Below are 144179 nucleotides of genomic sequence, written 5' to 3' on the forward strand. Positions count from 1 at the left end.
CTTTATATTTTCCCATATATTAGTTTCTAATTATCTGGTTTTTTTCCTGGTAAGTCTTTTGTCCCACTTCTCTGTTCCTATCTTCTCCCTTTTCTTTATTTTTATTTTATTTATTTATTAATTAATTAGACTTATACCACTTAATAGGGCTTTCAGCCCTCTCTAAGCGGTTTACAATTTTTTTTTAGCAAATTGAGTCAGCAACTTGCTCCCACAGTCTGGGTCCACATTTCACCCACCTTGGAAGGATGGAAGGCTGAGTCGACCTTGAGCCGGTGAGATTTGAACTGCTGAACTGCAGATCACAGTCAGCTGAAGTGGCCTGCAGTACTGCACCCTAACCACTGCGCCACCTCGGCTCTTTAATAATAATAATAAAAATAATAATTTATTTTGACACATCCACTCCCTTCAAATTTCCCCAGGTGACCAAAGGAATAATTTATATTCCTCTTTGTTGGGGCATAACCTCCTGCTTCAATTTTCCTTATGTACTAAAAGCCTCCAAGATCACTTTTGGAGCTTTCTTTTCCCTTTTGTTGGGGAAACAAAACGGAAAAGAATCACAATTTTCCCTACACCACTGCCAGGACCAAAGGAGTGTTTTTTCTGCTTTTTATTTCCCTCCGCTTCTACCCCTTCAATGTCTTGCCCCCTTTCTTCTTTGAGTTCTTCTATAGCTATTTGCTTCTCTGGATTCAAAATTCTAATTAGGCTTGATTTTACTGATTTTAATGATTTATGTATATTTTTTAAAATTTCACATAGTTTCATATAGAGTTAGAGGAAGTTCTTCAGCTGGACAGATGTGGGGGGTGTGGGCTCACAAGAGCCTCACATGAACCCTGTCTGACAAACCAATTCCAAAGTCCGTCTGGACCAGAACCCCCCACCTGGAGGGGGGGCAAAGAGGACAGCGTCCAATGTTCCCTCTAATTTTTTTTAAGTGTAGGCGGAAAAGTATAGTGTTTGAGCGGCACATTTTCATGCCTGAGCACCTGAATTTTTTTCACAGATGTCACCCAAGACCATTCTAGTTTAAACTTCCAGCTGCACTTTTTCTTCGTAACAACATTTACTCCAGCTTTACGTTTTGACATCAGCACTGACTGATGATGTACCTATAGGGTTAGGGTTTATCAATTATTACAATTATCTTTTCAAATTCATTTTGGATTAAATAGAAAAGAGCTTTGAAATGAATATATAAATGGCACTTAATATCACTAATATTAAAATAGTAAATGTTTGATATACTTCATTTTAATGAATTTCACTTGATATACTTCATTTTAATGAGTTAACATTCAATTGCAAAAGTTGTCTATACACTGTATGCTTCTGTGAATGTATTATATGCAATTTGCTATTTTAAATGAGTAAAATTATTAAAATCACCATAATTAAAGTCTCATTCACATCTAAGAGTTTTCTTCCATCGTTAATTTGTAAACTCAAGGATTTATTGCCTGCATGTTCAACAATGCTTGTTGATTGTTTAAAAATTTGTGGGAATTTGCTCCTTTCTGTACAGAGGGTTTCAGTAACCTACTACTACTGCAAAACTGCATACTACTTGCAAATATAGATTGTTAAAATGGCACTACCATAACCAAATAAGAGAAAAAAAACACCTTCCTTTTGTTTATAAAGTAGTGATTTTAGTTTGCTCTATGGAAGTCACTATTTTAAACGGACAGATAGGAAGTTTAATTAGATTAAAAGCAAAAATATTCTCAATGACTTTGAAAATCCCAATGAGTTATCAAATATAGGTATTCCTTCATTACAACGTGGGACTGGAATTTTTATTACTCAGCAATGTGGTCACAAAGCTGATGTGTGTCATGACTCATGTGACCGGGCTCTCTCGCCTCTTTCCACCTCCGAGGGCATCAATCATGTTAGCCAAGGGATCTGCAAAGCTGGCTCTTTTAAGACTGGTGGACTTCAACTTCCAGAATTTTGAGAGTTGAAGTCCACCAGTCTTAAAACAGCCAACTTTGCAGATCCCTGTGTTAGCCCAAAGCCTGGCGCTGGGCTTTGCTCCCCCATTGGTGGAGCCCCGAGAAGCGAGGAGGGAGAAAAAGAGCTCAAAAGAGCTACATTGTTGCTAAATGAGCCAGCCCAGGCAATAGCAAATTAGCCGATCTCGCAGCAGGTCTGAAAGGGGGGGGGGGAGCAAAACTCCAGGCAGGGCTCTTTGAGTCTGACTGTTCTAATTCCCCATGAAAACTGTTGTTGCCTCTGAAGCATTTGCTCCAGAGTTTTAAATCTTTAAGATCCCCCTCCCTCCTTCCTTTTTTCTTTTCGATCTACACAGAATCACAGATTAGAGAATCCTGAAGTCGGGCGGGGCTGAGGAGGGAGAAAAAGAGCTCAAAAGAGCTACATTGTTGCTAAATGAGCCAGCCCAGGCAATAGCAAATTAGCCGATCTTGCAGCAGGTCTGAAAGGGAGGGGGGGAGCAAAACTCCAGGCAGGGCTCTCTGACTCTTGTAATTCCCCGTGAAAACTGTTGTTGCCTCTGAAGCATTTGCTCCAGATGCCTGCCCCACATGCCTCTGCGCGGCAATTAGAAACTACTGTGCGGGGAATTGCAGCCATGTGCGCAGCCGCGCAGCCGCGCACCTTAGAGGGAACAGTGACAGCGTCTCATCAGACCCAGGGGGAGGCAACAGATCCCTCGCAGGTGAGAGATTTGTCTTTTGAATCGGAGTCAGGGCGACAGCCTATAAATATGGCTGACAAAATGCTGAACTTCTTGTTAAAGCAAAAGGACCAGGAGGAGGAACAGGAAGAGATGAAAGGTTGGTAAGTTAAATTTATCTAACCCACAACCCTAAATCAAACTTGGAAAAAGCAAAGAAATCCTGAGAACATAAATAATATTGTTGGTCAGATTGGTACTTTTCCAAAATGAAAGAAAGAAAGAAAGAAAGAAAGAAAGAAAGAAAGAATATAGCTGAATATAAGAAAGAAGTAATTGAGAAGCGAGATGAAAATTGGAAAAACAAAGCTATGCATAGCCAATGCTTGAAAAGAAAGAAAGAAAGAAAGAAAGAAATAATATAGCTGAATATAAGAAAGAAGTAATTGAGAAGCGAGATGAAAATTGGAAAAACAAAGCTATGCGTAGCCAATGCTTGAAAAGTATTGAAGGCAAAACTGACCAAAAGCTAACTTGGAGCTGGTTAAGATCAGGAGTACTGAAAAAAGAAACAGAAGACTTTATTTTGGCAGTGTCACGATGGTTTTTTCTTTTGTTTTGCCAGTTGTGCTTATATTCTAAGACATACGGTAGGCTGGCTCTTCTCTGTGAGCCTAGTATGCATGTCTTTTTGCTTTCTTCTTTCTCTTTCTGTTTTGCCTGCCATGAGGAGGTAGGCTAGGAACTTTACAAGAATGTAGTTATTAGCCAGTAAGTTTGTTTGTTATTTATTTTACAGTAAAATATGTTTATTAGAATGTACCTCAGGTTTATTTTACTTAATCATAAGGTATACTCCAAGGAAAAACCAAGATTCACCCCTCATCAAAAACAGGGCTCAATTTACAACCCTCACAGGAAGCTCAAGAACAAGAGGAGACGGGCGGAGGGAGGCTGGAAGGCGGCAGGAGTGCCCCTTGTGCGCTGTGCATGGCTTGCTCGCCCGAGTCTCTCCGGCCGTCCTTCCGCCCTGACTCAGGGTAGGGAGGACTGATCCAGGAGTCCCCCACCCCACCGTCCATGCCTCTCCAAGTCGGGTAAGAAGCACTGTGCCCCGTTCCTCTCCGGCCCTCGCTTTCTCTTTAACCCCTTCAAAACGCTTTCGGGTCTGGCTCTGCTTTCCCTGCTTTTGCTTCGACTTTGCCTTTTTGCAAAGGGGGAAGTGTGTGGCTGGGGGCGCACGTGTATGAGCGGACTGCCTAGGCCCGTGTTTCCCCTTCTTTCTCCCCACCGCCAAAGCCGCACCCGAAGCCCCGACACGGGCGGCTAGTGCTGGCAGACATAGGGCGGCTTTTGTCCACTTGCCTCACCGGCCGTGAACCTCACCACACATCACTGCTGTGAGGTGATTTGGGATGAAAGAGAGTGACTGGCCCAAGATCACCAGGCGGATTTCATGCTTAAGGCAGGCATAGAACTGATAGTCTCCTGGTTTCTCAACTGTTGTCTTAACCACTAGACCCGTGATGGCGAACCTATGACACGCGTGCCACAGGTGGCACTCAGAGCCCTCTGTGTGAACACATGCGCCATCGCCAGCTGATCTTTTGGTTTCTGGTATGCACATGCACTCCATCCAGCTGGTCTTCACAGGCACCGAAGCTCCAGAAAACGGCTTAAAAATGCCCCCAAACCAGACCATTTGGGGGGTTCTTTTCAGGCCATTTTTGGGACTGTTTTCAGGCTGCGCTGGCCAGCCACTTTTGGCGTTTCTGGTGCTCCGGCATGCCCGAAGACCAGTTGGCCAGCATGCATGTGCATGTTGTAAACTGAAAGACCAGCTACTGGCGCACACATGTGCACCGGCTAGCTGGTCTTCTGGTTTCCGGCGCTCCGGCACGCGAACACACATGCACACATGTTCCTGTTTGGGCACTCAGTGCCGAAAATCTTCGCCATCACTGCACTAGACCAAAATTGATAGCTGAGAGCCATTTCTTTAATTTACATTTTATTTACCGTATCCTTTCTATACATCCATAGATTTAAAAAATTCCCCTAGCAAGTAAAAAACTATTCTTTATTTTCAGGGATGTTTCTTATCCAAAATACTTGTATGTAACTATTCAAACTGAACTTTATAAAAATAACAACAAAAGAATAATTTTATAGAAATAACATAATTTCATTCATACAAAGAAGAAATCCTTGATTTAACGGACTCATGGGAGCGAAGGGATGGATCGGTTACAATCAAATGTAAAATAGTGCCTGTGTGGAAGGCTGTAATGCATGAATAAAATGGCATTTTGCCTGTTGTTTAAGAAGTCTGTGAAACAGAGATTTGGTAAACCTATTTACTGGATAGTGAGTTTTTAAAAAGTCATTGTTAGTTGCTATAATTTAACTTTCTGCACAGTATATGAAAATGAATGAGAAACTTACTAAGCCTATCCATGAAAGAAACAGTTTGATTGATTTGGACTTTGCAATCTCACTTGAGAACAAATCATTGTAGCAAGAAAAACGTGAAGTGTCCGCATCTGAGAGAAAATACAGAATTACTATAACAACATCTCTAAACATGTTTATTTATACCAAGGATGTACAAACTTTGTGGGCTAAAGGCTGCATCTGGTCTTTGCTCATGTACACCTATGACTAGAAGGGTAGCAGGATAAAAACCAAATTTTAATCTAACTAAAATGAAATCAAATGTAATTAATATAATGATGTGACTATAGTATTTTTCCTCTTGTGTTATATTACAATATGATTATGTATGCATTCTAGGACTAATGCTCAAGATTTGGGAAAGCAGTATGCAGCCAGTGAAACTTAGATTGTACATCCATGATGTTTGATGTTTAATATAAATGAAAGCATGAAGGAGAAACATAAACAGTTTAGAGAAATGGATGAGAGATGGAGAAATGGAAGGAAAAAGAAAGAAAAAAGGAAAGAAGGAAAGAAAGAAAGTAGGAAGAAAGAAAGACAGACAGACAGACAAAACATTCTTGGTGTCATCTACTGTTAATATTATCACTGGGCTTGTAGTAAAAATTAGTTTATATAAATTGCCTCCTTGCTCCTTCTTTTGGGCCAAATCAAATGCTTAATTGCTAACAAAAAATTCATATACCATAGAGTTATTCTTTTAATTTAAAGAATTAAATTTAATTTACAGAACAACACCTTAATGAATAATAACAAATTTTGCACTGGATCAGAAATAGATTATTGATATCCTTTTCTAATGAAACTTTAGTGCAAGAATGATTGTCCTGGTGTGTGTGTGTGTGCGCGCGCTCGTGCGTGTATGTATGTATGTGTATGTGTATGTATATCCCAGTGGTGGGTTTCAAAAAATTTTGGAACCTCTTCTGTAGGTATGGCCTGCTTTCCAGGTCCACTGGTGGAACCTCTTTTAACCGGTTCAATAGATTTGATGAACCGGTTCTACCGAACTGATGCGAGCCGGTAGGAACCCACCTCTGGTATATACACTGCTTCACAAAAATGGTTTTCTGCCTGGAAGGCTCCTAGGGTGGAGCTGAAAGGCAAAAGGGAAGCAGTATTCTCCCTCCAATATTTGGCCATACCAGGTGCTTTGACATAATGCTTAATCGTTTCCTTGTCTCAGCTGATAAGGGAAGAGAGCTTGTGGCTTAGAGACTAATACAACTGCCTAATGTGTAAAAACAGCCCAGGTTTGAATTTCAGTACGGGTATGGCTAGCTGATGAGAGCTAAATAGCTTGAAATAGATCTATACTAGTCTCCCTTTATTTATTTATCAACACAAATGCAACACACACACACACACACACACACTCTGAGGTCAATTAATATTAATTTGTTTCCGTTCTGGCTGCAAAACTTTCCATATGATGCATTCACAGAAGAGATAGATTAGCATCACAACATCTAAGATAATATGTCTTGTTTTGAAATTTTCAATAGCTATATCTGCAAGATAGTCACAACTTTTCCAGGAGGACTGCCAGATCTGGGCTGCAGAAACCTGGAAAACCACTAGATGGCAGCCAAGAGTTCTTTGCCAGGATCCATTGTTCATCTGAATTTTTGCAGCCTGGATTTGCTAGACCTAGGATATACTGGTAATGTGATTCTTTAGAAGTCTAGTCAGGAAGCTGAGAATGCCCTTGTGGTGAATGATGCACTATATCAATTAGTACTTGTGCCGCAGATGGATTTATTCTAATTCCTGGAATCACATATGTTCATAGATAATTCTTACTGTAACATCAATATTCATTTATTGCTTCTCGTATAACTAAGTTTCACTTTGGTTTAATGGATGAACGGTGGCAGGGTGAGATCTTTTAAAGAAGGATAGCCTGAGGTCCTTATGTTGCAAAAAAAGTAACTATAGAAAATGGAACCAGGTGGAAAACAGAACAGAGTAAAAGTGATCTGAAATCAAGTAAAGCAGAACAAAAACATTCAAGAACAATTTGACAAAGCCAATGAGATCTCACAATAAAACAAGGACATTACAACAACTAAAATAGAATCCATTATGAAACCTAACAAAAGCATGATTTCAGCTGTCATTTAAAGCAAAATTTCCTTATGGTGTCAGGAAAATGATTGATGGTCATGGTAGCTGCCCAGGACATCACAAAAAAGCACAAAAAAGCCAGCACGAGGCTTCCTATGGCATAAACAGGCAAAGAAAGAGAAAAATGAGCAAATCCCCTAGCCTGAGCGTCCATCTTCTCCTTTTGATCATTCTAACAATCAGGAATGAATGCGTTTGAAATCACAACTTGCCTTCTTCATTGTAGGTAATGCCTGAAGAAAGTTTCAAAACAGCTCCAAGCAAAATGTAAAGCCATAGCAGCTCCATCTATGACAGAAGAAAAGAAAACGTGAATATCAACCTTTACTTTCTGTTCCAGACATGGTCAAATAAAGTCAAGATGGTAGCCCCAACAGTGCAATCCCAGCTGCATGTTTTTATGTGCATTGCATGGGCAGATGGCACTTCAGCACACTGCTGTTTCCTGTGCTGTATCCTTTGATCCAGTGGCTGGTTGATACGTTACATACCTGTTTAGACCAGGCGGGTAGGCTGTGCTGTCCTCAGGGGATAAGTACTTTCCTTTTTAAAAACCCAGTTGATCACTGAATCCAGCAAAATCTCCCAGCTACTCTGTTTTTTCCACCAGCTTCCTTACCTCTTCTCCAGGTTATCTTTACATCTCCTGAAAACACCTTCTTTTTATTTCTGCTTAGGCTGATAGAAGTACATTCTCCTCTCCTTCTGTCCTAATACCCCCAGTATTACAATAGTTGTCTTCCCCACTTTTTAAATCTTTAAACTACAACTTAGGCATGTTGGAATGAAGCCACAACATTTCAATGAATCCCATTTCTTTTTCTTCTATGAACCTATCAGCTCTTCATTGCCACAAAATTGTTATGGACCTAACAAAGGAGCAGTATGTTCTTTTCACTTTAAACTTTTAGCATCAAGGCAACAATAGTATAATATAAGAGAAAAGATGGATGGATGGATGGATGGATGGATGGATATATAGATAGATGGTAGAGATAGATAGATAGATGGATGGACAGAAGGACGGAAGAAATAAGGAAAGAAAAAAGAAAGAAAGAAAAAGAAAGAAAGAAAGAAAGGTTTGGAGAATGAATAGTTAGGGACATGCTCAATGGTCCCTAACCCCTGGTCCATAGCCCAGGACTGGGTTGCACCTCATTGGGAACCAGGCCACGCAAGTGATGGTCGAGTGCAAGAGCACAGGAAGCGCCATTTGAACAAATGTTGGGCCCGTGCACGAAACTACCCCTTTCTTCCCCTGCTACCACCACTGCCACTGGTAAGGTTGGGAACCACTAGGTTATAGCATTGCACCTTCTCTACCACACCCCACTGACTTTCCATTTTTTCCTACAGTGAATGTCTGTAAATCTCCCATAAGTAAAAGCAAAGCACTGGACTTAAAGAACCAGGTTTTAGAGGAAACAAAATCGTACTTGCTACTTACTGCAAAATAGCAATGACCTAATAAACAGACTTCCTCCAACTATAGTTTTTCACGGACCCAGACGGATGTCATTGTTCTGGAAAGAAATGAGAGGGGGAGAAGTGCTTTCTCTGCAGCTGTGGAACAATATCCCCCTGATGGCTCTTTCCTGGGGTTGGGAGTCCTGATTTGCTCCCTGAGGGTATTCTGTGCCTAAAATTCTCTCTTTTAGTCCCTTTTTTTTTTTGCTTTTCTCAATCTATCTTTTTTTTTGGCCAAGGAACAATATTTATTCTTGTTCTTAGTGTGTTATCTATGTTGCTTTACTTGCTGTCTAAACCTTAACCTTAATATGTGAGGTGCCTAGAATTACTGAGTTGAGGATGTGATATAAATAAGGAATCATCATGTCCTGTGCTAAACACATTGGGCTGCAAGCAATAAATAAGGAATGAAATATATAAATCTTACCTAACTTGGCCAGGGCTGGCTTTACTAATAGGAGAGATTAAATGAGATGCAGCTTTGTTAACAGAAGGATTATCTAGTAGATCTACCTTGTAATGGTATACCTTTTGAAAGTCAGAGTACTATAACAACTGGCTGATGATATTAATGAGGAGAAACAGAGGGCAAGGACGAACAATACCTTTCTCTGCTTCCTGGGGTCTTCTCCCCTGTGCTTTTGCTGAGTTCTTCCTGCCTCTCCCGCCTTTGAAAGAGCCAGCTAACTGATTCTTACATTTGAATCTTCAGAAAGGCAGTTAGAAGGATGCAGATTCTCTTCCAACCGTCATGTCATACAAGCAGATCAAACTGCAGGTAGTCCTTGACTTACAACCATTCGCTTAAAGTTACAACAGCACAAAAGTGACATGACCATATTTCACACTTATGACCATTGTAGCATCCCTGTGGTCACATGATCAAAATTTGGACACTTGGCAGCTGTCGTGTGGTTGCAGTGTCCTGTGTGTGTGTGTCATATGATCAGATTTTCAAACTTTTGGACAAGAAAGTCAATTGGGAAGCTAGTGAAGTTAGTGTTACTAACTTAACAACCACAGTGATTCACTTAATAACTATGGCAAGAAAGGTCATAAAATGGGACAACACTCACTTAATAACTGTCCTGCTGAGCAAAGTAAATTTTGGGCTCAATTGTTGTCATACTATTAAACAATGGACTATTAAACAATGATGGACATCCAGACAATTAAATTTCAGAATGATTTCAATTGGAAGCAGAAGATTGCATGAGACAGTCCCCTTGCAGAATATAATTCCTAAATGTAAACTGCTAGAGCTAATTTGGAAACTCTATTGTTTATAGGGCAGTAAAGTAAATAAATTATATTTATAGTGAAGGTCAATTTCTGGCAATTTATTTTGGCAACAAATAAACTTCCTTGAACTCTTAGAGAAAAAGAGGGATATAAATTAAAACAAATGAAAGGACATAAATAAATTATCTAAAGCTAATGTTTAGGCTTACAGAAGAAGATTATGAATAATAGTGTCAACTATATTTAACTAAATGCATTCTCCCATTCAACTTTTGTCCCTAGCCCACCCACCAGTGACGTGCAGTGAGGTTTACGGTTGGTGAGGCAAGAGCGCGACGGCGGTGAGAAGCAGCGTCACTGCCGCTGTTCCGAACAGAGGCGTCTCGTGTTTATGTCCACCATAGACGCGAGACGCCTATGTCAGACACAGCGGCAGGGATGGAGGAGGCGGGGTGCAAGGCAGTGGAGCATGGTGGCAGCGAGAAGCAGAGTCCCCGCCACTGTCCCCGACAGAGGCGTCTCACCTTTATGTCCGCCATAGACGTGAGACACCTCTGTTGGACACAGCGGTGGGGATGGAGGAGGCAGGGGGCAAGGCGGCAGCTGACGAAGAAAGGGGAGAGGAGGAGGAGGAGGAGGAAAGGGAGAGGGGAGCAGGACGGGGCTCCCGGTGGGGGGGGAGAGGAGAAAGGGAAGGGGGGCACAGCAGGCGAAAGAAAGTGCCAGCTCGCCAGCAGAGGTGGGTAAAAGACCCGCCTCTGCTGGCGGGCTGCCACTCTCTTCTCAAACAAGCTGCCCTCCCTGCCTCTCCCCCTTCACTCTCTTCTCAAACAAACTCTCTCAAATTGAGAGAGTTTTTGTTTGAGTGAAGTGAAGAAACAAACACACGTACACAAACAAACACACACACAAATTACTTACAATAAAAAATACTTACAAATTACAATAATTTTGAATTCCTCCCCCCTTCTTCCGATCTAGGACCCACATACCTTTTCCACCTGTGTCACAGAGGATTTCAACTCTCCTCTTGTCTGCCATGTGAAAATGTAAAAATGTAAAAAGAAAAAGGCAAAAGCTGCTGCCACTAGAGCCTCCAATGGATGACTCTGCTTAACTGTTAAAAAAATGCCTCTAAAAAAAGTTCCCTCTGCAGGAGGAGGCGAGAGAACTATGTGCCTCCTTTGTATAAGGAATTTTTCACCTTTTAACCCTTGCTTAACTCTGCTTAAGTGATCATAAAGATAGAGTAAAGGAGGCACGTGGTTCTCTCGCCTCCTCCTGAAGTTAAGCACTAAGCAGAGACATCCACTGTGACTCTGGCAGCAACTACCTCAGCCTTTTTTCTTTTAATTTTTTTCTTTTCAGGATGACAGTGGTGTGGCCCTGCCTCCCCTGCCTCCCCTGCCTGCACGTCCCTCTATGCTTTGGCCCCCATCACAGATTCAAAGACTGGGTGAGATCTGGAGCCCAGAAAGTCACCTTCATCCGGCTCTTCAGTGATCCTTTGCAAGAGAGCTTTGTCTGTATGCTCTGACATGCATACTCTTTCTGGCTTTGAAGCCCTTTTCCCAATATCTCTGACACCTTCCTTTAAATACCAATTGCAGGTCTTAAGAATGTTGCACATGCTTAAGATGCCATAAAGATTCTATTTTCGGACGGGTTTGGTTCTAAGCCAGGAAATGATGAGTGAATCCATTCAGTATAAAAAAACCACATGCAGATAAAGGTGATTTAAGTAATTCTTGGCCCTGTTCACTGTTTATAGCATGCTGAACCATGAGGGAGAGAGAAATGTGTTGTGCAATTACGGTACTTTAACTTGGCCAACTGACTCTATTAAGTGATCCTGGTGGGGTTACCAGGTGAATTTTGCTTTAGTTCCAAACAAAGGTCTGTTTTGGCTAAAACAATGAAAAATGAATGTCATTGTGTGGGGCTAAAGTGACTCCAGTCAGTTAGGTAGCATTTCTTCATTATCACTTTATTTTGTCATTCAGTGAAGAACGATAAAAGGATCTCACTTAACCAGAAAAATGGATATCAAATCAGCAAATACAACTCAGTGTGAACTTTGAAAAAACATTTCCTATAAAATCAGCTTCCACTAAAAGCCAAGTTTAAATTTGTTTATAAGTTCACTTTTCAATTGGTTGAGTCTCTGCTAGCATAGAAACATATATTTTTATTCTATGTCCAAAATTGAGTTTCATCTTGTTATTTAAGGGCTACTTTAGCCAGAGCATGGCTAAAACAGCAACATTTCTTCTTAATAATCTCCCGTTTACTTTTTGACACAAAATATCTTTGTATCACCTTTAAATGATACTTAGTGAAGTAAATGAATAAAGTTGCAGTTAGCTTAACTGCATATCTCAGGGTTCAATTTTTTTTACTACCAGTTCTATGGGCTTGGCTTGGTGGGTGTGGCATGGCTTGGTAGGCATGGCAGGGAAAGTATAATGTAAAATCTCCATTCCCTCCCCACTCCAGGGGAAGGTTACTGATAAATCCACATTCCCTCCCAATCAGCTGGGAGAATAGATGGGGGTGGGGCCAATCAGAGGTGGTATTTACTGGTTCTCCAAACCTCTCAAATTTTACGCTACCAGTTCTCCAGAACTGGCCAGAACCTGCTGAATGCCACCTCTGACCTCGATGCTTTGTCAGTGGGGCAAAGAGCCATAAAACTGAATTAATATAAGTATTTTCTGTGGGCTTGATAGCAACTGAGGAAGAGAGTAGAAAATGTTGTTCCACTTGTGCAGTCTAATTCAGTGTTTTTAGGGCTTGGAAAGTTTCAGATGTGTGGACTTCAACTACCAGAATACAAAAATATTCTGAGTTGGCAAGGAGGACCCGAAGTCGCAACGACACGAACGTGCGATCTCAATGCTCTGAGATCGCAGTCGACACTTTTGTCTCTGGGTGGTCCAAACGGACCTGAACTGTCCCATAGAGACGGTGAACAGGAAGAAAACATCTTGCTGATCACAGGAACATTGCAAAGTCCCTGATTGATCCAAGAGAAGTTCTTCAAGCCAGGGACAAAAAATCCAGCCAAATGGCTGATGAGGTCAGGGAGGCTCCAAAATGGAAGGATACGGAAAGAGAAAGTGTTTTCAGCTGGTGAGGAATTTTTACTGTTTTAAAAGTGACTGCCTATAAAAAAAACTTAAAATTAATTTAAATTGGAGAACAGAAGAAATAAGTGGCGGAATTAAATTTGGACTCTTTTTTTCAATATATTTTTATTATTTTTACATTTAAAACAATGCAGTACCGCGAAGTTGAAGTGACCATACATTCACATTATATACAGCTAGTCTCAACCATTAACAATTAGCCTACTTAATACATTATCTATCCTTCTGTCCAATCACAATATATACAGTTTTTTCCAGTCTTGTAACCTTATCTTATACCAGTCATAAAATCTGTTCCAGACTTCAAAATATGCTGATTCCCCTTTATTTTTAAGTTCAAGAATGAGCCTATCTGCTTCCGCACAGGCCAACACTTTTCTGATTATATCTAGCTGTGAGAGTGTATTTTCTTTTTTCCAATATTGTGCATAAGTTATGCGTGCCACTATTAGTATATGTATAATTAAATAAAGTGTATCTTTCTTAAACCCCTCTGGTATTATACCTAGGAGAAAAATTTCCGGTTTAAACAAGATTTGGTCTTCCACCATTTGTTCTAACCATGATTGAATCATTTTTCAATAATTTTTGCCTCATTACACGTCCACCACATATGATAAAAAGTGCCTGGTGGTTTTTTTTACACTTCCAACAATTTGGGGCCAGATTTTTAAACATTTTGGAGAGCTATGCTGGGGGAAGATGCCATCTGTAGAACATCTTATAAAGATTTTCTTTATACGCCGTAGCCATTGTTAGTTTCTGATTAAGTATCCAAAGTTTTTCCCACTTAGCCAATTCCACATTGTAACCAAAATTTTTCACCCAGGCGACCATAGTTTCTTTGACATGTTCCTCCTCTAACTTGTATTCCAACAAAAATCTATACAACACTTTGATCAGCCTGTTTTCTGTCTGTATCTAAAGTGTATTTAATGTTGTGTAGTCTTTGGCAATACCTTCCTTCTTCCTATCCTGTGCAAACCTTGACTGTATCTGTAAATAAGACCACCATTCTACTTGTACCCCTTGTGATGTCAATTCTGATCTAGTTTTAATCTCCCCCTGTCTGTTCAATAACTCTTTATATATAACTATATTTTCCATATTCATTAAATTTGGATGTATTTATACTTCCATCGTAGATAGCCAAATGGGTATTTTGGTGTAGTGGTCATGTTTAATTTTGTTTCATATTAATAACAGAGACTGTCTGATATAATGTCTACTGAAATATTCCTTCCAATTTGAGTAATCTTTATAATCTCAACATTATCCATTCTCTTAGCCATGTAAGAGTGGCCGCAGTATAATAAAGTTCCCAATCTGGTATGCCAAATCCTCCTTTTTCCTTAGTGTCTTGCATAGCCTTGAGTTTTATTCTTGGTTTTCTTCCCTGCCAAATAAATTTTGAAACCAGTTGATTCAAGTCCTTAAAAAAATCTTTTTCTAATTTAATGGGAATATTCTGAAATAGGAAAATAAATTTGGGTAATACATTCATTTTTATGACTGCGATCCTACCCATCAGGGACAGTTGTAGGTTTTTCCACCTTTCTAAGTCTTTCTTAGTTTTATTGATCAAATTAATATAGTTATCTTCTTTGATGGTTACACAACTCGCAGATAAATGTATATCAAGATATTTGACTTTTTTGACAGTTTGGATACCAAATTTCTTCGTTAACTCCTCTTTCGCTTTTGATGTCATATTTTTAACCAGCATTTTAGTCTTTGTCATATTTACCTTTAAACCCGCTATTTTCCCATACTCTGTCAATTCCTCAATAAGTTTTATTGACTTTATAGGATCCTCTAACACAAACACTAGATCTTCTGCAAAGGCCTGTAATTTAAATTGTTCCTTTTTGATTTCTAGTCCCTTTATCTGTTCCGCTTTACATATATTCCTGGCTAAAACTTCTAAGGTTAATATAAACAGTAGTGGGGATAATGGACAACCTTGTCTTGTACCTTTCTGGATTGCTATACTTTACGTTAATTGACCATTAATTATTACTTTGGCTTTTGGATTTGTGTATATTGCTCTAATTGTATTTATAAATTTATCCCCAAATTCCATGTGTTTCAATTGTTGATGCAAAAATTCCCAGTTCACGTTATCGAATGCCTTTTGGGCATCGAGAAAAAATAGTGCAACCTGTTTTTCATTATGCACTTCATAATATTCAAGGATGTTCAGGATAATTCTCATATTGTTTTTAATTTCTCTTCTGGGGAGGAATCCATTTTGATCTCTGTGGATGAATGATATAAGGAATTTTTTCAACTGTTCTGCTATTATTAGAGCAAAACTTAGCAAAATTTAGTGATAATAGATATAGTTGAATAAATAATTGATAATGATAATAATGTTTACAATGTGTAGTGTTATGAGAAGTAATAACTGGATATGAATATTGAATGGCACCCATGAAAGGAAGATTAGAAACCCTTTTGGATTATATATAAAGATTAATAATAATAATAAAAAAAGAATTAAGTTAGATTCAGTTAAGTCTTGATTACTAGGGGGGAAATGATATGATGCAGGATATAGTCAAATAAAGGAGGCTTAATGATAATAACGTGTATGTGTGTGTGTATATATATATATATATATATATATATATATGTATGTATGTATGTATGTATGTATGTATGTATGTATGTATGTATACAATATAAGGAAATGAGATGTAAATTGTAAACAATGATTTTAAAAGAAGGATAGAAAACTTTGTTATTAAATATTATAAATGTTTAGCTAGAATAGGATATAAGGATTTAGTGTCATTGGAGGATTTTAGAAATAGTAAATGAAATGCCAATATGTGGTTATGTATTAAATCTTGGTATATTTTATGATGAAGGACGTTTAAACAACTATAGTCAAATGAAAATGGAGGTATGATGACGGTAACGTATAAATATTTGAGTTAAAATACTTGAGTTAATATGAATTATGCTTGATGACTATGGAAGAGATGCACGAAAGCCTTTTGTAACCAACTGATACACTTTCTACAGTATGTAAAAAAGGAAGATTTTATGTGTTGTGTTTGTTTTGAAAAATAAAAGTAAAAAACTTAAAAAAATATTCTGAGAGTTGGTCCATCCATCTTAAAATTGCCAAGTTTGAAAAAACATTTGTCTAATTGGTCTTATCGCAGCCAGAAGCAAATCAGTTAGATTGCAGAATCTACTGGCTGGACTTGATGTTCATAAGTTTCATTCAGATCTGACTGACCCATAGAGCTCCAACTCTATGAAGCTCTCTAAACATTGTTTGCTATCTATTTTTTTCTTTTTCTTTTTTTGGACGACTGTTAAGGCATCCCAATGTAAATTATCTTAATAACCATTACATCACTTTGGTTGTAGAGTGTTAGATTAAATCCAAGGTTTGGATGTAGGTGTGAAGTTGTGAAATTTCAAAACCTCATCCCAAGTTTGAGGGCTGATTAGCTAATTTTCCTCCATTAGCAGATGGCAAGAAAAGACATCTACTATAGTTCATGCCATCAAACCTAAATTCCTGGAGTATCTGGAAATTATCCAACACATGAGCTCTCAGAAGATTAGTCAAAGCATGGAAGACAAATCTGGATGCTATTGTGCACCTGGCATTTCGTAAAATTGTTATCAGGTGTTCGCTGCCCAGAGTCTCTTTCATGTGAGATGGATAGATAAATCAGTATGGTTGTTCCAATAGAAGAGTGTATATGTAGGTCAGGTTGAAACTGATGGGTTTTTTGTGATCTATGAACCTGGTTATTTGCTTGCAGATGTTTCATTTTTTTTACTACCGGTTCACTTGTGTGCGCACGCAGCAGTCCAGGCAGGTGGGTGGAGCCTCCCACCACCATTACTACCGGTTCGCCCAATCCGGGCTGAATTGTGAGCAACCCACCTCTGTTGTAGAGACTACCATATAATTGTGTCCAAGATTTTCCCATCAACTAAATTACTGTATCAATTCTAGTTAGATACTTCTTTCACCTTTCCATTTTTGCTATGGCCATATTTTGGACATATATTTTCTGCTGTAATTGAAGTATACTTTTATACTACTGCATATAAATTATGAATATATAAATCCAAATTAGACTTGAAAATATTTCTTCGATTGAAGTGTGAATCACACTTCAATACATTTATGGAATTTGCATGCTGTCAAATTCAATTGGATTCATAGTAGTTTACGGAACAAATAAAAAACCCACAGTACAACATGAAAATGAAATAATAAAAGATGTATAATAAAATATAAAAAATAACACTGAAACATCTATCACAATTTCAATCAGTAAACATTATATAATTATTCTCATGCTATACTTACATCAACAATACAAATTAAATTAGAGAACAGATAACAATACAGAAGAAATCCACAGAGGACAATCTCATTATTATATACAAGATAATATTCCACTAAGGCTCTCCATAAAAAATTTGCTTCCATTGCCTTCTAAAATTTTATCACCATGGAGACTAACATAATATCCAAATAGAGTTGTATTTTATAATATAAGTGCCTTAAAAACATTGTTTCTAGCTTTAGATTCCCTTTACTTCATGAAAATGTAGAACTTCCAAATTCTTTTCCCATTATGACCATGTCAAATAGATAAAGTCTAGTCAAAGAAGATGCTTCAAATGCCAAACTGTAGATGGATTTATAAGTTAAAGCCAGGTCTTTCAATGGCCCTAAGAAACCTATTAGCAAGTAGAGCAAGCCTTGAGCACAGGAGTAATATCCTCAAGACAATCAGTATCTGTCAACAGTTGTATTTTGTATCAATTATAGATACAAAATATAGAAGTTGTCAAAGGCAGCCCTATAAAGAGGTGATTAGTGCATAGTGATGAGGTCCTGAGTTACTGTTGCAGTACTGTTGCGCTGTAGGTAAGGTTGTTACCACCAAAACAGCCATAGCCTCATTCACATGACAGCTTGAGACATTGCTGCTACCAGTCAATGGATATCTAGGTCTGTGTGAATGTTTGGTTGACCTGCAAATACTTGGTGGTACAATATTTTGTAGTTTAGATCTGGAACACAACTCCACGTTTGGAGTTGGAGCATGACAACATTTCCTTCCTTCCTTCCTTCCTTCCTTCTTTCCTTCCTTCCTTCCTTCCTTCCTTCCTTCCTTCCTTGTAATTAGAAGCACTGCCCTACAGGTGACCAAGTGTGAGTTATTTCCATATGCAATTTGGGTTGAAAGGCGAATGAATTGTTGCTGGCTGGCAGCAACAGTGCATCACCTTTTGGAACTCATATCTGGCCTGGTATTGGAATCTTCCGCATGTTCAGTATTGACATCTTCAATCGCCATGCCTTGAAATTACATTTTGGTTGGGCTTAAGGTCACATGAGACAAGCCTTATTCTGCACTCAACCTCCAGGAGTAAAACTGGATGGATTACTGTGATCCATCCCAAGCACCTGGAGGATGGTGGATTTTTGAATGTCCTTGAGGATTTCCCCAGATATCAGAAAGGAAGATTTACCACATCTCTAATTTTGCTTTGGAATTCTTCTCTCGAGAGCATTGGGTGAAATTGTTCCCTCAGGTGGCCTACCCTAATTTGCAGATCTCTTTGGAAAACCAAAGAGCTCCAGGGAATGAGACAGTTGAAGAAACAATATAGCAGGGGTACCATAAAAGAATAAATGTGATCAAAGAAATGAATATACTATATCTTTAAGTGTTGTGGCCAAGCAGGAGTCGTTGGAGCTGCCACCAGACTCTGACAGCAAGGGGCCCTATGAGTCGGCTCTGGATGATGTGGAGGACCTTGGTCAGGCTTCCGACTCCGAGCAGGGATCAGAGAGGCTGGTTGGCCACCAGGAGGTGCCTGAGGCCTGGAGCAGTGGTGAAAACCAAAGGGAGTGTGCTCCTGAAGTCAAGCCTTGGAGCAGTGGGGAGGAGACAAGGGAGTGTGATCCTGATGTCATGCATTGGAGCAATGGGGAGGAGACTAGGGAGTTGGTTCTGGATGCCTGGCAATGGAGGGCTAATAAGCGTAAAGAACAGTTACGCAGTTACAGGAGATAATTGAACTCAGGTGGTGGTAATTAGGCTCCTCTCAAGACTATAAAAGGAATGACTTTCCACAAGCTGTTCGCAGGAATCAATGTATTTACTAGAGCTGGAGAAGCTATTGAGGTTTTCTTGGCAGGCTGGATTGCTGCCAAGGTCTAATCTGTGCTAGATTGCTGCCAAGGTCTCCTCTGTGTATTAATAAATCCTTGCTGTATCTTTGTCTCGCCGTGCTTTGGTGTACAGAGAGGGGATCAGAACATTTAATATTATTACTTCTATATTTTACTGCACCTCCTGTAAAGTACCATTAAGTTGATTCTTATTTTGGGGGTAAAAATAGAAAAGCCAATCTTCTTACTGACTGCTGCCACATATTTGTGAGACTGTTTGCAGATTGACCGTTGTCTTACCTGAACGGTCCTTCTATGGGTGCTGCGAGGGGAATCCAATCATGGGTTAACTTTGTCCATTAGCCTGGAGACTGAGTATGTAAATTTTGACCACGCCTCCTCTGACTGGGAACCGGTCGCGAGAGACTGTCGTACGCCAACACAATACAGGCCTTCAACCATCGGCCGATGGTGTGGGAAGACACTTTCTGTCCCATGGACGATGGCTGGAAGGAAACGAACAGTGCCTCCGACCTTCTGAACGACGCCGTGTGCTTCACGTAACGTCGGAGAGCCCTACGAACATCCAGATGGTGCCACTGGCATTCCTGAGGATGGGAGGGATGCAGACAAAAGTTCAGCAGGACGAGTTCCTGAGCCCTGTGGAATAATGAGTTGATCTTAGGAAGGAAGGTCGGGTCCAAACGAAGCACCACTCTGTTCGGATGGAAGATGCAAAGATCCGCACGAACAGAGAGCGCAGCCAACTCCAACACTCTTCTGGCCGAAGTAATGGTCACCAGAAACACAGTCTTGAGTGTCAGCAACCGAAGACTGATGGAGTGGATGGGCTCAAAGGGGGCAGATGTGAGCGCTCTGAGAACTAAGGTCAAGTCCCATGTGGGATAACGGTGCACCGTCGGCGGTCATAAGTTAGAAGCACCCTTCAAAAAAGTTCTGACCCACAAGTGCTGAGACAAGGAACGACCTTGACCTCCTCCAATCACTGTGGACAAGGCTGTGACCTGCCGGCGGAGTGTGTTTGGCGCCAGACCCTTGTTGAGACCGGATTGCAAAAAGTCCAAAACTTGGGGCACCGAGGCCGTGATGGGGTCGATCCCGGTTCGGCGGCACCACCAACAGAAGGCCTGCCATGTGGCCTTGTAAATATGAGTAGTGGATGGATGACGGGCCGCTTGTATAGTGTCAATAACATCACTGGAATAATGAAGGGCCGTTAAAATAGCCCGCTCACATGCCACACGGCTAACTGTAGCAACTGGGGGTTCGGGTGGATGAGAACTCCCTGGTTGAGCTGGATCTGATCGTCCGGAATCCTCCAAGGATGCGAAACTGACAGATGGACGAGGTCTGCGTACCAGGGCCGTCTGGACCACATCGGAGCGACTAGCAGCACTTCCGCCTGCTCTGTCAAGATCTTCTGAATGACCAACGGAAGGATCAGAAGAGGGGGAAAGGTGTAGAGAAGGCCGGCTGGCCATGGACTGTGCAGAGCATCCACCCTCTCCGCTCCGGGAGCCTGGTACCTGGTGTAAAAGCGTGGCAGTTGTGCGTTGTGCGGATGCACAAACAGGTCCACCTCAGGTCGGCCGAACCAGCGAGAGAGCTCCTTGAAGAGAACGGGGTGAAGTTGCCACTCCCCTTGATCCACAGTGGCTCTGCTCAGCCAATCTGCCTGCATGTTGGCCACGCCCGAGATGTGCTCCACCCGAATCAACAAGAGTCTGGTCTCCGCCCAATGGTGCAACTTCTCCGCCTCCAGCATCAGGGCCCTGGTGTGGGTGCCCCCCTAACGGTTGACGTGAGCCTTGGAGGCCACATTGTCAGTCAAGACCAACATGTGGTTGTGTGTCACAATGTCCCGAAACTCTAGAAGGGCTAGGCGGATGGCGCACAGCTCTAGCCAATTTATGCTGTTTGTCAATTCCTGGTCCGACCAGCGCCCTTGAGCCACTCTGTCCAGGGCGTGGCTCCCCATCCAAACAGGCTGGCATCCGTCGTGACCTGGATGCATTCCGATTCCTTGAAGGGGCATCCTTGGAGAAGTCTGGAGGACATCCACCAATGCAGGGACCTGAGGGGCTTGCTCGGAAGTCGCACCTTGATCTGAGAATGACTGGTGTGCACTCTCTGGAAGGGTAGTAGAGCGGACGCGCATGGAACCTGGCCCAGGGAACAACATTGATGCAGGAAATCATCTTCCCCAGCAGTTTGGACAGCATCGCTAGCGGGAACAGTCTCTGGGATAGCACTTGATGTGCCAGGTGTTGTATGCTCTGCCGTCTCTCCGGAGACAGGGAAACCTCGCATGTCACGGAGTTGATGATGGTCCCTAGGTGAAGTAGGGATGTGGTTGGATGCAAATGGCTTTTGGGCAGGTTGAGGACAAACCCATGACTGCGCAGTGAGTCCATCGTGACTTGCAAATCCCTGGTCTCGAGAGGGTGACAGCACCAATATGTCGTCTAAATAACAGTTGACGTGTATTGGGATCGAGCGAAGGGAGGCTGCCACCATGGCCTGGAGCTTGGTGAACGTGCGCGGAACCGAGGATAGGCCAAAAGGCAAGGCCCGATATTGAAAATGGCGGCCATTGAATTGAAACCTCAGAAACTTCCGATGCGCCGGATGTATGGGCACATGGAGGTACGCTTCCTTGATATCGACTGATGTCATCATGTCGCCTTGGCGGATGGAGGCCAATATGCTCTTGAGAGATTGCATTTTGAATTTTTGGTATTTGATGTAATGATTGAGCCATTTCAAATCTAGGATAGCCCTCCATCCCCCAGAGTTCCTTGGTACTAGGAACAAGATGGAATAGAACCCTAGGCCTTCCTGCCCCTTGGGCACTTGTTCTATGGCCCTGATGGTAAGAAGATGGTGTATCTCGGCGTCCATGAGGCGCCGCTTTGTCGGGCACCTGGGCACGGGGCACCGGATGAACCTTCTCGGGGGGATGGAGAGAAATTCTAAAGTGAGGCCCAGTCTCACGACCTGAAGGGCCCAGGCATCAGACGTGATCTCCGCCCACTGATGAGCGAAGGCCAGGAGACGCCCCCCTATGGGACCTACCCCCTGCGAGTCACCGGTACCTCCGAAAGGACCGGTTGCCTGCTCCACGGAAGGGCCTTCTATTCTGGGATTGCGCCTGATTCTGTTGGCGACCCCTATCCCTGGTTCCGGCGCGGTCCTGGCCGCGATCCTGCACCTGGGAAAAACCCCTGGTGTAGTTGGGAATATAGGGAGCAGGGGTGAATCCCGAGTCCCCAGCCCGAAAGGGCTGTCGCCTATTATAAGGCTGCTGCCTCCTATTGGCACGACCACTGGTAGAAGGGAGGACCTTGCACTTATCCCTTGTCTCAATGAGGATGGGATCCAGAACTGAACCAAACATGGCTCCGCGAGGCACCACTTAGACTTGACATCAGCCTGCCAATGGTGAAGCCATAGCAAACGCCGAGATGCCACATTAGAGACTATGGCCCGGGAAGCAAACTTCGCTGCACTAAGAGTGGCATCCGCTGAAAACTCCAATACCGCCATCAGTTTGGTGATATCCTGATGAAGGCGCATTTCCTCCGGGGCAAGCCTACTCTGCAACTGCTTAAGCCAAACCAAGGAAGTCCTATTAAAGAAGGAAGCTGCAGTGGCTGAGCGTAAAGCCCAGACCGCAGCCTGATGGGTCTTGCGAATGACCGTCTCGGCCTTGCGATCCTCAGCCTTCAAGCCCTCTGAAATTTCCCAAGGAATTAATGCTGGCGAGGCAAGAGCAGCAATAGGGGCATCTACGGTGGGAAACTGAAGGAGACCCTCCAATTCTGGAGTAGACGTATATAGCTTCCTATCCCCATTACCGGGGAGGTTAACCGCAGTCGGTTCATCCCACTGCTTTTGAATCAAATCAAGAAAGAGCTTGGGAGATGGAATAACATCCTGCAAGGCCACCTGTTCAGCAAAGAGGTGCTCAGTGGCATCCAGACCCACAGCTGTACTCTCCTTAGAAGCCACCTCCCCCATGTGGGTGGTGGTCTTGGCCTTATACAGTAAAGATTTGAACAGAGCATGCCGGAATAGCCCAGGGGCAGTAGGCTGGTCTCTAGGTAGGCCTTCATCATTGGAAAATTCCCTATCAATAAGTTCACCTTCCTCCACTAAAGCCGATTCCTCACTAAATACCGAGGGCAGAGGTGAAGGAGGATCTGTTTGCAGAAGGGAGGAATCCCCTTGCACTACCTGGGGAACTAGGCCCGAGTGGGCCGCAATGGGCCTAGGAGCCTGGGCCCTACGCAGTAACTCTGCATCCACTCCCTTGGAAATAGCCTCGGATATCATGAGGTATAAATCAGTAGGGAGGCCTAAATCTTGGCCCTCCATAGGCCTGAGGCCTGCAGCTGTGGGCGTGAATGTGGCAGAAGGGCCAGCACGCAAGGGTGAATGAAGAGAAGCCCCACTAGCCTCTGAAATAATTGGGGGGGAGGCCCAAAAACCCTCAGGGAGTGGAGCCTGGGGCAGCTGAATATCAGGAGACCAACCCTGCTCATGTACACGCACCGGGGAAACACTTTGTGGCACTAGCACCGGGGGTGGACAAATGGGAGCCCCAGAAGCTTTTGGTGGAACCTTGGCCTTGTCTTTGCGCTTTATGCAATTTATCCCGGGCAGGGGATGATGCTCGAGGCCTACTACTGGAGGCCCTGGTGGCGGCCCTGCCGGGCCTAGGGCTAGCCCCCCCCCTCACCAGGGGAACGGGGCTCTGAAACTGGCTCTACAGTATCTTTAGCTACTGATTGATCAGCCATGATATGAGATATTTGAAAGAGCTCAATCACTGAAACAAAGAAATCCAAATTGCGCACCACCACCAAGTCGCCACGTGGAAGCAGAGGCTTAGACAAAGCGACCTCCTCTCTGAGTCAGCAGCCTCAAGTGAGGGAAAGGGGAGGATCGCCAGAACAGCGCAGACCCCAACGCGTGAAATAGCTCACCCCACCTCCTTTCCACGCATACGTGAAATCCCCCTCCAAAATGGCGACCGGCAGCAAGGGCGCGAAATTTAAAATCGCTAATGGCGGGGAGACACAACTGCAGAGCCCCGCAGCCCGCTCAGCAGCTGCTCCGGTGACTGAACGAGGAAGGAAGGACAGCCTGATCAGGCAATCCGCCCGGGAATCGACTGCGCCCGCAGGCGGGCTCCATCCGGCACGAGAACTGCACTGGGAGGCTCTCCCACCCAAATGCGCCGAAGCAAATCAGAGAGCAGGCAGCGAAGCCACTTCCAAAGGCTGGCTCGATCGCCCGGCGCTCCAAGCTGCCGAGTTTCCAATCCTGCAACGTGGGAAGGCAGCAACGGTGAGGAATTGGGCTGGCAAAGATTGCTGCCTCCACCCCAACTAGATAGAAATCCACAGAGGAGCGAACTAATACTGCTAAATCCAAAGAAATCAGGAGAAGTTTGTCAATTAGTCAGAGAGAGAATTGAAAGACGTCTCGTTAGGCTGGACTGAATAAAAAAACTGAATCGGTCCAGTCAGAGGAGGCGTGGTCAAAATTTACATACTCAGTCTCCAAGCTAATGGACAAAGTTAACCCATGATTGGATTCCCCAAGCAGCACACAGGAGAAAAAATTGTTCAGATTTGTTCATAGTTAAATTGGGATCTGAAGAGATGATTCAGGTGACATCTTGCAAAAGTAACTGGGAAGTTGACATATAAACACAAGTAATAATCATCATCATCATCATCATCATCATCATCATCATCATCACTGCATGTGAGGGAATTGAAATGCCCAATGGCCAACTAATTAAATGCAACAAAAATGAAGCCTACAAATATTTAGGCATTCTGCAATTGGATAACATCAAGCATGGAGAAGTAAAAACTATTGTCAGGCGAGAGTACACCAACAGAGTTAGGAAAATTTTGAAATCTAATTTGAATGGTGGAAATACAATCAAGGCCATAAATACCTGAAAATACCAGTTATAAGATACACAGCTGGTATAGTTAACTGGACACAAGCTGATTTGGACATTTTGGACCGAAAAACCAGGAAACTAATGACAATGCACTACAGTTTACATCCACGTGGTGATACTGATAGACTGTACCTGCCCCGAAAATCAGGTGGCAGAGGATTATTACAAGTGAAGCAAATAGTTGAAGAAGAAAAACATGCACTGGCTGATTATTTAAAAGAAAGTCAAGAATATCTATTAAGCGAAGTAAAGAATAAAAATCTACTGAAGGTCCAACAGACGAAACAAGAATACAGAAAAGATGTGATAAAATCAAGAATGGAGAGTTGGCAGAACAAAGCATTGCATGGCCAATTTCTGGAAAAAATGAAAGATAAAGTGGACAGTGAAAAAACTTGGTTATGGTTAACAACAGGTACATTAAAGAAAGAAACAGAGTCACTAATCCTGGCTGCGCAAGAACAAGCTATCCGCACAAACGCCATTAAGGCCAAAATCGAAAAATCCTCTGATGATGCCAAATGCAGTCTTTGCAAAGAAGCTGATGAAACTGTTGATCACATACTCAGCTGCTGTAAAAAAATCGCGCAGACTGATTATCAATTGCGGCACAATTCAGTAGCACAAATGATCCATTGGAATTTGTGCAAAAATTATAATATTAAAACAGCAACAAACTGGTGGGAACATCAGCCTGAAAAAGTCACTGAAAATCAGATGGTCAAGATTTTGTGGGATTTCCGTATACAAACAGACAAAATATTGGCACATAATACACCAGACATCACACTGGTTGAAAAAAATAAGGTCACAATCATAGACAGCGCAATAGACAGGATTGCCGAGAAGGAACATGAAAAAATCGCAAAATATCAGGACTTAAAAATCGAAATTCAACGACTATGGCACAACCAGCAATTGTAATTCAAGTGGTAATTGGCACACTGGGTGCTATTCCAAAAGCACTGGAATTACATTTAAGAGAGTTAAAAATCGACAAAATCACCATCAGTCAAATACAAAAAGCCGCACTGCTTGGATCTGCACGCATATTACAAAAATACGTTACGACGTCCTAGGCCCCTGGGTGGGGCCCGACTAGTAACCAATGCCAAATCCGGCGAAACAACTGGCCACTGTGATACAATTGTATAATAATAATAATCATAACAACAACAACAATGTAGTAATGAGTGACCAGTCAGCAAATGACAAGTTGGAATGTAAAAACTTCTGAAATAATTTTCGACTTCTTAATTTTCAGAATGGTCCTAATTTTAACAACACTAATTACTGAATTAATCAACTTTTTATTTTAAGCATTTTATCATTTTATAAACTGAAATAAAAAGAAGTAATATGGAGAGGCCAACAGAAAAGGAAGAGCTTAGGAAGAGGTCCAAAATGTATCAGGTCTCTTGGTTCAGCATACTGCAGAAGTCAGACCATTTCTAAGGCCAGGTGCTACTTTGAAGCCGTTTATAGCACTTCTACAAAATTAGGTTGTAGAAAGCAGGCTATTCTCAAAAAAATGCAGGTGCCTGCAGAATTGGTGTAACTAGTCATACAAGAAGGCATACTCTGCTAGTTTTCTAATAATTAACCAAAAATATGTCCTGGCAATGTAGCATGTAGGTTAATAATAAGACTTGAAGTGTACTGTACAGCTGTGCCAGGATCCGGGATTATTCATGAGGTAGATTAACAGTGACATCATCGTTAACATTTGGCATCACTAGCTTGTTGGTCAATTCATTTCACACCCTTCTTAAACAAAGTCCTGGCACGAGGCCTGACATGTTGCATAATGTGAAATTCTGGGATACTCAGCTTTACACTATCATCAGGAAGCTCTGAGAAAGAGATTTTTCCCCCCTTTGCTTAAGTTTTGTTCAATAAAATAATTTCTGTGTGTGTGTGTGTGTGTGTGTGTGTGTGTTTGTATGTGCATGTGTATGTCCCCATGTGAAACTCCTCAGGCATGTTTTTATCATTTGAAGAGCATGCCAAATATCTTTGACTAGAGACTTTTGCTAAACAGATCAGGCCACCGAAAGAAGGCAAAGTCAGACTAGAATCTATGTATACAAATGCTTCAATCATTATATTTATTGCATTTATTTATTAAACATATCTATATGACTGCCCAACTCACACAGGGTGACTCTGGGGGGCATCAACACACCCATACATACTGTATACATTCATAAAAATATGCATTAAGATATACATTTATAATAAAACATCTGGTCATTTGTGTATTACAGTACTATAAATTCAGTAAAAATTCTATATATTCTGATATTTGAATGTGAGCTCCCTAGGAGTATTGTTATTGCATGAAGCCCTCATAAAATCTCCATTTATCCTACTAGACAACATGTACAATGTTTATGAAAAAGAAGAAAGAGAGGAAATAAAATACTGTACCAAGACTGTTAAAGCAGCTCTGCTCATTATTTCATTGTTCTAATTTCAGTGATTATTTGCTTTAAAAAGACGCTATTATTCTTTTTACTGCTTACTTTGCAATACAGTAGATTAAAAAAAAAATTTTTCACAGTGACAGACTAATACGACTTTTACTATGAATTGGATGCACATAAAGTACATTGATAATAAAAGTCTTAACCAAAGAACTGCAGGATATTTAAATTTGGATTTAAATTTTTAATGCAACTTCTAACCAATCCATTTTTTTCAACTGTACAATGACAATATTGAATGCATTGCAAGCCACATTTTCTATTTGCTTTTTATTTGCTGGGACCAATGCTCTTCAGAAAGACTAGCTGCTACATCTTACCACTATTTCCTTTGCTCCCCCAGATTTAAATCCAACTAACTTAGCATTTAATTCATATAGGTAGTCCTCAATGTACGACCATAATTGAGCACAGAATTACTGTCTGCTTAACAGCTGCCACAAAAAAGTTCATAAAATCATAAACCATTGCCGTTAAGTAGGTCACCAGGTGACCATGCCTGATTTTTGTAGCAGTAATTAAGCAAACATGGTGATCATTAAGTGAATGTGGTGGGCATTAAGTGAACCTGTTCATCCAATTTTGGTCAGAAACAAATACTCAAAAATGGCAAAAATGGCAATCATACGACCTTTGGATATTGCAAATAGCTGTAAATGCAAGCTGGTTGTCAAGTGTCCAAAATGAGATCACACGACCATATAGGGGTGAAATTGGATCGTAAATATCATTTGGGAAGTCTGTTGTACCTTCAAATGGTTGCTCAATGACTGGTTAAGCAAGGACAGCTTGCATAACAAAATAATAATTTGCTACCTAATTATAATTTTTGAGGATACAGAGACATTTTTTTCTGAATTATTCCAGATTTCATTGTTTTGGAGTAAGTACGGTTCTAGGTCTTCTCCAGTTTTATGTTCCTGTTATTCTTTTCATTTGATTTTCTTAGTATGGCTTTTAGTTTGATCATTTTTTCCTTAATGCATTCTTCCCATCTGTCCTGAACTGTGGTTCTCTATGCTATCATTTTGTAGTTAATACTACCTTTTCTACCCATGCCTTTTTTCCCCTCCTTCCTCATGAAAATCTGGATTCTTCCAGCTAATTGCTCTCAAACTATACTTTCTGATTCATAGTTCATTGTGCACTTAGGACACTCTCTATTTTATGCATCACCGACACCAACAAAATCTGACCAAAACAGAATTCAGATACCAGCCTTTGTTGTTTTTGAAACCAGTGCATTTTAAAATAGTGTAATACTGCCTGTAGCAATTCTTAATGTTTTCAGCAGAGACTGCAGAGAATAGAATTTCTGAAGTTTAATGATCTATAAAAATATCAATTTGCTGGAAATATGTATGGTTTCATTTCTGATCATTGCATATATGCATCCTGTGTACTTTTGATGTTATGAGAAATAGGAATGGTAGTTTGGGAAATGGTTCCCATGGAGGGGGAGTTGGTGTGATGGACTATAATGAAGTGGCAGTCTCTCACGAAGGAAGGAGCATATTCCAGAAAGAGATGGGAGACATGAGGCAGCACATCTTGGTGCTGGAGAGGAGACAGAGGAAGAAAGTAAGGATGGTTACTCCTTAGAACCTCTCAGGGTGCATCCATAAAGCTGGAACTAGTAAGGGTTTATTCTGGCAAGAATCTGTCTGCGATGTGAAAACAAATAAAGAACTGAACTCTGGCTGAATTGTTTCATGCCCTTCTTGGGCATCATAGGACAAATACTCCTGAGATTACATCAGCATGAGGGCTGATGTTAAATGTCCCCTTCCAGGTTCATATGGCAACAGCTTTGAGGCAAACTGAATCCTATTTATTGAAAGCTCAGTGTGAACTGATACTCTAATGAAAGAGGCAACAAAGGCATTCAAGTTAAATCATGCATTTCAAATCCCCATGAAGGTTTTTCAGATGTTACTGATCTGTTTTTCCCAATGGCTGCACAGTGCCTATTTCAACCATCAAACCTTTTGCCAAACATCTCAGTTGTCAAGATACTGCATTGCATGCAGTAAATGCAGATCCTTGTGCCTTAAAATGCTTTATCTCTATTAAAATAATCAGGGTACCTGCTTGATTATGGCCATTGGTCTCACATGGTTCAGATTTTGGCATCTGGGCACTCTACAAAACTGTATAAGTGGTGCCAGTTTAGTTATCCATGGACTTGTTTAACATATAAGCTCTATTAGCCTTTATTTATTATTTTAAAATACTGAAGGGTGGGAAGGTACGTATTTTTTAAAATAATTGGTTAGAATCATGATTACATATTTTGTTGTTTTTTTCATTTTATAAGGACTGATGAATTCAGCTTTCCTAAAACACAGAATACTGGGTCCCTGTTAGTTTTAAATATGATATCAGATTCTACTGAATTTCATAATTGGAATACTTCTTATTAATCTATCTCTATTCAAAACAGTAAAGCAAATTTTATGCTGAAGAACTGTAAAATCGAATTCATTAACAAAAGAATTGTTACCTGCCCATGTCTCAAATTTACTATCCAACACAACAATTATTCTTAAAAATTTCCTTGAAATGTTTATTTCAATTTAAATGGTAAAGTATTATTTCTACCTCCCTGCCTACCTTACTCACTTGTTCAACATGTTGGTGGAAATAATAAAGTGTTCACAGAATACTTTTAGAAGCAAAACAATAGTTGGAACATGGTTGTCATGGAGCGAAATCTTCTTGAAGGATAGTCCTTCACTGGTATTTTTCATGAAAATTTATACAAAGTTTTGAAATTAATTTAAAATTAAATTAATTTAAAAATATTTTTTTAAAATATAAATATTAAAATGTTTTACATGTAAGCCTTATAGAATAACAGTCAATTAATAATCAAGCCATTATTTTTTCAACATGGCTTTTGAATTTTCATGTACTTTGCTAGGATTTCCAACTTCCTTTTTCAATTCTATTGCTTCCTCTGTGATTTTCTTGGGCAGATGTTATTGTATGCATCCATATAGATATCTCTTTTCTGTCTCTTTGTTGTCTGATGGCTGGTAATTTTAAATAAGTGCAAAAGTCTCTGGGCTCAAGTCCAAATCAGTACCAAAAGGACTGTTCAAAGCAGTATCATGCTGGAATGATATTATGCCATTTAACCACAACCTTCTCTGGATTAGCAATTGTGTCCATCCATTGATCAGCAGCTTCTGCACTGTTGCTGTCACTGCTTAACCAAACCTGCATGATAAGGAAAACAAAGAATCATTATAAAGATGACGCCAAAAGCTGTTTTGACATTTATCTTGATCAGTGTATAAAAATCATGTTTATATAATATAGAAAATGAATCAAGAACATGTATGATAAGATGAGTGACAGCATGTGCTGATAAAATATGCATTTCATTAAAATGGATTTTAAAAAGATTATGTTATCTTTTATTTTGTTTTTAGGATTTTGAAAAAAAATTACATAGGCTGAAATTTTTACATTCCATGATCTGGAGATTTCTGCTTCAATACCTTCGTAGCATTTAATCTTTATCTCCTAATAATACTTTACCTGTGTCCTATAAAATTGCATTCTCTTTCTAATAGTGATTCTTCTAGCTTATTAAGATTGTTTTGATTATCATTTCTATTTTCTATTAGGTATTGTATTTTATGTCATGCCATCTGTAAAATCTACAAATAACTTACCTTCAAAATTTAGCTTTATTGAATTCAATTTATGATATCTATAGTTTTGTGTTGGATGGATGGATGGATGGATGGATGGATGGATGGATGGATGGATGGATGGATGTGGCTTTTGAACTATTCACAAATTTATACTTCCTGACAATTTATAGAATGGAATGGAATGGAAATTTGTATCTCCTGACAATTAGTTGTAAATCTGAGATTTCTGATATAAAGTTGCATAAGAGGAAATTGTTTATGGTACAAAATTATTTATTCATAATGAGATAAAAATTTTAAAAGATATAGCAATGAAATTGAATCCATATTTAAAGAAATTTCTGAATATCAACTGGCTAGACAATATTCAGCAAAATCTGGAGGGTTTCAGGCTTCCTATTCCTGTTTTATTTCAATCAGGATTATATTAATGGTAACATTTGGGGGGGGGGTAAAAAGCAAAATTCATGGTCTACATACATTTTAAGTTTAGAATTCAGAAACTTTTGCATTGGGTGTCATGGGGGGGGGGGACTAACCTGTCCCAGGAAATGTTTTCTTCTCACTGAGCTTCTACTGTAGAGTTTGATGAGAAAGTTTATTCCATGTTCATTCTGGCTCACAGGAAACATCAGGGTTTCTCCCCATTTTACTTGACTGTTAGTAGATTTCAGCAGACGAGTTTTTTTCTTATCAACCAATCCTTCAGTGCTGAGCATCACAATCTTTACAAAAAAATCTACGATAGAATTAACAACATTTTTGGGGGAATGTTTTCACTGTGTGAAGTTTGAAATCCAAAAGTGAAAGAATATGTTATTGTTAATTATAATACGATTGGCAAATGGGGAGAGAGGGACACCCCCCCAGGAGAGGGTGGATGCATTTTAAGGCATAGACATTCACTCCTCACCCTTTGGAAACAAGACTCTGCTCACTGGAAAGCAGCTTCAGTTCCCAGTATTAGACTGTTAGAAAAACCAATGGAATTCACCTTTCTACTTAAAGTGCAGCTTTGTTGCTTTTTGGCCCACTGACATACTTTCTGAAGTGAGACTATTTCCTAATGAAAGCTTTCCGGACGATGGAGTTTTCCCTGTTAAATTTCTCCATGTCAGTCAATGAGTGTAACAGAAAATGTAGCCTATTGCTATCTTGACTGCAACATCCCCATACCTGTATAAATCTACTCAAACCTCTAAGCCAGAGGTGGGTTGCTGCCGGTTCAGCTGAATCGGTAGTGGAATTCAGGCCTGGGTTGCAGAATGGGCAGCAACCCAGGCCTGCCACAACCCTGAACTGATTCCCTCCCTGCCGCTTGGCCACTGCCATTTTAGATTTTGTTGAATGTGCGTGCGCAGTTCACTGTAAATTGTTCTGCACATGGGCACAGAACAATTTACATTGAAGAGCGCATGTGCATGTTGCATGCGGGTTGCGAACCAGCAGTAATGCCGGCAGCAACTCACCCCTGCTATAAGCGTATTTGAATATTAAATAACGGGCTTTAAGGAAGCATATTTTAAAACAGAAAGGATCAACTGACAGGATGCAGAAGAAATGGCTTCTTTTTAGTTTTACTTTTATGTATGTGAGAAGCCCAGATAGTAAATCAAGATATGTCATGCCTTTATATAAAAGCCATTATACAATCATAAAGGAACAATAGCAGCCACACAGAGATGTCTGGTTTTGTATTTAAACGTGCTCTAGTTCATGGAATTTGACCAATAAGACTATAGTATTTACTTGAAGACAATGGTGTGGATGAACTTGGAAGGTTCTGAGCTTCCAGGATTTGCAACTGGATCCGGCTGTTTACTGCTTGAAAACAGGTGCCTATTTTCAATTCTGCAGAACACACCTGCACAGAGAGTCAAAGAGCAAATAAATGGTCCATCTTCTTCTTAGCCAACATTTTGTTACACAGGTGTGAAGTGAAAAGATCAGACCTTCCATTTTGACAAAGAAACATCAGTTTAATCAAACAGTAGCTGTATCTTTTTTTAAATACCGGATAATGCTACTTTTGTATGCTATAGAATTATAAATCCGAATCCTTCCAAATTTGGCAGAATCAAGATTGGGATTTTTAAAAAACCCTATTGCCGGGGTGGCGAACTTATGGCATGTGTGCCATAGGTGGCACGCGGACCATTTGTCAGGGCATGCGAGGTGCTGCCCTGTCAGCTGACCAGTGCACATGCGTGCGCTGGCCAGCTGAGTTCACCCTTTTTTAAAGCCATTTTTTGCCCTCCCCAGGCTCCAGGGGATTTATAGGAGCCTGGGAAAGGCGAAAAGAGCCTCCCTCGCCCCCCCCCCCGAGGCCCTCCGAAAGCTTCATGAGCTTCCCTGAAGCCTCCAGAGCGCAAAAAACTGGCCCTACAGGCAAACCGGAAATTCAGGAACAGACTTCTGGTTTGCTCGGAGGGTCATTTTGACTGCTCTGAAGGCTTCAGGGAAGCCTCCTGAAGGTCCCTGAATCCTTCGGAACGCTTAAAACGTCCCTCCGAGCAAACCAGAAGTGACTTCCGGTTTGCTCAGAGGGTCGTTTTGACTGCTTCGGAGGCTTCAGGGAAGCCTCCTGAAGGTCCCTGAAGCCTCTGGAGGGCTTCTGGGAGGGGCAGGGAGCTGTTTTCGCCCACCTCAGGCTCCTATAAAGCCTCTGGATCCTGGGGAGGGCGAAAAAAGCATGCAAAAAATGGGGGGGAGCACCTGTAGTGCACACATGCGTACTGGGGGAGTTGTGCATTCCATTATGGGTGCGGCATGCCCACACACGACCCCCCTGCACTCCCCCCACTAATGGCAAATGGGTCAAAAAAGGTTCACCATCTCTGCCCTATTGTACATGTTTTGTGGAAAGTGCTGTCAGGATTTCTGTAGAATCTCTCCATTTTTTAAATAGCAGGATCTTTTTCCAGATTATAAACTGTTTTTTAAAAAACTGCCTTACATTTCTAAATACTTTTTCATGAGGTTGGGATGACCTTTGTTTCATGGAATTCATTTCCTGGTTCTTTAGAGCCACTTCTGGCAGATGTTAATAAGTGAAGCTACAATATAATATTGTGTGAAGTTCTATAGTGATGAAGTTTTATAATTAAAATACTTTCATTATTAATGTAACTCCATTTTAGACAAATGCCAATCTCTTACTTATGAAGAGTAAAGGAGATGGGCTTGATAGATATTTTCAAGAACGCTTGCCACACAAAAAGAACTTATGAATTGTAGGAAGCAAGATAATATTCAGAAGCAGACAAATACTTCTATGATTCATAGAGTAAATGAAAGAGGGTAACTGCCTTGTAAGAATCTCTCACTGTAGGCTATCTCAAGAAATTATAGTTTTAATTTTCTTGTGGAGATATCAGCTGTTCAAGGTAGGCCAGACCAGAGAAAATCAACAGACTTATTAAGGCCATCCTTTTCGAAACAGGCCAAATTGTTACATAAACCAGTCTATGAATAAAAACTACTATTAGAGATATAAAGCTATTGTGAATTTATAGCTAGGATGGAGATGAATTTATAACAGGTGAAGGGGAAGAAGGAGTTGCAACATCTAAAGAATTATAAGCTTTGCACCCTGTTTATAATTTTTCAGACATTAACTCTAGATGAAAAGGAACAGGTTGCAATTTGACAATGGGAGAAACAAGTGTGGAAGACTTAGCTGTTAGGGGCTACAAGTAAGGGCCCTCTTTTCTCTCCCTCCTCCCAGCATTGGGGGCTCCTGACAGAAGCAGGGAAGAATCAATGAATGTAAACAAAAGGACCCAACAAAAACCAATTCTAGATTTCTGTTCCTGCATAAAGCCCCATGTATTCCCTTCAAGAATCCTTGGGATATTTTAACTTACTGAAGCTTTGGAAGGAGGTGTTATCATCAGCCAATAATCCATTTCCTGTGAACTGAGATCACGCAGGGATAAAATACATTCTCCTATAGTTTTTTTCTTGGGAATCAGGGATTGTACTTTGAACACAAGTCTTGCAGTCTGGAGAAGTTGCAGTTTAATAGCAAACACAAAGGTTTCCATGAACTGGATGTCCTAGAAGCAAGTGACAGTCAAATGTGATATTTGGGGGGAAAAATCCTTTCCATAATCACTCGTCTCTCTGCTTTTATCAATTCACATATTATAAATAGAAGAATTTTGAAATAGATTTTGTTTTTTTTTAAGTGCCACTTACATTGGAAGCTTCTTTTGCTAAACATCTGAACTGCACTGGTTTGTGTAGGGTGAGGATTCCTTTGATGGAAATTTGAGGGTGTTCTTCACAAGTAGATGACCAGTTCAAATCTTTGCACTACAAAATTGAAAATTAAACAATGCAAACTAGGAAAACACAACTACATGCTTAGTCTCCTTCTGTCCATTTGCTTTATTTATGATTAACATTACCATTCATCTTACTATAAAATATGGTTCTTCAACTTCATAAAATCTCAAAGCAACTGAACCATCAATGTTGCCAAATTATTGCTTTAAATAATTATTGCTGAAAAAGTGGTTTAATACTGGCTGTCTAAGATATACGTTACAATAATGCCTCTTTCTCATACTTTCATGAATACAGAATAGTTAATAATCATGAATTAACACAATAAAAATTATAATGAATTGAAGTAGGTTAAAGCACAAAGTACTCTCTTTCCAAATAATGTTATGTCTAAAGATGTACTCTGAACATACAGTCTCAATTCAATTCCTTTCATTTTCAAATAAAAGGATTTCATGCATTTCCTGTCAACTGAGATCACGCAGGGGTAAAATACATTTTCCTATAGTTTTTTTCCTGGGAATCAGGGATTGTACTTTGAACACAATTCTAGTTTTACGTCTATATCCAGAGTAGATGTGATGGAAGATGTTCCAGCTCAGTATAAAGCAGTTTGTATGGTGTTTCCTCTATTGCTAATAAAAATCTAGCTAGATCAATAATGATGCTAATATATATCATAAAAAGTGCCACTGTCCATTAAGACTTGTTAGATGGAGCCATTGTTGAGTGGAGGAATTATATCCTCCCTTCACACAAGGGGTCTGTTTGTGTTTGTTTGTGTGTGTGTGTGTGTCTGTGTGTCTGTGTGTGTGATGATGATTTTTTTAAACATATTTCTTTTTACAGTTGGTGTTTTATATGATTGCGCCTGCCCACTGTCACAGTTGGTGAGACAGGCAATTGTACAAATTCAATAAATAAATAAAAATAAAAAATGTCTTATTGTTCCCAGGATGTGGTACTCAGGATGTGTATGGGATTACACAAAGACAGATACAGTAGATGGGGCTGCCTGTGAGTGTGTATGTGTATGTGTGTTTCTATATCAGCAAAAAGAGGAACTGAATGGGGTTTTGGGAAGTTATGCATAATAATTAATGAAAATCTCACACATATTTTCATTGTTTTATTTAGAATGGTTATCATTTAAAACAATTTATTAAGCTTTCCAGTGGATGCTTCTATTTTTTCATGCAGGAGCCAAATGCACCAATCTTGAATGAAACCTGGATAACATGAAATTAAAGTAGGGTGAGACAAAATTTTAAAAAAGCTGCACATATTATTTGTCTGCTTAATTTGAATCTGTGCAGTAAGTGTACAGTGTTTATTCAATAGCAAATAGAACCATTGTGGTTTTTAGAACTGTGGTTGTCAGCCTAATGGCTCTTGCCTAACAGCTGAGTTTAGGGTATAAACTAGATTTTTTCCCCACAAGTGCCCCAAATGGAACCATTGAAGAACCAGTAACAAGAGAGTTCAGAAATATAATATTACAAGTGTCCTATAACACTAGGCTCCAAATTGGGGGCCAGGATTTGACTGTTTTGAAAGAAATACCACCTCAAATGCTAAGAGCCAGGAGAGACTATGCTTTTTTAGTGGAAGAACTCAGAAACCGTCAGATACAGTACAGATGGGACGCACCATTTGATATTATATTTACATTTGACAAGCAAAGATATCGTCTCAACTCCGTATGGAAAGCTCGAGATTTTTATCACAATATTTTGAAGGCAGGACACCCTGCACCATCTGGATCTGGAGAAAGATCACTAGAAGGACAAGCCAGACAGCAAACCACACAACTACCAGACAAGATGTACCATCTCCCCTCCCCAGAAGGGCAAGGTGTTATGGAACAAAGACCTAGCCGTATGACTACCAGACGAATGGAAAAACAAGCTAAAAGGCAACAACCTCAACAATCACCGGCCATCGATCAAGGAGTTACAGCAACAAGCTCAGAAGCCGTGGGAGGAGCTAGGCCAAAGGTTAAACAGGCCATGCAGGAGGCTCTAAAAAAGCTTCAGGTAACCAAAGATGACAACTAAGATTCTAACATGGAATGTTAATGGACTGATTCTCCACAGAAGAGAAGAAAATATTTCACTATCTTAAACAGTTTAAGAATGATATAATTTGTTTGCAAGAAACTCATATCAAATCAACTGATCAAAAATATTTGATTAACTCAAAACTTGGTCAACATTTTGTAGCTTCTGCTATGGAAAAGAAAATGGTATAGTTGTATACTTAAGAAAAGACATCAAAGCTGAATTAATTGAAGCAGATCCCTTTGGAAGATATATTGCGTTAGATCTAATCTTAGAAGGGAAAAAGACATTACTCTTGGGAATTTATGCTCCTAATCAACAGCAAGATGGATTCTATAGAAATCTTCATGCTAATTTAGTACAGTAGGACTATAGGTCTTGTATACTAGTGGGTGATTGGAATGGTGTGATAGACACGAAAAGAGATAAGAAGACCTCTCACCCAAATACTAAGATGCGAGCAAAGCTACCCAAATCTTTTTTTGACATGATGGACGACTTTGAATTGAGAGATATTTGGCAAGAAAGAAACGCAGAGGAATGTGATTTCACTTTCTTTTCTGATAGACATCAATCCCTTTCAAGGATTGATTTTATACTAATCACTAATGATTTGCTTTCTAGGGTGAAGAAGACAAAGATTGCAGCTAGGGTCCTTTCGGATCATAACCCAGTTTGGATGGAATTGGGAAGGGCAGTGCAGGCAAGAAGATCTTGGAGATTGAATGAAAACTTATTTAGATATGAAAAGTATATTAATGATTGTAAAAAATTGTTATCTGAATACTTCATTTTGAATATGAATAAGGGTACACCTATGGAATTTGTATGGGATGCAAGCAAAGCGTATATGAGAGGAGTGCTGATGAATATAAATAAAGCACATAGATATAAACAAGGGCTAAAATGAACAGAATTGGAAGAGGAAATTAAGAGGAAAGAGTTGGAGTTAACAATGAATCCAGGCAATACAAAGGTTAAGGAAGCAATCACCATATTAAAATCTCAATTTGACATGTTGATCTCTGACCAGGTAGCCACTAGTTTATTATATGCAAAACACAATACTTTTTGTAACACAAACAAACCTGGCAGATGGTTGGCTTATCAGATTAGGAAAAAAAAGAAAACTCGAAATATATCTAAACTGACCTACAGAGGGAAGGAGGCATTTCAACAGGAGGAGATTCAAAAGGCATTTTGGGAATTCTTTACAGAATTGTATAAAGGGGATAAAATTAATGGTTTAGATATAGACAAATATTTAGACAAAGAGAAAATACCCTCAGTTAGAGAAGAGCACAGGCAAAAATTGAACCAACCAATAACCTCAGGGGAAATTTTGCAGGTAATTAAGCAACTAAAGTTTGGGGAAGCACCAGGTACAGATGGTTTGACAGCAGTTTACTATAAAAATTTAAAGTTAGAAATGGTAGAACCTCTTAGAGAATTATTTAATGATTCAAACGGAAGGTACGGTGCCTCCATCTTGGAAGACAGCGTTTATATCTTTGATACCCAAAGAAGATCAAGATACTACCCAACCAAAAATTATAGACCTATCTCATTACTCAATGTAGATTATAAAATTTTACTAAAATACTAGCAAATAGGTTAATGCTGGTTATTCAACAATTGATATACACCGACCAAACAGGTTTATACAGGGGGAGACAGATGAAAAGTAACATTAGATTAATTATTAATGCATTAGAATATTTGGGAAAGAACAACCAAATTCCTGCTGCGTTCATATTTTTGGATGCTGAGAAGGCCTTTGATCGAGTTAACTGGCAATTTTTGTTGAAGATACTGCAAAAAATGCAGATAGGAGACAGTTTTTTACAGTCAATTAAAGCAATATACCAACAGCAAACAGCACAAATCATAGTCAATGGAAGTTTAACAGACTCTTTTCAAATTGGAAAAAATACAAGACAGGGCTGTCCTTTGTCCCCACTATTGTTTATTATAACTCTGGAAGTATTGTTGAATAAAATACGGGGCTTGGATGGTCTAAAAGGGATCAAGATTAGGCAGCAAGAATACAGAGTGCGTGCTTTTGCGGATGACTTGGTCATAATATTGGAACAACCACAGGAATCCAGTATGGTTTTCATGAATAGGATTAATCAATATGGTCGAATGTCTGGTTTTAAAATAAATTTAGGAAAAACAAAAATATTAGCTATAAATATGAATACTAAACAAAAGGAAGAACTAGGAGGGATGCTAGGATGTGAGGTAGTCAAAAAAGTCAAATATCTTGGAGTTAATATTTTAATTTCAAATGGGAAACTATATAAGCATAATTATGAACTACTTTGGCATAGTATAGAGATAGAGATGAAAAAATGGGAGAAATTGCACTTATCTTTGCTGGGTAGGATAGCGGCAGTGAAAATGAACATCTTACCAAAATTTTTATTTCTCTTCCAAATGTTACCCATACTTTAAAAAGATGCGAATCTTTTAGAATGGCAGAAGGGTATCAACAAATTTGTATGGGCAGGAAAGAAGCCGAGGGTAAAGCTGAAAATAATGCAAGATGTACACGAGAGAGGAGGCTTGAAATTACCTAACCTAAAACTATATTATGATGCAGTGGCGCTATCTGTAATTAGTGATTGGACTCATTTAACTAATGATAGAATATTGAATATTGAGGGATACGATTTGGTATATGGTTGGCATGCTTACTTGTTATTCAACAAAATTGGACAAGAATTTTAAAAGTCATATTTTAAGAAATGCTTTACTGCGGGTCTGGAGAAAATACCAATATAAATTAAATGACAAGATACCCATGTGGGCAATTCCTAGACATGCAATTGAAAATATGAATATAGCACAAAAACAGGATAGAATTACCTACAGACAGCTTCTCATTTTGGAAAGGGGGGTACTACAACTAAAATCTTTAGAGGTATTAAAAGAGGAGAAGGTAGTTCAAACATGGTTCCAGTATGGGCAATTACAGGCCAGGTGGAAAATAGATCAAAAATTGGTTTTTATCCAAGTTGAGGATAATCTGTTTAAACAAATAAGAGATCAAAGCTTAATGCATATAAAGAGGATATATAATGTATTAATACAGATGGATTTGGAAACAGAATTAGTTAAAGATTGCATGATAAAGTGGGCTCAAATATTGAAGAACCAATAATGTTGGATACATGGGAAAGCATCTGGGTAAGAAATGTGAAATTTACAGAAGCTCAAAACTTGAGAGAAATTTTTATAAGATGTTCTATAGATGGCATTTAGATCCTAAAAAGCTGGCTTCTATGTATCCGAATTTACAGCCTAAATGTTGGAGATGTGGTTCTCTCGATGCTACATATTTTCATATATGGTGGATCTGCCAATGGTTAAGGCATTTTGGATAAAAATATGGTGGATTATGCAAAATATCTTTAAAAGAAGGATAAAGTTTACTCCTCAGTTATTTTTACTAGGTATAAGTACTGACTTTACAGTGGTAGAGACTAACTTGATTCTGTACCTAATAACGGCAGCAAGACTGTTGGTGGCGCAATATTGGAAGAAGGAAGACTTGCCTACAACTCAAGAATGGACATTGAAAGTTACAAATTTAGCCGAGATGGCTAAAATATCGGCATATTTTAAAGATCATTCAAATGAGAGATATAAACGAGACTGGAAAAAATGGATTGACTATATACAAAACAAATACAGGACTAAGAAATTCCAGATAGCCTATGCTTAAGATCAGGAATGATTTAAATTGTTTAAAGTTAGTTTAGCAAGAAGAAGCTTAGATCAATGTAGAGATGTTATTAACCTTTTTTAAAATATTTTTTTCTTTCTCAATATATTTTAGACTGTGTTTGTTAAAAATCTATACCATGTACGGGCTCTGGGAAGTCGGGGGGAGAGGGAGGTGGGGGTTGGAGGGGAGGGTGGGGGGAGGGAGGGATATATACTAGGTTAGATTTCAATGTAATGTGACTTCACATGTATACTGTTTTTCTATAATTTCTCTGTAAAAATAGGATAAGTTAAGTACACTGACATATAGTGGAAATACACCAAGGGGAGGAGGAGTGGGATAGAAGAAAGATGGGTAGAGAGGGACGGGGGAGAGGATGGGAGGGAGGGTGAGAAGGAAGGGAGGGAGTGGATCGGGAGAGAGGAGTGGTAGAGGGGGAGAGGAAGTAGGGTAGAGGGGGATGATGGAGGGAAGATAGAAAGTTGGAGGGGGGTGGAAGAAAGAGGTGTAGGGAGAGTGGAGGAGGTATATTGGGTTTGTATTTTTTGGGGTATTGTTGACAAGAGGAATTGCTGCGATTATTGTTTAATGTTGTATGGCGCCAGCTATGCACAGTATATATGTGAGTGTATGAAAATGAAAAATGGAAAATAAAAACTTTTAAACATGAAGAACCAGTAACTGAATGCTTTTTAGGATTACTTACTTTCAAGATGGTGATCCATATCTGTTCCACAGGAAAAAGGTAGCACACCTTCACGTTCAGCCTGCCAAATTCTCTTTCATCACCTGATAATGTAATTGTATCTGGAGATAAATCCAAAAACACTTTTGGAACTTGTTCTCAAAGGCTGAAAAAACATTAGTTTATCCAGTGAAGTCAGACTTTAAAAAAAAAAAATCTGTTCTCATTACTAAAATATTTCTCCCTACCTGCCAGGATATGTCAGCTGTTATGTATAAGGAAATACATGTGTTTGATAGAAATCAAATTTGTCAGTGTTTCAGCTGTTTATGGTTAATCCTGCCTTAATGCATCATAAAAAGTGTTTTCAAAACTACATTAACAAGATAGTGGGTTGCCAACATTCTTCAGCATACACCTGCACTGGCAGAACCAGACAGATTAACCTTTTCACCACTCTTGTATCATTCTGTCAAGCAAAGTTTATGCTAAAAGGAACAGGAACAGGCAAATGAATCTAAAACAATGTACCATGCTAGGTTTCTGAAAGTACTTTTTTAAGTCTACAGCAATCTTCGCCAACCTGCCATTTTTCAGATGCAGTAGGATTGCAGTAGAATTCTGAGCAAGGATGAATTAAGACAGGATGCACTGCATCAACAACACGTTCAATAAAGTTCACTCCAGTGCAGTCTGAGGAATATTTCTTTACACTAATAAAACGTTGCTTCCTTGCTGTCAGCTTTGGAGCAGTGATTTTATGAGCTTCAACTTGACATGGCATTTCATTCTCTTAATCCTTTTATTTTCTACGTGGAAACCTTAATATTTGCCTATTTCCTATAGACAGAGGTGGTTTTTTTTGCTTCAGTGGATTTTCCCAGTCCTTGGCCCGCATTTTCCCCAGCCCAGGAGTGTCAAACTGGCAGCCTGTGGGCCAGATGTGTCCCATGCAGGCCAAGCCCACCCCAGCTCCACGAATGGAAAAAAATGTCGTGAAATGTCACGTGATGGCAATGTGACACCACAAGTTTGACATCCGTGCCCTAACCATTCAGAATTTCCAATGATTCCCCCCCACACACTAAAGCATTGGCTTTTGAAGGGATTATATGGTTAAGCCACTCCACATTTGTACCAATTCATATTGTAGTTACATATTTGAGTTTGCATAGGTAAAGAAGTTTCCATGTGGAGAATAAGGAGATCAGCAAACCACTTTTATGAACTTTTTCTACTCTGGATATATTAGCTTTTCATTAAAGGGAGAGAATTTCTTTCTTTTTTAATACAGAGTATTAAAAATGTGTATCATATGCTTCTATTTATTATATCAAATATTGTAGTCTAGAAAGTAATGCAACATATTTTAACTAGGTCTTATATTTGTTGGGTTCAATCAACTTAAGTTAAGGCTTAAGGCTATTCCAACCTATATTTTTCTTCTGGTGAAGTCTATTTTTAACTGTCATTAAGATACCAGTGTAACTTCCACTTCTAACAAAGCTAGAAAAAGAAGTATAACAGAAATTCTGGAACTTCTAAGTCAAAATATATTTTGATTTTATAAAAACATAATGTAGGGACCTACATTGGCCTACATCTATAGCCTGCTTGTACCAGGTATTTCTGGACTTTACAGACCCCTCTCATCATATGAGGCCAGTTTGCCAGATTTCTACCAGAAGACAGACAAGAAAATAGTGCTCATTACCTAAACTCCTGTTACTACCTTGTGAATTCTTTCTGGAGGAGATGCTGCTTAGTGTACTGGAGGCGGAATCATATCTCTTCTAGGAAAAAAGAAAGCCTGATTAGTAAATAAAAAATAAAACAAGAACAAGGAAATACAGAACTAGCTGTGAGATTGAAATATATTAAGGAATTACAGGTAGTTCTCAACTTATGACTGATTGTTTAACAACAATTCAGTTATGACAGACTCAGAAAAAGTGACTCACAACTTGTCCTCAAGGTTACAACCATTGCACTACCCCTGCAGTCATATGATTGCAATTCAGGCACTTTGCAACTGGCTTGTATTTATGACAGTTGCAGTATCTTAGTTATGCTATCGTGATTTGTGACCTTTCTAGCTGGCTTTCGAGAAGCAAAGTCAATTGGGGAAGATAGATTTGTTTAAAAACAAGTGATTCGCCTAACAACCACATGATTGCTTAATGATTGCAGTAAAAGTGGTCACAAAATTGGATCCAGTCACATGATGATTCACTTAACGGCCACATCATTCAGCAAACTGAAATTCCAGTTTCATTGGTGGGGATAGGTCAAAGAGTACCTGTAATCAATCATTTACAATTATTAATAAAACTAAATAACACTTATTTACCTGAATAAATCGGTGGGGTGGGCTTGTAAGATCAAACATAGATTGACTTAAAGAGGAAGAGCAAGGCAATGTGCTACTTCTTAAGTCACATACTGAAAAAACAAACAGAAATGTCAAGAGCAGTTAGTTTTTTTAAAATTCTATACAATATTTTATAACTCAATAAAAATGTTAAATTTGAAAAAAAATACTATACCGGAATGGGTTTGATATGATGTTGCTATAAAATGTTATAAAATTTCATACATTACTTTGATTCATAATCAAGTGAGCAATTGCTATCACTTCCTAAAAACAGACAAGTCTAACTCTGGAAAAAATCAGGAGTCGTCTGGTAGCATCTTCTCCTATTAACAAATATCATTAAGCTGCATGAACTTTCTTGAGCTACAGCACAATTTCAGAGAAAAAATTGTTTCTCTGGATTTCCACAGAAAAACTGCAGATTACCGGAACCAGGAGCACTACTCAGGTGACCCTGAGGACACACATAAGCCTGCAAGTGCTTCAACGACCCTCTAAAAGGATGCAAATCACCAGATATCTGCAAGGAATATCAATCCTTCCATTCCCCATTATCCTGCTCAGAGCCGAAGAAGCTTCTTGGATGAGAAGTGAAATGTCTTCAAAGGAAAAACAAAAAAGTCCAGTTGTCTCCTGAAAAAGCACCTTTGGGACAGCCATGACCTGGATGACTGAGAATCTCTACAGACTTTTACAGCAGAAGTGTTTGATAAAGTGAGTTGTAGCTCACAAAAGCTTATGCCTTCCAATATAACCTGCTAGTCAGAAAAGGTGCTACCAGATTCTTCCTGTCTCAAAGGTGCTTTTTCAAGAAGCAACTGGACTTTCCAGTTGCCTCTTGAAAAAGCACTTTTGGGACAGCCGTGTCATGGATGACTGAGAATCTCCCTAGACAGATTCTTCCTGGTTTCTAATGTTAACAGTAGCAAACAATGGCAACAGAAGATCAGAGCATTGTTCCCTGATTTTTATTTAGTGTTGCAACAGTAGGCCAGTACAGTAGGTCTATGCTGACTGCTAGTACAGACAAAACTGGAAACATACAATAATTGCCAACAAAACAAAAACAACATGGGAAAAAGACAAGCAGAGGTTGAATCTTTTATTAGAAACAGATTCTGCCCAGCTTTATGATAGTTTTCCTTTTCATCCCTTGCTTTCCCTTAAATTTTCCCTGCCAAGAAGGTAACAGAAGGCAAAGAGAGCCACACTTTAACCCCTGTATGAATGGATATGACTCTCTGGCACAAGATTGCAATGGCAAGAAGCAAAAAACGCAACAAGCTAACAAGAAGTCCTGTTGTAGCTCTAGGAGCAGCAAGCAAGTCTAAAAAAGCTTAACCCCCGCCCCCAAGAACTAAGTCAGCAAAAGTTAAACAGCAGAATCAAGAGCAAGGAATGAAAACAAAAGTCTTCAGCTTAGGATTTTAAATATACTTTTAAATTTTAACAGGGCATATAAAAAGTTGACATGTGCCCAAAATTGCAACAAGATTGGTCCAGACCAACATGAAGACTCCACATTTTTTACCTGCATTCAGACACTCAGCATCAGAAAGACACAACAGTATGCAAACAGTAAATTAAAGTTCAACCAATCATCCCAGTTCATGTTCTATGGATATTTAAATAATTTTATACAGCCTGAATAGCATTAGCAACATCTGAGTTTAAGTCAGTCTAATAAGGACATGCATGTACTGTATAAAAAAGTATCTACTATAGATATACAAAAGTTGGCTTGAAACTCAATGTTAAGAAAACTAAGATCGTGACATCCGGCTCTCTCAATTCCTTGCAAATAGAAGGGGAAGAAATGGAGGTAGTGAGACAATTTTATTTTATGGGCTCCAAGATCACCGCAGATGGGGATTGCAGCCAAGAAATTAAAAGACACTTGCTTCTGGGGAGGAAAGCTATGGCAAATCTAGACAGCATACTAAAAAGCAGAGACATCACCCTGCCAACAAAAGTGCATATAGTCAAGGCTATGTTTTTCCCAGTTGCAATGTATGGCTGTGAAAGTTGGATCATAAGAAAAGCTGAGCGCCAAAAATTGAGGCCTTTAAACTATGGAGCTGGAGAAGACTCCTGGTAGTCCCTTGGACTGCAAGGCGATCAAATCGGTCAGTTCTAGAGGAGATCAACACTGACTGCTCTCTAGAAGGCCAGATCCTGAAGATGAAACTCAAATACTTTGGCTGCCTAATGAGAAGGAAGGACTCACTGCAGAAGAGCCTAATGCTGGGAAAGACTGAGGGCAAAAGAAGAAGGGGATGACATGAGAATGAGGTGGCTGGATGGAGACATACACTGTTTGCATGGTACAATGCTACAGCAGCTGACATACTTCTTACTTTCCTATGCCAAATCTTACTTTCCTATGCCAAATCCTATGCCAAATAACCTAGCAGGAAGACTGGCAGTCATGCAGATACAACCAGCCTTCTTCTGTCTGTCTTTGTGTTTAATGTGTTGCCTTTCAATTTTCCACTCACACATCACTCCAACCAAACTAAACTAGCATAGGCATGTATCTGTGATTACTGCTATACTAGCTAAGCTGGAAAATATTTGTAAGGAAAGCAACCCAACTAAAGACCAGAAAGTAGTATGAAAGTAGCAGTTTAAAAAAATCAAAGGCAACGCCCCACATAATATCTAAACTTGGTTCCAATAGCAAAAACACAGCAAATTTATTTCTATTTCAGTACAAAATTCTTAAAATACAACTACACCAAACTGGCTCTAAAGTGTTACAGTATGCTTGTGAAAAACTACTCATTGGTTAATTCCCTAAAACAAAACCATTCAATTGGGCATGGACTTTTCTGTAGTTCACCTGGTTGGTCTATGTCAAATAGTGATAATCCTTAAACTATTTTCTTCCTTAGACAATATCTGTAGCTTCTGCTTTTGCTCTAAAGAAATGCAGTCCATATAAATACCACACAGATTTATCCCCTCAGGTAAAGCTGCTCTTTAAATGAACTTCTTCTTCTTCCTTTTAGAGTTTTGTACCTAGAGTATGTAGCTTTAGTGTAATAAAGTGCTTGAATGTCTTGCCCAAGAACTGAATACAAATACAAGAATGACCTGAAAGACCAAAATACAGTATTCTACTAATAGGGGCAGCCTGAATGGAAGGCTATTTGGGAAAACAATCAAAAATAGACACATAAACATATAGAAAAATATTAGTCTGGTTGTGGAAAATAATTTTTAGGACATTTATTTTCCTAATTTAATGTAGGCTTTTTTTTTAGTATTTAGTATTTTATTAGGATTTATAGGCCGCCCTTTCCCTGAGGGGACTCAGGGCGGCTTACAATCATTAGGGAGGGGGTGCAATTCAAAATAAACAATATGTGAGCAAAATAAAAATAATAAAAACACAACTTGCATTCAACATTCAACACTCGGGTGGGGCAAATTAGAGGCTAATCCCCAGGCCTGTTGGGATAGCCAGGTCTTGAGGGCTGCGCGGAAGGCCTGGACGGTGGTGAGGATGCGTATCTCGACGGGGAGATCGTTCCACAGGGTCGGAGCTGCAACAGAAAAGGCTCTCCTCCGTGTAGTCGCCAGTCGACATTGACTGGCGGATGGGATTCGGAGGAGGCCCAGTCTGTGCGATCTTATCGGTCGGAGGGAGGTAATCGGCAGAAGGCGGTCTCTCAAGTACTCAGATCCACTACCATGAAGGGCTTTAAAGATGGTCAACAGCACCCTGAAGCGCACCCGGAGATCAACAGGTAGCCAGTGCAGCTCGCGGAGGATGGGTGTTATGTGGGCGAACCGAGGTGCGCCCACTATCACTCGCGCGGGCCGCATTCTGAACTAACTGCAGTCGCCGGATGCACTTCAGGGGCAGCCCCATGTAGAGCACATTGCAGTATTCCAGCCTAGAGATCACAAGGGCTCGAGTGACTGTTGTGAGAGCCTCCCGATTCAGGTAGGGTCGTAACTGGCGGACCAGGTGAACCTGGGTAAATGCCCCGCTGGTCACAGCCGACAGATGATGATCGAGAGTCAGCTGTGGATCCAGGAGGACTCCTAAGTTACGAACCCTATCTGAGGGGTATAAAATTTGACCCCCCCAGCCTGATAGATGGAACATTAGCCAAATTGTTGGGAGGGAACACACACAGCCACTCGATCTTGTCCGGTTGAGTACCAGTTTTGTTAGCGCTCATCCAGTTCTTAACGGCCTCAAGACCCTGGTTCATCACGTCCACCGCTTCATTGAGTTGGCACGGGGCGGACAGATACAATTGCGTATCGTCCGCATATTGATGGTATTTTATCCCGTGCCTCCGAATGATCTCGCCCAGCGGTTTCATGTATATGTTAAATAGTAGGGGGGATAAGACCGAACCCTGCGGCACCCCATATTTAGGGGCCTCAGGGACGATCTCTGCCCCCCGACCAACACCGACTGCGACCTGTCCGAGAGGTAGGAGGAGAACCACTGCAAGACAGTGCCTCCCACCCCCACCTCCTGCAGTCGTCGCAGAAGGATACCATGGTCGATGGTATCGAAAGCCGCCGAGAGGTCAAGGAGAACCAGGATGGACGCATGGCCTCCATCTCTGGCCCTCCAGAGATCATCGGTCAATGCGACCAAAGCGGTTTCTGTGCTGTAACCGGGTCTGAAGCCGGACTGGAAGGGGTCAAGGTAGCTAGCTTCCTCCAAGGCCCGTTGAAGCTGGAAGGCCACCACCTTCTAAACAAAGGGAAGGTTGGAGACAGGACGGTAGTTATTTAAAATGGCTGGATCCAAGGATGGTTTCTTCAGGAGGGGTCTCACCACCGCCGTTTTAAGTGCGGCGGGGAAGTGCCCCTCCCGAAGGGAGGCGGTTACGACCGCCTGGATCCAGCGACGTGTCACCTCACTGCTGTTGGCAACCAGCCAGGAGGGACACGGGTCCAGAATACAGGTGGAGGCACTCACAGCTCAAATGGCCTTGTCCACATCCCCAGAGGCAACATCCTGAAACTCAACCCAGAGATGGTTTGCCAAGTGATCCTCTTGTGTCCCGGCTGGATCTGCAGCGGTGGAGTCCAAGTCCGACCGAAACCGAGCAACTTTGTCCGCTAAGAATTGGGCATAATCCTCAGCTCTACCCTGCAAGGGTTCCCCCCCGTATCCCTCCTATTTAGGAGGGAAAGGGTTATCCTAAACAGGGCGGCTGGGCGGGACTCAGCGGACGCAACCAAGGTGGCAATATGAGATCTTTTTGCTGCCCTAAGTGCCCTGATGTACTCCTTGGTGCAGTTGTTAGGAGTACTCGGTTCGACTCGACTTATTGGACCTCCACAAGTGCTCTAGGCGTCTCCTCTGGCGCTTCTTCTCCCGGAGCTCCTCGGTGAACCAAGGAGGTCTCCGGGATCCCGCTGACCCGGAGGGGCCGTAGTGGCGCAATCCGGTCAAGAGACTCCGATGCCGCCGAGTACCAGGCAGCAGCCAGAGTCTCCGCCGAACTGTGGGCGAGGGTATCAGGAATAACCCCAAGCTCCGTCTGGAACCTCAAAGGGTCCATCAGTCGCCTGGGGCGGAACCACCTGGTCGGTTCCTCCTCCCTACGGTGGGGGTTTTGGCCTCCGGAAGTCAAGCCTCAGTAGGCAGTGGTCTGACCACGACAGGGGTATGGTCTCATTACCCCTCAGACCAAGATCACACATCCACTGCTCCGAGAGAAATACGAGGTCGAGCATGTGACCCGCTGAGTGGGTTGGGCCCCGAATTACCTGGGTCAAGCCCATGACTATCATGGAAGCCATGAACTCCTGCGCCCCATCAGAGTGTTCACCGAGCGATGGCAAATTGAAGTCCCCCAGAACCATGACCCTGGGGAACTCAATTGCCAGCTCGGCTACTGACTCGAGGAGTGAGGGGAGGCTGCTGCAAACGCAGTTGGGAGGCAGGTACGTTAGCAGCAGACCCATTTGACCCTTGAGGTCCAACTTCACCAGCAGAGTCTCACACCCAACAAGCTCCGGTGCAGGGACCCTACGAGGTACTAGAGACTCCCGGATAACAATAGCCACACCGCCACCCCTTCCCTGGGCTCTCGGCTGATGAAGCACCTGAAATCCTTCTGGGCACATCTCTACAAGGGGGACTCCTCCTTCTGTGCCCAGCCAGGTTTCAGTAATACATGCCAGGTCTGCCCTCTCGTCAGAAATTAAGTCCCGGACGAGGGGAGCCTTGTGAACAACAGACCTGGCATTTAGCAACAGCAGCCTGAGACCAGGGTCCTGATTACTCGCGCCATCTGGCCTTGGAGTGGGACTCATAGGGCCGGAAGGAGGTATCTCTGTAATATAGCGAACCCTCCTTCCCCGGTAATGGCCAGCCCTAAAGTCCCCGCCGTATCTGCCTCTCCCTGTAGTGACCATAATGCTCCGACCCACTCCCCGTAGCAGTAATCCCCCCAGTCACCTCAGTGGCCCCCGCATTCCCCAGCAGGCCCTCCGAGTCATACATATTCATTCACTTACCCAAACAATCCCACGTAATAGTTAAAAACAAAACAAAATACAGCAATAATTACAATAAAAGTGGGAACATTCACTCAAACAGGCATAACACAAACATATCCCATACTAAGACAGAAGAAGAAGAGAGAAGAAAAAAGGAAGAATTTGTTAAAAGAATAAAAATAATGCGCAGCTCTTAAATTAGGATTGGATTGTAGATGGGTTCGCATAAAGTCCAGTCCGGTGGGTTCGCAGAAATATAAAGAGGGAGAAAGATTTGTCTTCTCTCTTCTTGCGTGATAGATGGTAAAGATGGTATAGATGGTATTGGGATAGAAGCTCCAAAGGGGCTAAGATGGAGTCTCTTAACAACAACGGGCGGCAATGATCATACCAACCAGGACTAGATCGTGAGTCCAATGTCCAATGTCCAGTAGCCGTGAGTAAGGAACCATTTGGTAAAGTCCCGTATAAGTAAGAGCGAACTGAGGGCCAGGGAGAAAAGGAGAGGCCGTGCTGTAAAAAAGGCCTAGGGGGTAGATTAGGGGTTGTGGGAATGGCCGCAAGGCCAGCTGCCAGGTCTTATACCGCCCCATATCAAACCAACTACCCCTCTATAAAGTCAGCAACAGAGTCTAAAGAGATTCCAAGGAAACAGGGCCAAAGATGTCGAAAAACGCCAAAAACATCCAGTAATATAATCCACCAGAGTAGAAAGGGAGGGGGGCGCCTGAAGAGACTACAGCAGCCGGGAGAAAACCAGCTGCCTTGCCTCCTCCAGCATCGTTCGAATCACCCACCTCCTTTGAATAACAATAGTCCTCCGGATTATTATTATTATTGTGATTATTATTCACAACTAATATAAAAAGGCAGAATTCATGTCTGCTGTCTTTTAATACTATTCTTAAATGGGGAAACACATGGTGTTGCAACTGATTAAATCTTTTACCTGACCCATATAATCTCTTGTTCACCATTTTTTCTGTGTGGCCTTGACTGATATCTGGAGAAAGAGGTGGCAGTTGCATATAGAATGGGTTATACACCACAATCAGCAGGAGGTCTTTGATGGTATATATTGGAAAGTTCTGCTTTCCGATCATTGAAAGATGTTACCACCGAACCTGAAAAGTATGATAGATTATTAAGCAAATCAACACTGAACTGAAATTATATGTAAAATATGAGAAGGTGGTCAACCTAAAACAGATTTTAAAAACATGTTTCTTTTCCTATGTTTCATGGCTATATAGAAATCAGTATTTTAATATAAAATATTCACAAAAATAAAAACTGCTACTAGAGTCAAGTACGTTCATATTTATATTAGACATTTTAAAAGTTGGGGAAAATTAAGAGCATGTTCCTTATTTGGTATATTATTGACATTTGTAAAGCATTACTAGCTACACTAATTGGTTGTTTCCAGCAGGAGTTGTAGGGGAGGAGGAAGAGTTGGCTCCAAGTAGAGAAATAACCCAGAGGAAGGATGTCTATGCTGCTATTGATCTTGTGGTATAAGCACAGACTGGATATGGCTGTTTGGCCAATCTATAGCAAAGCTTGACAGCAGCCATTATCCATTTGGAGAAATGTCGAAGGGAAGATCATGCCCTTTACAGTGGTGGGTTTCTACCTGTTCGGACCGGTTCAGCCGAACTAATAGTAGCTTGTGGCATGAGTCCCAGGAACCGGTAGCGACCCACGCCTGCCACACCCTGAACCGGTTCTCCTGGTGGTGCCATTAGCGCCGCCATCTTGTTTTTTACTTCTGCGCATGCCCAGAGCAATTTTCATTGTGCTGTGCACGCATGCACAGTACCATGCATTAAGCGCACACAACATGCATCAAGTGCACACGCAAGGCATGTCCCTGAGTAAACCGGCAGCAGCGGCTGCTGGAACCCACCACTGGCCCTTTAAGATTGGCCTTGGAAAGCAAGGAATAAGCATTGGTCCCACTGAAATGATACTAAATAGTCCAAATAACAACTCAGTGTTAGAGATATCCTCCCCCCCCCAAAAATGGTAATGTTTCCAAAGATGGCTGAGATGGTGAGGGAAACTTCATTCAAGCAGAAGGCCAATACTGACTTTGGAAAGAAAGAAAAGAAAAGAAAAGAAAAGAAAAGAAAGAAAGAAAGAAAGAAAGAAAGAAAGAAAGAAAAGAAAGAAAGAAAGAAAGAAAGAAAGAAAGAAAGAAAGAAAGAAAGAATCTGGTGAAGGGAGAACAGGATCTTTTATAAGGAAAACAGTTTACCAGGTTGACAGACCAATGCTATGGCTACCAAAAGACTATCAACCATGAAATAACTTGGGGTGGTACAGAAAGAACAAGAAGGAGCCTTCAATCCAAAAGTAGCATGGGTGTTTTAAGATAGACATATAGTTAGGACTTTCGTAAATTGCTTCTGTGGATTAAAGAAAAAACATTTGGGAAAACAAACAAGGAAAGAATGCCATTACTGTAGAGAGAAGCAAGAGATGCATCAAGTATCACAAAATGATACTTAATAATACCAACAAAGGAGAATATTTGTAGCTCAGGGTTGAAATGAGGGGTCCTTAGTGCTCTCTGATCTGGATTAATTTCTTGAAGATGTTTCATTAACCAAACTAGGTAACTTGATCGTGCTAGTCTTTGCAAACACTGATGATGTTACCTAGTTTGTGTAATGAAACATCTACAAGAAAACACCCCAGCTCAGAGAGCACTAAGGAACCCTCAATTTGATATGCAAGGGTTGTTTCCAAGTGAAGTCCTCAAAACGTTTCTGTTTAGGTGCACAGGGAGCCCTTGTGGAAAGCTTGTAAGAGGCAATGTAACCATCTCTCCCTGTAAGGAATGTGGGGATGCTTTGGGCAAGGAAGGCGTGAATTGTTAAAGGAAGTGAAACAGCAACTCAGTCCAAAAAATATGGAAAGCATGAGGAAGAAATTTGAAATAACTCCCTCAGGATTTCTTTCTGCTAAAGAGAGAAATAAGAGAGAGGGCAGAGGGAAACACTTCCAAGATTCTGTTATTCTACTCCCCCCACTCCAATAAAGCAGTATGCCTAGAATCCCTACAGTGCCAGTCTCTTGACTTGGCCTATTTCAAAGGCTGGCATCATCCTGAAAGCCTCACTACTTTCATCAGAAGGCATTAAACCATGCAGTTAGATTTTAAAACCTGGCAATAGATCTGAGGGGCACCTCCAGAGAGATTTGTGGCGTTAGGCAGTTCCTAAATAACACAAACAAGTAAGCACGCTTGTAAGTTGCTTTGTTGTTCAGATACACCCCTTGGTATCTTGTTTCATACCAAGCGGAAATTATACTTAATCACTTAAGCAACTTAATATATAAAGTTAACTTTAGATCATGGCTTATTTTAGATGGTTAGGAATTGTTCAAAGTTGTTCTCATTTCTCTCTTATTATTAAAGAGGAAAAGGGGTTACAAGATTCATCCCAATTCACTTTCATGATCCAGTTTATTATGCTTAGAATTCAGCATTTCAGAAAAAGAAGGAATTGCAAGTATCCTCTATATATCACAATGGTTCAGTGACGTGCGGTGAGGTTGATACCTGGTGAGGCTCAGCAGGGCAGTGTCGGCCTTGGCGGGGGGGGGGGGGAGAATTTGCATCGCGGGAGCAACCAAGCGCCCGGTCTGCAGCAAAGGTGCTTGGTGGCTCCCGCGATGCAAAGTGCCCCACTGCCCCCTCCCCGCTGTCCTGGCTTGTGTCTGCTGTTTCTCCAAGCTCCGCCGCTGGAAGTCCCGGATCGCCTCTGGGGGAAGGCTGAGTGAAAAATGGAGCGAAGCTTCTCCGCGGCCTCCCGGCACTATGCAGAGGCTCTCACAGGAGCACGTGTCAGCGGCCGGCGGCCTGGAGCAGCCCTGGCTGTGAGACAAGGGAGCACTTAAAACAGCCGCTGCCGCTGCCGCCGCCACCACCACCACCCCACCGGGCGAAGGAGGGGAGGTGGCGGCGGTGGCAGCGGCTGCTTTAAGTGCTCCCTTGTCTCACAGCCGGGGCCGCTCCAGGCCGCCGGCCGCTGACACGTACTCCTGCAAGAGCCTCTGGGCAACGCCGGGAGGCCGCAGAGAAGCTTCGCTCCGCTTCTCACCCAGCCTTCCCCCAGAGGCGATCCGGGACTTCCAGCGGCGGAGCCTGGAGAAGCAGGCCGGGGCAGCGGGCGGCAGCATTGGGGATGGTGGGACACTTTGCATTGCGGGAGCCGCCAAGTGCCCAGGTCTGCAGCAAAGAGGCAGCCTCCTCCTTCTCGCCCACTCCTCTCTCCTCTGAAGCACGCCCCGCCCAACGTAAGCGTGCTCAAGAAGACACGATTGGCTGCTTCCAAATCAGGAGGCAGGAGAATTAGTGCCTCTTTTCCATCTGAACTTCTTTGCCTTTTAATTCTTTATTAACTTTTAGAAGGCGAAAAATTCCTTATGGAAAAGAGGCCCCGAGTTCTCTCGCCTCCTGCTTTGGTTAACACTAAGCAGACACCAAGCCACTGTGAGCTGGAATCTGGTAGCAACTATCTTGGCTTTAATTATTTAAAAAAAATATATTTAAATTTCTTTCTTTTCCTGAGGAGACTGGTGAGGCTCCGCCTCCCTTGCCTCTAGTGACTGCACGTCCCTGCAATGGTTAGCTTGGCAATTCTGGGAGTTGGATCTTAAAACTGCCAAGTTTGAGAAGCACTGCTCTGAATCATAAACAATAAGTGCAGATTTAATGTGCGAGCCAATTATTCTAGCATTGTTATGTGGTTAAAACTATGTTTAAGAATAGCTTAAATATTTCAGAGCTAAAATTTCCAGTAACACAAAACATTTGACTTTTTTTTAGATTGTAATTCCAGAATGCATTGTGCTCTAAACTTTTGGCTTGCACAACTCTCTGCTCTGGGAGTCTTGAGGTGCAGGCAGATTCTGTTCTTTCATTCAACAGACTCTAGGGACTAATAAGGCTAGCAAGTTCAGAAGTATGAACAAAAGAGCATATTGTCATGAGAAGGGAATATATCTGGCTGAAACAAGACCTTTGCTTTATTGTCCAATCCAGATTAAGTCATGCAGCTGGAATAAAAACTATCATCTGACAGAAACAGCAGGTTTTTTTTTTAAAAAAAAAAACAGTTTGATCTTCATGTTTCAAGAATAAAAAGACTAAAACCAATCTCAGTAGAAGACAGGAATTTTCCTTCTTGGACATCATCAATGAAATGCATTTTAGGTTAACAAGTGGGGGTTAGGACAGATTTCAAGAAGTCACAGAATAATCCAAACAGTAAGAAAAAATATGTACTTTAACAACCTACAATTCACTATAGAATTTAGAAACAAACCAAATCAATACAGCATATACAATACAATAGCAGAGTTGGAAGGGACCTTGGAGGTCTTCTAGTCCAACCCCCTGCCTAGGCAGAAAACCCTATACCATTTCAGACAAATGGCTATCCAACATCTTCTTAAAGACTTCAGTGTTGGGGCATTCACAACTTCTGGAGGCAAGCTGTTCCACTGATTCATTGTTCTAGCTGTCAGGAAATTTTTCCTCAGTTCTAAGTTGCTTCTCTCCTTGATCAGTTTCCACCCATTGCTTCTTGTCCTACCCTCAGGTGCTTTGGAGAATATTTTGACTCCCTCTTCTTTGTGGCAACAACAAATATACTACTTTGGTCTTGCTTTTTAGCTTTTAAGCCACAGTCAAAAACAGATAACAATCCAAAAGGATCAGACACAAATAACAACATAAAATAAAACAAAGCCCATGGGGAAAGCTGTTTTTTACTTTATTCATTAAAGGTTAAAGGGTATCAATGGCCTGCTTCTATTTCAATGCTGTATGTATAGGGGAGACAGGTGAGAACCAAAGGAAGACCTAGTCTGATAGAAGATTATTTTTGCTGTGGTATCTATATCAGTGATGGTGAAGCTATGGCATGCGTGCCACAGGTAGCACGCAGAACCATTTGTCAGGACATGTGAGGCGCTGCCCTGTCAGCTGCCAGCGCACATGGGCGTGCTGGCCAGCTGACTTTACCCTTTTTAAAAGCCATTTTCGCCTTCCCCAGGCTCCAGAGGATTATAGGAGCCTGGGGAGGATGAAAATAGCCTCCCCTGCCCCCCCCCCGGAGGCCCTCCATGAGCTTCCCTGAAGCCTCTGGAATGCAAAACACTGGCCCTATGGGCAAACCGGAAGTTCGGGAATGGACTTCTGGTTTGCTTGGAGGGTCATTTTGACTGCACCAAAGCCTTCAGGGAAGCCTCCTGAAGGTCCCTGAAGCCTTCGGAGCGCTTAAAATGACCCTCCAAGCAAACCGGAAATCACTTCCGGTTTGCTCGGAGGCTCGTTTTGACTGCTCTGGAGGCTTCAGGGAAGCCTCCTGAATGTCCCTGAAGCATCTGGGTGGCTTCCGGGGGGCAGGAGACTGTTTTTGCCCACCCCAGGCTCCTAGAAAGCCTCTGGGAAGGGCGAAAAAAAGCATGCAAAAAATGGAGGGAGTGCCTGTATGCACGAATGCGCATGGGAGGTGTAGCACATTGCATTATTGGTGCAGTACACCCACACATGCCCCCCCTGCGCTCCCCCCACTTATGGCACACGAGCCAAAAAAGGTTCGCCATCGCTGATCTGTATAGTTGGATCTTAAGTCTCAATTAGCATTTGAACAAATAATCAATTGCATAAGCAATTTTCCAATGCATCTAAAAGCAGCCTCTCAAAAAGACACATTAATTTTACACTCTTTCATCTTTTTACCTTGCAGTCCCCCAAGATGTGGATTACCAAGGTTCCGAGGCTGGATGTAAGCAAGTTTGAACTGAGGAACTACAAAGGGTATTTCTTTGCCATCTGGTGGGAACTTAGAGAGAAGATAATCTTCTGAACAGCCAACCTGTCTTTTCATGGACACAGAAGACAAAGGAGGTTTCTTCACTACTTTTGATGTATACTTGTCAGTAACTGTAGACTGTTTCTCCAGAGATGCTGTTATATATACAAAAGAAGCAATGCATTCAGTACTTAATTCATGATTGTTTGTATTTTAATAGGACCAAAGACAAATAAAGTTTTCCAACATATTGATTGGAATATGGAGCAGTTAATGGTAAATATATCATTTTTGAGAGAGTTTGCAATGGTTCTAAAATATTATAACTGATTATTTCAATTATTTGTCAGTGCTAGTTAAGAAAAGGTCTCGCAAAGAGTAAACTACCAATTTACTTAAAATTATAATACAGACAAACCTAATTCCAATAATTACGCTATATATGTATCCCGGAAAAAGGGTAAAGGGCCAATTGACTGAGTGTGGCAAATTTTATGCCTCTTTAAGCATCTGTAAAATATTTTGATTTTGGCAAACCATTTCATAAAGTAAGACTGACATTCTGATTGGCAAGCTAACTAGCAAGTGTGGGCTAGATAGCATGGCAATCTAGGAGATGAATAACTGATTCAAAAATGGAGTTGAAACTCTTCCCATCAAATTGGAAAGAGATACAAGTAGTCCACGACTTAACAACAGTTCATTTAATGATGACTTGAAGTTACAACGGCATTGAAAAAAGTGACATGACTATTTTTCACACTTACTGATCAAAATTGAGATGCTTGACAACTGACTCATATTTATGATGGTTGTGGTATCCCAAGATCATGTAATCACTTTTGTCACCTTCTGGCAAGCAAACTCAGTGGGGAAGCCAGATTCACTTAACAACCATGTTACTAACTTAACTACAGTGATTCAATTATAGATAAGTATACCTATAATTGGTTCTTTTAGGATCAGATACTATGACATCACAATTACATAGCCACAAGTTTACCCATTACACTGTTGAAAGTGATAATTGCTCCTCCCAGGCAATGGCTACTAGTTTTGTCATGTCACATTAAAAAATTAAGATATTTAAATTAGTTAACTTACCATCGTGTTTTTCTTTATTACCATATAAACATCCTCTACAACAATTCTTAATGCATTCTGTTGCCATTACTGCTTCTAAGCAAACTGGACGCAATGAAGAAGGCAGACCTGGAAATTATTAGAAAATTAGATCAGAAATACAGGAAAAAATCCTCCTTTTGCTCATTTTATGCAATGCTTAGGAGTTCTATCTCCCGAATTAAAACATGAGAACAATGTTAAGTCCAACTTTTCACTTTATATCAATATCCTACACTACATTAAATTTAAAAATAAATTAATCTTTTTTAAACTGCAAAATGTAAAATATGCAGGAAATTTAAAAATCTACTGGAGAGCTTTCTTCAGCACAAACTCTGGAAGACTGGAACATTAAAACTATTTAAATATTAAGACTGAAACCTAAAGTAAATTAGTGTTAGTAGGTGCAGAATGTATGGTCCAATAGAGGGCCTACTATTGCCTAGGGCAGTGTTTCTCAACCTTCACACTTTAAGATGGGTGGACTTCAATTCCAGACAACACAGCTGACAAGGCAATTCTGGGAATTATACCCTACCCATCTTAAAGTTGCCAACATTGAGAAATTCTGATCTATACAACTTACAAAGCTGCCTACCTTACACAATAATCCTAGGCAGTTCACAATAAAATGAATTAAACAACAACATAACAATACTTCATATCCTTCCCACCATGGCACTCTAATAACTCCTGGGCTCTATCCCATTCTAGCAATAGTTAGCAATAGTTAGGCTTATATACCGCTTCATAGGGCTTTCAGCCCTCTCTAAGCGGTTTACAGAGTCAGCATATTGCCCCAACAACAATCTGGGTCCTCATTTTACCCACCTCGGAAGGATGGAAGGCTGAGTCAACCTTGAGCCTGGTGGGATTTGAACAGCCAAACTGCTGAACTGCAGTGCTGAATTTAACCACTGCGCCACCTCGGCTCTGTCCCTGAATGTTTGCAATATTTTCTTCAGAATCCAAATATAATACATAACAGCAAAGGGCTGATGCTTCTTTTTATTAGTTCATTTGGTGTTGGCTTAGTGTGATGCATGAACACAACCACAACTGGTATTCTACCGGTTCAGACCAGATAACCCGAACCGGTAGTGGAAATCACAGAAGCCTCTGCCCACTTGCGCATCCCATTTATGCCCTTTTTTCACCAAAAGCACATGCACGGAAGGATCTGCACATGTACAGAGGTGCCATGTGTTCTCACATTTGCAAACTGGTAGGGAAGGAAAATGTATACCACCCCTGAACTCAACCATTTTATTTGTAAACTCCAGCTCTGCAATATGTGTGAATCAGGTCACTATGGCTTCAACAAGCCATATGGTACTAAAAAGAAATTACAGATTAGTGTAATATACACAAACCTAGTTACTAAGGTTCACAGTAGTGAGCTAAGTAGAGTACTTCCAGAGGAACATGAAATGGGTCTCTGAAACAGATGATTCACCCTTACTATTGCTCACTGGAACTAAAACTAAAATAGCAATAGCAATAGCAGTTAGACTTATATACCGCTTCATAGGGCTTTCAGCCTCTCTACGCGGTTTACAGAGTCAGCATATCGCCCCCACAGTCTGGGTCCTCATTTCACCCACCTCGGAAGGATGGAAGGCTGAGTCAACTTTGAGCCGGTGAGATTAGAACCGCTGAACTGCAGATAACAGTCAGCTGAAGTGGCCTGCAGTACTGCACCCTAACCACTGCGCCAGTAGAGCTGCTCTCTACTGTTGTGACAAAGATTTTCATCACAGACCATTACTTATACAGGGTCCTGGAAGAAATATCCTATTTCTTAATTGGGAGAGAGATATCTATCAGCGGAGAAAAGAAATCACATATTATACCTTGATTATGGAAAGCACTCCAGCACCTTTGGAATGAACTCCAAATTATTAATGATCCCAGAGATTTTCCTTTTGCTTTGACAACAGTGTGTTTGTGTGTATGAGTGTTCCCTTTGTTAGTGCTGGCAGAAAAAGGGAAGCACAGTTGGGAGCGTGGTCAGTCTAAGCCCTCTAAAGACCTAAAGCTAGGTTTTTTAAGTGCAACGGGCAACTATACGGTAGTTAAATGAATTCTTTCTCTGCTTGCAGAGTGATAAATGTAGGTGTGAAGCAATGTCTTTCTATAAGTACCATCCTGCGGCATGTCTTACGTTAGCAGACAAAGCATAATTTCTTTCAGTACTAAATGAACTTCAGTAAATATTCATGGCTAGGTTATGCATACATAGGTTAAATATTCTGTTATGCATAATAGGTTACTGTGCTCAGTTTTAATTGTTATTAAAGTTGAGGATGAACTGATTTCACCTTTGCAAACAGAATGGCAAAAAGCAAGTATTGATATAATGCAGTATAGGAATTTACTTTAATGAAAGGGTATCTACAGAACAAAATGTGACACCTTAACCTACTTAATCATTTTGCTCCTGAGTGAGCACAAGAGTCACACTGAAAACATCTGGTTTGTTACTATTTTAATTTCTCTCCAATAAGGAAATACCCTTAAATAATTGTATTTCCTGGAAGGAAATAAACTTAGTACTCATAAGGAGAAAACACCTATGAAATATATCATGTTCTTTAATGACAGACACATCACATCACTGCAACAGTACTTAACTGGATACTACACAATTCAACAATTAATTCCTTAATTTCACAACACATGGACAGACTTAATCATAGCTTAAACTGGGAAACTGTGGGCATTCTAGAACAAGCTAAGTCCAAAAAAGCTAGAGCATTTTTAGAGAATTGGCTCTCAGACAAATTGGCCATCAACAAGTACATAGAGATACACAACATTTATATACCATTTCAAGAGAGACAATCAAAGAGCCAATAAGGAGACAAAGAGACCAAAAAACCTCATCACCAGCAATCAACACCCATATCAACAGAGATGAACAGCAAGATCAACATTAGACCAACAATCAAGAAGCAAGCAATAACCAACCAAGGAACTACCAAATCAGACAAACCAGCTAACAGTAAACAACAGTCCAATTAAGGAACCACCAAGACCACTCCCACCAACACTGACAGGGCAAATCACTAGTATATAAAATGAAAGCAAAACACAGTCCCTACTATCATTGGTGATACTACCTAGTTGGCAGTGAACTATCTGCAAGGAAACAACCAAGCTCAAAGAGCACCAGGGAGCAGCTCCACCCTGAGCTACAAATTTTATCTCCTGTGGATACTATACACAATATTCCAGCATACTCATTGTCCCAAGTGCTCTAAGGCCAAGGTCCCCAATGGAACTAGGTAATGTGTGAAACCATGCCCCAATCCCTACTGCCCAAAAGGTTGGGGGCCACTTCCCAGAGATTAATGTGAAACCACTATACAAAGCTTTCTTTTATGCAAGCTCTCTTCAACTATATGGGTTCCCAATTATCTGCACTGTAAATGGTGTGCCAGTCAGCAGAGTATACAGCAGTTTGTAAGTGAAGTTACTACATGGCACTGCAGCATTCCTATTTCAGTTACAGAACAGGATCAGCAGGCATGGTTAAAAAGTAAATAAAAATAAAGTGGAAATACAGCCTGACTCTTTATTTGATAATGTGCATATTCTGTGAATGCTAAAATGTTTAATCAATTAACTTGTCTCCTTACTCCTTTTCTAATTCAAAGCAATGTGGATACAATAGTTAATTTATACAAATGAAGTTTCAGAAGTAGCTTGATATACGGCATCTTCAACATAATCATTTGCTCTTGAGTTAGCACAAAATTCAGACTGACACTCTCTGGTGTGTTATTATTTTCTCTCCAAAAGGAAATACCTTTAACTAAATTGTGCTTCCAGAAGGAAATATACTTGTTCTCATAAAAAAAATCCCTTTGAAATAGATCATATTCTGTAAATACTGTAGTGAATTAGCTATTAAATTGGGTATTAAAATGGCAGACCACAAAACTGTACACAGATCATAAGATAATAATAAGAATATATCTGCCATTCAAACCCAAACAATGGGTATATTTAACTATTATTTATCCCTACTTTCATACCCTATTTATCTTCTATTGCTTCTGATGGTACATAATGGTAATATTTTAGTATGATAGTTAAATCATCTTAATTTACCTAATAACCAGCACAATTCTCAAAAACTTAATATTTTTAGCATTAAAATTATGTTATAATCTTGATCACAACACAAATAAAGCCACTGTAAAATAACTCCTAAGAATTATTTTCTTAGGAATTATTTCAACAAAATAACTATATTATTAGAGCATTTCAACAAACAACCATACTATTAAGAGTTCAATGGGGACTTCCTGGGAGGAGCCTGCTGGTGGTGGCAGCAAAAAAATCAGCTGCCTCCGAATTCCTGGCTACGTACCTGTTTAGAGGATCTTCATCTGATGTCTTATCAGGTTTTCTTATCCTTCAGGCAAGAAGGAAAGAAGAAATTGTTTTGCTGGCAAATGCTCTTCGATTTTTGCAGCTTTTGTGCTTGCAGGGAAAGGGGGGCTAGCCCAAGGCAGAACGGCTGTCCGTGCTGGGAATTTCAAACTGCCTTGTGCAGGACAAAGTAGGTCTCCCCCACTCAGTTCAAAGTTTTGTTTGATTTAATCTTATCACAAGCTGAATCCCTTTCCGTGGACAATAATTGTTTATCAACATTTTAGCTTCTTTTCTTTTTCTCCTCCGAAAAATTATTTACTTAGAGGCTTTTAAAATGGCGCCGAGCGGGCTGGTTTCTCCGGTAATAATGAACACTTTTTGTTAATTCTCACAAGAATTCACAAGAATTCAAAACAAAAGAGATTGCTTATCATATGTTTTGGTTTCACAATAGGCCAGCAGAAGCTTTTTAATTAGTTTCATTTCTACAAGAATTTACTCCTTCATTAACTTTGCTTATCTGGAAGTTAAATGGTGATGAATCTGCTGACGGTCTTGTTACAATGTTTACTCACTGAAAGTTTTGCCAAGCCTTAAACTTCAAAATAAAAGGGGAACTCAGCCTCTTTACTTAAAGCTGCATATTCAGGCAATAGAGTTTTATTAACTGCAGGCAGATAAATTTTGAAATGGCTTCAAAACCAAATATTAACTTGAAGTTGTAAATTTTTTTCTTATTACTATTCAAAATACCAGCTTCAATTTTGTAAAAGGCTTTCTTATCCAGCTGCATTACAAGATGGCGATTTTATAGCTTCTGCGTTTGATATATGACACACTCAATCAGCTCTATTCTCCTGAAGACTTCTCCTTATTAACTGTTAAAAGTCTATAAATAGTATCCCATTTAAAACCGAGGGGAGCAGAGACTTTGTTTGTTTGCTTGTTTGTTTGTGCGTTTTTTATAATGGCTCCCAAATCGAAGCAGTCTAAGCGTTTCCTTAATAATACATCTCAAGAAATTGTTACAAAATCGCTGCCCTTGCCTCCCACGCCCTCTACTGGAGATCTCTTATTGCAAGAATTTCTTTTTGAAACCCTTAAAGAGTTCAGACAGGAAATTAAACAACTTTTATCAGACTTATATGATAAACTGGACGCCAAGATTGCTCAAACAAGGGAAGATATGATCAGAGTTATGACTGTTATGACAGACTATGTTTCTGAAATGGAGGACAAATTGGAACTTTTGGAAAAAGCTAATTCTAATTGATATCTAAAATTCAAACGTTACAACAGGAAGTTGAAAATGCTCAAAAACAACTCGTTATGATAAATTACAATAAGACTGCGTTTGCAATAAGAGTCAGAGGATTGCGTGAAAAGGAACAGGAGAATTGAAACAGACCTTTTTGAGGCTTTCAGACGTTCGGTGGGAAGTCCGGGATTTAACTTTGATTGGCAGATTCAAAAAATTTATCGCCAGAACTCGTGTGTAGCAAAACAACGACAGCTTCCGAGGGACATAATTATATATTTCACCACAAGAGAATCCAGAAATGCGATAATACAGAAGTTCTACAATAACAGGCTGCGAATTGATGGACAGGACTTGATTGTTTTTAAAGAAATACCATCTCAAATATTAAGAGCAAGGAGAGACTACACTTTCTTAACTGAAAAACTCAGAGATTCTCAGATACAATATAAATGGGAAGTGCCATCTGGTATCACAGTCACATTTGAGAACCAAAAATATCGTCTCAATTCTGTTTGCGAAGCCCGAGATTTTTACTACAAAACTCTGAAGGCGGGACTTCCTGATTCATCCGGACTTGGAGAAAGACAAGGAGAAGGAGAAGATAAGCAGCGGGACACATGGCTACAAGGCGGAGGGTGTTGCTTTCCCCTTCCGGGAGGGCAGAAGAGTAAAGAATAAAGATCCAGCTATGCCTTTAAAATACTTCTTAAATTTTTAATTTGAATAAAATTTCAGGACTCCTGTCTGGTATAAAATGACAAAGCTGTATACCGATGAAGAGATATTGAGACTGAAAGAAGCGGTGCTGAATTTGGACATATATTGTATGGGACTTATATAAGACTTGTTTGAATCTTAATTTAAACTGTGCATGATCTATTCTTTGGGGCAAGGAGAGCGGAGATCGTAGTTTTCTTGGATTGTGGTTTGGGATGAATGGAGTCGGGTGGCGTGGGGTAGATGGAAGGGTAGTGAAAGTTCAATTAGATTACCTTGATCCAGAATGTAAGCTGATTTTTGTATAAATTGTTATTTGAATACAAGGTTAAGAAAGATTATCTGGAGAGTCTACACGAGGGTGGAGTAAATATGAGAGGAGCAATGGATGAGGATAAAATATATATGCGGACACGGGTAAAGGCAGGATGGGAGGTATAGAATTTATATGCGGAAGCAGGTAAAGACGTTGTTTAAGATTTTAAAAATAATGAGAAGCTGAGTTTAATGTTAGAGAGTATATTGACTTCTCTTTCTTGGGGGGGGTTTCCCCCCTTTTTTTCTTTTTATTATTCTTTTCTTTTTTGTTCTTTATTTTTTTATTATTATTATTTTGTAACTTCTAATCTATTTGGTTTCAATATACTCCAGACTTTGCTTGATAAAGAACGATGCCGGGAATGGGACCTGGGAAGTCGGAAGGGGGTCAAGGAGGGGGGTTCAGGGGGTGGGTGGGGGGGAGGGTGGAAATATAGACTCAATTTTCAGAACAATGAATGCACTTGGATACTGTTGCTTTTTTTCTTTTTTTTCTTTTCTTCTTTCTTTTCCTTTTATTTTTCTTTGTTTTAGTACAAAACAAATAGACCAATGAATACTAGAAATACACCGAAGCGAGGTGTAGAGGGAAAGAAGAGGGGGGAATTAAGAGGGAGTGAGAAGGGAATGTAAGGAGGGTGAGATGGTGGGAAGGGGAGAAAGGAATGGCTGAGGGGGAGGGGAAGTAGAAGAGGGGATTGTTGGAAGGGAGAAATGAAAGTTGGAGGGGTAGAAGGAAGGGTGTATGTAGGATAGAAGTGTTATGAGTTGTTTATTGCTTCTTTTTTTTTAAACTGCACAGTATTTAGTGATTGTATAAAGGAAATGAAAATGTAATAAAAGAATCTTGATTAAGAGTTCAATGAAACTGGAAAAAAAATCAACATTATCTTTGTCCCAGCCTTTGCCTTATTTTCATTGTGGCAACTCAGAACCTAGCTAGTAGGTGAATGATGGAAGATTTCAAATCTTCCAAAAGGTCTAATTGTCTTCAACAGGTTTACATAATAGGGGTAAAATAAAATGGATCTGAAAAACCTTATAAAATTTACAACATGTGGCTGATTGTTTCTTAGCACAACAGGGGCAGGTGCTTTGTCAATGGAATTTTAGTGTATTTGCCTTGCAACAGTGCATAAAGAAGGATGCCAGCTTTAAAGAGTGGTTTTCTCACCCTGGGAGGGAGGGAGGAAGGAATGGACAGACAGACAGTCAGACAGATATCTTATGGGTTGCTAAAATTTTATAGAGACCCACAAACTATTTATACATTCTTGGGTGAATACTATTCTGGTTAAGATACAACCTTAGTAACCCAAGTTCTATTATTCTGGGACAACCTGTTTATGATGTCTGATGATCCATATCATTCATTCTTTGCATGATCATGTGCCTAGCCTGGTCATGTCTTAATAACATTAAAAATGGTATATAAGCTTGCATGATGCAAGCTTCTACCCTACCACTAATTTCCATTGGAAATGGAAAAGCCATTAGCAAAAACAAAAAACAGCAACCTGCTGGAAGGAAATTACTTTTAATTAACTATTAGCCTCTAAGCTTGTACCTGAATTTTGGGTTCTTTAAAAAAAATTACATTATTTAATTCATTTTTGGACAGACATCAGTTTAATTTCACTTGCAAATTTCAGACAATGCACCATTTATCATAATAGTATGGATATGGTCACAACAATTGCCTGCTTATATTTGCTGTGTAGCCTTCTAAAACATTTAAAATCCCTAATTCAAAAAAGCAACTTTTCAGAAAAACTTAGATCATACATGCCCAACATCAACGATAGCCACAACCTACTATTTAGCATTCCTCATAGAGAATTTACTAGCTGATCGCAGACAAAATGCACTATGAACTATGCAAACTAATGTCACAAATAAAATTAGAGCACTGGAAATGCAGATTCAATAGATTTGTGCAGGTGGTGGTAGATAAAGTCCTTGCGCAGTAACTTTACTGTCTTCTTACTTCATAATTTGAATAAATACCCATTATGCTTTAGTTGAATGCCTATGCATGAGGGGAAAAGGACATAGAACTGAAGAGATGAAGACTCTTAATTGAATATGTAATTTCTCTGCTCATAACCATTCCTACATTCCTACTGGAAGAAAATGACTTTTAGCAAATCATAAAAATGATTAGACTAACATGCAGTCTATATAACTAAAAATCCTCAACCTGTAAATAGAATCCCTAGAAAAGTATATTCCCTATACAGACCTCATAACTAATAGTCATGATTAAAATAAAAACTATTTTTAAATGTCATGATTAATAATCATGATTAAAATAAAAACTGTTTTAAAAATGTCTGAATTTCAATTCACAGGTGTCCCAACATCATTAATAACTCCTAGGCTTCATGGCAGAGTAATATGTGTATCAAATCCAATCTCTCCCCAAGCAATCATAATCCCAATAGATTATTTGATGGTTCAAACTGCTAACTAATACCATATCTGTAGTAGCACTTCCTTAAACTCCATGTATCACATCTAAACTAATACATCCTTTTGTAAATTCTGAATTTCAGTAATAATTTGTACTGTTGAATGAATCGTTGTTCTATTATTATGAAGAAAACTTTGTAATGTCTAATTTTCCCCATCTATGCATAATTTCAGAGTCCTCTAACAATATTATTCCTCTTTTATTCCATTATCGCTCTACATTTAAAAGCTCCAATACTGTAAATATAGTTGATTTTTAAAAAAAACTGTTTCAGAAACATAATTTTGACTGCTTTTAATTATGACTTGTAAAAATCAACATTATTTCTCAATTATCTGTGACATTATTTATATTTATTTTAGTGGCAACTACAGGCCACTATACAAAACAACCTAAGCAGATATCAGTTTTGGCTTACACTTAATGTAATTAATTAATGTAATTAATTAAGTACTCTATATATGATTAGTCGTTCAATCAATGCTTGATTTCCTAGCTTGTTTTCCTCACTACCCAGCTAATTCTTACTTTTGTTCTTTCTGGGATCTTTATTATTTAGGAAATTGAGTCTTCTTTCTCCTGTTCACTTATTAGAATTGCATTTCACCACAATAGCACTTTTACCTATAGCTATGAGTGTTTTCTGCAGTCTCATTTCAAATGTCATGCTTCTTAAATGTCAGATTCTCTTTACACTTTCACCTCTTTTAATCAAAATAAGCATATTGGTTCACATCTACCACAAATGCAATACTAAAAATTACTCTTTACTATGTGGTTCAACTTGCCATTATCTCTGTATTATCCAACCTCATTTGCAAGAATGAAGAATTCCTTTCAGTTGGCATGGAGCAGCATAAAACACATATAAATAAACAAACACTGCTTATCCTGCTCAATTTAATTTCACATTCTCTTGAATTATAAGTGAAACCTCTTGAGTTCTTGAGTTTTCTTCCCCTAGAAAATCCATTCAATCATATCTTGCTTCAGCTGAATCAAAGCAAGGCAGAAGCCAACAAATATCCAGAGCTGTTGACCTTGGGTAATGGACTTTGTCTCTTCTCCAAAGAAACATACTTTGCTGCATCATTTTTATCTCTAAGTTATCCTGCATTATTTTTGGTCTCTCCAAACACTACATACCGACAGTAAAACACAAAGTGAAGATGTGGCCCATCTGGAACGGCTGCACAGGATATGGAAGAAAATGAAATACAAGAAAACCAAGCAACAACATATACCGTAAATATAACCTTTTAATAAATGACTGACTCAAATTGCTATGGAAACCACCTGGGCAATGACAATCTTTTATTACACATTACATAAACATGTATGAAGATATCCAGTTCTGTTATTGGCCCGGATTAAAACTCACAATGTTATCCCTAAGAGCCAAGGTGGCGCAGTGGTTAAATGCAGCACTGCAGGCTACTGCTAGATCAGCAGGTCAGCGGTTCAAATCTCACCGGCTCAGGGTTGACTCAGCCTTCCATCCTTCCGAGGTGGGTAAAATGAGGACCCAGATTGTTGGGGGCAATATGCTGACTCTCTGTAAACCGCTTAGAGAGGCCTGAAAGGCCTATGAAGCGGTATATAAGTCTACTGCTATTGCTATCCCTTTGTTAATCAACAAAACCACTAATTGCTTTTAACTGGATAATTTCCTCTTTTGGTTGCTTATTGCATAATTATGTGTTTTGGAACCATATCCTATTCTTTTCCTATTTCTCAAAATGGTCTTTTCTAAGAACAAAAAACAGCTCTTCAGTTACTGATAACACCACAACTTCTGTAAATATTGTTTTTCTTCAGTTATAGGCAGTTGATGATATCATTTCCGTTTGCCGACAACTCATTAATCATATTTTGACATGACTCTTTATGTCATAGTGTAGGTCTAAGCGACTTGACATTTAACTAAGAGCTCAACAAAAGCTGGATGAACTCAGTTTCATGAATGGAACTTGAAAACTGGGAAGTGTAGGGAGAGTGAAACCATTTTTATTCTACTTTACAAATTAAAATATATGCAGATAGTTTCATGCAAATTAAGACCCAAAAGAAGGGGCCAAACTAAAAAAAAAGTCATTTCACAACTGTTTTCATAACAAAAATTAAGAAAATTTAAGATTGTAAGAATTAATGCAAGATCATAAAGCTAATTGTTCAGAATCTGGGCTTTATTAGACAAAGCTCTGCATAAACTAAGAGCATCTATGAGCACTGGAAAAGGTCAGAAAATATTCCTCCATGAGCAAATGAATAAATTTGAAGATTCCTAATCAGTAATGAATAAAGAATCTTTGAGATAGGATATTGGCTGAAATTCATATCTGAAACTAAAAACAAAATATCACAAATTATTTTTCTTATTTTAAAAAAATCATAGTTTTGGGTAATTTGATTTGTGTGCAGAAGAGTACTGGCATAGTTGAATGTCTCAAGACTAAGAAACTTAAATTTATACTGAATACAATCTAATTACTTTTCAAAGTATTAATATTATACTATTATTCTCTTGGGTTGATTTGCAAAGTTCCAATGAAACTTTGTATCTTTCATATATGTTATTACATGCCAACTTTAGCCCATTATACTATGCAAACTCAATTGTTATGACCTTTAATACAGTATTATAGTTTAATGTATTATATGAATAATGTCAATCTTAGTTATTCAGTAAACTATATTTAAGCCAACTAGTAAAATACACAGTTATTCCTGTGTATTTACTTAAAACACAATTAGGACCAGAATTTAAGTCATTAAGGGATGTGATTATTAAGTGAGCCATCACATGAGCAGACCTGACTTTATGACCATTTTTACTGTGGTCATTAAGATGGTTGTTAAGCATAACACGTGACCATTAAGCAATTCTGGCTTTCTCAATTAACTTTGCTTGTCAGAAGCTGGCTAACAAATCGCAATTACATGACCACAAAATACTGTAACAGTCATAAATGTAAGCCCTAATGGCAATCATGTGACCACAGGTTCATGCAAGAATTGTGATGTCAAGGAGAGGTCGTACATCACTTTTTCCAAGGCCATCGTAACTTGGAAGTGTCATTAAACAAACGATCATAAGTTGAGGACTACCTGTATTCTGTTGTAGTATAGGATAGCAATTTATCTAATGCTATGCAATGAGGGAGCAAAAATGATTCTGGTGGTAGCCCCACAGATTTTGTGCAGTAAGGCAATTTATGAATTAAATAAATAAAATAATAATAATTTGTAGACATACCCAGTCACTGTCCTGCTAGTAAATGAATGGTTTACAAGGGAAGATTAATTCTTCAAAAGATGTTAAGTAATTTATGCACCATAAATACAGTAATGCAGTCCATTCTTGCAGTATAATTTGATATTCTAGTATTTTGTTATAGATGTTTACCGTATTTATTTTCAAACTGTGGTGGTTATGAGAGCAGGTTTAGTGTAGTAGTTAAGACATCAGGCTAGAAACTAAGAGATTGTGAGTTCTATGTTAGGCACAAAGCCAGCTTCAGCCAGTTACCTTCTCCTAACCCTAGGAAGGAAGCAATGGCAGATCTCTTATGAAAAACCTTTCCAAGAAAATTGTGGGACTTGTCCAGACAGTCTCCAAAAATCAGATACAATTCAACAGACGGAAAAAAGACTATATATTTTTTTATTTTATGACAGCCTTTTTAGTTAAACTATAATTGTATGGCATTCAAAATATTTCCAATTCATAAGATTTTAGATTTTAACTACTTTTAAGTCATGTTTCAACTGCAAATCAGTTTTGATCATTTTGGAAGTATTTCAAGTTCATAACTTACATTAGGGTTGCATTATTTCAAACTTAAGACACTTCCAAAATCATAAAATAAACCATTTCATTTATACAACACCATGAAATGCAACAGTTTTGCATTCAAATTAAGCATTTAAAACTCCAAACAATTTGAATTTGAAATGTTTTACATATTCTCACATGTGAAATTAATAATGTTAGATATCACTAGTGTGAATTTGTATTTATCTTTATATATTTCATATCATTTTTGTTTATTTATCTTTAAAGATATATGCTGCCAACAATAGTGTGCACAAATTTCTTTGATTCTAAGCAGATAGCCTTGTATGGGAAGCCACCAAAAAAAATCTCAGAACTAGACCTGAAAGTAAAAATAAACCCTGGAAGAATACAAAGAAGTCTTGTTGCAAAGAAAACATATATCTCTGTTCACGTAGGCACCAGGAGTCAAACGTGATTCAACGGAAACTTCCCTATTGCAAAAATTTAAAGTGAATGGGTAATTTTCATAACTTAAAAGAGTCACTAGTTAATTCTTCTCCACTATCTAGAGACACATAATACATACAGTAGTTGCAATGCTAGTCAAATTAACTGTAAGCAGTCTTCAGCTTACAACTATAATTGAGCCTAAAATATCTGTTGCTAACCAAGCAACATTTGTTAAGTGAGTTTTGCCTCTTTTTATGATCTTTCTTGCCACAGTTGTTAAGTGAATCACTGAAGTTGTTAAGTTAGTAACACAGTTGTTATAGATTTCCCTATTGACTTTACTTGTCAGGAGTTCACGAAAGTTATCACATGACCCCAAACACTGCAGCTGTCATAAATATGAGTCGCTTGCCAAGCATTTGAAATTTGATCACATGACCATGGCGATGCTGCAGTGGTGGTAAGTGTGAAAAACGGTCATGTCACTTTTTTCAATGCTGTTGCAATGTTGCAACTTTGAATGGTCACTAAATGAACTGTTGTAAGTCGAGGACTATCTGTACATTGTACATCCTTTCCTGACTAAGATGAATGTTAAGAGAAATTGGTTCTGCCACTGGCAGAAAGAATCTGTTTATGACAGCGATTGGCTAAGAATTCTAACATTATAAACCAACCATCAACCCAGAAGCAGTTTTGCAACTTTAAAATTTTTAAAGCAGCACAGGTTAAGGATGAAGGGAATAGGGTCAAATGATGACCCTATTGTGTGGGTAAGGAGTATAAGGCAGATGATAAGAATCACCCTTTAAACTGTTAATAATTCATACTTTGAAGGCAGAGAAGAACTGGTCTCACCCTGTGAGAATAGGAAGAACGTGATCATATTTTTCTTATAGTATGGGGCATAAACATAATCAAAATTTTAAAAGTAGCAAACACATTGTCTACAGCCATAAGCTCAGTTGAAAAATAGTTTCTTAATAAATTCAATTCGGAGAAAATGCAAATAGCATACTGGAACAAAACCAATAGCAGACAATATGGCAGAAATGAGACAATGTACTGTGGAATCTAAATAGAATTAAACACATTCAGTGGGACATATTTTATTTATTTACTCTACTTTCGGCCATAAGGTATGTTTTTAAGACTGTAAATTATTTGCACGCATTGGAGTTTACTTCCATTAAATACACATTTCTAATAAGCAAAAGTCAGCCTGAGTTTTAACAGCTTGTTTCATTGAACAGTAAAGAATTCAAATAACCTCTGTCTGGATTTCAAGTTGGAATTGCAAAAAAGCAAACTTAATTAAACTGATAGCTTCACTCATCCCTATTTACAGATTTAACCATTGAAAATTCAAAATGAAAAAAATAAATAAGGAGCTGTGGAAAGGGAAGGGCAAAATATTATTTATTTATTTGTTTATTTATTTATTTATTTATTTATTTATTTATTTATTTATGTACAATATATGGAAATCACAAATATCCAATAGAATTAATGCATCAATTAAAATATAAAACAAAATAGTTCATATGAGAATCATATTGCAAAGAAGCCACCCACTTCTGCCTATTTATGCAACAGTGGTAACTGAATCAATGCTATTATTGTGGTCCCTTCAAATACACCTATGGTTTAGTGGCTGATTCTACCTTAAAAAGTAAACTGAATGACAACTCGAGGACCTCTTCTCCTAGGATACCTAGGATTTAACTAGGAAAAATGCACCCAAATGAGAATTTGCCAAGACTTCCTTTGAAAGTAAGTTTTAGAAACTAATTGTATCATACTTGTTTATTTTTAGACAGCTATGTGACATGGCTAGATACTCTAAGCACACCCAGCCAGCTGGGTGATCAAAGTTATGCATCAGAACAGAATGTCCTGATAGTACAAATCTTTAGCAATGGAATTTAGATAAAAAGTGTTATGGGCAGGTAAGGAAAAAACTTCAAAGCAAGTGGGTTTGAGGTTGTTTTTTATTTTATTTATTTTTAGTAGTTAAAGGGTAATCCAATGTGTAGCCATTTAAGGAGAAAGATGTGCATTTAAAAAAACGCACATACAGGGTCTATAATTTCTTGCTATAACACATAGCAAAGAAGAAATACCATTTTGACTTTTAACTGCAATGAACTTCAGAAACTATTAAAGAAGCATAAGTTAGCAATCAACTGAATTCATATCTCTAATTCAAGAGTTACAACTATACATATCTGTAGTCACATTAAAAGTAAATGTAATAAAGTAATTGTAAAACAATTTGCAGGCACAAGCTATCCATATTTATCCATTCTGAATAAATATCAGTAATGGGATAAAGGCAATAAGAACTAATATTCTCTTATGGATAAAAAGCCTTGAGCCAAAGAATACATCAATAGAGTAAAGTTGACAAATGCGGTGTAAAAAATAGGGAGTGTTTATGACTCATACTATCCTTTCAATAAGTTTCACTGACTAGGACAGGATATGAACACTGATCTGCCAGGGCTGCATGACTCTTTTTCTTTAAAATCCATTACACATGAAAAATTCAGCTTTACAGAAAAACAATCCACTTAGAGGACTGACCACTGATTTAAACATTTCATTTATTGATACCATGTTACTCTGAAAACAAGACTTGGTCTTATGTGGGGTTATTTTTGGGGAAAGATGCTGTCAGGATTATGGAGAGGCACTGACCCCCCCCCCCGCCCCAGTCCACCAGGTGGCCCATCCCCCAGTGCACACACCAGAGATGGCAAGCATGCAGGGGCCAACAGTGTCTGCCAGCAGCCGCAGTCCACCAGCCACTTGGCCGGTGCACTTTGGGAATGCGCAGCCCGTGCAGTGCAGATGAGTCTGAGTTTTGCGACTGCTGGGTCATCCCTCTAAGCAGCAGGCGGGAGGCACAGGAGGAGGCACATGATCTGGCCCACCGGATGCATGGCGCAACCTCCTGCCCACTCTATCATACCATTTGCCTTTGCTTGCTGTAGGGTTGGGATAGGTGGCCATGCAGCACATCTGGGGGCTGGATTGCGTCCCTCTCCACCACACCTCTGCCTTTGCCTGCTGCTTTGAGGCCACCCCAGAAGTCGCAACACTCAGACTCACCTGCACTGCACAGGCTGGGCAGCCCCAGAGTATGCTGGCCAAGGAAACTCTCAGCTCCCATGTGTTTTAATGCCTCCTGTGCTGGCTATGCAGCCCCCCCTCACCCCCGAAGACTGACGATCTGGGTAGGGCTTATATTACAAGCATCCTGAAAAAAATATGCTTGGGCTTGTTTTCTGGTTAGGTCTTATTTTGGGGGAAACACAATAGATCTGGATTTACACAAAAATGTGTACACTTTTGCCAAACGAAAATATATTTTTGATGATCCTGAAGACAGCTCTTATCTATATGATAAACTACATTCCCACTCACTGCTATATAGGTTTATTCAAATGATGTTAAGTAACAAACTTGGTTTATTTGTGTTTTGTGAATGTCATTTTGACAGTTTATACAGAATTGTTCATGGTCTACCAAATTGCGTACATACAGCCGTTAGAAGGGAAAGATACCTTTTAAAATTAATTATGATGTATCTTAAATCTTTTTAAAATTCTCCTCTTATCAGCACATTTTAAGATTGAAAAGGTTTAATTACAACCAAACAGCAGAGTAGCCACATCCGAACGGGAAAACAGAGGTGGCGTAGTGGTTAAATGCAGCACTGCAGGCTACTTCAGCTGACTGCAGTTCTGCAGTTCGGCTGTTCAAATCTCACCAGCTCAAGGTTGACTCAGCCTTCCATCCTTCCGAGGTGGGTAAAATGAGGACCCGGATTGTTGCGGGCAATATGCTGACTGTGTGAACCGCTTAGAGAGGGCTGAAAGCCCTATGAAGTGGTATATAAGTCTAACTGCTATTGCTATTGCTATAACTCTGGAGGACCAGTTAATGGCAACGATAAACAACCCAAGTTTTGTGCTGCCACCTAGCTAAGGTCTGGATTTTGGTTACCCTATAACCGTGATGGCGAACCTATGGCGCCCATGCCATACATGGCACATAGCGCCCTCTCTGTGGGCACACCAGCCATCGCCCCAGCCCAGCTCCACCACACATCTGTTCATGCCTCCTGCCACCCAGCTAGTCTTCAGGTCTCTGCCATGCATGCATGGGGGGGGCAGGGCCTTTCCCAAACTCCGCAATCCCCCCCCCAGAATGCACAACCTTTCTCCTCCATTTCTTCCGCCCATTCCTTCCCCGATCTCTGCAGATTTCCCTTTCCTAAGGGTGCCTCTCCGTGGCAAGAATGCAGGAGAAAACTAGGGCGCACTGGGGGGGGGGGAGAAACTGTGGAGATCACAGAAGCCAAAACACAGCACGGGGGCACTGTGGGAGGCCCCCTTGCGCCCCATTTTGGGCTTGGGAAGCCTCCTGTACCAACTTGGAAGCTAAAACGGGGGGCAGGGGGATGGGGCATATGCGCAGGGTGGCACCCACATTGCATTTTTGGAGTTGGGTCACGTGCATGTGCAATTTGCACACGAACGTTTTGGGCACTCGGCACCAAAATAGTTAACCATCACTACCCTATAACAGCTCATTCTGAAATGTAAGATAGATATGGCATTTGGGTATCAAGCCTATATGATATCTGCTGCTCAAAAATAATTAGCCTGTCTTATGACACAGACTGTGGGAAAATCTATAATTAAATGTTTTAATTGATTAGGTTGCAAATTGTAAAAGATTATAATCTAAGACCTCTTGCCCAATTAAAATAAATGAAGATGTTAACTCAGGACTCAACACTGTTGGTAAAATTCAATCACGGTTATTCATTTGTAGGCGGCAAGGTTAGCATTTAAAGTGGTCGGGCACAGTAATACAAGAAAATTAAATAGCTACTAGTTTTACTGTAGCAAAGATGGGATTTGTTAAGATCCCATTGCTTTTAAAATATTAGCCAAAGGTTTTGAACAAAGAAGTGTAGAATACAAACATGTTTAGGAGAAAATAATATATTCTGGAAACGTTATTCAAACAGGCTGCGTTGCCCACCCCCCACTAAAAGTGTTGTTGGCCAGTGTGAGGCTCTATGTGATACCAACACAGCCCCAAGTTGATAGCCCCAAAACAAACAAAAACGAACAGAGGAGGTACAACACTAAAGTAATTAATTTAAGAGAAGCGTTAAGGTTATCAGCAAGAAATGAACTTGCTTCTCAAACGCTTCCAAAGCAAAAAAAGACACATTTCCCCCTCCAGATCGAGAAAATAGCGTCCTGGGGGTTAGACTAGATGACCTCTAAGGACCCTTCCAACTCTGTTACTGTTTTTACCCCTTTTCTTCCGGCACCTTTTCCCGAATTGCGCCCTAATCTCTTGAATCAATCAGATGCAACACTCCCTACTAATATCAGGCCAGGCGAAGACTGCCGCGCCGGCTTCTTTCCTGTTTCAAACGCACTAAGAAACGGGTATTATTATCTGACCCGGCTGACCCAAATCCCGATTCCCTTCCAGCAACCTTCCTTCAGAAAACTCACCCAAGAAGCTACCGGCTACTCGGGACAGCCGGCCAACAATAAACTCCGCCGGTCGCTTCTCTTCATCGTCCGTCTCTTCGCTCCCTTCTCCAGTGCAGTCCTGCCCGGGGGCAAACCGACAGCCGGGGAGAGGGCGCGCGCGTCAGCCCTCGGGCCACAAATGCCTGCGTCCTCCCCGGGAGCGCGCACAAGCCTCGGCCGCAGCCTCCGCTTTCGGGGCAGACGCCGAAAGCGACGCCGGAGCCCAGGTGGCCGAGGAGGGGAGGAGGAGGAGGAGGAAGGCTTCCGTGCCCGCAGGAGAAAACTTTTCTTTCGGGGTGTGCAGAGTAAAGAATGTGCTCTTCTTCCGCCAACGTGTAATTTCTCTTTCCCCCCACTTTCTTCCCTCCTCCGGGAGTAAAGAATTAATCGCCCCCCACCTTCGGGACACTTCGTGCTGCCCTTTTCAACGGCGGGGAGCTTGCCTCCTCCAAAGGTGCTTTGGCAAAGCAAACCGTCTTGCTCAGGTTTTGTGCTTGGTTTTCCTGTGAGTCGCCGTCGTTTGCGCCCGGGAGATTTTCCCCGTTGTCGTTTGCCAGATTTTAGCCGGCAAAGTGGCGCCTTTTATGACTTTTCCCGGATTGACAGACCTTTTTCCTCGCCCGGGTCATTTGGGCTCCGGCCTCGACCTCCTTGGTCTGGATTCTCCGGAGTCTCTCACCCGCTCCAAGCCACATTTGCTCCTCATCTAAGTAACAGAACAGGTTTTCAGGCTTTTGAGTGTGGTGTGCTCCCCCCCCCTTTTCCTTCTTGGTAAATTATTATTGCTCTTTCGCAAAAACGCGTCTGGTTCCCTCCCCTGAAGGTTGCCGGCAGGTGTAACTACCCTTCCGCTCCCGAATTGATTCCTGAGGCAGAAAGCTTTTAACTTCCTTAAGTGCTTGGGACTTTTTCTTCTCTTTAAACTCTTTGCATAGGCCTTAAAGGTCTCAAGTTTTGATCTGCAAATATTGGAATTCCCTCGTTTACAGGATTTAGGTGAGGCAGCAAATCGTGATCAGTTAGTGATTATCTAAATCGGGAACAAAGAGACCAAAGTTGCCACCTTGTGATTTGCAGAACAAATATAATGGCTCTGTTCAGTGGCTAAGCCATAATAGAACTTTCTTTGTTTTAGTTAAAGTGAACTCCCGCACTTGAGGGAGTTCACTTTGGGAGAGTATTAAATCTATGGAAGCTAAAAATCTTTTCTTAACGGATACATTTTACTGAAAAGCTACATCTCACTTTCTCAGACTAACTCACTACATAATGTAAAATGTAAAGTGAAACCGAAGGAGTGGCCATGACAGGTTGATTATGCAGATTATATTGATGGGTTTAAGTTTCGCGTCAGAATTCAAAACAAGGGCAAAGTAATCTCAACAACACTTCAAAGTCCTGTGAATTTATTTTCCTTAATTATTGCATTAAAAAACAACAACACCCAAACACAAAAAGTGGGAAGAAAAATAAAAGCATAAGAAAAGAAATTAAGCAAAGAATCATATTTACCATGTCTGTCTTGAATATCAGAAATTAAGCAAAGAATCATATTTACCATGTCTGTCTTGAATAATAAAGACAACTATTTATGAAAAGCAGTTAAAATAACTAAAGAACGGTGACCAGTCTGAGTATACCTGTCTTTGTAAGTTTAGTCCAAATTCTTTAGAAATCCCAGAGATGCAGACTAGACGGGAAGTAAAAATTGCAAAAGATGAAAAAAACATTTCTGTATTGCTAAGAAAACTTCAAGTCTATGTCCATGTAGTTATCAGGAGTTGATTTTGTTGCAAGAGAGACTTTCACTTGATTAACTCTTGAGTGAAAACAACTTCTAACACTTTTAAATATCACTTCCTGGAGAAATGTGATCTTTAGTTTTCCACTTGATAATAATAATCTGAACTCTTAACAACATAAATTTTGGTTTATATGTTTTAGGAGATATAGTAAATCATAAACAAGATTAGTTATCAGAGATTCTTGAATAATTTTCCTATTTTATTTTAAACATGTCTTGACCATGAAGAATGGTTGAGTATCAAAGATGGCAATATATACCAATTTGTTTACAAACACCTCTCACATTCTGTGGGTTCTACTGGTTCTACTACTCAATTCTTCTTTGGGTAAGTTTATTTACCTCTTAAGGAGGCTTTGGTTTGCTGTCTTCTCAAGAGGCCAATACTGGACCTCACTATATAGACAGTTTTCATCCTGTATCTCACCTCCACCTTTTTGGAGAAGATGGTTGAGAAAATGGTTGTGTAGCAGCTTCAGAGTGTTTAGGACAAAGCAGATTATTTAAATCCTTTTCAGTCAGGGTTCAAATCTTGGTATGGGATGGATATAGCATTGGTCATACTTTTGGATAATCTCTGGTGTGGGGATGATGGGAATTGTGCATCCATATCAGGCAGCTCATATCTTGGCCCCTGGCCAATTAAGTGACATTTTATCCCAGTGTCTGGAGGCTGTGAGGCTTCGCATCGGGAACAATAGGGTTCAACTGGCCCCTGGAAAGACTGAGCCCTTTGGATTTGAAGGGCCACTGGTTCTAGGATTATGCCACTGCTCCAAACTAACACCATACACAATTTGGGTGTCCTCTTAGACTCACAAATCCTGTTTGAAGAGCATTCCTAGTTTGAGAGGCTCTTATTCATGCTCACTTATGCCCTCATCACATCACCATTAGATTACTGCTATATCGGGCTGCCCTTAAAAAGCATCTGGACACTTAAGTAGGCAGCGATGGGGACACTTAAAACAACACATGTTACACTCTTGCTCTTCGTTTTTGGGTCCAATTCAAGATGCTGTTTTTGACCTTTAAAACCGTACATGACTTGGGGTTTTGTGACTGACTGCTTCATGCCAATTACATCAACACCAACAAAAGAGGCATGTTTTAGGGCCCATCTGTTAGGGAATTAGACTTGGTGGGCTAAGCAGACGTCTTTTCCCTGCTGTAGTGCTCGCCTTATGGAATACTTTCCTCCCTGAGATGAGGTCAGATCCAGGGGTGGGTTCCGGCAGACACTACTGCCGGTTCGCTCATTTGGGCACTGTGGCACACACTTACATTGTTCTGCACATGCACAGAATTTAAAAACAATATGGCACCCCCCACCGGTGCTGGCCGGAAAACCAGTTAAGGGTTAAGTTAAGACTGCTAAACCACTACCAGTTCGGCTGAACCAGTCCAAACCAGTAGAAATCCACCACTGGTCAGCTCCATCCCTATTTTCTTTCCAAAAGTCCTTCCAGAGTAGGCTTTGTCATTGGGATTTAGAGCTTGAGGTGGTTCTATTATTGTTCTTTTTCCCCCTCTATCACTCCTTTCTCCCCCTCCCTTCCATCTCACCCTCCTTCCGATCCTCTCTCCCACCCTCTCTACCCCTCCCTCTTCTTTTCCTCTACTCCCCCCTTCGGTGTATTTCTACTATCTATCGATATACTCAGCTTCTTATTTTTATGCTAAAATTAAAAAAGCAACAGTATACAAGTGCAATCATGTTACTTTAAAATCTGGCACATACTATATTTCCCCCCTCCCCCCCTCCCCCCTCTGACCCCACCTCCCTTCCCCCCTCCCGACTTCCCAGAGCCCGTACACAGTATAGCTTTTTATCAAACACAGTCTAAGATGTATTAAAACCAAGAAAGTTAGGAAAAAAAATAATAAAGAAAAAGAAAAAGGGAAAAGAAAAAAGAAAGAGAGGAAAAAAAGTCAGCAAAATCTCTGCGTTGAACTCAGCTTCTTACCATTACACAAACTTTAAGCAGTTTACATTGTTCCTAATCTTAATTGTTTGATTACCTGCAGGATTTCCCCAGAAGTTATTTATTGATTCAGCTTTTGCCTGTACTCTTCTCTAGCTAGGGGCCTTATCTCTTTATCTAAGTATCTGTCTGTTTCTAAACCCTTAATTTTGTCCCCTTTGTGCCTCCTTCCTCTATAACACAATTTGGATACATTTCAAATTTTTCTTTTGGTATCCTCTTCCAACTCTTATCGTTTTGGCCCTTGTTTATGTCTACATATATATATATATATTGTATTCATCAGTACTCCTCTCATATATGCTTTACTTACATCTCCTACAAATTCCCTGAATATACCCTTATTCATATTCAGAACAAAGTATTCAGATAGCAATTTTTTACGATCATTAATATACTTTTCATATCAAAATAAACTCCCATTCGACCTCCAAGACTTTCTTGCCTGCACTACCCTTCCCAATTCCGTCCAGACTGGGTTATGATCCAAGAGAACCCTTGCTGCAATCTTTGTCTTCTTCACCCTAAAAGATAAATCATTAGTGATTTGTATAAAATTCAAAGTTATCCATCAAGTCTTTTTCCCTTCTAGAATTAGGTCTAATGCGATATATCTTCCAAGGGGATCTGCTTCAGTTCACTCAGCCTTAATGTCTTTTCTTAAGTATACAACTATACCATTTTTCTTTTGCGTAGCAGAGGTCACAAAATATTGACCAAGTTCAAGGTTGAACAGATATTTTGGATCAATTAATTTAATATGAATTTCTTGCAGACAAGTTATATCGTTCTTGAACTGTTTGAGATAGTAAAATATTTTCTTTCTCTTCTGTAAAAAGTTCAGACATAACTCCTTGATCAATGGCCGATGATTATTGAGGTTGTTGCATTCTGCCTTGTTTTCCCATTCGTCTGGTAGTCGTACGGCTAGGTCCTTGTTCTCTGGTCCCTTGCCCTTCCGGAAGGAAGAAATGGTGCTTTCTGTCTGGTAGTTGTGTGATTTGCTGTTTATCTTGTCCTTCTCGTAGTCTTTCTCCAGATCCAGATGATTCAGGGTGTCCCACCTTCAGGGTCTTGTGATAGAAATCTCGGGCTTCCCATACAGAGTTCAGACGATACTTTTGCTTATCAAATGTAATTATAATACCAAATGGCACATCCCATCTATACTGTATCTGACGGTTTCTGAGTTCTTCCACTAGAAAAGCATAATCTCTCCTGGCTATTAGCATTTGGGGTGGTATTTCTTTCAAGACAATCAAGTCCTGTCCGCCAATTTGTAGCCTGGTATTATAAGACTCTTGTAGTATCACGTTTCTAGACTCTCTTGTAGTAAAATATATAATTACATCTTGAGGAAGTTGTCTCTGTTTTGCCGCCCAAGAGTTAATGCGATAAATTTTTTCGATCTGCCAGTCAAAGTTGATCCCCGGTCTTCCCACCAGACGATTAAAGGCCTCTGAGAAAATCTGCTTCAAGTTCTCCTGTTCGTCTTCACGCAGCCCCCTGACTCTTAATGCAAGCTCCATCTGTTTGTAGTGTATCATAACAATTTGTTTTTCTACGTTTTCAACTTTTTGTTGCATCACTTCAATTTTGGATGTCAAGTTAGTGTTGGCTTCCTCAAGAACCTCTAGCTTATCTTCCATTCCAGCAACATATTCTGTCAATACAGTTACAAGTCCCACCATATCGTCCTTTGTTTTGGCAATCCTAGTATCAAGCTTATCACATAAGTCTGCATTAAGTTTCTTTATCTCCTCTCTAAATTCTCTAAGAGTCTCAAAAAAAAATTCTTTCGTTAGCAAATCTCCAGTAGGGGGTGTAGAGGGTGAGAGCTGCAACTTTGTGCCAAGTGCGTGAGGTGTATTCCTAAAAGGACGTCTCCCCGACTTTGATTTTGATGCCATTATTTCTTTTCTTCAAACAATTATTCAACAATTATTCAAACTCTGCTGGCTCATTGTGTAGCTTGCGAGAGAAGAAAGTATTAAGTCCCCCCTTTATTTGTTCTTAGAAGTTTTTCACCTCCCTTTTTGCAGAGAGTTTACGGAAGGTTTCAAAAGACTGGCATTACACCAAAACAGTTCGGCAAAAAAAACCTCTGTTTGGAATGTCTCTATATTAGCAAAGAGTCTTTGAAAACTTTTAGAGGTTGATAAGAAAGAATCTTCAGAGAAGTGGAGCTAATTAATTAGTGGGAGGCTATTCCTTTGATTCTTTGCCAAGGAAATAGGAATGTACCATTATTGCAAATGCGGAAGCTACAGAATCGCCATCTTGGGAGCAGTTGCACAAAGGAAACTTTTATAAAACTGAAGCTAGGATTTTTTCTAGAAAAAGCAAATAAAGTTCTCAGGTACGGGCTCTGCTTGTATTAGTTTCAGATAAATGTCTCAAAAATTGTCCTAAGAGGGGTTTCTTTGCCTTGTGCTGTTGAAACAACCGAGATTTCTGGCCGGAGATATGACTCAGCTTTGGTTGTCTCCCCACTTCTGTTCGCAGCAAAAAAAAAAAGCTGCAAACTTCAAAGAAAGCTCTTACCAGCTGGATCTCTCTCTTCAATCTTCTTGCCTGAAGAATGAGATATCTGCTAGGTGTTTAAGCAGATAACGAACCCGAAATCTGGGGGCAGCTCAATTAAGCCGCCACCAACGGCAAAGTCCTGCCCCGGAAGCCTATTATTGTTAACATCAACTCTTTGCCTAATATTTGTTTTTTAGTTTTCTGTATTTTAAGTTTTTAATAATAACTGTTATTTATTTATTTATTTATTTATTTATTGTTTTTAGCCTTATATATCACCCAAATTCACTTGTTTGTATAAATTTGATGAATCAATAAACAGGTATCTAATAAACTTAAGATAAAATGATTAAATATAACCCCATTTGCAATAGGATTGCAACCCAAACAGAGATAAGCACCATACATTAGGATATCTTAGCACTCAAAGTTTTGTGGGCACACGATATAATTATAATGACAGTGTAATTAAATGGCAATAACCATTCTATAATCACAAGTCTTTTTCCTATCTTTGTGTGAAAAATAAGAAAATAAAAATAAGAAAATAAAATAACATTTTGCTGTTTTTACCTTTATAAGCCCTCCAGAGTCACTTATGGGAAATGGGCAATTATATAAATCATAAAGTGCAAATTTTTGTTTATTTTTTCTAAAGTAACTTTCAGAGTAACAAAAGTAGGCCTTTGAGCTTTTGTGATTCTGTTACATCATCCTGCTGCATCCTGAAATGATAACTTTGCTTTCTCCTATTTTTTTTAAGACCTTGTCATATTTCTTATCTTTCAGATGAGTTTCAGTCTCAGGCCTCATTATGTGGCAATGGACTCCATCCTTGACAAATAATATGACCCACAATAAGGAAGACAAGTGACAAAAATAGTATTGTAAAATAGAGATGGTTGTTGCAAGGTACTTGGAACTAATTCCTTTCTTGTTTCATCAATTTCCATTTGAGACATATAGTATGGGCGTATATGGTTATATGAAAAAAATGCCACATGTTTTCTATGTGGCTTCAAGACGTTTCATGACTGAAATTTTCATTGCTGAAAATAATTGAGTTGCTTCTCTAAAGTGCATCTAAACCTAGAATTGATGCTATTTCAATACTTTTTAATATTTATTGGGGTAAGGGATGATGCTGAAGGAGCTGGAAGTACTATTGTGAGGAAAAACAAATGCTATGCCAATGTTGCACAGGTGTTTCCTAAAGTTGTGAAGAGAATTGCCAAATTTTGGTTAATTTGAAAAGGCTCAGCATTTAAAGCTTTGAATTGTGATGTGCAGTACTTCAGATTGGACGACAAATAGAATTGAGTAATACAACAAATAGAATTGAGTAATACACTTCACCGATCAACACAGCCTTAAGTCGTATCTTTTAGTAGGCTGTCATGCCACTAGTGCATCTCAGGAGGGCACCCTAAGGGGTTACCCAAAGGGTTCAAGATACTGTACTTTGATTTCTGTGTACTGAAAATCTTTTGTGAATACATGCCTTCATTAATTACAATCTACTGTCACTTTTGTGAACTTCTGCCATAAGCTAGTTCTTGAACATAAAGTTGAATGTGTGGAGAGATTAGATTAATATTAGTTCTAAGCCATCTTACTTATTGAAAGACTGAACTATTATTTTGATTTTAATTTGGAAAGATGATACAACTGCAAATCATGTTATTACAAGAGAAATGCTTCATTTGTAAGATTGTATTAACTGCCATTTATGGTAAAATAGATTTAACTATTATTTAGAATTCTGTTTTGTTTTTTGGATATATGTGCCAAATGGTGTTTATATGAGCAACAAAACTATTAAGGGAATTTTATCTGTCTGAACATTTGTCCAAGTTTTATACAATGGGATAATTAAAATAATTTTGATTCATGCAACTGAATTAAAAATCATTTATATTTTATTATAAAACTAGACAATCTCCTTTGCCTGATGGTTCTGTAAGATTTCCAGCAGAGCTACAGACATGCAAATTACACATTTATTAACCTCCTTTTTTAATTGACATTAGGCAATGAACAAAACAATTCTCAAAACAAACTAATGTGATTGGTTAATTTGTTTGTGTGTGTGTGTGTGTGTGTCTTTCATAAACAGTTATATTTGGGATTAATTTTGCTTCTATTGCTTTCAGTGTTTGGTAGCATTGAAGTAAACTATGTTTTCGTCCTGTCTATGATACTAGGAACAGAATCTGCTCTATCAGTAAGATATAGTAGTTTAACTGCTTGTTATACAATAGGGATTTGCTGCAGTTATTTTCACCTGTCATATCAGAGGATATTGTTTGATACATTTTCACAGAACAGTGATCCCACAATGCAAAGGAAACATATTTGTAAAGTATATTAAACTGTGTGGCTATGTAATTACACATATTTCAGCAATAAAAATAAAATTCATAAAGCAATTCAGGTGTCTCCAAAATTATTTTTTTAAATACCGTACATGGATTTGTTTATTGCAGAACAGTAATGGTTCTATGTAAATTCAGACCAAGTATTGTTTCTGTATAGCAATGATTATATGAAATGTATGATATATTCTGATCAAGGCTTCCCAAGAGCATGAAGCAAACTCTCGTCCTGACAAAAAACCCTTTTATTAATTTACTGTGAATTCTTGTCATTTACATCCAGCAAAGTCTTTTAAGAGAGGACTTACATTCACTGACCTTACCTGGCTTGGAGAGCTGACAGGTGGATATCTGCAAAACTTGACAAGGAGCCTCTGAGAGGCACAAACCAATTAAGCAAACTAATTGTCTCCTGCAAACTCTACTCCCCCTTCGCTTCTCTTTTATTTCCTCTGGGAGGGGTCATTCATGGTCCACCTGTGGCGTTACTCCCAAGTTGACCCCTGTTCCTTAGCTGTTCCCTTCGTCTGGCAACTCTGTGCATGCGCACACTGGAAACAGGCTCCAGCTGTTCGTCTGCCTCACTGATGTCTGACTCTGAAGGCAGCTGATAACTGACATATGGCTCTGGCCGCCTCTCTGCCTCTGACACAGGCAGAATCTTCCCCAGACTCCAGGACTGGCCCATGGTTCTTCCCAACCTCCACACTGTCTGAAACTACTGCTAGCTCTGCTGGCTGCTGGTAGGCCACAACATGATGTTTGTAGACAGCTTTGTGCACAGACAGGTCTAAAGACATAAATCAGCAGGGCATTATACTTAAAAAATATTGCTGATCTCTGAGAAATTCAGAGGTGTGTGGCCAATGATTTGGTCCTAGTTTTGAGCACTTACAAAATTGGCTTCATGTAACACTTGGTTAGGGCATCATCGAGCCACAGTAAAGAACTGGACTACTTTCAGATTTGAAAGCCAAGGTATTTTATACTGTTCTATATAATGAGCACGTTACCTCATTTTTAATCTCTGAAGGACATTTAATATATCACATTTGGACCATACAAAAAGCTGTTACATGTACACTTTGAAGAATGTTTGTATTTTGACTCTGAATGTTGATTTTAAAAAAATTGTCAGCAGTTAGTTTTGCACTGATGGAGTAGCAAGACTGGACAATACAATTCCGATTGTATTGTAGTTTAATTATTATTATTATGGTTCATCACATAGTCAGCCAGGTATTTATATTGGATTTGGCATTTTTATCCACCTATTGAGTCTTTCCAAAGGACCAGGGATAAGCAGATGTTGGTGTAATTGCAAAGCTGCCTTTTGCAATTGACTGGTGGTGATTTTGTCAAACCAATGGTGTTTAAATAGTTTTTCAGTTGCTGCCCTAACTCCCAGCAACTTCTTTCAATTCACTGTTTAAAACTGAATCGCAACACAAATATATAAAGTGTTGCATATTAATAGCATGTTATCTACCTATCATGCTAAATATACAGAGAAATAGATCTATAATTGAGGCTCATAAATAAGAGGTGGTAGTCAGCATAAATAAGAGGAGGTATTCTGGAGAACTGGTAACGGAAATTTTGAGTAGTTCGGAGAACCAGTAAATGCCACCTCTGACTGCCCCTGCCCCCATCTATTCTCTGCTTTCCAAGTCCGATCCAAGGCAGATCAGAATGGGGATTTTGCACTAACCTTCCCCTGGAGTGGGTAGGGAATGGAGATTTTACAGTATCTTTCCCCTGCCACACCCACCAAGCCACGCCCACCAAGCCATGCCGACAGAACTGGTAGTAAAAAAAATTGAATTCCACCACTGTCATAGATGTGTTGCTTTTATAAAAACTTTATGATTTAAGCTATAGGATTATTTTCTATTTTCATTTTCCCATTTCCTTTTTTTAAAAAATGTCTTAATTGTAATGTTCCTGAAATGTAATAAAATAGAATAGCATTTTAAAAAGGATTTGTTCGCCAGTTGATTAGGTTCTTAAAATATTCATTTAGAACATGATGGTTCAAACATGACAAATGCAACTTCAAAGATATTAACTTAATTATCTTTTGATCATTAACAAATAATACCTTTTCAAATCCGCCAACATCATATTGCCTGAAGGTGTCTTTCTGTTGAAATTATTCTGATGCCTGGCTAGCAATGCCTTATTTTTATTCTCAGGCATGAGAAGGCATTCATTTCACAGCAGCTTAGAGATCAACTTGACTTTCAGTGCATGCCTGCCATATGCAAAATGACAGGAGAAGTTGAAATATTCCCTCCACCAGATTCAGAAAGCAATTTTGTGGCACACATCTTTAAGCACTTAATTGACTTCTCATTGCCTGATTTTCAGCCCTTCATATGTTCTAGTTATTTATTTACCAGTACCTGTCCTTGTTCCAACAAACTTGTGTACTCAGATGATGTGTTTCAACTGGTATTTTCATATGAACTGGGAAGGAACTAGATAATTACCTATGAAGGTCTTTGTAACATTATCATCTGAACTAGGAAGGATTACATTCAATACAGAGCAGTTCCGTGGTACTCATCATTAATTGGTTCTGAGTACCAAAAACAATGAGTACCAAACAAATTTTTCTGTTAAGGAATAATGTAGTGAGTCAAAGGCAGCCAAAACTACACGTTCTAGCGTGTGCATTGAGTACTAAACAAATAATGAGTACCAGGACAAAAATGTTCATGTCAAAATGAGTGGAGTACCAAACTCGATGAGTTTCAAAGCAATTGAGTACCACGATACCACTGTATTTTATACAGCAAATACACTGTATTTTATACAGTATCTAATATATAGTTAAATAAGGTAGATAAAGCATGAATAGTGTAGCTTCTGGAATTCTTTCCAATGTTAACAGTAGCCATAGGAATTTTCTGGAAATGTCATTGTTTTTCCTGTTTATAAAAGAAGGAAGGTATTGTCTATCATATGATTTTAATGACAGGGAATTGTAAGTTAATTTTTGATGCATTGTTATATTGCCATTTATTGTTGATTTTTATATGTTACCTAGTGTCATTTGAGTGAAGTAGCATAGAAGTTCTCATAATCAAAAACTCTAAACATCCATACAAATTACTCTGTATGCGCCAAAATAAAATTAATATATGAAATAACTTCCCTAAAAGAAGCCACTGTAGCACATCACCATATCATATAAATCCATGTTGGATCAATTAACAAATAAGAGAAAAATACATATAAGGCAATAATATTTGTTGAATTAATTGTAATGTTAAATGAATAGAAATATGAAGGATAAGTGGTAGTGGCCTTTCATTGGTATTTATTAATTAGATGTTCCAGTTGCATATTCCATGTCTCTTTATACTTTTGAGTATTTAATTTATCATATTGTGACAGCTATTTATAAACAGTTATTATTTTATAAAGACCATGTTAATATATTGAGACCCAACGTGGCTTATTTAATGCATAAAGTAAAGGCCCAGAGACCATAAGTATGGTTAGATTAACCTTCCTCAACCAGAACCACTTCAGATGTGCAATTCCCAGAATAATTTGGGCTAAAAATTATTATTATCCAGTATATTATTATTTATATATTTATTTGTATCCCAACTTTTATTATTTTTTAACTTTATTATTTTTACAAATAACTCAAGGCGGGGAACTTATCCAATATATCTTCCACCTCCTATTTTCTCCACAGAACTGAAGAACCTTCTTGTGTGAGAAGCAAAATGTCTTCAAAGAAAAACCAGAAAGTCCAATTGCCTCTTGAAAAAAAATATGGATCTTTGGAACAACCATGACCTGGATGACTGAGAGTCTCCATAGATATTTTCCTCATAGCAACCCTGTCTCGAAGATTGAGGGTGACTGGGTTAGAGGCTAAACTACATTCCAATATACCCCATAAAACTTTATAGAACATTCCAGTAGAGAAAAATACTCCGAGAAAAATCTGTCATGTAGATCAACTTGAAATGTTTTCCTGTGTAAGTACAATACAATCTGAAAAAAAAAATGAAGTAACTAATGGATAGAAAATTTCAGAAAATGTGCTTGAAATTTATAAATTTCATTACTTTCTTAATCTATAGACTGCATAAAATTATTTAAGATTACTTGAAGCCTGAATGACCAGAGGACATAATTCAAGCTGAATGACTATTGGCCAAGAAAATTAATCCTGAAGTTCCTGAAAAGCAAGTCTCATGTATTTAGTGGACTTTTTAAAAGTGGTAAGTTGTCTCTGAAGTAAATTGTCTCTGCAATTATTGTTAATAAATTCTCTACTTATTCTGATGTAAATCCTACTATCGTATATAGAGCTTACTCCAGAGGTGGGTTGTTCCTGGTTCGGCCCGGTTCAGCAAAACTAGTAGTGGCAGCAGCGGGAGGCTCCACCAAATACCCGGATGCTTCTGTGCATGCGCAGAAGTGTTGCACGCGTACAAGCGAAGCAGTAGTAAACTGGTTAGCAACCCACCACTGGCTTACTCCCAGATAAACAGTATTCAGGTTGATTGTGACTAAATTAATACATCGAGATATCAATCTATGGTTATCATTTAACATCTTCAAACAACAACTGCTTATCTCTTATCCTTGGGAAGGATTTGATAGGCAGATAAAAATGCCAAATCCAGACTAAACATCTGGATGATTGCAACAAACCATAAATAAGGCAGCAGCAATAAGTGAACAAGAATGAGGAAATAGGGAAGAGGGTCCTAGGTTCTGGGAGAAGGCCTGCATGGAATGTAGAAGCAGGTATAAAAATTTTCAATTCATAAATAAAAGACAAATTATAGTGTTATTTGGAGACACAACTTCAGAAAAGGAAACGTACATTTGAAGCTCAAGCAAGCTAATCTATGTTACAGTAATAATATATTCAACTAGACTTCTAGAATTGTCATAATTCATTTAGCATAACATTGCTTTTGTCTGTACATATTTGGAGCACTTTATCTGGTCTTAATCACCCAGTTAATTCTACTATCCATTTGGTGCTTAGGAACACTTAACACTAATAAATAGATTCTCTTTTCTTATGAAGAATATATGGGGGAAGAGCAGATGCATTCTAGCATAAATAAATAAAATGAAACAATATGAGTCACATTAAGACCTAGTTTGTTCAACATGACAAGCAATGTTATAGTTTGATTTGTTCTTTGTAATCTGTAATTTGTGATTTAGTTTGTTGGCATCTAGCCAATTAAAGTTTATTTATCAGACCAGCAAACCATGTCATTTACCTGCTATGTTAATGTGTATGGATTGCATGCATTCAATATGTGTGACTGCAGCTGTACTATCTGCCATTCTTTCATCAGATCTACACTTTATGATGATAGTCTAATAAACTAATGAGATAAGAGTATTACGACAGCAGTTGTCATAAAAGGCAGGCAAGAAAATAAATGTGACTAAACTGGTTAGCAAAAGGACAACCAGGAAGAAGAACAAAAGATGACTGAGAATCATGCTGGACTAGGCTTTGGAGCTGCTTGAAGCATTGTTTGTTCCTACTCTACTTGGGCTGAAGAGTAACAGAGTTGCCTGAATGCCGCAAAGTAGTAGAGAAAGGAAATGGTAATCTGCACCAAAGGTCCACATTCTGGAAGACAATTGAAGATAATGGTCTGCCAGTCTGAGATATTGCCAACCAAGTTAATGGTTTCACTTAACTCTACAGGTGATAGAAAGAAGAGTTGGAAATAGCTGTCTGCTGTAGAGTCATAATGGTGACTTGGGAGGAAAAGGATTAAATTTGCAATACTGGTACAGATAGCAATAAATCACTCCTGGATTCCTATTCCTTTATGGCTGAAACAGAAGAATGGATGAAGGAAAATACTGATTTAACTGTCTGATTATAATACCGTATTTCCCTGAAATAAGTGCTTGGCCTTATTGTTTTTGAGGTACAGGAGGCGGTGAGCATAGACACCTCATGGCTGCTGCTGTGTTGCAATATTTTTGGGGAGGGATTATTTTAGGGGGAGGGATTATTTTACCACATGCACTCAAAAGCCAGATTGGTCTTATTATCCGGGGAGGTCTTATTTTCAGGGTAACTGTACTATTTATTTATTTATTGATTAATTTCTGCCTTTATTATGGCAAACATATAATTAATCATTCGTACTTAAAGACAAAACCAACATGTTCCTGTCTCTTTGTGATTCACCTGAGTGGTTTTGTGCCAGTCACTCTCAGCTCAACCCACATCAGAAGGTTATCTGAGTGCCTGACTCAGTTTGCTGGTTTGCGTAATGTATTTAACCTCAGCAACGTATGGAAAAGTAACAATTTATGGCTGGCTAATCCTATTTTTTTTTCCAAATAAAATAATCAATTAATATTCAATTACCCAACTCTGTTTTTCTGTAATAATAAAATGAAAAGAAACAATTGGTAGCAAAGAAGGAAGAATTTACCTTGTATCTCTACAATAGTAACCAAGTAGCACAATCTACTGATAAATTCTGCTGGAAACTTACAGCAATGTGTGAGAACCACCCAGAAGCAAAAGCATGTCTTCAGGCATAGTTTATTTACTTAATAATTTCCATATATTTCAGCAGGGTTTTCTCCGGTTAATAATTTCCTCAGCACATTTTTTCATAGAAGTATTTTGCCATTAATATTGGCTTTTTACACAGCAAAGAAAAAGTATTTCTGACCCTTTGCGTCGAAGCAACACTGACACAGTTGCATTGCTTCATCATATAATGCACTGGAAATATTTTTTTTTCCTTTTGTGGGTGAGGTGGAGCAGGAAATAAAATCATTTCAGTAAAGCACTAGTAGATGGTCATTTGATTGTTATTAACCAATAGTACAAAAGTACCCATCCAGAAAATGGACAATCAAATAACTATTACACATTTTTCCAGATGCACATGTAAAATAACTGTTTTGGACATAAGCGAAAAGACAGTTCAGCATTATATGCATGAGCAACAGTAAAACTTTGGAATACGTTTTTGGAACTTTGATAAGAGAAAAAAATGTTCTCAAGCCTTTCCTTGAACAGGCAAGGAAGCTATTCATGATCTTCACATAGTCTGACATAATTATAATTATTTGAAAGAAGTTATCCAAGGTTTGCTGCTGTTTTAGAGCCCAAACTTCGATAAGTTGCCAAATATAATTTCCCTTTTTAAAAAATCTGCACATCTTTTTTTTTTACTTTTAATAAAAGTTTAAACAACTTATAAATTAAGCACAGCTATACTAGGAATAGAACCTCTTATGTGATCAGAACATTCAGAAATATATAGTCCCTTAGTGAACTTGTATGTTCACAATTTGGTTCTGAACAATATTTTTTTCTTCCAGAAAACCTGGTGAAACCAGTGAAAAATTAAAACAATTAAAAATAAAAATACAGGTTTTATTTTTAAAAAATCAGTGTATTGTTTGAGCTATTGAAAGTATTACAAAGCATACGTGCTAAAAAGCAACTCTTAAAAATACATGTTGAGCAAATGACAGAATTGCTACTATGATTGTTTTGATTTTTACTCCTATAAATAAATGTTCCCTAAATATGTGTGCAAATGCAATCACAACTATGATCCCAAATCCCAGGACAGGTGCAATCAGCTTTTTAAAAAATCTAACTCTTACTGAGCTTCTGTTGAAATTTGGACCACATACATTATTTTGAATATGCATTGAGAAATCAGAGTTAGCATAGCTAGTTAGTGTTCCTTAATCCTATGTAATCCATAGTGGCAATCTTAAAAATGTTCATAATATAGTAAAGTATGAAGTAATTCATGTATTGGAATACCTAAGAGATAAACTATTCCTATATATAAAAGAGCTGTAAAAGAGCTAGTTTGGTTTACTGCTAAAACTCTGAACAGTGAAATCTAGCCACACCTTAGGAACAGAGCCAACTGGATGACTTGGCTTCACTTATTGGCCACATAGTCCAAAAGGTGTTTTTCAAAAGGCTAATGGTGGAAAGAATATAAATATAAGAATATAAATCCTTCCATTCCTCACCATTCAGTCAGAATCGAAGAAGCTTGTTGGATGAGAAGCGAAATGTTTTCAAGGAAAGAACCAAGAAAGTCCAGTTGCCTTTTGAAAAGACTCTTTGGGACAAACATGACGTGGTTGACTAAGAATCTCCAGAGACATTATTGACCACATGATTAATAACCGCAGTGATTCACTTAATGACCACGGTATGATCATAAAATTGGGCCCAGTCATTAGATGACTGCTTTATAATTGCACCAATTTAGAATGAATATTCTGGTCCAATTGTGGTCTTAAATCCAGGACTACCTATATGTTTTAATGTAATGTCTGCAGATAGACATCGGGTAACAACAATAATTGGGATGAGGAAGTCCATCACTAACCAACACGGTTATAAAGTGTGTCACCTGGCATTTCCATGTGAGGTCATTAGGCAAATTCTGTGTTTGTTATGATGTCACATGGTTACCATTTGTGACCTGCTGGTTTCCCCATTGATTTTGCTTGCAAGAAACCAGAAATATGGTTGCAAATGGCAATCACATGACTACAGGACATGTCATGCAGTCATGTGATTGCATATAGTGTCATAATTGCAAGCTAGTTGCCAAGCTATAGCACTTAAGACTTATATACTGCTTCACAGTGCTTTACAGCTCTCTCTAAGTTGTTTATAGAATCAGCATATTTTAGTGAAGGATGGAAGGCTGAGTCAACCTCAAACTCCAGACTGTGGGCAGAGTTAGCCTGCAATACTGTATTCTAACCACTGCATTCCCAGGCCAGCACCCAAATTGTGAACATGTGACACACACACACACACGAGATGCCACGACAGGTGCAACTTTAAGGACCATCTGTAAGTTGCCCCATTCAAAACTTTCATAAATTGCTGAATTAAAACTGTTGCTGAATGGGTGGCTATTAATCAAGGACTATCTGTATATAGAACATAGGTCACTGAATACAGCACATCTAGTTTTTTAATATGCAGAAAAAGCAATCTTTTTCAAGGTCAAACCACTAGTCAATTGAATGGCTGTGGCTGTTACTTGAGGCATTACATTAGGTTTTGCCATTCTACTTCCTGAGGTCTTTAATTAGAAAGAATGGGGACTAAGCTAGGAACGTATATACTCTCTTATTAAGCCATCCTTATTACTAGCCTGGGTATCTTTTTTCTTGAATTACAGATGCAAGTCTTTTCCTATGCAGAAAAAAAGAAGAGTAATATAAAATAAGAATAATAAAATTATGTTAGAGTTGCTAAAATGACCTGTAAATGTGGATTTTTTTTCTGTTGACTTCATATTGAGCTATGATTACGCAGCAGTGGGCTGCTTGGAGGCTATTAAGGAAATGAGCCTGGAATAGATAATGAAAAGATAAGCCTCCTTTTGAGTAAATATTTTAAAGTATGTCATTAAGTTACATGCGTACTATCCATAATGGCCAAAGAATTATTTTATGTGTGCCTGAAGTGATTTTTAAAAAAATCTGTTAAAGTTGACAATTAAGCTTGACATGCCATCTATGTTGTTTGAAAAAGCTGTTTTTGAAAATTATTTCTATTTTAAGAACAGGCTGCCTAGAGTGTAAGTGGGTATAGAAGTAGGAGCACAAAGTTCTCTTAAGCAGTCGTATTAGCTGTGGTTGGTTTAGATTCTAGTTAAGATCTCCAGGCAGTCAATTCCATGGCTCAGAAGTAAGAAAGGGGAAAAGTATAAAGCAAAGCCAATAAGGAATTATTCCCCCTGAATCAGACCCAAGCTTCTTTGAGAGAGAGAGAGAGAGCAGCTGATGCTTTCCTGGTCCCACAAGCATTTTTACTTGTTTTTCTTTCATTTTTAGAAAACAGAACAGTAGAAGCTAACTTTTCCCAGTTTCTCTAGTGTCTTGGCTAAACAGCGTTGCCATTACAGTGAAAATCTTCACAGTTTTTAAAGCTTTTAATCACACTTTAGAAAAAGTTTGGAAAGGAAGACCAAAGTATCTAAACACTCATGAGCAAAATAAAATAAAATAACTCTATGGAATCCACTGATAATTCAAAGCACAGGTGTCTTTAAACCACAAGAGGTATTGTCCAGTTATTGTAATATGAACCATTGTAACATGTTTTAATACTAATATCAGGTTGGATTGTTAGAAGAATTGACTCCTGAGAAAAAAAAATGTTTAGGCAGAAAAGGGTCCATTTTCAGCTGCTGCTGTGGTAGTTTTAAAAAAAGCAATGCCCGTCTAGGTTTAGAAGGGATATTGTGATACATAAATCCTCAGTCGAATGACAGAACTTCCTCTGAAATTGATGACAGTGTTAACCGTGACCATCTCCAGGTCCAACACCATATCACGTGGCCCCTTCAGAGGACGGGTCATCACAAGAGTGGCACTGATAGGTCCAGTTTGCTGCATGGAGAAAGCCAAGGAAAAATGTTGAAGCACTTCAAGCATAGGATGCGGCCAAAAGCTGTCTTCTTAAATATATGTAACAAATCATGGCTCTGTTATGGAATATTTATTTTTGTTGGTGTCTGGAGGCTGTGACCATAATCACTATGAAGAACACTTATAGCAGATCTGTGCCAAACCAGAGTGTGGTGTTGGTACTGAGCTAGAATGTGGTTGGGGGAAAGAGGATTGCATCTGAACTGAGTCCTGCACCAGCAGTTTGCACTGAAACCAAGTTGCCATTTCACTTCTATGGATCTAGTGTTGGATAAATGTGTGAATGCAAAGAACTGTGACTCACACTGACTACTGCTTTTTCTGGTTCCTTTTTTTATTGTCTTTATTTGCTGACTGCTACTAATGTTCTGCAAGAATTGGAGTAGCAAATAGGATGGATATTTCCCTGCCTTGTGGGGAAGGAACAGATTGGGGAAATAGCTCAAAAGAAAAGAGGCAGAGGTCAATGGAGGATCATATTTATTTAATAACTGATTATTTAAACAACTGATTTTTCATCTGATTTGGTTCCCAGTAGCTGCAAACACAAAATGAAATATTAGAGCCAGTCTTGGTTTCCAGGGAGTGTATAAATTTAGTTTCAAAGAAATAGGTGTCTGAATTGTTCCCTTGCTTCTTTCCTTCTTTCACTGATGGAAGCATTTGAGAGGGTGGAAATTGCTTTGTCAAAGGCCACTTAAAATTACATCCCCATCTAGCCCTTCATAGTTTGCTGGGGGGAAAGACTTTAATTCACTGTGTCAAGTTCTGGAGAAAATTAAGACTCTCTCTTCTGCATCACTGCCTATTCTAAAGTGCTCAAAAATAAAATGAGTAAGGTGGAAATTCCATCTAATTAACACCATTTTCCCAATTAGCATATAGCTCCCTGAAAAAGTCACAAACAGGTTGTTGTAGAGGTAACATACATGTTATCTCCAGTACTTGCTGAATAAAGACAACTCTGGCTGTGAATGTCTGAAAATGTCTTTTTCTTTATCTCAGGTAATGGCATTCATCTAGTGTTCTTTATAATATGAATATTTTTGTGATTTTACTGTTTAAACAGTAACCTTAAAATAATACAGATTATTTTGAAAAGAAGACGATGAAAGGGTCTATTCGTAAATCTCACTCACCCGCATATAGAATTCTCTGCCTTCATTTCCTGATTTAATCTGAAAGATGTAATAAGCACCAGGATAGCGAGAGGTTGCTTGCATCTGAAATACATCAGCGGGCACAGTACGTCCTGATACATCCATGTCTCTGTACAAGATGGTGAATGGCTGGTCTCTACAGCTAGGGTTTTCAGTCGGACATATACAATGACTGATTGAACAAAAAGAAGAATACTATTATTATTGACTATGGTTGCATAGTTAGCCAAATGTCTAGGTGGCACTTGACATTTTTGTCCATCTATCAACTTACAAGAATGTGGTATATTTTTACTATGGTTTTAATAAAACTTAACAAATGTATTATGGTGCATTATGGTGAACTGTTATATCAGCAATAATTTCATACTTTTATTGTTTTTGCTGTTATGATCAAATTAATATAAGCAAATAAGGATGCTACTTTCTTTGTTGCTGAACAGCAAACACATGAGTGCTATTTTTATGCTGAGATAGTTAAATCTTGATGTATCTGTTTGGATGTTTTAATATTTTATTTTGTATTTTATTGATCTACACATTTTGCAAATGGCCCAAAGATTTGTTGTTGGTGGTGGTTATTGTTATTAGAGTATTGTGTTGTTACATTATCCAGGAGATCACAATGCTATTGCAGAATAGTAGTTTGGCTACCAATTTACCAGCTCTGTTGTGACACATGCTTATGCACTTCCTATGGTACACCACAAGAAGGCAAGCTGGCTTCATATCAGAAAGAAAGATAAACCGCTTCTGAGCATCACCCAAGGCCCCTTTCCTTCCCTGGAGCTGCCTTGCAAATGGCGTCACAACCGGGAAGATTCAGATCCAGCAGGAATTTGACTGTCTGCACAAAGCACCAACTCATCTCTCCACCAAAGTGGTATCTATTTATCTACTATTTATCTACTCACATATAACATGCTTTCAAAATGCTAGGTGGACAGAAGTTGAGGCAAGTGATGGAAGTTCACCCCATCTCGCCACAAAGTGTTAGTACTTGAACCACTGAAGCAAAGTGTCAATAAGCTACTAAGCTACCACGCCTCTCAAAGGCTTGGTCAGTGGATGATGTGAAAATATAAAGAATAATATTAAGAGTAAAATATTGCAGAACATAAAAGGATAGTTTTCATTTCAAAAATAAGATGACAATCCTTGTTATAATGTAACATATATGATAAAAAATGAAAGTAAAAAAGCTTATCAGGTTTATTCCATAACTTATTTAATTTGGTCTGCACGAATTATTTGAGCATAAATTATTGTCAAAATATTTAGTGTTGAATTTATAACTCTAAATTCAGGCATAAATCATTGCCTGAAGAAACATTTTAAAAATGTTATTTTCCATTTCTTTTGTTTCTCTAGGTGTTTAATTATGTATATGAAACTGCACTTTTAACATTGAAAAGAGATAACAGACGACTTGTTGGGCCTTTAACAGAGGTGGGTGATAAGCAATATATTAATAAAATTATTACAAAATATCACTAATTAAAAACTGAATTGTAAAGGCAATTTTATATATTACAGGAGAACATGATTATGGTAAATGCTCATTGTTTCTTAAGCACTTCTTCTATTTCACTTGTAAATAGGTGAGTATTCTGCCATCTGGTGACCCAATAAAGAACTATTTTATAAATTTTTATTATTGAATATTTTCATTCTGAGAGGAGAAAACTTGAAGGAATGAGCTTAGAATGAAACTATGGAAAATTACAAACCATGCTGACAAGTATTTTCTATATTTGAAAATGCTAGTTTAGAAAGATGTGCATATCATAAAAACTGCATTTTTAGCTATTTGGTATTTCATATGTTAAACAGCAAGAAACTGGATTTGAAAATGACTATGCACTGAACAATACAAGCCTTGATATCTTTAGGAAATAAATATTTTCAGTCATTGGTCAATTTCACATTAAGTTCATCTCTCAAAAATAATAAAAGAAAACATTCTAAAATCAAGATTGAATAGGATTAACTACCAAAAATAGGAAGTGCAATTTGAAAAGTAACCAATTTGAAAAGTAACCACATTATACTGTACAATGTACTTCCTGGAGAACATGATTGCCCTAATTTTTTTTATTAATATATTACTCACTTTTCATTGATCCGGATATAAGGATCATCACATCTTACTGGGTCTAGGCATTTGAATCCTCCTTGGACATTAAAACATGTTTGCTGCACGTTACAAGTGTGATTCCCAACTTCACATTCATTAACATCTAAAACAAAGAAAAAAACAGAAAACATGGCATTGTAATAAATGTATTAGTGCACATTGTTCATTCATAATATAAACAAAAGTTTTTAAAAACTTGTAGGGTTGACCCCAGTGGTGGGATTCAAATTTTTTTACTACTGGTTCTGTGGCCGTGGCGAGGCTTGGTGGGCGTGGCTTGGTGGGTGTGGCAGGGGAAGGATACTGTAAAATCTCCATTCCCTCCCCACTCCAGGGGAAGGTTACTGCAGAATCCCCATTCCCTCCTGATCAACTGAGACTCGGGAGACAGAGAATAGATGGAGGCAGGGCCAGCCAGAGGTGGTGTTTACCAGTTCCCTGAACTACTCAAAATCTCCGCTATCGGTTCTCCAGAACTGGTCAGAACCTGCTCAATACCATCTGTAGTTGAGCCCATAGGATGAAAGACTGGGGTCTCCCACTTCTGGGTCTGCATATTCTGGCCCTGCCTTCCTGGCTTTGAATAGCAGCCTGGTGATTTGGACTGCCAGTTCATACCCTGCAGTGTCTTACTTACAATCTCCCTTTAATCCCTTAATTCTTAAAGACTGCAGAAATTCAGTATTGGAAATAAAACAACTGTAATGCAACATTCAGATCACAGTGATTTATTACACTTTGCTTATTCTTTGCACTGAGCAAGATTATAAATTGCTGTAGAAAAGCTGTAAGATTCCTGGTTAAAACATTAATCTATTTCTATGGAATAAAATAGACTCTTGAAATAGATATTTTCCTACTTCATTCTACTCATTCTACCTGGATTAATCCTTTTCCTGGAAACCAATAAGTTAATTCCATGGCAAACTAGGGAACGCCACTGATTTATGGCTTGGTCTAGCAACATCTCTTGAATATGCTTCCTTCCATGATGTCCCAAATTTCCAAAAAGCCCCAAAATTCATGAATCCAACAAAGAGGAGGCAACTCTTGTGTGTGTGTGTGTGTGTGTGTGTGTGTGTGTGTGTGTCTGCCTGCCTGAGTCTCATAGTTTGTAGTCTGAATATTTGCCATAAAGGCTGGGAGGTTTTACATGACTAAGGTTTATGACTGCATAATTTGCAACAGTCCTATCAGATAGTCCCCTTCCATAATATGACATTTAGTATGTTTAATGGAGTCTTTTCCAAACCATTATTCAATGTTTGGTGGTCTTGGACATATTGGGTTTTAATTCCTGCTTTCAGTTAACAATGATAGCAATATCATCTGATATAAATCTAACACAGCTGTGGAGAGTAACAGATAGGGATATTGGAAATGGATCATGAAAATTTGGACTTGAATCTCATCACTACGAAGCTCACTGGGCATCCTTAGGGAGCTTATGTACCCACAACTTCATCCATGTTTCCATTATGCATAATATTGAAGAATGAAGCTTTCTGATGTGTGAGAACAATAACTGAACAATGATCACTACAGCAGATTTTATAAGAAGAATTTAAAAAAATGCTTTCTCTGAGTTTGTTTAGGAAGTAAGGCAGAAGATCAGCACTTAGCTGCATTTGTTTGTGTGGAAAGTGGAAGCTGGGCTTGGCCAGATGCAAGGCATTGCAAGATGAGGCAAGGTGAGATCGGCAGAGGAGCCTGGAAGAGCCAACAACCTGAACATTGCTAGCCAATTGATGTAAAGATAGTTTGTCTCCACAGTGCACCAAGGATAGGTGCGCAAGCACCAAATGGAATCAATTAGCAATCTAGGCTGTCGGGACTGCATTGTATCTAGTATATGTAGACTTCCCTGACATTGCGTGCCATGCGCTAAATAAATAAATAAAACAATCTCTTAAATAATGAGCAATCAGAGGGATAAAGAGAGAATATAGATCTTTATTTTTTATCTACCACCTGTTGCTCACCTGTGATTTGTAGGTCATGTGCCATTGGATTTGGATTTCCAATACAAAAGGCACTGAATGAACACAGTTTTACTTTTGATTTTGAGATTTCTAACAAGGTTACTTAACATTGGTTACAAAAAAAACCCCACATAACTTCTTTCACTTCTGATAATTTTTCAGAGTAGTACATTTAAAACAAAATCATCACTCTTGTCTTTAACAAACTAAAACAAAAATCCTTTTTTTCTTGCTAATTGCCATTGACAGGCATTGGGAACTAATAATTGAAATATGTTTAAAGGTAAAAGTTCCCCCGCACATGTGTACCAGTCATTTCTGGCTCTAGGGAGGGTGCTCATCTCTCTTTCTAAGCTGAAGAGCCAGCGCTGTCCGAAGATGTCTCCGTAGTCATGTGGCTGGCATGAATAAACACCCAAGATGCACGGAACACTGTTACCTTCCCACCAAAGTGGTCCCTATTTTTCTACATTTTTTACATGCTTTCAAATTGCTAGGTTGGCAAAAGCTGGGACAAGTAATGGGAGCGGCGCTAGGCATTTGAACCGCTGAACTGCAAACATTGTGATTGACAAGCTCAGCATTTTAGCCACTGAGCCACTGTGTCCCTGAAATATGTTTAGTGGCTTTTATAGCCAAAGTAGATCTAGGATCAGCCTACTTCACAATGTTCATCTGTGCAGGATAACCAACACTTTGTATACGTGAAATATTCTTCACAGAAAAGAGAACGTATCACTGGAAGAATGAAACCTTATAGAGGTTTAATGAAATGAAATATTAAGAAACCCAAGTGGACCTTGCTTCCTCTTGGGGAAAACTATAGCATAATTTGTGAAATATCTCATCTACTGCACAGTTCTTGAAATATATTTTGCAGTTTGTAAGTTAGTATATTTTTGGCAAAAGGAATTAACTTTTGGCTGATTATTATATGTTGGAATGCACCAAATGGGAGAGATATATTCATAATTATTACATGTACTGTAGATAAGATAGAAACTGACAAGGCCAATCTTATATGTAGAAATAATAAACATAACACAAACCACTTTGAAATCTCTACAAAATGTACTAAGTTTTTAATTGTATGGGCTTTTTGTCACAGTTTCTAGGAAGATACTTGAAAAGTTTTGAAGGCATCACTTGGACATGATTTTATTATAAAGAGAAGAATTTAGGAGAGAAGACTATCAAGCATCAAAAAAGGATCCCTGCTTTTGTAATTTGACTACTAATGAGTAAATTGTATAATTCATTATGCCTCCTCTTATGTTTGGGGCCTCTTTCAACCAGTCTGTCAATATAACCAGTTGAGTTTATGGAGACTTGCAGTAGTTAACCTCTAATGGCTGGTTGATCTTTGTGATGTGAGCTCACTCGAGTTCATTCCATATTATTGCATATTATGAATGTGAGTTCATAATATAGTACTACAGTAAGTAAGGATAGGCTTTGTGATGGTTTTTCTCACCTAAATTTTATTGTCTGTGTGGATGTCAGATGTACTTTGGAAAAGCCGAAACAATTATCCAAGGGGACTTTACAATTCATGTTGGGGACTGCCGTAATTATTCAATGAGTGATTACAATGCTTTCTTCTCTGCCTCCTTTGCATCTGCAAAGAGCAATCCAATATTGCTGTTCCACACATTGCTAAGGATCTTCTCCATCAATATTTTGAGGGAGGGAGCTGGAATAGATTGTGAGCAATTAATAATATTCTTTGCAGGTAAGTTAACTAGCTCTGCCTATCTTGGATATCTTATTTTATTTATTTAGTTAGTTAGTTTGTCACTCATGTACAAGATGATAGGAATAAGAATAAACATAAATAAGAACATGGGAAACAAGTACAAATAAATGGGAACAGTAGGACAGGAACGTTAGGCACACTGGTGCACGTATGCACACCCCTACTTACCATTTAGGATTGGGGTTAGATCAACAGTAGACAGTTTAAGGTCAATTAGGGGGGTTTGTGGATGGTTTGAGGATCTTAGGAAAAATCATGCAGATATAACTTTGGCAGATGTGTACGTTTATATATTTGTTTAATTTTCCAGTTTGTAGGGGTAAATAGGAGGCGTGGAAAGGTGAGGGCAATTACCTGTTGATCTTTTCCTTTTCTAGGTGGGTTTCACCATAAATTAATAACTTATCTATTTATCCAAGCCCTCTATTGGTTTCTTTATTTTCTTTTTATTACATGCCCTAATTACTGTTATTATTTTTTATTAATTTGTTTTTGGTGTTTTAGTCATTTCAGAGTTTTTCTGTTTCTATTGCAATTTCCCCCTTTTTAGCATAATCTTTTGATAATTTCTTCAAGTTTTTAAATGAAAAGTAGTATAGAAATGCAGCAAATAATTATATTAAAAATAAGCATTTAGTACATATAGGTTTCATTAAAAATGTTATTTTTCATTTAGGAACTCAAAGCAGTATGCATCACACTTCCCCTATGTTTTTCCATAATATTTAATTTTTTATTTAATTTATCAAATTTCTACACCATCTCTTGTAATAATAAATCCTGTGAAGTAGATTTGGCTGAGAGAGGGTGACTGGCCTCACAATCTTGATAGGTGCACTACATCTTCCAAACTACATTAAACCTGGGTTTACCCATTTCTAGCTCAACACTTTAATTACTATACAAGACTGGCTCTCATTTAACATTTGATCAAAGCCTGCACATAAAAAAAATAAAATAAAAACAACAAAAACAGATGGAACTTTGATTAAGCCATGGTAGCTGACACCTTGACCTTTTAACCATAGCCTGCAGATATCCCTGATAGAAACTGAGTTTTCACTACAAGTCTTATACTATCCTTTCTCAGTTTGGATATAAATGTATAAACAATTGGTTGTCTGTAAATCTACTTATTTGTGTTGCATTAGCTACGCCAATTGTATTGCTTTTTGGAGGAAGAAAGGCAACAAGCTTAAGCATCTTGGCCTCTTCCTAAATATGAAGTAGAAAATTTATGAACTACTGGTATGGTACACTCACATGAAGGATATGTACCGAATAATCTTATATGTATACTCAGCTTAAACTCAGCAAACAAACAAAAACTACTGAAAAGGAAATTGTGTTATAAAAGCTTAGTTCTGCCAAGTAAGTCAATCAACAGTTCTTTTGAAATGTGCTCCCTGGATGCACAAAGAAAAGTTTTGCAGCCACAAAATACTTGCAGAATGTTTAAAAAATCCTCTGTTAGTAAATAAGAATGCAATTAGTATAGAATCAGTTTTCTCCATAAAAACCTTCCCCATTGCAAAATATGATGCAATATACAATATGTGTAGAAAAGTATTAGGTAAACTTTAGCTGCTCTGGAAAATAGTTGGTTAGCCAGAAAATCCATTAACATTTCTCATTTAGTTATGCTTCAGTGGTATTGTGTAATAGCTTTCAATTCTATCTTTTTGTAATGAAGTTTGCAACATCTGATTCCCTTATGCATTACTATTATTTCTACTATTTACAGAAGAGTAACTACTGACTTATTTGCCCTCTAATTATATTTAAAAGACAAAGTATATGGAATATTCTTACCCTGACATCGAGTGTCCTCAACAAGAACGTAGCCAGACGGGCAGAAACAGTAGTAACTCCCTGGCTGATTAACACATTCATGCTGGCAGAGAAATTCTGAGAAACTGCATTCATCCATATCTACAAATGTAAGAATATGAAAAAAGCTCATTCTTGATAGAAATGCTATTACTTGTTATCTAAAATTGCTATTAGTTAATAGGGATTAAAGCTCCTGAAAAATCATTGTAAGGATGCTTCATAACTGCTTGGATTGGAGTCAGGCTCATAGAAAACAAGAAAGTACCATGTAATCTTAGATAAGCCTGCAAGAAGAAATAACTTTCCATGTTCTATCAGTCTTGATTGTGCATTTGTCCACATCATATTCCTCATCATACAGTATAGTATAATTTCCTAACATACTAATTTTAATCTTCCTAATTATTTTTCTTTTTTCTGCTTACAGAATTCATTCAGAAATAAATTCACAATCTGTTCAAATATTGTCTATTCATATCGTCTATTTGTGATTCACAGGTTTTCTAAAACTCTCTCTCTCCTGGAAGAGGGATTCTGTTTTGTATAAATTATTCTGTAAAACAGGCTTCCATAACTTGGTACCTTCCTAATGTGCCATTGCTAGCTGGTAATTCTTGCAACTTAATTTTCAGCAAATCTGGACTATAACATATTGGAAAAGTCACAAAAATCTTGTGAACATAAATAATTCAATGTCATTTCTACAAAGGGCTACTCAAGTAAAGAATTTTGCAATGTTGTGATGATTATGCAATCTTCACAAAGTTTGATGGAATCCAGATGCAATTTGTGTTACTTAATACATTTAGGGAAAAGAGGCCAAAAATATTTTAATGCATAAATCAAGTGGGAAAAAGACAATAATAGTTTAAGTCACTTTGACAATAATAGGGGAGAGGAAATTAAGACAGTCAATTGCTTTTTTTTTTTCATTTTTGGGCTCCTGGAATTAAATCTGATTAGCATAAATTTATTTTCTGGTAATAAAGAAAGAAAGCTCTTCAGCCTGAAGATGCCATACCTAAAACCATTGTTGACAGTCTGATTCAAGTCTCTTGTGGACCATAATCAACCACACTGATATAGATTTTGTTTTACTTTCCACACTAAGTTTGAGAAAGTATGGCATTTATATGTGCCAGTTGCTAAATTTATGAATGAAAATGGGGTGAAGGCAAAGATATTTAAGAGTGCTAAATAAAAGAGCATTGTTTTAAACCTTTGAGCAAGTTCTACATTATTTTTTTAAATAAAAAGTAATGCAAGCATTGAGATTTGGCACATAGATATAGTAATCCTTGGACTGTATAACTAATGAAACCAGATTCTGGAAAAAGGATTGTAAATGATATATTTATATTCATTATTTGCCCCAATAAGAAAATAAGCAGCTCTATCCTAGAGTGATGTGTCAAAAATAAGTGTTTAGAATGAGTTGTGCTAATTCTTGATCCAGTGCAACATCATGGAGAAAATGCTAATATAGGAAGATGCAGAAAAGTCAAATGTCCTTCTCTAGGTCTGGATCTTGAAATGTTTTAAAATAACTTTCTACACATGTTCCTCTAGCTTCCAGGAGGCAAAAGTAACAGTTACTTATATTAAATTGGAAAAAAGAGAATTCCCACCCTGCCTTGATACTCATTTTTTGCATTGCTTGATTAGGCATTTTCATTTAAACAAGCACAATGGATAGGATATCATTTTCATATGAAACCAAATGCTTCGTGTGAAAACCCCCCCCCAAAAAACACATAATTTTCCAAATATAATTATATAATTTTTGCTGCTATTGTGGGCTCAAATTAATTGACTCAAGTAGTCATTTTTAAAAGCTTTTGTGTCTGATGCATTTCAGTTTCACTGCTGAAAACCAAGCAATCTGTAACTAAGAATGTTTGTGCAACAAAATATACACAGCTATAACCCTGGGCATAAGATTAATGTTTTTACTGTAGCATAGAGTTTCATGAATTGGAATCCACTTCATCAGTTATGCAAAGTTTTATCTGATTCCCCAAACTGGGGATGAACATGAAGTCAGAAATATGAAATACAAATAATAATTGAGTATGAAAATTCAAAAATATTGTTAGGTTATACCAACCAGGGAAGAAGATTATTGGAGGTGCATCTCTCTTTGTGCGTATAATTTTTTCTCATTCCCCCATATCCCCCCTCACCAGAGAGATAGAGTTAATAAATCAATAAGCTGATATAAAAGAGAGGCCCAGTTCTGAATGGCCCTGATGGATGGGTGGCTTTGCATGCCACAGATCCAAGGTCAGTATTGTTTGTTTGTGCTCTGTCCCCAGACAAATGGTCAGAGTGTCCTGTTTTATAGGGAGTAATTGTTCAATGCTAATCACCAACAGATATACTACAAGTTGTATTTTTATACATACACAATTTTTCAATTGATGGGAACTTCAGACCAGTGGTGGGATTCAAAAACATTTCTACCAGTTCTGCAGGCATGACTTGGTGGGCATGGCTTGATGGGAATGGCAGGAAAAAGTTACTATAAAATCTCCATTCCCATCCTACTCCAGGGGAAGGTTACTGCAAAATCCCCAGTCAGCTGGGACTTGGGAGGCAGAGAATAGATGGGAGCGGGGCCAGTCAGAGGTGGTATTTACCATTCTCCAAACTACTCAAAATTTCCGGTTCTCCAGAACTGGTCAGAACCTGCTGAATACCACCTCTGCTTCAGACCAATTATAATTTATCTTTAGAACTGAAATATTTTTAGAACAAAATAAAATTATGTTTAGAACTGAAGAACAAATGTGCTCATTGTATATGCTTACAGTTACTTTGTATGTGTCTTCAAATCAATCTAAACTTCTGGTAACTACAATATATAGTTAAGTCCTTTCAATTTTCTTGACAATGTTCTTCCGAAGTGATTTGCCAATGCCTTCTTCCTAGGGCTAAGAGAAAATGACTGGCCCAAGGTCCCTCAGCTAGATTAGAATTCATAGCTTTCCAATTTCAAGCCCAATGCCTTCAACGACTACATCAAATTGCCCCACTATTATTAGATACAGATATATTTTCCACTTGATTCAATTCCCAATTGAAAATTTCTTTCAGAATACATTCTTCTCCAAAGTTTGGTTTCCTTTCCTTTTTCTAACCTTAGATTTACTGTACTGTGGAATTATTTGAAATGATTGAACAGCGAATGTATGCTCATGATCAAGTTACTAATTGTAACACAGTTTCAGAATTTCTATCTTCAATGTTAAATAAACATGTTTATTCCCCCTCCAAAAAAGATTTATTACCTCCCAAAGTCAAGATACTCCACAATAATTTCTACTTACCACTACAGCTGATGCCATCGGTCTCCAACTCATAGCCAGGATCACAACGACAAAGGAATGAGCCATAGGTGTTCATACAGTTTTGTACACATGGGTTGCTACTTGTACATTCATTCACATCTGTGGATAGTCAGTTCTTAGAAAATTAAGATCTTTCTCAAACTTTAATTAATATTTACAACTTTGAAAAAATATCTACAATGAATACTGCAATCTAAGCGTACTCTTAGATGTTTATAATAATAATATAATTACTTCCCACCCTCAAAATCCTAAAACTAGAATCCCTCTTTATTTCTGTTTGGCTCTATTCCAAAGTAATTACACACAGTACTCCAATCATCATACAGGAGATCTGAATTTTTTTCCTTATCTGCTATTAGTCCACAGATGAGTATCTGCAACAATGTAGCAAATGTTGACCCCATTGATTGGCCTTCCAGATCATCTGTTGGTTAGCCAAATGTAACCAACTTTAATCAAAAGTAACCAACTTTTGATAAAGATTTGTGTGTATGGGTATGTGTAAGTGTGGAGATATATATATATCTAAAATTGGATGGTCTCTTATGACGAGCCGATGGACAGAGAATGGAAGCAGTGAACTTCCTCCCATATTTGGGCATATCAGGGGTTGTGACTTTAAACATATATATATATATATATATATATATATATATATATATATATATATGTATGTATGTATGTATGTATGTATGTATGTATGTATGTATGTATGTTATATTTGTGCTGATAAATAAATAAATGTTTGGGCATACCAGGGGTTGTGACTTTTATATATATATATATATATATATATATATGTATGTATGTATGTATGTATGTATGTATGTATGTATATATATATACACACACACACACACACACACATACATACACACACACACATATACACATACATACATACACACACACACACACACTGTGTGTTTGTATACAAACATATATAAATCATGGTTACAATCTGGCACATGTGTATCAGTTGTTTAATCTCTCTTCTTTAGAGATAGTGCTCCTTTTCTTTCTCTCATTTAGGGACAGATATTTCAAAAAGTCAGTTTAGGATAAACATAGATTGGGGTAAAATATTTTTTCCCAATTTTCTCAACATTAATAATGTGAATGCCTAAACAACATTGGAAACTAATACAAGCATTGAAAAATGAATTAATACAAACACATTGTATTGCCCCAAGTACAATAAAGCATCCTTTAATTTGGTCTTAAGCACTATACATGCTATCAGAAGTTACTACTAAATATGTGGTACTGGACCCAGGAGGAATGCAGGCCAATGAGAGAGCCATTTATGAGCAGAAATCCTGTGATCATAGGTGGGAAAGTAGAAGACTCACATATAATTCCTTCTGATTTCCATATATTTATTAGTTGCCATGGTTCATAACATTTATTACATAGCCATTCAAAAGATTGTTCTATTTTTAAGCCAAATTCATTCCCCTGAAAAACTATTCTGTGGCTCAAGACATAAAATGGAATTCTACCAATAAATATTCCCTTAGTGCTCATGACCAATGACCCATTTTTGAACTTGCTTAATAACCATTTTATACAAAGAATCCAATTTTTACTGGCGAAGAGAGCTTATTTTTTCTAAAAGGAAAAAGCAGACATAAAGAATAAATGTAGAACATGCCACTTCAGTATGTAATTTAAAAAGTAGTAATAAATATATGTGTTGGAGTGGCTTTCAGTTCCCATTAAACATTAGTCATAGCATCTCTAGGCATTTCCAGCCTGTAAATGTGCATATATACCTAAAGGTTGGAGTTTAATACAGTTAATATTATATACATAATGTTATGTGAATACTGATAGAGGAGAATATTTGTAGCTCAGAGTTGAAATGAGATGCTTTCTGAACTTGGTAGAATGTTATATGAATGTTGACATGAATTCCTGCTTTTTCTCCCTCTCCCCTCCTCTACACAATACCTTGACACGATCTCCCATCTTCATTTAGCACAAATCCTGGGTTGCAGGTACAGGAATAGGAGCCAGCTACATTGGCACAGAGCTGCTGACAGTATCCATAGCGACATTCATCTATGTCTAGTAAAAGAATTGAATTAGAAGTGAAACCATTTGCCACATTGGAAAAAAATTAGAAGCCAATATCTCTTAACAATATTTATTAACAGACCTTAAATAATATGGTGTAATCAATAGTTATGTATGTTGTTCCTGCTATCAGATTGCATGCACAATTTTATTTCATCACATATTACAATCTCCTTTCATTTACAGTCTTGTTCAGCAGCTTACTACAGGCAAGTGGTATTGGCACTTTCTTTATAACTGGACTCTATTTGCTTTTAGCCTAATTCAAGCCATGCAAGCAGAGATCAAACCGTTTGACATGTTCCTCTGAAGCACAGATCATTTTTGGCCATACTGCAAATCCTCTGGCAGGAACTTTGGCTGGCAATAAGCAAAATACCTATTTGAGCTTTTGATAAGCATAACACAGCTGGGCTGAGATATGAAGGGCCTGATTGCATGACCTGCTGATGAAGTCCAAAACTTTTTGCTTCCCGGGGCAATGAAACTGGTGCTACCCTTCCATTTCTATGTACAGATGTCAATTGGTTGGCAGTTGAATCTTATTTCATGCCAGATGACACAACAACACAATTGAGGAACCAAATGGTAGACAGTTATTTTCATTCTGTTAAGTTCTCTTGAGGAAAAGACCACTGAAATGCCTAAATAGACTTAAAGGTATATAGGGGAAGGCATTTTTGATCATCTTCATGAACTGCCAGATTGTAGACAGAATATTCTGGGAGTTATACTCTAATGTACTAGTTAGAGGATAGCTACTTTAGATAATTCAATCTACTCTGGTGAAGTTCATATAAAAGTTAACAGTTCATTATGTGGTTGTGCTAATTGAACACCTGTGGTTGGTAAAGCATGGCTTAGTTAAATATGCAAATTCAGGCAATTGTGCATTATTTAGCAGAAATTTAATTCACAAATTCTTAATGGTCACAGATTGTTAAAATTGTGTTAAGATTGTTGGCAAATATTCAAAATCAGGAAGAAAGGAATAACAGATGGATGAATGAAATTAATAGAGAAGTAATAGTAAGCTGGGTGGCCAATAAATTTAATAATGAATAAATAATAAATAAATAACCAATAGATTATTTGGCATAACAGCTAACAGATTGATTGTTGTCCTCTTGGTGCACGTATGTTTTTTTAAACATAGTTAATAACTTTGTTATCAGCTGAATGATAGTAAAAAAAATTGAATTGTCACCTAGAGCAGAAATGCAGAAGTATTAGGCATATGACAAGGGCCACATGTGAAGTTCCAATTAAATTGATTTAGTGCTCATGTCTATGCACAAGAATCTAGCCAACTAATGATTATCACTATTTTGGCACTAGATAAGGGTTAATGGAATTCAAAATGTGTTGGACTTAGTCTGCTTATGCCAGTAAAAACTCTAATCTTCTCTTTGACCCTCCTCTCCCCAGGCTCTGCCATCTCTTCTCCTACATTGGTGACTAATAATATTAGTAACACCTAATGCTTGGTCAACGTTTGTTCTTCCAACTGTTAAAGGATGTACTTAGTCATCCAGATAGCCCAAGCAAAGATGAGCAAAGAACAAGAAAATGGTGATGCAGTACATAGAATATTGAAAGCCTGGATCCAAACACCTGAAAATGAAATTGGGAAGAGGAAGCCAATTGTAGCACTGTGCTTACTCCAGTTGTATGAAATATATATAAATAATATGGTCAGTTTTAAAAAGCTGGAGAAACACAAATCCGTAGCAGTTGATAACATACAGTATATTATACATTCAGTTAAATATATATTATTTTACAGCCCAAGGCACCATACCCAAATATTTTAGACATCTTTTAAAGTACACCCTACTTCATGTCTCTTTTGAAGAATGTTTCGAAGAAAGACTCATAGTAACCACAGAATAGTCAGCATGACAAAAAATGATGATGTTCTCCATATCCAGAGCACATTCTCACTATTCCAGAGCTGGAGCCCAAGAGTGACTCCCTATGTATGCTGAGCCCATAATGATTTGGAATAAACTCATAGTTATCATGAAACTATGAAAATCCAAGCAAATCCTGAACTCATCTCCTAGACCCGTGATGAGAAGCCATGTTGCCGGGCAAGCGGCCTTGCCTGTTTGTCTTCTGGGTTTCTGGAAAGCCTGAATGTGCAATGATCAGCTATCCTTCAGGCGCATGGCAGTGCTGAAAATCGGTGTGCACATGTGCGCCAGTGAGCTGATTGTCGATGTGCACATGCACCAGAACCCAGAAGTTTGGCTTTTCCAGAGCACAATCCCTTCATGCACAGGCCAGTGCCAAAAAACAACCTATGCATGCACACCAGACAGCTGTTGGGTGCGCATGCGTGGTAGAACCCATACGTTCTGCTTTTCCGGAACACGGCCCTGATGAGCACACAAGATTTGGCACCAATATAAAGGAAAATAATAAGTGGAGTATTCTAAAGATTTTTTTTCATTCTATAGAAAGAATAGAAAAATCACAATGCCTTGCAATTTAAAAGCACAATGCAGCAAGAAAGGAATGAAAAGAAACTCCTTGCTCATTCATAGATGAGAGAGAGAGTGTGTGAGAGAGATGAGAGATAGATAATAGACAGTCGGACAAACAGATACACAGTCTGGTCATCATGACTATATGATGAGCAAAAGTATGTGGCAGGAAATTGTTCTGAAGGGAGAGAAGCCAGCTATCTGCTGTTCCCAGTAAGGTTGTTAGACTGTACTAATGTATTTTACCATCTGATGAAATCAGCTGGAACTTAGACCACTGCAAAAGTTCAAAGCAGACCTAAAAGGCTGGAAAAACCAATCACAGCCAACAAAAGCAATGCATTCAAAGCAAAGAATCCATTATAGAACTTTCCTAGTGTTTCAGCTAGTTTATTCCTTTGATAATGATTGACCTAGCTCACATGTTTTGGGGGGCTCTTAAAAGATCACCCAAATTTCATGTCCTTTGATATAACATTTTTTTAAATTCCTCTTTATAGTTGGAATTCACGATCTCATTAATTGATAAACATATCATGAATGTGACAGTGGCAATGTAACACCATAATCTGGCTATGTGCTGATATTGCGTAACTAAATAAGTAAAGGGAATGTTTTCCGCCCTAATGAAGAGAGGAAAATATGTTAATCTCTTGATGCTGTTTATGTCCCTTGGAGTTTGGACAGAATCTGGAGAGGGACATTCAATAGTAATAGCAAGAAGAAACTCTCTCAAGAAGTTCTCAAGTCATTACAGGTAGTACTCATTTTGCAACTGCCTCATTGAGCAACCATTTACAGTTATTACAGTGATGAAAAAAATAATTTTGCAGACTTGTAATGAAAAAAAAAGCTGAAATAAGGTAAGCACAGTCACGATTTCACTAGTCACTATATCACTTAATGACCAAGTTGCCAGTCCCAATTTTGGTTACTAAATGAGGACTACCTGTATTGAAAGGAAAGCATAAACTACTTTTCTCTACTCCACTTGTAAGGTTAACTTCCCCCTTCTTTTCCCAAATTATCCTTACCATTTCATAGAGGTTTGGAAGGGGAGGGTCACTGGTATTTCTTCTGGGAATCCTGTAGGAATTCCGGAAAGCCGTTTCTAAGAGAAGCTGATCCCATTGTAACCTACCTAAGCATTGGCCTTCTAAAAGCCAGTATCCTTCAGTGCAGGAACAAGTATATCCTCCTTCAGTGTTGATGCAGATTTGGGTAGGGTTGCATTGATGTGATTCAGTTGCACATTCATCGACATCTGCAATGCAGGGAATAATATAGGATTACTTGATTATTCAGAAGGAAAGCCATATTTATTTTAAGTTCTGGGTCCCATCCCTATGATACAGCATAAAAAGATTCATGTAACTAAATAAATCAAAAGGAATGCCAAAATAAAGTTGGAGTTGCTTTCAGGATGTCTCTGAGGACTTGGAGATAATTCACTCTGTGCCAAGATCTGAATGGATCAAAATCATTGACAGTACTACACCCACCAGATACTCTGTCTCTTATCAAGTTGATTCAATGTCAGGGGGTGTTCGTAATTTCTCGTGTTACATTGACTGGTCCAATTCCTGGAAAACAATATTTCTGAATTCCTACCAACTCAGCATCCAGCATCCTGTTTCTGTCCTTTTTCATTACATTTGTTTTTACAGGGAAGAAAGCCCAAGGGATGGAAAGAGCTGCAGCAAAATCATTCTTCAGCATTATTTAGGAAACTGAGTGTAACAGTACTGTGCTTAGCAGTTGCAAAGAAAAGAACGTTAATGAGGTAGAGTTTGGGGAGAATCCTCATCAGTGGGGAAAAATTGGTGTCAATGATAAAAATGTATAGGCTGCCCATCTTATATACATGACTCTTGCCGGCTCACAATTAAAACACAATTAAAACAGAATATAAACAGTGAAACACAACCAAAATAGCCCAAACAAAAACAATGTAAAAATAGCAGCTAAGAAAACTCACAACCAATGACACGGGATCAGGCTTAATGACAAAATATGCCCTGCAAAAAGCAGCATGGTTGGGGCAAGTCTAATTAGGAAAGGGATGTTATTCCAGAGGATGTGAGTCATAGCACAAAGCTACCACTCTCTTGGATGATGACAGGTGACATCTTTTCACAGACAGGACACAAAGCATGCCTCTCCTGCCATATCTCACAGGATGGACAACACTGGGAGGGAATGGTCTCATAAGCACCATAACTGATGGAACTCCTTCCCTGACTTTGTGCCAATCTTACACAGCTCTATGTATCCACCTTTTTGGTGCTGCTTCTACTTCAGTGACAATTTTATGCTAAGAGTTGATTGACTTATTACTACCATGGGCAATTATGATTATTATTATTATTGCCATTAATTTCAGTCATGTGATCAAAGGCTGAACAGTAAAATACAGGATATAAATGCTATTAAAAATTTTGGACCAATCCAACCCACCTCAGAAGATTGTTGTGAGCAAAATAAGAGGCAAGAAAATTAAGTATGCCTTGAATTTTATATTAAAAATGCAGGGTAAAATAATAATAATATTAATAATTGCTGATAATGAAGACAAAGAAATCTGGATAGTATCTGGAGACAGCAGAATAGAAGAAAAAAAATGGACAAAATACAAAGACCTGCAAATAGATATAGAACAACTGTGGCAAAAGAAAGCAAAGATGGTGGCAATAGTAATTGGTGCTTGAGTACAATCCCCAAAAAACTGGAGTACCACTAACACCATCAGCACTGACAAAATCACCATCAGTTAATTGCAAAAGGCAGCTTTACTTGAATACATTCTACTGAATATTGTCAGTAAGAAAGGAGGAAATGCAGATAGTACTTACAACAGTTCACTTCATCACCATTCCATGTTACAACGGCATTGGAAAAAGTGAGTTATGACCATTTTTCTCACTTACAATCATTGCAGCATTCCCATGGTCACATGATCAATATTCAGACACTTGGAAACTGACTCACATTTATGACTGTTGTAGTGTCCCAGGGTCATGTGATCCCCTTTTGACAAGCAAAGTCGCTGGGAAAACCAGATTCACTTAACAACCATGTTACTTTTTTAACAACTACATTGATTCCCTTAACAACTGTGACAGAGCCGAGGTGGCGCAGTGGTTAAGGTGCAGTACTGAAGGCTACTTCAGCTGACTGTTATCTGCAGTTCAGTGGTTCTAATCTCACCGGCTCAAGGTTGACTCAGCCTTCCATCCTTCCGAGGTGGGTGAAATGAGGACCCAGAGGGCTGAAAGCCCTATGAAGCAGTATATAAGTTTTTTTAAAAAAGAAAGATCATAAAATGGAGCAAAATTCACTTAACAAATGTTTCACTTAGCAACAAAAAATTGGGCTCAATTGTGGTCGTAAGTCAAGGGCTACCTCTATTAGTGAGAGTCACCATTCAGAACCAGAAACTGAGCCCATCTCTGTCTTCTGTAGCCCATATTTAACCTGGGGTCAAATTAGAAGAGGGGATTGAGATGAAATAAAAAATATAATATGAAAAAAGCAAAGACAACTGTTCTAGAAAAGACAGTAATTTGTAGGCTTATTGACTATAGGAAGCTAGATACACAAAACCCAAACAATATCAAATCAAACAAAGCTGAGAGAGAGAAAAAGAGAAACTACACACACAAGTGTTCCAAGGACATTCTTTGGCATCTTTTTGTTCTTTGGAAAACTATTAGCAAAGTAAATGGACCAGAGAGTATTATGCAAACACAACTTCCCCATTCAATTGCTTAGTTTAATGCAACCCACCAATCTGCTGCTAGAGCCTTGAACTGGGAACATCCCTGAAATATATAACCAAATACAGTTTGTCAACTTTTTCACTTTGTCTTTTATAAAGAATTTGTCTGATGGGCCAAATTAGAAAGTAATCACCATGTGTGACCCAGAAGCAGATCGTCTGCAATGTTAATACTGCGTTAATATGAAAAAACAGCACAATTTCAATGTTAATTATAGTAACCATCCTTCACTCAAATGACCTTCTTGTACTCACTAACCATCCCTTTATTTACTTTAATACCCTTTATTTTAATTCCTTATTGGAGTCTGACTTTGTTTTGCACATAGAACTCTCTGAGAACGCTGGTCTTGAACAAAATTTGGCAGAATATGAACAATATTTAAGATAAATTAAATCTCTTCTTTTTAGACACTGCTCCTCTATACTGTCAGCTTCATGTTTATGTCATAACCTTTTATAATTTTCTCTGATCTACAGAAACACATTGTATATGATGTTGTGTTTGCATCCAATGATCTAGTTGAAAAGGTTTGCTCATATGAGGAAAAACCATAATTTAAACACTTGGAAATTACATAATTACAAAATTAATGGCAAGTCATTCTAAAACTCCAGAGTACGGTACAAAAGACATTATATGTAAATATAAGCCTTTGATAACATCCAGCTGGACTTACTCCATTTGTGTTGCTATCTTTCCTGAAGATGCTTGGATTAATCATTAGTAGAAATAAGGGGAAATGCCAGTTCATGACTCACCAACTATAGCCAACCAATCACATAACCTGAAATCAGACCAGGACTCCGAAAGCTATTTAAAGGCCAGTGCTCCCTCAGACAAGCACAATCAAAAGCGCACTGAAGATGTCTCCTCAAATGGGGATGAAATGTTTGTGAGCAAATTGCCAAGCTCGGAGCTCAAACCAACAACAGTTCGTAGATTTTCCAAATCGTGATCACTTAACATTCCATTAATTTGTGAATTACTAATGGTACAATTGCTCTAAGTCTGGAGTCCCCAACCCCTGGACCGGGGCTCATTACTGGCCTACAGACTGTTCAGAACCGGGCTGCGGAAGCAGTGGGTGAGCACGTGTGCACAGAACGCAGCTCCACTTGTACCCTGTGAGCATGCACATAAGAAGTTCCATTTGTGCAAGTGGTGGGCACACATGCCCGCTGCATGCGCAAATGGAGCCACGCATGTGCACTTCCTCACCGTTTACACAAAACCATCCCTTCTACCCCTGCCATTCAACAAAGCCAAAAAGGTTCGAGATTGTTACTCTAAGTCATGAAAATGTTTGGTGCAAGCCTTTTAAACAGTCAAGAATTCAAAGAATCTAGAATTCACCAATTCAAAAAAGCTACTTATGACCTGGATTCAAAGTTGTAATATTCCCCCACCCCCACCCCCACCCCCTACCCCATATGACATGGTCACATTTTGGGCATTCAGCAACCAGGCTGTTTGTAGCATTCTGTAGTCCCATGATTGTTATAATGTAATTTATAATTCTTTTGCCAGAAACCTCCATTTACTTCCAATTTCCAGCCACTTAACGATCACAGCATTCACTTTACAACTTTGGCTTTTGTTTTATGACTTCCACATTTGCTTAACAATCACCATTAAAAAAAAGGTTGTAAAATCAGATCAGTTATGTGATGACTTGCTTAATGACTGTCCCACATAAGTCCAAGTCTGCCTGTAGATTTCTATGCGTACTTTGTGTTTAAATAAATGCTTAGATTCCTGACATTTTGGAATTAGTTATACAAAGAAATTCAAATACATTAACCCAGTAATGTTGATAATGCAAACAATCAGCAGGATACTCATGAAAAATGGCTGTATATGTATAAAAAAATCTAAAATCCTTAATAAGACAGTAATTTTCAAGTTCAACTAAAGATGTAAAAATGTGTAAAATGTCCTCTTAAAGCATTTTTAAGTCTTTCAAAGCCTGCATTAGGCATTATAATGTAAAGATGGTCTAATAAATGGTCTACCTAATACGGATTTGGATTTTTTTCTTAAGGCCAAGCCAGCAACCTTTGCTTTTCATTCATATTCATTTAATTTATTCCATTTAGGCACCACATGACTCTGAATTGGCTCTGGGTGGTATACAATGAAATCAGTCTGAATAAAAATATAATACAACAAATAAATTAAAAAACCTTCTCTTCCTACGAGTGACTATGGAGATTCCCATTCTCATCCACGTCATGTTTGTCCCAAAGGTGCTGGAGTTTCTGGCATTTTTTTGAAGATGTTTGAAGATGTTTTGCTTCTCAACCAAGAAGCTTCTTGGATTAGAAGTGAAATGTCTTCAAAGAAAAACCAGAAAGTCCAGTTGCTTCTTGAAAAAGCACCTTTGGAACTTCCTATGAGTGGTATGTGTCTTCCTCAATCTCAGACCCACCATCAGAGGCTGCGAGATTGAAGGTTCTGTTCAGCATCTTAGCTGTTCCTACTATTACACTCTTCTGGGCAAAGAGTTCAAATATTGTTCCTGGGATCTGTTGGAACCACTATCTCAGTTTTGGGCTTACAACCTCAAGTGCTCCTACCAACATTAAAACCACTTTAGTCTTTACTTTCCGCACCCTTTCTAGATCTTCCTTCAGGCTCTGGTACTTCTCCAGCTTGTCATACTCTTTCTTCCTGATGTTGGCATCACTTGGCACCACTACATTTATCACCCCTGTGTCAGTGTTCCAAGTATCATGTAGAATTAAATCAGAGTCCAAGGCAAAACAATCCTTAAAGTTCCAATTTAATAAAGCAGACATCTTAGCACATCTGTGTTAATCCCAATTCTGGAAATTACATCAGAATTCCACCCTGTTAAAGTTCATGAACTTGTCCCCATATCCATAATCCATCACATGGTCCAATCTTCTTCTTCCACGCTGGCGTCTCCACCCAGCTGCTTCCTGTCAGGTATAAAAGTGCGGAGACAAAAGATGACCTTGGTCTTCTAGAAAAGAATGACAATAACACATTCCACAATCCTACTCCTGTCTATTCCCCCGTCCCATCAACTATACTAAAGAAACAGCATAATAAAATAAGAGAAAGTGTGGCAGGCCAAAATTCTAAAAGAAATATAATTGCAGGCCTGACACCCTGCTTTCTTCTGGTCCTTGTCTACCATCATAATGTCTGGTTGATTGGCCAGTCCCTGCCTGTCTTGATGATGATAGTAATAATAGCAATAGCACTTAGATTTTGTATATACCACTTCACAGTGCTTTATAGTCGAAATAGTTTACAGAGTCAGTATCTTGCCCCGAACAATCTGGATCCTCATTTTACCAACCTCGGAAGGATGGAAGGCTGAGTCAACCTTGAGCCAGTGAGAACGGAACTCTTGGCAGTGCGCAGTGAGTTAGCCTGCAGTATGCATTCTAACCTCTGTTCCACCATGCAATCATACCAAAACATTCATAATAGTAATATATCAGAAGCAAGATGTCAACCATAACAGCAGCTGGAATAACAGGAGAATAGAAGGAAATTAAGAGATTGCTAAGAGTATTTTGCTTTTTTTTAAAAAAAAATTACTGTACAGAAGAAGTAAGGCAAATGACAGCACCTTAATCAGCATTTGAATATGGAAGGCTGAAAAAAAATAAACTATTTAAAATATTGACAAACAGCATACATCAGCAAACTATTCCTATACATCAAGTTCAGATTCATCAATCCAGATTTATCAATTCACATTTCTTTTAGCCATCCCCATATGTGAAAAGTGTGTCTTTATGTATTCAATCTTCTACCGTATTTATTTTTTTCCTTCGGTTTAGCTGTTCAATTGCCTACCCTCATCCCCATTAAAAGCATTTCTTAAACAAATAAAAGCAAACTTCTGGCTTTCATTTATACCAATACTGGAGCTTCTTTATCTTGCCTTTGGTCTTGTAACATTGCAATGGTCTGTCTCTCTTGATATACTAATTCTCTCCCTGTGCTTGTCCTTTTAGACCAGAGTTCATGGTCAATTTCTTCCCCACCCTCATGTGAACATTCCAGAATCATTCTCATCTCCCACAGAAGATTTTTCCCAACTGAATGCTTGGAAATGCTTGTTGGCTTTCCACCAAGATGAATATTAAAATGACATTAAGCTTTGTTTTCTTTGACCCTTTCTGCGCGCTTTCTAGTTTTAGGATATCCGTTTCGAGGTGAGGTGACCAAATGGTATATTCCAGAATGTTGTTTTTGGACAGACTCCTTATTAGGAACAACTGATGGGGCACAAATGAAATTATTCTGAGACTACACACTACTGACTGCCTGTGCAACTTTATGCTTTATATTATAACAACCAGCCCAGGAACAAACTCAGATAGAAGCTCTTGAATCACAGCACGCCTCATTTGTATTCTGTAGCCGACTAACAGACTTAGTTCCAAACATCAGAAGAACAGGTGTTTTGGCCTTGGCACCTGATAGCCACTATTATGGCAAAGCATGATTTTTTAGAAAGAGTTTGGTAGAAGCTGTTTAAAACTAACCAGTTTTAATTATAAGCATAAGCTTTCATGAGCTTTATGATATTTAAGAATTTTCTTTTAGCTCAAAAATAACAAGAATCCTTTAAGAGAGTTGGTGGAAAAGATGAATTTCTCACTGGTGTCTATGACCCACCATCTTGTCAGTTGCATTGGGAAAAATCTTGATAGGTTCTGGAAAACGACAGATCGTCCATTCTTTATGTGTGATCTTTGGCTTTGCTGAAACCAGACAGCTTATGTAGGGGAAAGTAAATTGCTTTTCAAACGTTATTAAATTTTGGGTCTGTTCCTTAGCCAGCTGTGCTCCAAGTGCAACCCTCATAAAGCTACACTAATTCTTCTCTAAGTAATGTGGCTTTGGGGATTCTTTCTAAGCAAAGAAGATGTATTGGACAAATGCCAGTACTGGAGAAACATCCTTGAGTGGTTTTGGCTTGAAAAATAACAGCTGTGTCCTCATTGCCATTAAATGGATAGAGTCTATGTAATGTTTTTAGAAATGTACACATTACAAAGTCCTTATCCCCTTTTACTTCTTTCAAGTACTAAAGTTATTTAGAAATGTCTTTAATATCAGTTCAAAGAATAACTCATTTATGCTGCAATTTACCGGTAGTACTTATTATAAAAAGGTGCTTTAAAACACGAATAAATGAAAGAAATCAGGATCTGATGTAATATTTAGTTGAGTGTAGTTTATCCTTAGTAGTTCATTTGATAAACTGCTTTATGGTATTGAAACATTTAAAGAAGGCAATTAGCGGGATAAAGTAACAAAGCTATGTTAGATTTTGGCAGAGAAACACATAGAATAATTGTTTGCTTCTACGTGACTTTTAATTTAAAATAAAATAGCCTAATGCTTTATTAGGTCCACATATGCATATGTTGTTATTGGTTTATGCATCTAAGAATTATTATGATGGTACTCCCAAAATAATAAAGTCTATGAACTGGACAATCAGAATTTGAAGAGATTGGAAGCATATAATCAGGTGAAAAAGGAGAGGGAGTGTAAGCATGAACTGGGAGTCAGATTTCAGACAGTCAGTTAATGGCAGGGGTATAGATATTGAATGGGTGATAGCTTTCTGTGCTACTGGCCAAAAGAAACTAGAGGCGATCATCTGTATATAAGCATGCCCAGATCTTAATCTCTGAAAAGAGCTGAAAAGGAACAAAATGAAATATCATAGTTATTCTTAGGGCTGTACACTAAATGGTAAATTTGCAACAGAGCTAATATCTTTGTGATGGTATGTATCTATGATCTGAATACATGTTCTCTCTGCTGTTAATCTCTGCACCACTCCACGTTGCCTCTTACGCAAAAGTTCAGATTATAAGCATCTCATGCAGGAATCCTTTTGTCGTTTTACATGAAGTGAATGCATCAACTGAAGCAATAATATATCACTGCACACCATGGATCAAGCTAGATATTAACTATTTCTGCACATAAGAATATTGGCTCAAGAATCCCTTGGCTATTTCAAGGATCCACATCTGGAGCTTGAGGGGAAGAATAGGCTTAATCCTTGCACTGTTGAGTTCTTTCTATAAGCTCCATGCCATTTGCTTTATTATTGTGTCTTTGGTCTCAGAATTGGAATTTGCAGATTATTATTTTTTGCAATGCATCATATTTGCTATATTGTCAAAATCAAAGAAAATGGACGGTACTTCATAGAATGTGGCTGCAGATAACACATAATATAATGTATAGTTCTGCAGGGCTTATTCACATAGAAATTATCTGCTTTGGCATGAAATGTTAACAACACGCTGATGTTATGAAAAGAAATGTCACAAGAGATATTTAAGTAACCGTGAAAGGCATAATTCTATTGGGTAGAATGACAATGGAAGTAGAATTGGGCCATAACTAATCCATAAAATGCTCAAAAAGGTAGCTAAAGGGAAATGCAAAACAGTATTTGAGTGAGCCGGAGACAATCATTTTTGCAGAAATATTCTCAGAACCGTTATTCCATTGACAAACACTTCAGAGCAACAAAGCTTTAAGTCCACCCTCCCAGGTAAATCAGACAGGAAATATAACTAGATGGCTAATTCTACGTTATTGTAAGACCGAAATAAAGTTGTGTCCAAAGATTCCTGCCCAACAACTCTGTTCAGGATGATACAAACTATTTGGGGAGGAACAGGAATGCAAGAAGCCTGCAAGCCACTGCAATGGTTTTGTCCATTTCTTTGTTGATAAAATTGGTCATGTTCACTCAGAGATAAACAACATTGGCAGAGCCATGCAATATGGATACAGTGATACCTTGCAATGTAATCTGAGATTTTTCTAAATTTGTGCAAGCTGAGGAAGTAGACAGGATGCTTTGTAGTAAGAAATCTTCCATTTGTGGGCTGGACCCATATCCTATTTGGCTCCTATGTTGAGCACGTGTGTCTGTGTGCAAATGTGTGTATCCTATTAATCTTTATATCTTAACTCATTTTTATTAGATGGCAGGCATGTATAAACATTACATCTTGATTGTAGTAAAGCATTTGATGAACTACCCCATTAAATGCTGATTAGAGAAACTAGCTTATGAGCTGGATGTCATGGCAATAAAGTGGTTACATAGTTGTCTTGAAAATTAAGAACGCTCATCAAATTGGAGTAGCAAGATTTCGAAGAAGAAGTAGATAGAATTATTATTCAATCTGCAATGTCACAAAATGTTATGGAAAAATGTATATCCTAGAATACTGAATTAAAATTTTAAATGATCTTGATAGGTTGGAGAAATGGGTTGAAAATAGCAATAAAACTTAACAAGAGGTGCAAAGTTCTCTTAGGAAACAAGACCCAAATGCACAAATATAGTATAGGAATATTGGGCTTGATAATAGTAATAATAAAAAATGATCTTAGAATATAATTCAATTGCAATCTGATTACAATAACAATATGAACTGAAAGAAGATGTTGCAATCTTAACAGCTTTATCAGAATACTATTTCCCAATCATTTGTAGTAAGGGTTCCTTGGTCAACTCCCATCTCAAGTACAATGACCAGTTTTGAGGACCACACTTCAAGAAGAATTTACATAAATCAGATCAGGTTCAAAGAAGGGCAATGATCAGAGGGTGAGAAAGTAAACCCTACAAAAAAAAAAGGCTGAAGGATCCGAGTGTGACATTTTTTTTGAGAAATGACAAGTGAGTGGAACTATGATATGCTCTTCAAATATCTGAAAGGTTGTCACATAGAAGAACATCAAGATCTGTTCTCTCTTTCTAGAGAAGAATACATGAAATAATGGTTTTAAGTGGCAGGAGGACAGATTATGACTGACTATTCGGGGGGGGGGGGAGGAATCCTAAATTAAGGAGCTCATGGTGGACACAGGAAAAATAGGGACATTTAAAAATAATTCCATATGCCTATATTGATTCTTACTAAACTTAACATTGAAATGAGATGCATACCTTAACATCTAAATACTTAAACACTCCACCAATTGTCATATGCAATAAAATCACAAATAGCATATTTATAGTTTACCCAGACTGTGAGGACACTTAAAGGAAAAGAAGATTGCTTCCAGTGAAATTTAAATACCATATCATGTTACATCTTTTGTTGACCACTGAGTATACAATCAACAGCATGTTGCAGTTAGTATTGATTCTATGATAAATATATTGGTATTTCTAGTTGTAGTTACACTTTAAATATTTGGATCATTTACAAAACATATATGCATGTATGCATTTCACATATAATGTGAAAAGAGGCTCAGTAAAAGAATATAACTGTAAGAATCAGCTAAAAAAATAGGTTAGATACTGTATATTAAAAGTCCACAAGGTGAAATGCAGTATTTTTGTTTCTAAACGGCAAAATAAATACATTTGTTCTTAAGACAAGATAATAAAGCAAAGTTTGCCTTTCCTTATAGCAGCTTTGGCCAATTCTGTGCCCTTTAAATTTGAAAATGCTGTCTGGCAAATCTGCAAATGTTGATAAACGTATTCATATTTCTATATATTTTGGCCAAACATCTTGATTGTGGCATAGGAATGCGGCCAGATGTAGATCTGGAATCAAAACGAAGAGAACAAATAAATCTGAACCAAGAAACCTAGAAGCCAAGAATAGCAATCCGTTTGATGTGTCAATAAGAGTGCTGCCATCTCTTGATGCTATATCAAAGCTAAGACAGCACGATTTTCCAGAAGACTATTTCAACATGACAGAAGGCATGTGGAGACTTCAGGAAAGTTTCCATAGTGGAGAGTAACATGGAAAATACCCAAACTAGCAACTTGGAACAGCCTTCGTTGCAAGCTCTTTTTTCTCAGAGTTTTGACAGAAGATGTACCCCAGAGAACGCATATTGCAATTACATGACCGTGAGGGATGGTTCATATATTGCAATTTTTTCCAAGGCCGTTGTAACTTCAAACCATTGTTAAATGAACCATTGTAAATTGAGGACTACCTGTCACTTCTCCAACTTAATCCAAGGCCGTAAATATAGGTGTAGGCTGCTGGGGGTTCGTAGGGGTTTGGGAGAACCTCTAGCTAAGATTCTGTGCAGTTCAGAAAACCCCCAAATCCCACTCCTGGCTGGCCCCACACCAGGGGTGGGTTCCTCCCGGATCTCCCCGGTTCGGGCGAACCGGTCGGTGAACCCGGAAGTAATTAACTTCCGGGAACGCCGGTACCGCTCCCGGCCCCTGTCGCTGGGTGCCTGCAGGGTTTTTCTTTTTAAAAAACGCCTATCCAGATGATCTTGAAAACCTGCAAAGTTCCTTTGAAAGGGGACAGATGGGCAGCATTTCCCCCTGCCCCCCTCCCTGGGTGCCTGCAGCCTCGGAGCCTGCAGCCTTAAAGCAAGCCTTTGCACAGTAAAGAAAATCTCACAAGCGAGAGAAGTTCTTAATTGCCTTTACTGTGCAAGTTGCGGAAGGCTCCGAGGCTGCAGGCAACCAGAAATGGGGTGGGGGAATGCTGCCTGTCTTCCCCCTCCCAAAGCAACCTCACAGGTTTTCAAGATCGTCTGCAGAGGCATTTTTAAAAAGAAAATGATCTTCTTGGGAGGGGGAATGGGCTGCACTCAGAGGAGCCGGCGCCTGGGGCGACCTGAAGCAGCACCAGCCAACATGTCCATAAGAAAAGCCCCAAGGGCAAGTGCGGCAGCGCCACACCCACCTCTGCCCTGCCAGCCGCCTAGCAACACATCCCCGCCACCTCCTTCTACTCAGCAGGCGGGGACATCCCATCTGTGCCTGCTTCCGCTGCCACCACCTCCGCTCCCAAATGCAACTGTCAGCTGCGAGCAGGTCCCTGAAGCTGCTGCTTGCAGTCATTTATGGCTGCAGATAGATTGTGCCTGTAGCGGGAAGCTCTTCGCCCTGTGAGAGCTCCTCTCCAGCACTCCTAGTTTGGTAACATCATCAGTGCTAGAAGGAAGTGGGGTTGGGGGGGAAGGAGGAGAAAGTTAGGACAAAAAAGAAAAAGATAAGGAGGGAGAGGACTGTGGGGTCCTTTGGTGTTCTCTGAACGTGGTGGTTTTTATTATTTTAGGGAATTTTTATTTATTTATTGTTTATAGAATCTTTATTACAAGAAATGTTATTCCTTTTTGCAAATGTTTTATTTGTGATGCAATATGTTGCTTTTAAGTGTTCAGACCAGGTTTATGTGTCTCAAACTGGCTGCTTTTCTATGGGCAGGCCAGGTTTGTTGCAAGGCAGTGTTTCACCCTCCTTGTTTAGGTAATTCTGAGGTGGTTGATGGTTCTGTGAGCGCCTGTCATTTATAATTTTCCACATTGCCTTGATGATTTTTATTCCAGTGACTTTGTCTTTCCTGTCCTTAGGCCTAGAAAAAAAAAGTGGTTTCATTGGCAGTCTTTTTTTTTGGGGGGGGGATTCTTATTCTTTTGGTGTTTTCCTAGCACTATCATAGTTTGTAGAAGTTGTAGATTGTAGAAGTTTATTTATATGCCGCCCTTTTCCCTGGGGGGACTCAGGGCGGCTCACAACCAAAGGGGGAGGGGGAGACAAACTTTTAACATATAAGACAATACATAATTAAAAACACAACATTCATAGCATTCGGGCGGGTTACAGTCTTAGCCCCAGGCCTGACGGGATAGCCAGATTTTAAGGGCTGTGCGGAAGGTCTGGAGGGTGGTGAGGGTACGAATCTCCACGGGGAGATCGTTCCATAGGGTCGGAGCTGCCACCGAGAAGGCTCTCCTCCGCGTAGTTGCCAGTCGGCATTGACCGGCAGATGGAACTCAGAGGAGGCCCAATCGATGAGATCTAATAGGTCGCGTGGAGGTAATTGGCAGTAGGCGGTCTCTCAAGTACCCAGATCCACTACCATGTAGGGCTTTATGGGTGACAAGTAGCACCTTGAAGCGCACCCGGAGATCGACAGGTAGCCAGTGCAGCTCGCGGAGGATAGGTGTTATGTGGGTGAAGCGAGGTGCACCCACAATCGCTCGCGCGGCCGCATTCTGGACTAGCTGAAGTCGCCGGATACTCTTCAAGGGCAGCCCCATGTAGAGCACATTGCAGTACTCCAGCCTAGAGGTCACAAGGGCACGAGTGACTGTTGTGAGAGCCTCCCGGTTCAGGTAGGGACGCAACTGGTGTACCAGGCGAACCTGGGCAAATGCCCCCCTGGTCACAGCTGACAAATGATGTTCGAAAGTCAGTTGTGGGTCCAGGAGGACTCCCAAGTTGCGGACCCTGTCTGAGGGGTATAATGTTTGACCCCCCAGCCTGAGAGGTGGAATACTTGCCGAATTGGTGGGAGGGAAACACAACAGCCACTCGGTCTTGTGTGGGGGGTGGGTGGGTGTGTAATGTCCCGCAGTTATCTACGCATTAATAATGATCTAGTAATATTAATAATATCTAGTAATTAGTAATATCTAGTAATAACATCGTCTTGGCCACTCCCACCAGGTCACATGGGTGGCAGGCCACTCCCATCTGGTCACATGGGTGGCAAGCCACTCCCATCTGGTCACATGGGCAGCAAGCCACTCCCACAAAGGAGACCACGCCCACAGAGTAAGTTTGAACAATTTTTGAAACCCACCTCTGCCCCACACAAATACTTTGGATGGAGGTAAGTGCAGGGTGCGCGTGGAGGCTTGGGGATGTGTGTGAAAATTGGGCCTACCGGAAGTTCAGGAAGGCCAGAAACAGGACTGTTTCCAGCCTCCAGAGCCTGGGGAGGGCAAAAATGCTACTCTGCCATGGTGCAGGAGGCCGATTTGGCTACCCTCATCATGGCCATGCCTGCCCAGCAACTGGACAGAGAACCCCTTGCTAAAATTTTTGAAGCCCATCCCTGCATAAATATATATGCAAAAGATTTTGGTGCACTGTGCAGATGGTTTTGTCGCAATTATTTCATGGCACATAACCAAAAGTTACTAATGGTCAATGTAATTTAATTGTTCCTGGTATTTTTTTTATAGTAAATTGCAAACCTGGGCTGATAAAGAAAGAGAAGGAAGTAAATTACTCTGAGGTTCATTCCAGAGTTGGGTTTCTAATGGTTTGGCCCAGTTCGGCTGAGTAGGTAGTAACTTGGCCGGCCATGCCCCCAAACTGGTTCTATCAGTGGCACCATCTTGTTTTTTTGCTTCTGCACATGCACAGAGCATTTTTATAGTACTGCGCCTGAGCGCCTGCAGCGCATCCCTGAGCGAACCGGAAGTAGTGGAGCCAGAAACCCACCTCTGGTTCATTCACATCACTCTAAATCATATACATGATAATCAATTCCATTTGCTACAATGGAAGGTTTGAACAAATCTAGATTTTAATCTTGCTCAGAAATGAAACTTTTGGCTTCAGGCTTTAGTCTAACATTTCTCTCAGGATTTTTGTAAAGGCAATATGCAAAATGAACACTGTTCTAATTTCTCAGAAAGAAAAGTAGAACAAAAATTTAATATATAATTAAATTCTGCATGTTTTGAGAATCAGGTTTTTTTTTCCAGTTCAGACCTGCTCTTATGATTGATAAACCAGCCCAAATGACAGGAAGTTGCATAGTGAGGATTGTGTTGCCCAATGAAAGGAAAACTGACTTTTAATTATGGAATTTAACGTCATGAGAAACCAACTCTTCACTGCACATTTATAAAAGTGAATACAACTAAGGGAGATCAGCAAGCAAAGGAAAAGCCAAGAAACTGTTTAAAAAAATCAATAAATCTGTAATTTGGAATTAGATGGTGCTTTTTCAGTGCTTTCAACACTGAAAAACATCCTAAAAATGATTAAGAATAGGGACAACACATTAAAATTTAGTACTTCTAGTCCCAGATGAACAATCAGGAATGAAAAACAAATGGAGAAAGGGAAGAGCCAAAGGATAGGGTGTTACATTTGGAACCTGAAATAGTAGTTCAAATTCCAGCTCATAAAAATGGACTCATTGGGTGGGAAAAAACATTATGCCTCAGCTTCAATTCTACATCTGTAAAAATAGGATGGCTGAATCTGAAGGCTGATTGTAGAAAGAAGGGGGAAAAAACTAAGAAGCATAAAGTGCTAAGAATACTGATGTGGAGGGATTAAAAAAATGGGAAGGCTAATTTTGGGCAGGGAATCATCATCCCAATGTAAAATTGGAAACATTTCTAAGGAGACCTAGGGAGATATGTAGGAGGGTGGACTTAGAACTAAAAGAGAGGGAAATCCTTTATGTGTGCACATTTTAGCTTAGCCACACTAAATTTTGAAAATTTAGGGTTGTTCCAAAGAAGCAAGGACAATAATTAGGGAAGGATTACCAGGTACTTGGTCAGCTTGGTTGTTTTCCATCAATCTTTATGCAAGAAGACATGGTACCTGTCATGACATGCATAGCAGAGGTGGTATTCAGCCAGTTCTGACTTGTTCTGGTGAATCGGTAGCAGAAATTTTGAGTAGTTTGGAGAACCGTCGAATACCACCTCTGACTAGCCCCACCTCCATCTATTTGTTGCTTCCCGAGTCCCAGTTGATCGGAATCGCAGCTGATCGGCTGGGTTTTCTTTTTTTTTTTTGCCCTGCACAGAACAGAGCTGGAAAGCAGATTAATGGAGTAGGGAGGGAATGGAGATTTTACAGTATCCTTCCCCCAGGAGTGGGATGGAAATGGAGATATTGCAGTATCCTCCCCCCAGGAGTGGTGAGGGAATAGGGATTTTGCAGTATCATTCCTCAGCCACGCTCACCAAGCCATGCCCACCAATCCACACCACACCCACCAAGCCAAGCCCACAGAACTGGTAGTAAAAAAAGTGAATCCACCACTGATGCATTTAATGCAGAGGCTCCCAACCTTTTGGGCACCAGGGACTAGTTCCATGGAGAAAGTTTTTTCCATGGCCCAGAGCGGGCGTGGTTTTGCAGCCTGCCTGCATACCTTGGATGTGGCTTGGCTTGTTTGTGTGGCTCGGTTGCTGGCATGCTGCGGACTGGTGCCAGTCTACGGACTGGGGATTGGGCTCCCCTGATTTAATACGCCAAACTTATTTTACAGGGAAAGGCAGTCACCTGCAATGGTGTAAAAGAGAAGGAATCTAGCCAAACAGCCTGCATTCAGGTTGCTGTATTTTAGGAACATTATATTTAGGCTGTGTAGGATGTGTAACCTTTTTTTTTAGTTGCCAGATTGAAATTTGCATTTTTTTCATACAGCTGAAATTTTTCAATGCAGCTGTCATCTTTCCAGTTTACTGTGGTCCAATTAATTCATGTCTGGGGGCTGCCAGAGATCAAATCTTACCTCCATGAAAAAGGGAACATTACCTTTGATCTTGCTCTCATCTCTTAGATTAGTGGGCCATACTTTGTTCTTTTCACTTCAGTGATTCTTTGATATTGAGTATTCTGGGACTAATTTTGCATCACCCTTCTACTATTCTCTGTAAACCACAATTCTGCAAACTAACATCTCCAGAACCAAGAAGTTATAATGACTAATTAATTACTTTTTGTGAGGCATAATGTCCATGCTGAATTCCCAGCAACTTTTTTGAATTAGCCAGAGATGATATTTGGTTTCAAATTTTTTTAGAACCTCTTCTGTAGGTGTGGCCTGCTTTGTGGGAGTGGCTTGCTGGCCATGTGACCGAGTGAGAGTGGGTTGCCGGCCATGTGATTGGGTGGGAGTGGCTTGCCAGCAATGTGACTGGGTGGGCATGGCCAACTTGTAAAATGTGGTGAAACTCACTTAACAATGCTCTTGCTTAGCAACCAAAATGTTGGCTCAGAAACTCTGGCATTTGAAGCATGCAAGTCTTAAAGCTGTCAAGTTACAAGACTCTTGCACTCCTAACTCTTTAGAAAAAAAACCCAGGGGTGTTCAAACTTGACAGCTTTAAGACTTGTGGACTTCAATTCCCAGAATTCCTCCTCTCGTTTTTCATCTTGATGATGTGTGGGCAGGCGGGGGAAGGGAGCTGGAACCGGTTCTAAATCACACTATAGATTTGTGGAACCTCTTCTATAAAAGAGGTTAGAACTGGCAGAAACCCACCTCTGACAGTAACCCTCAAACAATAAGGGGTGTCAAAGGTATAATGCTGTGTAACAACTCTGGAAAAGATGCTTCTCTGCTACTATGATGTAAGCATATCTCTTTCCTAGGTATATCTTTAAGTGATAATGAATTAACAAAGAGCAATAAATCAAAATCACACCATTAAAATATAGTTTCACAGAGGCTCATCCATAATAAGTAAACATAACCACAGCACGTTTATCCAGTGCAGATGCAATTAAAGGCTTTACAGTTGTTTGAGGTACCTATTACCAAGTCAATTGGTAATCAATGTAAAGAAAGCAAATAAGCATTAATTTGGTGTACTGCGTAGTCAATCTGAACATTCAGAATAAACCAATCTGTATTAGTCTAATTATAAAGAAAGAACAAGAAATGCAACCAGCATTATCGGCGTCATCTGGCATGGGACAGAATAACGACCTCCAAAAAGTTATCCAGCCAAGGTTTCACTATCAGCATATTCCCTTAGTCCTCCTCCTCCTCTCTTACAACAAATAGCTTATTCCAAAATAACTTTCAAAAACATAATTTTATCATGAATTAATTTTAGCTGAAAGACTTCCAGTTACTAATTGGATAAACATGCATTGTAAGATAACCCATGATAATGCCAGTAAGGAACCATTAATGACACTCCTCAGCAGCTGCTACTGTATCTGTTCAATAATCAAGACAATTGAATTGAATTGAATTGATTTTATTTGTAGGCCGCCCTTTTCCCTGAGGGGACTCAGGGCGGCTCACAGAAACCAGGGAGAGGGGAATACAATACAATACAGTACTAAGACAACAACACATAATAAAAATGATACACAACATGCATACAACATTCGGGCGGGGTAATGGTCCTTATCCCCAGGCCTGACGGGCGAGCCAGTTCTTCAAGGCTGTGCGGAAGGCCTGGACGGTGGAGAGGGTACGAATCTCTACGGGGAGCTCGTTCCAAAGGGTCGGGGCCGCTACTGAGAAGGCCCTCCTCCTTGTGGTTGCCAGCCGACATTGGCTGGCCGATGGGATGCGGAGGAGGCCTAACCTATGAGATCTTATAGGCCGTAGGGAGGTAATTGGCAGAAGGCGGTCTCTCAAGTATCCAGATCCACTGCCATGTAGGGCTTTATGGGTGGTCAATAGCACCTTGAAGCGCATCCGGAGATCGACAGGTAGCCAGCGCAGCTCGCGGAGGATAGGTGTAATGCGGGTGAATCGGGGTGCACCCGCAATCACTCGCGCGGCTGCGTTCTGCACTAGCTGAAGTCGCCGGATGCTCTTCAAGGGCAGCCCCATGTAGAGCACATTGCAGTATTCCAGCCTAGAAATCACGAGGGCCCGAGTGACTGTTGTGAGGGCCTCCCGGTTCAGGTAGGGTCGCAACTGGCGCACCAGGCGTACCTGGGCGAATGCCCCCCTGGTCACAGCCGCTATATGATGGTCGAATGACAGCTGTGAATCCAGGAGGACTCCCAAGTTGCGAACCCTCTCTGAGGGGTGTAGAATTTGACCCCCCAGCCTGAGTGTTGGATTAGTGGCCGAATTTTTGGGAGGAAAACACAACAGCCACTCGGTCTTTTCTGGGTTGAGCACAAGCTTGTTAATCCTCATCCAGTCCATGACGGCTTCGAGCCCCCGGTCCATCACGGCAACCGCTTCATTGATTTGGCACGGGGCGGACAGATACAATTGAGTATCGTCCGCATATTGATGGTATCTAATCCCGTGCCTACGGATGATCTCTCCCAGCGGTTTCATGTAAATGTTAAATAGTAGGGGGGATAAGACCGAACCCTGCGGCACCCCATATTTCAGGGGCCTTGGGGACGATCTCTGCCCTCCCACTAACACCGACTGCGACCTGTCCGAGAGGTAGGAGGAGAACCACCGTAACACGGTGCCTCCCACTCCCACCTCCCGCAGTCTTCGCAGAAGGATACCATGGTCGATGGTATCGAAAGCCGCTGAGAGGTCAAGGAGGACCAGGATGGAGGGATGTCCTTCATCTCTGGCTCTCCAGAGATCATCCATCAATGCGACCAAGGCGGTTTCAGTGCTGTAACCGGGTCTGAAGCCTGACTGGAAGGGGTCTAGGTAGTCTGCTTCCTCCAAGGACCGTTGGAGCTGGAAGGCCACCACCTTCTCAACAACCTTCCCCAGGAAGGGGAGGTTGGAGACCGGGCGGTAGTTATTAAGGACAGCTGGATCAAGAGATGGCTTCTTCAGGAGGGGTCTCACCACCGCCGCCTTCAGTGCGGCGGGGAAGTTCCCCTCCCGAAGGGAGGCGGTTACAACCGCCTGGATCCAGCCTCGTGTCACCTCACTACAGTTGGAAACCAGCCATGAGGGACACGGATCCAAAGCACAGGTGGAGGAACTCACAGCTCTCATGGCCTTGTCCACATCCCCGGGGGTAACCTCCTGAAACTCAACCCAGAGCTGTTGTACTTGGTCCCCCTGAGTCTCGGCTGGAACTGCAGATGTGGAGTCCAAGTCCGTCCGAAACCGAGCAATTTTGTCCGCTAAGAATTGGGCATATTCTTCAGCTCTGCCCTGCAAGGGTTCCCCCGCCTCCCTTTTGTTCAGCAGGGAGCGGGTTATCCTAAACAGGGCAGCTGGGCGGGACTCAGCGGACGCAACCAGGGAGGCTATATGTGATCTTTTAGCTGCCCTAAGTGCCCTAGTATATTCCCTGGTGCAGGTGGTTACCATTGCTCGGTTCGATGCGGACTTATCGGACCTCCAGCGGTGCTCCAGGCATCTCCTCCGGCGCTTCATCTCCCGGAGCTCCTCGGTGAACCAAGGTGGTCTCCGGGATCCGCCGCCTCGGAGGGGCCGCAGTGGCGCCATCCGGTCGAGGGCCTCTGACGCTGCCGAGTGCCACGCAGCAGCCAGAGTCTCTGCCGGACTGTGGGTGAAAGTATCAGGAATAACCCCAAGCTCTGTCTGGAACCTTACTGGCTCCATAAGACGCCTGGGGCGGAACCACCTGGTCGGTTCCTCCTCCCTACAGTGGGGGTTTGGCCTCCGGAAGTCGAGCCTCAGTAGGCAATGGTCTGACCACGACAGGGGTATGATGTCACTCCCCCTCAGACCAAGATCACACATCCACTGCTCCGAGAGAAATACAAGGTCAAGCATGTGTCCCGCCGAGTGGGTTGGGCCTCGGATTACTTGAGTCAAGCCCATGGCTGTCATGGAAGCCATGAACTCCTGCGCCCCATCAGAGTTTTCACCGAGCGTCGGCAAATTAAAGTCCCCCAGGACCATCAACCTAGGGAACTCAACTGCCAGCTCGGCTACTGACTCGAGGAGCGAGGGGAGGGCTGCTGCAACGCTGTTGGGAGGCAGGTACGTTAGCAGCAAACCCACTTGACCCTTGAGGTCCAACTTTAACAGCAAAGACTCACACCCGACAATCTCCGGAGCAGGGACCCTACGAGGAACTAACGACTCCCGGATAACAACGGCCACACCCCCACCCCTTCCCTGGGCTCTCGGCTGATGCAGCACCTGAAATCCTTCTGGGCACAGTTCTACAAGGGGGACTCCTCCCTCTGGGCCCAGCCAGGTCTCAGTAATACATGCCAGGTCTGCCCTCTCGTCTAAAATTAAGTCCCGGACGAGAGGTGCTTTATGTACAACAGACCTGGCATTTAGCGACAACAGCCTGAGACCAGGGTCCTGATTACTTACACCATCTGGTCTTGGAGTGGGACTCCTAGGGCCGGAAGGAGGGATCTCTGTGATGTAGCGAACCCTCCTTCCCCGGTAATGGCCTGCCCTAGAGTCCCCGCCGTATCTGCCCCTCCCTGTCACGACCGCAATACCCCGACCCTCTCCCGTATCTTTAGCCCCCTCAGCCACCCCCATAGCCCCCGCAATTCCCGGCAGGTCCTCCGAATCAAGCACACTCATTTATACACTCAAGCAGTCCCCACGTAATGATTAAAACACATAAAATACAAGAGTCATAGGGTAATAAAAGTGGGATCATCCAGGTCACACATACAATCACATGCACTCACCATACCATTTAAAAGTTTGCGCAGCGTGCGTAGATCTTATAAAGAGTATATATAGAAGGGGGGAGTAGCCTTCGTCCTTCGTCATAGGACCAAAAACAGAGTCTTCCCTCAGAATGAGGCATCATGATCAGCAGTCACCTTGCAGGGTGTAGAATCTACTATGGATGTTGGGGGAGGGCGTATTATTTAAATCGAATTCAATAAATAATATCTACATGTTCATTCTTTCATGTGTTAAACCGGGGGAGGGGGATTCTTTCCTGACCACACATCTTTGAGGAACAGAACAAAGTGCTCTCTCCTATCCATCTTTTTCTTGGAGTTGCCTACTTTCATAATCCAAATATATCAACATACGTAATCTTTATTTCTTTTAGTCAGTTTTACAAAATGGATGGAACACTCTTTAAGTTGAAATTGCCTGGTTAAGGAATGTGCATTCAAGGATCCCTGACTAATGTCTCCCAAACAAAACAGATTGTACCGCAACTATGAAGCATATTATAGGCAGTCTTCATTTAGTGAATGCCTCATTTAGTGTCCATTTGCACTTACAAAGGAGATGAAAGTGCAATTTCATGAGCAATCTTTGCATTTATAATCTTTGCAGGTCTACAAACCGAAAAGAAAAGTTAAATGAAAACCATAAGTACACTTGTGGTTTCAGTTAGTGACCATATCGCTTAATAACCAAGTTGCCAGTGACAATTGTGGTTGCTAAATGAGGGCTACCTGTATACTAAAAAATGCAAGGAAGTGGCAATTGCCCAAATAAATAGCTGTTAAAGCAACAAATCACCAAGATGTTTGAAAGAAAACAGCATAGCTGTACTCAGAATCATGTATTTCCTGATAGCAATAGCAATGCAATAGCAGTGCTTTATAGCGCTCTCTAAGCAGTTTACAGATTCATCATATTGCCCCCAACAATCTGGGTCCCCATTTTACTCACCTCGGAAGGAAGGCAGGCTGAGTCAACCTTGAGCCTGGTGAGATTTGAACTCCCAAACTCCTGGCAGCCGACGATCAGCAGAAGCAGCCTGCAGTACTGCACTCTAACCACTGCACCACCGCAGCTCATGATGAAGGCAGGTGGCACATGAAGTGTATTTACTATTTATCCCCAGGGGTGAAATTTAGCAGGTTCTGACAGGTTCTGAAGAACCGGTCGCGGAAATTTTCAGTAGTTCGGAGAACTGGCAAATGCCACTTCTGGTTGGCCCCAGGGTTTGGAGGGAATGGAGATTTTGCAATATCCTTCCCCTGCCATGTCCACCAAGCCACACCCACAGAACCAGTAGTAAAAAAAAATTGAATTTCACCACTGTTTATCCCCCATTAGACGGTTCAAAAAGCTGGCAGTCAGAACCATCAGCATGAACCTACATGCCTCACGTGTAAGGTAAGAGTCCAAAAGACAAGATAACAACATAAAAATGTACCCATGATAAATATCTTGCTTTGGCAGAATAAGCAATTCAAATGTGGTACAGAAGCCATTGACCTATTAAAAGATAAACAAGGCACAATAAAGCAGGAAAATCCTGTGTAGGCTTTTTCCCAGTGTTTTTCTCCTCAGTCGTGAAAACTTGGACCAATGCATAGTCAAGCTAAAAAACTTGACTAATGACTACAATTGAGCCCAAAATTTACATTGCTGAGATATTTGTTAAGTGAGTTTTGCCCCAGTTTACGACCTTTCTTGTCACGGTTGTTAAATGAATCACTGCAGTTGTTAAGTTAGTAATATGGTTGTTCAATGAATCTGGCTTTCCCATTGAATTTGCTTGTCAGGAGGTTGAAAAAGGTGATCACATGACCCTGGGACACTGCAACTGTCATAAATGTGAGTCAGATGCCAAGCATTTGAATTTTGATCACGTGACTCTGGGGATGCTGCAATGGTTGTATGTGTGAAAAACAGTCATAAGTCACTTTTTTCAGTGCTGTTGTAACTTCAAATGGCCACTAAATGAATGGTTGTAAGTCGAGGACTACCTGTACTCTCTCTTTCTCTCTATCTGTCAGTCTCCCTCCTCTCTCACACACAGTTCAGATAGCAAATTGTAATAGGTGATGGCTAACCTTTTTGTTATTGAATGCCGAAAGTGTGCCCGCACCCATAATACAATGCCCTCATGACATCCCCCATGTGTCCTGCCCCCATGCACATGCGTGTGTGACAACACCCCCCCCCGGTGCTCCATTTTGGGCCTAGTAGGCCTTCCTGAAGCCTCCTGAGAACAAAAGGGGGCACAGGGGGGTTACACACTGCACACACACAACCAGGCATTCACATGCGCACCAGAGACCCAAAAAACAACTGGCTAGCGGGAGGCGGATGTGCATGCGTGATGGAGCTGAGCTGGAGTGACAGCTTGTGTGCCCACAGAGAGGGCTCTGCATGCGACCTATGGCATGCATGCCATAGGTTTGCCATCATGACAATCAGCTAAAAAACGACACATGACAGGCATAAATGTTAGATCTTGCTATTTACCTACACACTGGTTGTTTTCATTCATACGATACCCAAACCGACAAATGGCAGGTGCTCTTCCAACAGAAGGATAATTTGGAACAGAAGCTGGAACTGGAGGCGGTGGGTACAAACTGGGTCCGTAAGGACTCGTATATGGGGATCGCTGGTTGGAATTTGTTCGTGGAATGCATAAATAGCCCCCGTTTTGGTTGACACACACCATATCTCCTCTACAGGCCTCAGCAATAGTGCGGCATTCATCAACATCTGAAATAATATAGAAATGTAAATATTAATTTGGGTCTCTGCTGATTGATAGTTTATGTCTGATTAATCGCTTGTTGCAGGCAGCTAATTAATTAAATAATGTGTTTATTTATCCTGCTTTTCATTTTCAATTTACTTCAGTGGCTTTGAGCCCTGGAAATGCCTGGCTATGGCTATGCCAGGCTTTGCACTCACAGCCCTTAGAATAGCTCCAAAGACGTTTCCGGCATTGGGAACCTTCCGAGGCTTTTTTTCCTTTGCCTCTTGTCACTGCTGCTTATCTCTAAGCCAATCACAGCATTCTCCACGTGGTGGCACTTAAAATGGCCGCTGCAATGAGACCTTGCTGTTGGAGGTTTCAAAATGGCCATCGGGCCTTGCTATGAGGCTCTGGAGGTTTCACTGCTCGTCGAGGTCTCCAAAAGTCCAGCAGCTGAATTTAAGGGAGCCTACGCGAGTCAGGAAGATTCCTCAGCTATCTGAGGCTAGCCCAGTCAGCAGATTCCCCATAAGGGGTAAGACACCCCCATAGATCAGGAGGGCACTGTAGGCTACCTCTCTATTACTCTTACAGTGCCCTCCTGATCTATGGGGGTGTCTTACCCCTCATGGGGAATCTGCTGACTGGGCTAGCCTCAAGTAGCCGAGGAATCTTCCTGACTATTTTAGAATTTCAGATGTCCAATTTTGTCACATTTAAGCTTTGTCCATAGACTGATAATAATTCAGAAGTGGAGCCAAGGAAATTACTTCTTCTCTTAGACCAGACTTTCTTGAATGTCAGACAAAGCTTTCTTGAAAGCAGGCAAAAGCCGTCCTGTGTCAGACATAGCGGCAGGGCGGCCAAAAGCCGCTTTCTTTCTTTTTACCTCACCAGCCATAAACTTCATCGCACGTCACTGTGTCCAGCCCTAGACTGATTTACCTTTCATAAAGTGGATTGTTTCATTTTGGCACATGTGATTTGTGAATTAAGACATTTGCAAAACCATGATTTGGTGAACACCCATAGTTGTCTCTGATCACCTCATATATTAAGGCATAGACTAATTTGACCTTATTTTGGTATCAGCTGAGTAAAAATCCATCTTACCTTGCCCTTTGTTTCCAGTAAAAGTAGAAATGGTCTGATTTCCTGTTCTTCATCTAATGTAGTTTTTTATTTCTAATTATAAAAATGACAGCCTTTTCCTGTTCAAGTCATAGCATTGGCACACACATTTTAGGTTGGCTTTTTTTCTGACGGCAGCAAAGATTTGATTTGGTGGTTGTAAAATCTGGCTCTTGATCTAGAATTTAACGTCTTATATTCTTTTTTGTGTAAACTGCAAAATGTTGGATTGTGAAGATTCATTTAAGATCTTAAATGATCTTAAATCATTAAATATGGAGTCAAACTATTCTCCAAAGTACCTGAAGGCAGTTCAAGAAACAATGGGTGGAAACTAATCAAGGAGAGAAGCAACTTAGAACTAAGGAGAAATTTCCTGACAGAATAATTAATCAGTGAAACAACAACTTGCCTCCAGAAGTTGTGAATGATCCCACACTGGAAGTTTTTAAGAAGATGTTGGATATCCGTTTGTCTGAAGTGGTGTAGGGTTTCCTGCCTAAGCAGGGGGTTGGACTAGAAGACCTTCAAGGTCCTTCCAACTCCGTTATTCTATTCTTCTGTTAGCTCTCAGCAACATTTTAGGCACTTTCATGGAGTACTAAACTGTAAACTGACCTCAGAAAGGCATGAACAAACCAAAGAATAAGATCAGAGAGCAACAGCCATTTTGGAGAACAAAAGCTATTCCCATTTAGAATAATAAACCAATGTTGTTATTTGAACATGCACGCATCTGTGTGTCCCCTTTGAGAGAAAGAATGCAAAGCCTGGGATATAACATGCAACATCATTAGCATTTGGAAATCATGACCTCTTTTCCACAGCAGGAGATATGCATTCTGTCCCTTTAGGATATGATTTATAACATAACTCTTAGAAAAGCGGATTCAGGGTAATTGCTGCAGAGACCTAGAAAACAGCTTATTCAGCATGATCCTTGAATGAGATTAGCTGCAATTAGAGTTGAATAATGCTTTATAAATTTGTGTTTATGTTTGATTTATATTTAATGGCAAATAAAGATGCCTAGAACAACAATAACAAAAGAAAGAGGAGGCTGCAATTTCTCAAAACTCCCTTGTGTAGAAAGAGTACACTCACAAAATGAAATGGTTGGATGATTAGGAGATGAGACCACCAAGTCTCTTGCATTGTCCAGGCAGGGCCAAAGTGACCCAGAAGACAAATATTGACTCTGAATGGTCGTCCTCCAAAAAACAGTGAGACAGATCAAAGAAGTGGATGGAGCCAGGAAAAAAATGTGTTGGATTTAATATAATTGACATTTTAATTATATCACCAATGCTTTTAATTAATTAAATATTTTAAAACAATTATTTCCTAGTTTTTCTTTTCTGTTGTAAAATGATTATGATTTGGCCATGCTGTTTAGAGGTCTTCTCGTGGCTGTACTGTACCTAAAGGTCCTGTGGTCCTTGAGTTTCAGGCTTTTTGTTTCAGAAAATTAACTTTTCTAAACTGCTGACAAACTTTCCGAACTTAATTCCTGCCCAGTGTCATGGATGACAACTGCCATCACTTGTAAACAGGATGGACATTTGTTGTGCCTGGTTGGCAAATGAGAATGAGATATGCAGGCCATACATCTGGAGGATATTATGTTAGCAATGCATGCTAGATAGTATTTAGAGACACTTATGTCATATTGGCATTCCTTGAATTATTCCACTATTTACAAATGGGACTGATGTGATGAAGGAAGCTGTCATTTTGTTGATTATTAGATTTGCATCAGAATCAATGCACTAAATCTAAATACATTTCTCTATATATTGCTCTGTTTAATAAAGAGTTTGCCCAATTGTGTCGTTGTCATTGTGGGTGTAAATTTTTAACTAATGTTGTATGTCACCAAGAATAATTGTGTGAGAGTTCGGCAGCTACAAAAATCTGTTTAATAAAAAAATAAATAATTTTTCCTCCATAAGCTCTGTAATGTCTTAGTTCTATATCTCTATTTAATATTTTCAGACTTTCAATAGCAGTAGTTCTATTTATTTTTTGCTCTTGTTTTATTTTCTTGATTATAAAGCAGAACTTCAGAATTAGTCTTTTTGTAGCTATACATACTGGATGTTATATTTCAAATTTAGCAATTAAGACATTGATTCTTCCCTTTTATGGTTAGACCCAATTAAATTAGTTGAATCTAGTCTTATTGATTTGAAGATGTAATTAATAAATCATACTTTTTAATTCAAATAAACATAACCCAAAGTTTCCAGCACACATTGCTTATAACATGTGGTACACTATTAGCTCAGAGGAACTGGTATAATCAAAATCTTACCTAAGCATTGGCCTGACGAACGATCCATCTCAAACCCATTTGAGCATTGTTGCTAAACAGAAAAGAAAAGAGGATCAGACAATGAATCATTGGAAGAATGCAAAATTATAAATCAGAGTGAATATCATATTTTCTTTTTCCCTTGGTAGCAATAGACATGAAAAAACCTAATCGCTAATTGAACAAAAGCTAGCAAGATGAGATGATACAGCCACACACATTTTTTATATTTGATAAAGTTTATAATAAATTTAATATTGTGTTATTATTCTCTTTCCCCTATGCCAGCCCATGTAACCCTTTTCTTTCTTTCGCATACAGTCCGTTTCTCACCTGTGTCGTTCCATGACCAATGAGGCAACCAAGAGCCATGAAAATGGGCATTAACCTGCAAGAGGTATAACAAAGTTATTATATATATATTTGCCAAAGCAATTTGGAGTATAGAGAAACCAGCTGTTTTTAAGCACAATAGCACAGCTTCCAAAATTACATGAGAAAGAAGTGTGTCTAAAGCAAGAGTGGGAATACATATAATTTAATATGGCTGAAACACGAGTTCCCAGACAGCAAAATGGACATTGCTAATACAACAAACAATGCATAGACAATGCATCAAACTTGAAACAAACAAAAAAACAAGAGAGTTCATTTAATCTGATGATCAAAGCACCAGGCTAGAAAACAGGAGATTGTGATTGGTGACTTTGTGCCATCCACTCTCTATCAGCCCAATTTACCTCATGGAATTGTTTTGGAGAAAATTAGAGGAGGAAGGAGTATTAAGTATGTCCTCTGCCTTATTTATAAAAACAATAAAGACAGGATAAAAAAATCTAAAAAAACAAAAACAAAACAAAAAATTGGAAGGCCACAGATTCCCAACCATGAAACAACTCAGTATTGCATTCTGATAATATATAACAATACCTGCAATAATTTATAGTTGACATGGCAGAACTGAATCAGTTTGATATAGTAATTAAGACATCAGGCTAGAAATTGGGAGACCGTGAATTTGAATTCTGGCTTAGTCACGAATCAGCTGGGTGACCTTGGGCTACTCAATCTCTCTTAGTGTCAGGTCTGCCATGCGAAACGCTCCAGCCTGCTTCGCTTTGCTGGCATACTTGCTGGGAATGGTGAGAAAGAGATTGTAGGGGGAGGGACAACAGGATGACAGGAACCAGAGGTGCCAATCCAGAACAGGCCAGCGTATCTAAGGACATGAG

The 144179-nt window shown here is 39.4% G+C and overlaps 2 protein-coding genes and 1 pseudogene across 2 annotated transcripts in view; all 3 read right to left on the reverse strand.

Annotated features, from left to right (window-relative positions):
* Positions 1-14214: 14214 nt before the first annotated feature.
* Positions 14215-23617, reverse strand: LOC116506172 (annotated as a pseudogene).
* Positions 23618-27389: 3772 nt separating this feature from the next.
* TC2N (tandem C2 domains, nuclear) lies at positions 27390-78679 on the reverse strand. The gene is given in 13 exon segments (XM_032237601.1): positions 27390-30973; positions 31956-32155; positions 33166-33280; positions 35283-35474; positions 35617-35733; positions 42206-42306; positions 43899-43977; positions 44535-44626; positions 51991-52087; positions 52089-52165; positions 57802-58029; positions 58979-59086; positions 77926-78679. Coding segments are annotated over 12 exon segments (1476 nt in total). The 5' UTR covers positions 59046-59086; positions 77926-78679; the 3' UTR covers positions 27390-30862.
* Positions 78680-96586: 17907 nt separating this feature from the next.
* Positions 96587-144179, reverse strand: part of FBLN5 (fibulin 5) — a 50794-nt gene continuing 3201 nt past the window's right edge. The window contains exons 2-11 of the mRNA XM_032236280.1: positions 143281-143335; positions 142948-142999; positions 139274-139522; positions 115031-115153; positions 111275-111391; positions 109298-109417; positions 105948-106067; positions 100374-100500; positions 98240-98432; positions 96587-97061 (exon numbers count right to left, since the gene is read on the reverse strand). Coding sequence (XP_032092171.1) covers positions 96900-97061; positions 98240-98432; positions 100374-100500; positions 105948-106067; positions 109298-109417; positions 111275-111391; positions 115031-115153; positions 139274-139522; positions 142948-142999; positions 143281-143335 — 1318 coding nt within the window. The 3' untranslated portion in view covers positions 96587-96899. The remainder of the gene's footprint in view (positions 97062-98239; positions 98433-100373; positions 100501-105947; positions 106068-109297; positions 109418-111274; positions 111392-115030; positions 115154-139273; positions 139523-142947; positions 143000-143280; positions 143336-144179) is intronic.

The sequence above is a fragment of the Thamnophis elegans genome, chromosome 1 (assembly GCF_009769535.1).
Source record: "Thamnophis elegans isolate rThaEle1 chromosome 1, rThaEle1.pri, whole genome shotgun sequence".
Classification (NCBI taxonomy): Eukaryota; Metazoa; Chordata; class Lepidosauria; order Squamata; family Colubridae; genus Thamnophis; species Thamnophis elegans.